Raw genomic sequence first — 144,179 nt, 5'->3', positions numbered from 1 at the left:
CAAATAGTCCAAGAGAGAGGTCAGCCCCTACTTGAGAGAGCATTAAACAAAGAAATAAATAAAAACACCCAAGGTTTACCTTCCAGTAAAAGTTCACAGGTACACGACTGTAAAAAGTGGCACTTTCAGTTAAAATACTAAATACTTCAGTCTAGGAGAAAACCCCTGGGACTAGCACCACTGAAACAGGCCCTAAGGTCACACTGCAAGCAGCGCCTCTTGTGTAAAAAATAATGACTGCTGTTCTCCTGTACAGCCCAGGAGGGGAGATGGTTTTAGTAGCATTTCCAGAAGAGCTGCCCTTCACAAACTCCAGGTATTAGATGGAAGTTGGAGATTTATGGTGAGCAGCTTGCTTGCATTGAGATCCTTCTTTCTTTAGGGGGGATTTTAGGGTGACTGGGGTCCCTGAATTTAGCTTTAAGTGAACTATTTCCTACAGAGTGAATAGGTGCCTAGATAAATTGTTACAGGCAAGATTTTTACTTCCTCTTTACCGCAGTAAGCAAATGCCAAATCCTTCATCCACCCCAACTTTTAACAAGAACTGCTCACATCAATGAATCCACGGATCCCCATCCAGTCTCCTCTAGGTCCTTAGTCTTAGGCAGAATTTGAAAACAATTCTATTTTGCCAAAGCAACTGCTTCTTGGAGGTTTTTATAGCTACTTGCAATTGGAAGAAGCAGAATTTTTTCTTCTCCATGAAAGATGACAGTCATATCTCTTGACTTCAGAAAGTTGATTTGTTTAAAACGATATTCAATATCAGTCCCATCATAAATTAGTTGCGTTAACAAACAAGACACCTAGTGGTGAGCCGTTTTCCATGACCCTTGTCTAGTCTTGGGATCCCAGAATGCAAAGGCCCATGAAACTGCAGAGTTGTATGTAATGTGGGCCTTCTTCCACATTTAAAATTGGCTATCTCCATTTCTGAAGTAGCATCAGCTAAGGCCTGTTACCTATGAAACAGAAATTGCATAGAAAAGTAGGAGTCAGTATGCAACAGGTTCCATTCCAATTCATCATCAGATTGTTCCAATATTACTAATACTATGTTGCAGAGCACTAGTTTTGAGGGTGACAGTACAAGAAGAAATACTGTATATAACCCCTGCTCCTCTCTCATTTTCACTACACTGCAGCGTGTGCAAACACACCGTGCACTTGATACATGATCAGCCAAAGAGGGTGGCCCCTGCTGTGCATCATCCCTTCACCTGGAGTTTTGCCTTAAATAGCATCACTGATGGAGCCTACAAACACCTTGTTTGCATTATTTAATTCCTTCTTGTCACAAGTAATTAACAGATGACCCGGTCACAGATGGGAGAGAACAGGAATGCAGAGGCCACCTGAGAAGCAACACTTTGTATACACTGCATACACTGGCTGGATCTCTAATGTATCAGACTAAGCTTGATTATCCATGTCCTAACGCTGCACTAGCTCTGTGTTCTGGCTCTTGGGTTGCTGCAGGCAGCTTGAACCCACTTGAAACATAACTCCTACTACTATTTGTTGTAATTTTGCTCATTTCTATTATAGAATTCCTTCTGCTGTCTTTTTTTAATTTGTAACTGGCTTTACAAGATGAAAGTTTAATAAATTATTGGATTGCACAGGCTGTATTCACTTAGAGGCATTGTGTGCCCATGTTAAGGGGTTTACTCAGAGCTTAACACTCGGAATGTGTACGTGAAAAGCAGGCGTCATCAGCATGAGGATACAACAGCCCTTCCTCCCAGAAGCAAGTTTTGGGGTCAAAAGAAAATACTTTGCTGCTACAGTGGGGAAGGTTTCCAGCTTCTGCTTTTCTCTCTGAGGCTGAGTCATGCCTTTGCTCAGTGGGCGATGTCCTGCTGGTTCTGAGACAGCAGGGCAAGGAATTAAATCGTCTCCCAAGGCCCAAAGTCATGTGTCTAGTTATTATTGGCAGTAAACTTGAAACATTTATTTGTACCTGGTTTTAAAACACACTTCCTCTCCCTATGTAGGCTGTGTCTTCTATTACCCTGTTTATTTGCTTGTTACTTGCTTCAAAGTATCAAGCTCCCCTTGGGCCTTTAAGCAAACCTCACACAAGAATTTCAGCCCCCTCTGTAAAATATGAACTCCTAATCAGTAGGATGCAAATTTGCCAGGCTCTTGGCTAATTTTTTTGACCAGATTCCTAATGCACAGCTGGGATACACCTTGGCCACATTACCCGGTCAGTGCCAAGGTGAAGGCCGGTAGCTGGATTGCCAGGGACAGTCACTGACCCCAGTGCCAGCTCAGTGCTGCTCCAGCACTGCTGTGACACCCAGCTGGGAGGAATCCATCACATGGGGCACCCAGATTCCACAGCCCTGCCTAGGTCTGAATGCAACCCAGAGCAAAGCAGTCAGGTGCTTGGTTCCTGCTTCCTGCCAGACGTCTGTTACCCAGCGCTGGCTTGGGCAGCCCAGCCAGCTACAGAGCAGAGCTCTGGTGTTGCAGAGCCCTGCTCCACCTCCTTCCCACACTGCACTCAGGGACACATCTGGGGCCCCTCACAGCCCTCAGGCACTGACCCCCAGACCTTCCCCAAAATGCTGTGAGGGCTCAGGATTACCAATACAAACATGTTCTTCTTGTGAAAGCAAACACAAATCCTGAGTGATTGTCATAGTGAAAACCTAAGATAAACTCAGTTGGCTCTGTACTGGGTTAGACACTGGGCATAGTTCTTGCAAGGCCACTAATGAGGCACACACATCAATAGGAGCAACTTACCTGTCTTGTTCCTTTCTCCTGTTGCAGTGTGAAGTTGAAGGCAAGGCAGCTGCCTGATGTGGGGTACAAAGGCACTGAATCTGCATGGGAAGAGATACCCTGGTTGAAGAAAGTGTGGAGGGGAGTTCCTTGCAGCTGGAAGAGGGGAGAAGTGGCTGTTGTCCACAGCCAACGCCCCGTTTTGTCATAAATACTTGGGCCAGGATCAAGAAAGCTGCTCTCAGCTTTCTTGCTTGCAGAGGAGTGGGACAGACCCACTGTGCCAAGGTTGTGGTGTCCTGCTGCTACAGGATGTTCCAGCTGTCCACAGTGGCTGTTGCAGTCCTTTCCCTGCAGCCCATGGCAGTGCTGTGGGGCTGTTGGCAGTCTTTCAGCCTTGTGGCTGCTGCTTGTAGAGGAAGTGGCGCTTTCTGGTCCCCTTTCCTGGCAGCTTGTGGTGGTGTAAGGCTGCCTGCATGGATCTTGTGTCTGTGGTGGCGTGCTCTCCATCTGGTGGCTTTAATGGTCAGTGCTGCAAAGCAGGTATGGGAGAGGAGAGGTACAAAGAACAATGGTGTCCACAGCAGAAAACAAAAGATGGAATTTCAGAAACCCAGTCTTTCCTCAAAGCAGCTCACAATGCAAGCCGTGGGCAAATGTGACTTCCTATTATCCACAACGATGTATAATTCACACTCTCATTTAACACAAGCTCTTCAAATACCCAGATTATGCTTATGAAAAAAGGACATTTCAATGAAAGTTCAGTTGCTAATGGTGATGACATTCAATCACACATATTTGAAAACCATCTCAACCCACTGCTTTGTAAGTTTAATTCAAATATGCATATAAGGCCTATTAGCTTTAACAAAGTGTAAGCACCATGGTTTTGTACAATTATCTGCTCTGAAAAGTCTCCTAAAAGGGAACATGACACATGGCATTTGAAAGAGAAGTTTTATAGAAAGCAGGAGCAGTACTCTTACTATCTGTATGAGTGTCCTAAGACACAGCATGCAGAAAAAGATCTCTGTTCTCATTTGTTCTAGCAGAAAATGCGTAAGAGGCCAGCATAATTCAGGAAGCATATTTTGAAATAATTATTTTGTATTGCCAGAATCCACTTTTTTAAAAGTAACCTTGGAGTAAATTACTCTATTTATGATGAAAAGTAGTAAAACAAAGAACTGTTATAGTGTTTGTACTTACAGTCCCTTCTGCATTGGTAAAGAGAAATCCGTAAGTACTTACTGTCTGTGTTGCAGTACTGTGTCATCACAATAAAAACCTCGTCTGGTATCCTCCCCTACTCCCACAAATCTGTAAAAAATCTTAGTTACTGACAGATATTATGATAAGAGTGTGCAGGAATTTTCAGTGTGCAAATACCACTGCTGTGGTTTAACCATAAAGAATATACCCAAGATAACAGTATTTTATAGGGCATCTATACTATGCACCATTTGCAAGTTAATTTGCTATTAACAGAATATTCCCTCTAGTACTTTGTCAACTGTCATCATAGAACTCCAGAACTAAATGGGAAAGGAGTGACAACTGAATTTTAGTCTCCAGTAAGGTATCTGTTTTTCCTAAGCTCAGATCTTTAATATTGCTCATAGGTCTTGCTTTAAAACTCTGCAGTGCCTGTTCAATTTGGTCAATAAGAACTTCATGTACTTCTTGACAACGGAATGAATTTGACTAACTTTTAGAAACCTGGGTGCTATATATCCCACTGTGCTCCATACACACAGCAACAGCAGATACATGAAGGGCCCAAATAGTAGTTCCAACTCGTAGCAACAAAAATTGTGATGTTTGGTCTTCATTTATTTGCAGTTACACCCAAATCAAAAAATCACTAGCAGGCCATGAAATTTACTTACTCCTTTCAAAAATGTTTACATGTATAGCATATGTCCAAAGCAACAAGCAGATGGTACATTTGGTTTAAGGGAAAAATGCTGAGAAGTACAACAAAAGCATCAAGCCCAAAGGGTGCTCATGCATAAAGACTTGTTAATTTCTATGTCCATTAAGTTACTGATGCAGAAACACTTTTAAAATAAAAATACTGGTTGGTGTAGAGGTAAATGTGGATTAACCTCTCCATAACCCAGAGTTTCCAAGGCCTGGGCAAAATTCAGGAAGAGGAACTGAAGTTGTACACTTTTTGCCTAAAGCTACCACAGCTGGCAGATAGCCTGTGCTCTGGGATGAAGGAGTTTTAGGATGCCTTCTCAACTCCATTGCTCTGGGACCTGGGAAAGCGTTTCTCTGCTGCCTTTTCTCTGTGCATCATCTTCAGTTTTAAGATGAATGTTTGTGAAACAGAGGACCGCGTTAGTCATCTTGCACAATAGGATGTTTCTCCCAGCAAGCTAAAAATAACACTGCCCTTTGACCAGCAGTCAGAGATTTTGGGAGTCTGGAATTCAGAGCTCAGACATCACTTAAAATGAACACATCTTATGCTTTAATTGCAAGTGTTACTTACCTGGAAGTAGTTTAACTTTGCCTATATTTTAAGAGGCATTGTGGAGGGAGCCTTTATACACTGCCTTGATCTGGGCCTTGAGGTGCTAATGAACTACACCCTGATTAGAACAAAAAGGCACAGGGGAATGTTCCCTGTGTAAGCCTGAAGCAGCTTGATAAAAGCTATGTATAACTAAGTTTTCAACTGCAAAAAGAAAGTTACTGGCATTCTTTTTAAATACATCAAAGATTATGTATTACCTCTTAAAGTTTTCTTACTGTGGTAACACACACTGGCTTTAATTCTGATCACAGCCCCTGCACTGTGCTTTTTTACCCAGTGATTAATGGCCCATACCTTAGCTCTGATAACTGCTTCCACGGAAATAAAAACCAGTGTAAGCAGTTCAGTGTTTTATTTAACTTTATTCTTTCAATAACAATACTGCCAAATAATCTTCCTGTATATTGCAAATGAAGTAGATTATTCACCTGCACTAAGGCCAAAAAGGAATTACCAGTGATTAGACAATTTAGGTGTGATGAAACAAACATGAGAAATGGGGCCTGAAAAAATTATTTACATCATTTAGAAGAATAAAATATACAATTTTAAATAAAAAGTATATATCCTTTTGTGTTGAATCAGGATCTTACTACTAATTTCCACTTTCCATTTCAGATTCACACCTAAAAATGCTCAGAGTATAAACATCTATAAAACTACTAAATCTCAAAACATGGGAACTTGTAAATATTTTTCCCCACTTATTACCATAGTTAGAAAAAGACAGTAACCAATATTTATTTAGCCCATTAAGTTAGAAGTCATTTGGCAAAGCACTCAGGCATGTAAGCTAAACCAGAAGACAATCAGGAATCAGACTTTGCAACATTTCAAGCACTTCTCATACCAGGGTAAGTTAAAGAATGAGAATTATTTTCATCGTAACTACATTTTCTACAACGTAGTTTCATTTTTACCTCAGGAAAAGCAAATGTTCACAACTGTGCCCAAAAGTACCAAAACAAACAAAAGTGCTTACTTTGATCAGCAAATTACCACAATGGCTCCCTTACTGTGCCCCTTCAGGCTGCTCTTTTAACAAGCTCAAAGTGTATCTACAAGGAGTTCTCTACTTCCCAACACAAATGATAAACACTTCCTTATCAAAATAGTGCAAACAGGAACAAAGAAAAGTGCCATCAAGATAAGTAAACTGCAGGAAAAGAAGGCAGTTGAACACTGTGACCTTGCTCTGCTGCTTCAGAGAATCAGTAGTACTCTTCTCAGCACACCAGGCCAATGTATTCCTATTTACCACCTCATGCCACCTCATGCAGAATGGATTTGGTCTTTGGCATATCCTCCTTCATAAAAGTAAATGCACTGTTCTTTGTACTGTGCATTCAAAAAAGTCAAAAGACTTTTTCAAAACAACAATTGATCAAATAATTGAGTAATTAATATATACAACTCTGTCTTCCCTTTTTCCCTTTATAGCATTCTTTGGAGTGCATAGGAAAGGCTACAGTGACACATCACATACAAAAATCAAGTTTCAGTTTTATGAAAAATACTCAAGTATTTTTAGCATTTATGTACACAAGTTTGTTTACCATATATTCTCAGTCTTTTCTTAGACATATCTTTTATCTTCTTTCTTGGACAGATGACATATTTCACCTATAAAGTTATAGGCTGGTAACTATAAAATTAGGCATTTAATTCTAGTATAAATAAGAGTATTGGGAGAAGTTAATTTTAAGTGTATTCATTAAAGTGATATTGCATGAAGTACTGTTTGCATTAATTTGTTCCATCAAAAATTCCAGTAAAGAGAGATAATACTATAAATTAAAAAATACAACAGAACTCTAAACACCTTGCATCTTAAAAGGCTGAGGCCAAATATAAAGAATTACCATCAAATTGAATAAAAATTGCACTTTTATATAAACAAACTAATTTTAGCCCCCATTAATAACCTTGTTGCTTTTCAAAAAAGTAAACAATAAAACATCAAGTAGCTCATTTCTTATGGCTTCACACAGTGAAGTTCATGCTTCAGAAGAAAGCTTTTCAATAGCTATCTTTTGTGAACATATCATCAGTTTCATCATCATTCATCCCTCTTTGATAGCGTACAGAAGAGAAGGCACTCCAGTGAAGGCGCTTCTTTTTGTAGAGGTACCATACCAGTCCAGCTATGAAAACCAAGATAATTAGCAGAGCAAATGCTACAGCCACACCAGTATGGTTAGAACCTGAAACAGAACAAAAGATGAATATTTATTATTTAAGAGTTTTGGCAAATATATTTTGTCATAGGGTTGATGCTTAGATAGCTACATGTTAATACTGCACAGTTATACTGCACGCTCAAGTCAAGACAAACTGCTCCCTATTAATAGTCTTCACTTCATCACATGGGGAGTTAGATGCTTATTCATAAAGGAATGCATTAGCTTATTTTTGATCATTCTGTTGTTAATTTACTAATATTTAGGTTGGAGGGGACCTCTGGAGTTAAAAAAAACCTACTTGCAAAGGCTGCACTCATTTAGAGGTCTGTACACTTCATAAATGTAATGGATCCTAGGCTCTTGGAAGGGAAGGTAATTATACTCCCTTTGGACTGAAGAGATCTTGTTGAGGTCTTCCTTAGTGGCACAAAGTTTCATCTATTCCTGCATTTCCACTTCAGTGAAAATATATACAAAATCAGAAAGATTCCACTGTTTCTCAGGAACTTGCTTAATGCTCAGTTAATTGCTTGCTTTCCTGTACAAAGCCAAGGATGAGGGAGTAAAGGCCTGAGTCTTTTTCTCAAGCTATGGGGTGACACTTCCAGAAGCCTCCCCAAGACTGAAAACACCATTTGCAGCACCTGTTTACAAGCAAAACTCTTTCTGATTCCACTTACACAAACTCACACATGACAGATACCCTGTGGTAAGAAGCAATAGCGACTACTCTGCATTTTCTGGACATTTCAGTTCTCTTCTTTACCCACTGAGTGGATAGTGAGAGCCAGGAGAAGTAATTTCCTAGATAATTTATCTCTGAATGCAATTTTATGGCTAAATAACAACAGAAGACTTGTGCTTAGGCAGAGGTACTTGATGGGTTCTTTTGTGAATTGCACTTCCATTATTTCAACACAGACTTTATCCAATAAATCAGAAATTCCTAAAAACAGTCTCTACAAAATCAAGTCTCTGCTAAAATAACACTTCCATACCTAAAGGAGCTTTACAAACCACTCTGCTTCGACTACGTGCACAGTCAACTTTGGACCACATGCCAGTTGTGGACAGGATAACACTGCATTTTTCATTGGCTTCTACAGTTTTATTCTCCCAGTTGACATAATTAACTGATGTGCCATCCAGCCAGTTCAGGGACTGTCCTATTGAAAAAAACATTACTTAGTCTAGATCACCAAAACATCCTGTAATGCTACACAATGTCATTCACAACCTATTGATTTCTTTTTAGCAATGTAAAGAAAAGGGCTGACTAGCCATCCCATATATTAAAAGCAGTAAATATGAACACAACTTTTAGCCACCCCTCTTCTCTAGACCTTTAACAGTTGATACTCTTGCATCAAACATTAGGCAGCAATAACAGAGGTGGGGAAAATTAATTTCTGGGACTCCTGATTACCCTAACTGCAACAGGAAGAGATTTAACTACAATGAAGTCCAAATGCTTTAAAATGTTAAATGACAGATTCCAGCCTCAAGTAGAAGTTACTGTAGACTACCAACACTACAGAACTGTTCTTATTTGAGGATTTATGCATTTATATTTACAATATGAAACATTTATGATCATTCATTTTTGCTACTTCTTACCCTTAAAGCTCTGATCCAGGCCAAGCCATACATTCTTGGTGATGAGATCATGCTCCTTTATGTGTGCACTCACAAATGCATTTTCTTCGGCATCCACTATAGTCAGAAGGGTTGCCGAAGGGTCTAAGGGGCAGAAGAAACCAATCAGAATTGCAACTTATGTGATTTTTCATGGTGCTGGTACACTGAGTTTTCTGTGGGAACAATTACTATGGGAAAGGATTTGCTGATCTGGGCTTGTAAAATTAGCTTAGAATAACCTTCAGAATAAAGACATGAACCTCCTATCCCCTAAAATACAGCATGTTTTATGAGATACTTCAGATGGCTTGTTATTCTAGCAGGTTATACACAATAAAATGGGAGTAAACTTACTGCAGCTGCAGACTACATACATGGAAGATATCAAGAGATATGTCTGTTAAGAATTACTAGTCTTGCCCAAGTAACAGGCTTTCAAAAATATAGTTGAACAAAAACTCAACATTTTGCTGAGACAAGTTAATTTCTAAATCAATCCTCCCACTGTGCCTCAGGTTCTTATGTACAGTAATTAAGGAATAAGAGAGAGGAAAGGGCATGCTCAAAGTGTACCCATCCTCTACAAGTATAAATATATAAATATAAATAAATAAATAAATATAAGCCAGATGCTTTCTCTTTCAACTACCAGAACAAATTTGACTCAACAGAAAACTGCATCCAGGACTGGGTTTTTTAGATCCTAAACAGTGAGTCCAGTATCACACCATAATATAATTCCATAAAAGAAAGTTACATCAGTCACTAACTTCTATGTTAGGGCGATTAAACCTTCTGTCCATGAAACTGCTTAACACTGTCTCTGCAATACAATTCCCCATGTAGCTCAGCAAAGAAGAGAGAAAATCCTTTAATTTGACGTAACATTAACTTTTTTACATGCTTTAATATCTATAACATACATGCCCTTTGAACCATTTGATAGGTTAGCAAGCTCCCTATTAGCAAGCAGCTATGGCAGGAATATAATAAGAAAGTCCTGCCAACACCACTAACTTTGCATGCAGATAAAATGGCTTTCCTCCAAACCTCTGAATCTTCTTCAACTGGCTACCTGCATTTTATCTGCTGATACCTGTGTGACAAACGATCTGTAGCATGTTGCAGGATTTCATTAAGAATTTTCATCAGGAGTTCAAAGATAAAGCTTGCTATTGCATTTCCTAAACTCAACATAAAAATGGCAAAACTAAAGTATAACCAGTGTAAGATTTTAGGTTGCTGGGTTTTATTTCTTCTTAAACAGCGTACTTGTATTACAAGTTGTAATGTGATAGAGAGTCTAAACCTACTCAGCTTCCGGCAGATTCTCTTAGCCTCTTCCACGTTATAGACAGAAAAATTGTAGAATGCCATGTCAAAAGCATAACAGTGATCCCTGTACTGTTCCCACTGCAGGGAGCCACTGCTCTGTGGGCATCCAGAGGCTCTGCTTGCTTGCTTTGGCTCTAATTTTCTCTCTGCAAAGACAAAGAAATTGATGTTATTTCTGCTGCAGCAGTTTGTGCACAGTCTCTGGAATAACAGGATGATAAGTACTAACAAGGGCTACTACTCCTACCAACAACCACTATTCAATTAGTTTTCATTCCTTCTTGTCTCATGGATGAATTTATTTAAAAATGAGCATAAGTCAAATCCCAAAGGGTTGGGAACAATTTTTTTATTGCTTTTTTGTTGGTTTTGACAATTATGGTATACATTTGATAAGTACTTTGATTTAGAAAAGATACATACATTTGATATTCCTATCACAGGTGATCAAGAAGTAACCGGATTTGATTTAGGTTTTCACCACTGGAATGGCGAGAATTTATCTCCCTGAAGTATTAAAAAGTGTTTTATCATTCCTTATAGAAAACTCTTCTTAAAAAGGGAATCACGTGCAGTATTTCAACCTTAATTTCTACTTCTAAATACAACATGTAAACACAACTACACAAAACCTTAAAAATAATACTTACTGTTTGGAGGGCTATAGCAAATGGCACCTTCAGCAACATTAGTACATTTTGTACGGTTCCAAAATCCTTTAGTATCCAAAAGAACACAGTTCTCAGTAGTATTTGAGTTTTCTAATTCCCAGGGGTAGTAGTCAAAGTCACTTCCATCTGACCATTCAAAATTAGCTTTACTTCCCTAATAAAAGAAAAAAAACCACAACTTCTAAACCACGTATGACTTTGCTTTAAATCTCATCCATTGTGAATTAAGTCACGTAGCAACATTTGTCCCTTGTAGAGTGATAAATTAAAGAGCAAGTGGTTTCATCTAAACTCACAGTAAATAAATGTACAACACAGTTTGTATTTTCTTAACATAGAAATTGTTATTATTTCGGGGAACTGAGAAAGTACAGCATTCTTCATACAACCTGCAATGTGCCTGTTTTATCCTATGGGGAACATTTTACCTGGTTCCACCCTGCTGTTTCATTTAAGCAATCTGCCTTCCCTGCTATGAACATTAGTGGATATGTTGCAAACTTCTAAACTGTTGAGATGGCTGCAGTGAGTAGAACTGGGCAGCTCAGGGATGGTTTGCAGTGCTACCTCCTACTTCAGATACATTCCTGGAAACCCATGACAATGAGGAGTCAGTTGTGAGGGACCCATTCCCAGGTATGCATAGAAATGACACACCTCTGCAGAGGACTATTCCTGCCAACTAACTACTCCTACCAGATATGGCAATTAGTGAGGGGAGCAGGGTCAGGGCCACAGGCTTTTGGCTCCACAGTAAAGCGGACAGAGGAGGAAGTAGATCTGCAGCTGCCTCCTGCTATTGTGCTTCCTGGGAGGATGGACACTTAACTCACTGAGAGCCTGTTCCTGAACTGCTCTGGAGAGCCAGTCCTGACCTCACCTACGCAGGTTCCACACAACCTTGTTTCTATTTGCTAATGAAATCTGATTCTACAGAGGGCCATAAAGTCTGAAGCTGTAGGGCTAGCACTGCAAATCATGCTTCCTTGTGCTGCAAGGAATGATGAGAGAACACTGTATTATTTTAAACTGTCAGGAAGAACTGTATTAGGAAGAAATATCTTAGTGTGCCTACATTCACCAAAAATTAATATTAACATGTTACACAGGGTTGAAAGGATACTAGATGGAAAAGAGATTCTAAGGAACTGGAAAAAACATCAGAAAATATTTGGAATCTTGTCCAAAACATTATTTACAGATCTGTTACTTATGTCCCCAACAGTATATACTTACATCATGAATTGACAACCCAAGCCACAGAGGATAACCATCCTGTTTGACAATATCTTCTAGAAATAACTGTTCTGATTCACTGTGTACACTTGCTAAATCACTGTTATTTTGTTGGCACAATCTCAATGCCTCATACCACGTTAATTTTTTCTGAAGTATCCTGTAAGTTCTGTTTCCATGTGGAATAGTGTCGGGCAATGGAGGCTTGTGCTGTTGGTGTCCTATTTCAAAGAATAAGATGGTAAGTTGTGTGCATTTCTTTCATGTTACTAGGAAAAATACAGAAAGCATTAAAATCCATCTATCTCAGTGTAACTCAAGCATTAAAGTGCTCAGTACAAGCCACTTCTATCAAGTTAAGTTTACTTTTGCTACTTGGAACACTGAGCTCAGCAGTTGCTGGATGAGCACAGCAAACACATTTCTCCTGATCAGAGTATTACAGTAGTGATGCAGACTGACCAGATGACTCCAGATGCTCATGACAGTTGTGCCATGTGTTTCACTAGGAGCAAAACCAAAGCCTTATTCAGCAGGAACCATGATTTATGACCCTCATCCAACAATTCAATACTACTCACCCCTTTCGATTTTACAGGCGAGAATACTGTACATGTTGTAGTGATTAGCATGCCAACTTTGAGAATAATTATAAATATCCCAAAACCCATCAAGATTTACACCAGCAAAAAAACTGTTCTTCTTTATGATAGGTCTTCCCAGCCTCCAGTTATTGTAAGTCAGATGAGTTTCATCATACCACTTGAGAACTTTATCTGTGGAAAACATTGCATATTTATTAAACCACTGGCATTATGTCTACAAATACCATTTAACTTTGAATATATTAATGATATTAACAGATGTTCACTTTGGAAAAAATGCTGGGATACTGCAAGTTATTCTAAATCAGTTCCATATTCAATGCTAAATATGTTAGCATTACTCATCCTGGCCACTTTAAGACCTGCTTTCCAGGGAAATCAAATTTAGACTAAACAGAACATACTGGATTGACTATCGCTCAAACAGAGAGCATGTCAGGATATTTTATTCTAGAAGATAAGCACAAATATAAATAATTATTACAGGTTTGCACTCACTTTGACTTTAGTTATAAACTGAAACATGCAAGAAACATGCACTTAATGCTGCAAGTTTTGTCTCCGATCCAGTTAATAAGAAAAAAACCAAACCCTTAAATCTTACCACTGTCATCATAAATCACACCCAGCCAGACCCACAGAGCCAGACCGCTGAAGGAATGAAGCTGCTCAGTAATGAAGTTATTCTCCTCTTCATCCCGAACATTCAGGACAAATGCTTCGGGGTCTGTTGAAAATTTTTTTACATTACTTTCTTACAAATTCACCTTTAAGTTAAAAAATAAAGTTTTTTTTCTATTAATGTTAACAATTATTACAGATAGGTCAACCTCTGTAAAGGCCAGATCTTTACAACATAACTAATTGAACAGTGCAAAACCAATTTTCAAATGTATTATCTATGGTTCTATCCCTGGTTTTGTGGATAAGTGAAAAATTTCAGCTCCAGAGATGTTTGTGGGCCCTACTGTCACTTCAAGTTGTATGTAGTGAAAATTCTCCACATAGAACATAAAAATACCAGCAAACTTTCGTGCTTGAACTGCCCTAGCAGAGAAACAGTATTAAGAAAAAGACTGAATTGAAATTAATTCACAAAAAAATTAAAATAATTTTTGGAAAGACGAATGTCTGAAGGTTTAATACCAAGAGGAAAGCTTAATTCAGGATGGACAGAAAATGTCCACGTGCTTTTCAGTCTGTTTACTTTGTTCACTTAAGTGTTCCACATGGAAAAGCTGGAGGCAGCAGGAAACCACAAAGTAAATGTAACTGTAAAGCCAGAATGCTGCCAAGGGTATAACAATTACCCAAACAATTTAAAATTGGCATATTTAGAACAAAGCCCCTGACCAAACACAAAAACCCGTAATTTTTCAGAGATCTCAGAGCTCAGGAGTTCCAAGCCACCTCTTTCTTCAACTCTCCTATCCATGCTCTGGCACTTTTTATCAGGGTAAGCAAGGGAAAACAGCATCAGGCAGTGCTGCATTACTGCTACACAGCCTTTCTCAACATTCACTCTGCTGCCTGTCGTTGTAAGACAGTGACTCAGATCTAACACTCATCTCCTCCAAGCTGATCTAAATCCATAAATACCTGCAGTATGACAAAGTACTTACTCATGTTCCTGCATAAATGATGAGCTTCTTGAGGCTTCAGTTCTCTCCATCTATTTTTTGTTATCATAAAAGTGTAACAGTTATTTCTAAATGATATCCAGGGTGTATTTTTAATCTTATGTGGGCATTTCACTTGTGTAACTTGTTCTTTTTCAGTCTTCTCTAAAAAAAGACAAGACAACATCAGGACATGAATTACTAATAACACCACCTGACCTGGCACCCCACAAACCACTTTCAGGTACCACTTAAAAACACTGAAAGACAAATTAAGCTGTCATCCTTTAAATGTGTTATTTTCAGTTTCCCCATGATGGTGATTTTTTTAAAGTAACAAGCCAACAGTAAGCTCTACTAAAGAATACAGATACTTGCAAGTTTTCACAGTTATTTTAAATAGGTTTAAATATAAAATCCCTACATAAAAGTGTTAAGTGTAGGCCAATAACCAAAAGCTCTTATTGACTCTAGTGCATGGCAGATCACTGTAACAAATCAGCTGCTTCACAGCTAGCAACACATCTTAGTTCTAAGGCTTTATCTAATATTTGAGGAGTGAGGAGGACTCTTCCTACAGTTCCCTGGCTTGTAAGCACAAAATAGTTTATGATGTCATAACACCACACTACTGTGACTCAGGATGTACAATGGCTTGTGCCTCCTCACAGAACAAAACCAAAATAAATAATTATGATCTCATAGAGAAGAAGTCTGTGCTGATCTCTCAGAAAAATCTTTTTCTGAAGGATACACAACTAGCACAGCTCTTTCCTGGAAATAAAAAAAACCACATCCTATTATATCCCTGTCTTGTTATAATTAGTAGGTATTTAAAAGGGTTTTGTGAACTTCAGATGATGTTAATTTTCAATTCAGTGTCTACCTTCTACCCTTCTTCTCCATATAGCCATGTACCTTCTCTCTGTACAAGACTTCCATGTCTGAACAGATTTCAGGAGGTCCCAGTATTAAGATGTAAACAGTACAGAGATATTTTAATCTTCTCCCACAGGCAAGTGGGAGAGATTAGTATGGAACAGTCTTAGAGAAGCAGCGCAAAGACAGAATCAGTTGGCAATAAGGCTACTGACCCAATGCATCCATGCTGAATTTATTTCTAAGGTACAATTAGATTAGGACCAACAGTTGCATGCCCCCATCTTTAAAGCTAGTTTTTTTTTTAATGGCATAGAAATCAGACTGTCGGAGAAAATGTAAGTTTTAAAAAGTTGTAATTTTGAAGTTACAAGCTGGAATCATTGAATTTATTTTGTAATAAAATAAAAGTCAACTTTTACAAAAATTATGGTAGCATACATACTTTCTGATGCATAGCAAATAGCTCCTCGATTTTCCGAGGAACAGTCAGAAGTTCTCCAAAAGCCATCAGTATCCAAAACCACACATTCTTCATTTGTTTCTTCATCATCTTCAGACCAGCGACTAAAACTCACATGTTTCCCATCCAGCCAGCCATAATGCTTTCCACCCTAGCATTATTTAAGCAAAAGGGATGAGCTTACACAGTAAAAAAAAATAAGGTGCAGAAAATGGTATGATAATATATTTACACTGGCTAGACATTTTCAGTATCTCTGATGAGAACTGTAAGTGTTCCACTGCCCTCATGAGCTGATTTCCTGCTCACAATATAAGAAGCTTTGTTATTTTAAGTTCTGCAGTTGCAAAAATACAAATTAGCTGAACTGCAAATTATCCAAAGGTGATCTTTCACTACTGTACTTAGGGAGGAAGGCCTAGCAATGGGATGTCCAAACTGCATCATTTGCATCTGCAAAGCAATGGTGGATATAATCTCCTGGTCTTGGAAAACTGGTAATAACTGAGAAGAAAGTCCAGTCTCAGTTACTCCATATTGAGTTGAAAGTAATTATCAAATACTTAATTTATTTAATGTATCATACTTGTTCCTGCCCTGGAGGATGCAAGAAGAAAAAACCCACGTACAAGTAGCATGCTAGCCTTTAAAAATCTAACATTTTAAAGTCTTTGGGAAATCCCCCTACTGTTGTGTAATTTATCTTGTATCCTTGTGTCTGATTGCAGCACTGGAGTAACAAGTTCTGTTGACCAGTTGCATTATAATTTCCTTTCACGTGACATTCTAATTGTGGCCAAATAATGAAGTGCTGTAATAGTGAATAGCCAGTGCATGCCTGAGCTATATGCCCCAAAATGAATCATTTGATCATCACTTACAGATTAAAAAAAATCTAAAGAGATGGGAAAATAGGTTGTCTGGTTTCCCCATTTTCACTAAGATTACATGGTTGTTTCCTTTAAAAATTTAAAAATATTCTCCATGAAGTATACACTCAAATTTCTGTTTTGCCCTATTTGCTAAAGTATTCAGTAGCTCAGAACTGACAATAGAAGAATATAACACCACAGTGCTGAGTGAACACCACCATACTTTGTAGGTAAGGCACTTCTAAAAAATTCTAACTTTTTTCTTGCAATTATCTCCAGATGTATGTGCATAACAAAAAAAGATAAACCCTGCCAGCAAGCCCAAGCCACCCCAGTAACAACTGAGACACCTCTCAATCCACAATAAAGATTTTCAAGAGGTCCTCCAGCTAATGAAGATAAAAAGCAGCACTCCCTGCATTATTTTAATTTTTTTTGACCAAAGAAAGCCATAGGGAGAAAGAAAAACCCACTAACCTGTCTTAGAGATGCCTCCCTCCAACTCAAAACATGGGTGCAAATAACATGAAGTAACAACAGAATCTAAGTTAAACTTCAGAAGTGTATCTCCACAAGTATTCAATGATTCATTTTGAATTTTATTTGCCACTTCTAGCTTTGCCCTTCCAAAACAGATTTTTGGGTCATCTTTCTAGAGTGGTACTGCGGTGATGATATTAAATGGCAACACTCGTTACTCATTTGTTAACAAAAGAGATGACTCAGTAACCTATGTTGCTGCCACCCTACAATATATCCCTTCATTATCAGTTTTTAAAAATAATTTTATTATCATCAATTCATCCAGTAGAGTACAGGAATATGTAACTTGGAGAACTGAAGGTTTAAAACATTTATCTTGAGACACTCCAGATGGTTATCACTTAATTAAAACAATTAGTCCAGAAAGTGATTTGTCACTGCATTTCTTTAACTCAGGTTTTGCCTCACACAACTGTAAAAATTACCTTAAGCCACAGACTGAGGAAAAAACAAAACTTACATCTCTGCTGAAGAGTCCAGTCCAGAGTGGGTAATTATGAAGAGCAGCCTGAACAGCAAGAAAGGCCTGCTGGAACTGATCTGTGATGCTAACCAGCTGCATCTTGTTACTTATGCATGCAGCCATTGCATCATTCCAGGACAAATTCTTCAGAATTAACATGTATTGAACATTTTGATAGCTCAATGTTTCATTAATGACTTGCTCTGTCTGGTTATCAGCAGTTCCTATACATAAGAAAGAAATCCAGTATTTAGGTAGTTATATACTGTAATACATTTTAAACTCCCAATGTCTCTGCAACAATCAGAAAAACCTGTTGGTCTACATTGGGGAAAAAAAAAATCTTAGATAGTAGGTTATGCTGATAATTATAATTAGAAGCAAACATCATTGATATATTAGATAGAAAAATACATATTTAAAAAATAATTATTATTTTCAGCCAATGTATTATTAAATATCTTTTTCTCAGCTTAGGTGCACATATTTTTATATGTTATTTTTAATTAATTGCTAAACAATTTATTGAATTAAAAACATATTCTATAATTATACACAAATGCAAGAGAGCAAGTGCTCTCTGCTGCAATATAGCAACAGCTAAACTTGACTCATTTATCTCCGTGGAACCTGTGGATTTATGCTTATGCAAACCTGTCTGCAGATCTTGGTACAGCACAGTTCCAGAACTCCTTACTGCCATCCATGAACACAGTGAGAACTGTTTTCGCCTCCACTTAACTAACTGCAGAAAATCCAGCTTGCATAGGGAGGGATGTAATTCACTATTTGTGCTCTGAGCACAGAGTGTTATCACAGTTACCATCACCACACCTGAAGGCACAGCTCAGTGATGCATGGCTATTGCAGTTAAAAGAAGAGGTAAATACTCCTGTGGGTGTTAGGGTTAGGCATACAAATGGTAACCCCAAAAGCTTTATGCACAACCAAAAATAAACTCATTCTACAGAAGGCAGAACCCTCTCGATATTTAAAATACTTGAAGTAGAAAAAGGCCTGCAAGGGGTGAGGGGAGGCATCATTCTATAAATACCAGTATATAAATGGCTGATTGATTGGCTGACAGGGCCGTTTTCCAAAACACAAGATGACAGAAGCACAATATTAATTTGATATTTACAGCTTTCAATAGATCAGAAAACTGACAAGGCTCAAACAGATTGTTTCACGTGGTTTCTGTCTGCTGCCAAATGCTTTCACTTAGTAAACAGCTACAAAAGAGAACCATGGAACCCAGGGTGCTATCACACATCATGGGTACCAAATTGCAAACAAGGCAGTAAGTAAAATGTTCACTTCAGAAAAAATAATTGCTGATGGTTACCATCTCAAGAAATTCTGCAAATCACAATCATGCTAAGATTTCCAATGAATGTGAACCATCTTTTTCCTGGTGATAAAGCCCTAGACAGCTTGAACTCTCTCACAACTGTCTCTACAACCTGCTGAGATCCCTCCCAACCCAAACTATGCTTAGATCCCTAACACAGTAGAAGACCAGACCATAGCAGGACACATTCTCTGTCAGTTCAAAAACCTTTCTCAGTACACCTACTATAGCTGTGGCAAAGAAACGTTGAGTAGTCACTCCAGACTAATAAAAGATTGATATAAATAGATACATTATCAACCTTCAATTCATAGAAGTCTCCTTTTCACATTTTTATGACATCTCTTCCATCCAATTTCTAATCTTCACACTTAGAATTTCTGGAGTATTTGGCACTGAGTACAGAAGATGTATGTTAAATGGAGATGGTGGTGGAGGTGGAAATCTCTGCCTATTTGAGAATGAAGAAGGTGGGTATAGTCTTGGGCGTTTTGTACACCTAGGTTTCTTTGTGTTTGATTTTTTTTTTTTTAGAAGATAGCATGTTCATCACTTAAAAGGATTATTTATATAAAGGAACCTACTCAGAAGTGGGTATGCTGAACATTAGCCCATAGCAGTAATTAAATGTACATAATAACTATATATGTTTGATCTTATTCCAGTAATTGGTATTGGCCAACCCACACGGGTACATTTGAATATTATTTTTAGTTCATATTAAAAAATCCCACTCACACCAACTTTCAAGTTTGCTCTGGGGAGAGACCAACTTCAGCATTAAAAATCTATGATACTTTACATTCTCATAGAACTAAAAGAGGATGTATTTAAGGAGGATATAAATATTGTGAGATTCCTTCCTAGGCCTTCTCACTTCCACACTTCTGAAAAGGAAAAAGGAGTCACTTGTTCCACACCCCTCAGTGTACATGACCTCTATACACACAGAACATTAAGACCTGTCTGTTGAAGTACGATTTCACTGAAACCGCACAAAGTCTCTCAGGAAAACAGATTCTCCCTGAACTGGCTATGAAAAACAAGAGGAAAAATTCTGAATGGCTGACAAAACAAGCCCCAGATCCTCCTGTACACTCTGCTTTTCTAAAACTTACCTTCTCAGTCTCTACAAGAATCTTGCTCGTCAAGTGAAATCATTTACATGCATTAAAGTCTCCTGGCACCTGCACCTTAAGTTAAAACTCTGGCTGCAATTTATTTTGACTCTTCAGACTTACCTACAGACCGCTGGCATATACCCAAGAAGTGCCTGTCAGCACAAGCAGTGAAATTCCATGTTCCAACATATTGTGATTTGGGATCATTGAGGATTACACCGCACTGATTATTAAATTCTTCATCAAAAAGCTGAGAAACAGAAATATCCTTATCAGACTCAAATAAGGTACAAACATACTTGTGTAGAGGTGAAGTAACATGAGTCTAGGAGAACCCCAGCTGTCTGAACTTGTTTAAAAAGTTTCAAAGGAGTGGTGCAATACAGCTTATACAGCTTACCTGTTTTACAGACACTACCAGATGCCTGGACTCAGAAAGTTTTCCTAAGCTAAATACACTTCAGAAGTAGCTGTCCAAGTAAAAGTAAACAGAACTCTAGTACTGTCAGCCACCCTGTTGGCCAATTAAAATAACTAATTGGGGAATTTGGTGTGTTACATTGGGTTTTTTTTTTTTTTGACACAACATTCCAAATTTCATTACTCAATAGGCAAGAGAAGTCAAAAGTCAGAACTTACATCCAGTGGAATTTTCCTTAATCTCCCTGTCAGGAGTGGGTGAAAGTTACTATACAACAGTCTACTCTCATCTATCCATTTGTTTTCCCTTGTACTGAACAGGAACTGTAAACCAATCCAAATATCTTTTGGCAGGCCAGGAAGCAAGGATGTTATATAATCTGTTGGACAGAAGAGTAAATGTACATGTTGTGGTTAGGAAAACAACAGTAAATCTCTGAAAGAATACTTCTTATAAGGAAGACAATGCAATCCCTGTTTGTGTTAATTTAATTTTTCCAGCCGTTCATGATTGATGAATGCTTATCATCCCTTCCTTCCATCTGGTAACACCTTTCATACTGATTTTATCTGAAAGGAGCAGGCTATTGATATTTGTCCTTCAAATTCTGAGCTAAGGAGAATGTAGGTGATTTAACCTGTTCCTTTGCCCACTAATTTGGAGTCTTTTATTCACACACAAATTTAAGCAGCTGCTTTTCCACAAGCTTGCAATATCTTCACTTGTCTTGCTGCCCTTTCTGAATTGATGGAGGAAGTCTTATCTCCCATCTTTCTCTTTTACATACCATAAAGCAGAATGTTTTTTGGATTCTGAAAGAGTTTGTCCACCCCACCATCAGAGACAGCAAGTCAGGTCAAAGGAAGTCAGATTTAGCTGAAAAAAATTCAGCCAGGTAAACCTTAAATCATATCCTTCTTAGTAAGCATTCTGGCAATAAACAATGGGCTTTGGTAACCCCCCAGGCATCAAAGGCATTCACTAAATTGACTAGTTTAGGAAGACAAATCGAAGCTATGTAATTAGCTACTGCTGACATGTTTCAGCTATTGGTTACATGCCAGACTAGCCACAGCCTATTTTCTGAACCAGACAAAGCCACTGTAGATTTGCAGGTCAGGACTAGCCCCTAGTATCACCGGGAGGAGCAGAGGCAGCCCACAGAAAGAAGTACATTTTAAGAGGACTCTTGTCTCCTTTCCATATAGGTGGTCTCCACTACACAAAGAAAAACAAACAAGACACAATAACAAACACTTTCAAATGCACCAAATCACACGAGGGATCCTGTTAGGTTACATTTCAGAATGGCTGTGCTCTCCCAACCTTAAATGCATACAAAAACACACAGGCCTGAGACATGTATATTCCTGTACATAACCCTATTCCTCCCCAATAACAGCAGTGAAAAGAAAATTACCATTAAGCTGCTGCCTGCAGGTACACTATTGACTTCTCTAGTCTATTTACCATATTTTGTTTGGCAAGAGGTTATTTGCTTATAAAGAAAACATGCACTGTGGGCACTGCAGAATTCAACTGAGCTACTTCAGATACACCCTCAGAGAACTCTTAATCATCCACAAGAACATAGCTGCAAATTCAGCCATATCATTCAGTGGTTTATTGCTGAACATTACTTGCAGCCAATGTGAACCATTTCTCCCTCACTGCATTTCTCTCATTGACCTTAGTTGAACTGGAAGTTCTGTCTTCCAGTCTTCCTGCTTTCCATCCTCCCATCAGTGTCCTGAAGAGCTCAAAGGGGGTCACTTTGGACACATTGCCACATTAAGCTGCTCAGCACATGCAGAAACAAAGGGTCCTGTGCTCCAGCTGGCATTGTATTTGCCACCTCATTCCCACATGCACAGCTGAGCTTCTCTTGGAAGCAGCTTCTACGGTGGTTTTTCACAGAGCAAAGTCTACAGTCTCAGTTATGTTTCAGCTTGCAAAGCCAAACAATTCTTCATTCACTGATGACCCTTTCATGCTCAACTCTCAGTGCAAGGTTTTCTAACTTTTTTCTTTTTGTAACAGGTTAAGATCATATAGAGAAGCTGCTCTTCAAACTAGTTCAAATGTCTGCTAACTGCATTTCCATGTTATGTTTCCAGTGATGCAAACAACAGACAACACATTTTTAATCAGTCCTGGATTTTTAGAATGCTCCTAGTATGCCTGTGGATAACCAAGTTATTAAAGCTCAAGTTCTTAATCAGAACTATTCTGAATATAGAAGAGAAGCTGCATACTGAAGTGCTCCACTTCACCATCATACCTTGGTCAGCTTGATCTGAGATAGATGGAAGAGAGCCTCCAAAAGTTACACACTTTTCATTAGCTGCATTAAATGTTAAATGTTCGGGTTTCATCTTTAGAAAACACTGCAAAATAAATATAATGAAAATTATTTTCACCATACCATTCTGCCTAAGACATAAATCAATACGTAAAGGTTCTTAAACCAACCCTAAAAACTCACTTCTCATTTCCTGCAATAAAATATAACTATTTTTTTTCAGAAAACAAGGGACCTGATACTAGCTGCAAACGTTTATTTGGTTCAGCAGAGTAGCTAAATATAAAATGATCTCCCTGACTAATGCCTCACTCATATTCAGTAATTCCTATTTGCTACCTCAGAATCATGTACTGTTTTAGGAATGAGAACTCACACATGAACTCTGCAGCCAGATAGTGCTGGTCAGGAACTTGTAATAAGCTACCTTTGGGGAAAAACTACCTGGGAACTCCAAGGTCTATTCTGTAATGATGTGAAGTAACTTTGCAAACCTTGGCACAACGTAATGTGCAGATTTGATGCACACGTACAGAATAATGGTGGAGCAAACAACAGGAATGACTCTCATTAAGATTTTAGATGACTGCCTTAAATGTAGGACTGAAATAATTAATAATACTATGGATTCTGACTTGTTGGTTAATCATAAAAGCTGCTCACTAATTCTTAGGTAAGTCTAGTCTTTAAGGCAACTCAGGAAATAGTGTCTGCCACCTTGCTGCCTATGATTACTCCAGAAGTAAGCTTCTGCCACAGAACCCTCATCCTCTCCCTTTCTAATCCTTCTCTTCATTCAAAGTAGAAGCCCAAGACTAGACAATACAACCAATGTTCTTGGACCTAAATGTGTGGCGATGGGGAAGCAAAACAACCTGAAAATAAATGCTTTGAATTTAAGAAACCATCAATCCTGAACAAGGGACAAAAAGGGGAGGAGATTATTTGAATCACTACACTTAGTTTTCAAAAGTCCATTTCTAGTCTATTCCTCAACAGAGGGGCTACCTCCTCCTTTCTTTTAGAAAGGCATTCCATCTTGCTGGACTGTGAAGATTTGGCAAGGACGATGAATCTGTGTTATCTCTGTACCTTATTCCGGAACTGATGCCAGCCTTTAGGGCAACCTCCTCTGACTGGGCGGTAACTGGGATCATGTTTCTCTAGTAAGGAGGCATTATTTTTTTCACAGATGAAGGGCAGTTTCACATTACAGTTAACTGGGTAGTCTGCAGAAAAAGAAGTTTTAAAAAACAGTTATGGCAATGCCTATCACACTCCATTTGCTTTCCATACTTTATGACATGACAAAGACCAATCTGAAGGGAAACCCTTTTTGGTGCAACCACAGTGAACTACTATGCAATTGAAAGCATTAAAAATAGCAGTACAGCAGAAGGTAAACATAAATAATTTATAACAGACAGTAGTACAGTATTCCTAAAGATCCAGAGTCTCACTCTTACTTCCAGTATTAACACTTCATACAGGCAGAGAGAACTTGAAAACAGGATATTATTAAAAAAAGATTTTGTATATGAGGACTAACCTTGTATTCTGGCAAAGAGGGTACACCTAATTGTCAAAAAAAGCCAAAAGAAATCCTTCAACATCTACATGGAGAGCATCTGACCTGCACTGCTTTACATGACTCCTGCAGTCATAAATGGACTGACTTCCTAGTCTAGAGCAATTTTTGGCTAAGAGAGATGAAAAGAGTTCAGCAGCAAACAACTGAATAATGGGGGAAACATGCTTTAAATGGAAATGGTAGAAGACAGGAGGAGCTTCTTGTTCTCTGGAGGTTACACCTTTTCCTCAACATAAGTGTTGAAAAAAGGAAGCAATACACTTCAAGTACCACCAGGCAGCTTTTTCATTACTTCGTCTATCTCTTACAACATGACTCCAATAGTTAATGGAATTTGAGTCTCCAGATATGTACACAGCTGCAAATACAGAGTCAACCTCTCTAACTACAGCTCTCAGACAAACCCAGACCTCAGAATATGTAGCAAAACACAAAAAGGCAGCCATCAAAACCAGATTTCACCTAATTAATTTCTGTTTCAAAAAGAGTGACAAGCTATCATAAAAAAATTATCATTTGAATTCAGGTTTGACTCTGGCCATTAAGAAATATTACCATGGCTTCTACCATGAGGAAGTAACAAATGATTCAACAGTCAATCAGATTATCACGAAGAAGCCATTCACTCCTAATTTGGTATCAATCTGCATTTAATAGAAGAGTTTGGGTAGAAGAGTAATTACTACTTTTTTTTCTTTGCAAATAAACACAACAATAGCAGAGAGGGTGAAAAATAAAAACAACCTTACCTCTATACCAGTTCTTTCTGGAAATATACCAGCAATCTCTCAGTAATCTATCATGGAAGCGTGGAAATAACTGTAAACTGGATATAAATATTTCAGAATTAATCTCCAATCCAATGTGACCTTCACAAAGAAGCTCTGATAGCAACCATGTCAGTTCAAACAAAAATTTGGGCTATTAACTGTTTCTAGATGTCCTACACAAACTAGGATAGAAATAAATATGTGGTAGGTTCAGCAGTTATGTACCATGCCCAAATTAACTGTGTTGAGATGTGCAGAATGAGGTTATTTATTACCATGCTGCAATCACAGCACATTGCCAGGACAAGTGAAGGGAATAGGAAATAGCTCTGGTTTTCTTTTCACAATAGCGCATTGCTGTGGTATTTTGGAAAGTGAAGGACCTTCCTTGTAAGAAGCCAGTGAATCTTCTCTGCAGCCAAGAAGGGAATGATGCAAGATTTGCTGTGAGTCATCCCAGCTCTACAAGGCTATACTAAAAGTCCGCCAACACTTTGGCATTACCTAACTAGAAGAGTGATGTCTTAAACATGTCCTATTCCCTGTTCTTGGGTATTCCTCAATCCTCAAAGTCAATAGACTGGGCACTTTTTTTTGGTCAGTTCTCCAAATGATAACAGAACATAGAAGTTGGCCCAAAACCCCAATAAAAGCATTTCAAAGATCAAGGGAATACATTAGCTACTAGGATCACACATTTCAAGGATTCACAGAAGAAAACTAAGATGCCTAAGGCCAACAGCCCAAAATCTAGAGGCTTTGATAACACACACAAGAAATGGATTGCTAACTCTGTTACAATAAAATTACTATGAATTAACTACTCTAGTTAACAATTCTTAAAAAGCACAAAATAAAGCTTACAATAAAACATCTCATAATTATTCTACATACGGTGAATGATAGCTGTAGCCATAATCAATAAACTTCAGCCACCACTTCTGTTCGCTGTTTGATAACTGTGGAAGTAAAGAACAAAACCCAGTATTTTACAACCCACATAGAAAAAGCTCTTGACTCTACCAAACATAGAATAACGTGACAAAATTAGTCACAGAGGTAGAGAAACTTAACATGTTTTTCTCCAATGCCTTACAAGAATGTACTTTCATGCCATGAACAACACAAACCCCTTCCATAAAGCCTATCAGACCATCTGGCATTTCTAATTAAATCCTCTCACCAGGTGAAAAACTATATGTTGTCTGGTGCACAAAATTAAGAACTAGCACAATTGTTAATTAAACATCTGCAGACAATGGCGGTCCTGCTATGACACTTTTTCACCATTCAGAGAGTTTTGCGTTTTTTTTAAATGTTGTTAAACCTACTTTTAAATTTAAAAATTCATTTACCAGACTGCCATTAAAATAATTAAAATAATTATAATTAAATAATAATAATAACAATAATAAATAATAATAATTTAAGTAATTATTTTATCCAATCTTTTCTTTTTAAGTACAATTGAAAACCATTTGAGGCCAACAGGAAAAAGAAAGAAATTAGGACTAATATTTTCTTATATTGGAAAACTTGGCAAGTAAATTTCCCTGCAAGGGAAAGTAACTGTGAAAACAGATTACACCCCCTTACCTTTTCTATTTGAGATAGTATTGTCCTGAGTTTTGGGTAGGAGTCTAGAGAGGCTAAATCACTATCATTTTTTTGACAGTAGAAAATCGCTTCCTGGTAGCTCAGGTTTTTATCTGGTACAAACCACAGCTCTGCTCCATCAACAACAAGCGGGGCTCCATGAATTCCAATTTCATCTACACAGAAGAAATACCACGAGTAAGAAATTAATTCTGAAAAACAAATCTTTTCTTTCTCTGAATGTATTAAGAAATCTCAATTTGACACTGGAAGAGTCAATGCTCTGCATTTTGAACTCTCTCAAAATCAAATTCTATCCATCATAACCTTTTCTCGTATCAAACAGCTATTGCAGTAGTAATGTAACAAAACTAATAAAAGCTGTTGAGTATAAACAACCCTACACATATAGCGGAAAAATACAAAAAAAGTCAAATTACCTGGTATATACCACTCTGGTGTCTTTGGAGTGCTACCTGTCCAGAGGAGAAAAGGAAAAGTCACTGAATTCATTTTCTAACAGGACTGTGGCCAGCAATAATAGAAGTGATGGTTAGTACTCATACTTCTCAGTATTCATGATGAAAAAAAAAAAAAAAAGAGGAGAATGAAATCATACACAGGTTTAATAGTTTAAAATTAGCTGATATAAAATTAATGGGAGTACTGCATACCTCCATCTTACGTATCTGTGGTTCTTTCATCTCTCAAGCATCAAAGTAGTATTTCTACCAGAATCTCACCCCAACAAGAAAGTTTCATCCCAATAAACCTTTTAATCAACAACTCAAATGTAAAAGTCTACTGGATTACATTTCATACTGCATGAAAAAGCCTGGATCTGTGCAGATATGCCATGCTATTCTTTTGTATTCCCACTCCTCTGTTTCACTACAATGAGGAGCTAGTACACCAGTTTTACCAGAAGAAGGCTAGTTCACCTAAGGTTGAAGCAAACTGTACACTCAAAATACTTCTGGTTATTTAGTTAAAAATATCACTAAGAAAGATTAAGTCAAATCCACAAATGCTGCAACTCAGTGGCTTATATCACCACACAAGAAAGCACTTCTTACTTCATGGGACTAGAAAGAATACAAGAGCAGTGATACTGCGTCCTCTTCAGGGTCAGTTTCTGATCTAAATGTACATCTGTTTGTATGTGACATCAGTGAGACATTTTATGTACTGTCCTCTTAGCAGTTCAGAGAAGAAACAATAAAATACTGTTTGCAAAGTTTCTATTATAGGGCAATAATTACAACTCATTGTATTAAACTCTTTATACAAACAGATGGATGTAACTGCAGTTTACCTTTTGTTATCTGACAGACCCATTCAAGCTTAGCTTCACAATCAAAAGGCCTGAAGTAAAATTCAAGGTCTCTGCCTTCATGGAAATAAAATCTCCAAAACGATCTCCGTGAAAACTGTGAGGTCTGCATACAAATAGAAACAGAGAACGGAGTTAGGACAGCATAGGCCTTTGAAACGGAAAATTAAATTATAATAAAAAGGTCCTTTGGCAAAGTCAGTGTATTTTACAGTGTTGTTAGTCACACAATTTATTTTGCAAATAAAAGAGCAGATACAGCTATAACTTTAGCTAACATGGAGAATTATAGTCGATGTTGTGAAGCAATTACATAAAGGGCTTAAGGTCAGTCTACATACAAACATCTTAGAAGTTTTTTCTAGAAATAATGTTTCTTAGGGATTTTTAGTGCCCAGTTTCTCATCGATGCTTATTATTAAATTATCTATTGCAGCTTGTTCCCCTGAAATGAATCTCATTTCTGCTGAAAAGAAGAAACCATCTGAAATGGCACAGAAACAATCATTCTTATTTAAAATTATTTCTTACAATCAAGTTCTGAACTGACTTCACTCTTCCTGGTCTCTCCAGTAGGAGAATTTTTTATCGTTTACTGAAATAACATGTCTATAACTAGTAGGCAGGAGAGGAAAGTTACTACAATTACAGCATTCCCTTCAAAATGCTCTCCTGGGTCTAAAATTTTAGGAGCTCAATGCTGACCAGGCTGTCAGTCTGGGGTCATGAACACAGGAGAAGCAAATGAGGGAAACGGCTGAACAGAAGGAAAGGGATGCAATTATCCTTTCCCCCAGTAAATCCTAAGAGCAGAGGTGGTTCTATTTAGGTTAAAAGGGATGGTAGGTACTGCAAAAAGTCAGATGATACTTCAGAAAAATGAAAGGCTATTTTAAAACTCATACCATCAAGACTAAATTAAGTATTGAAGAGCTTAATCAGGAATCAAGCTGAGGTCTGACATTTGAAATTAGAAACCAACAGAGAACATACAGTCTATTTCACAAGTAAACAAGGAAATACACACAATAAACACAAACACATGCTCTCTCCTGGCTACTGTATTTCCCTTCTTCAGGTTTCAAATTTTTTCTTAATCTGCAGTTAAGAAAAGCTAATACAGATTTTTAAAAGTTACTGTTAGGGCTCTCTGTGCTTTTTTGTTTTAAATTTCATGACACGTCCTTAAGAATTATACGTAATATATCAAGAGATCCATAGTATAGCACTATGCAATACAGAATAGCATTGTTACTAAAATATTTTGCAGTTAAAAAAGGTTCAAAAGAAGTCCTATGAAAGGTTATCATTAGCATAGCACTTACCTCATAAAAAATACTTAATTAAGGGAACATTTGTAATAGGTGTAGATTGATAAAAGGAACACTTTTAGACTGATAAAAGGAACACAGCTTTTTCACTATGCTAAGAAAACATCTAAACCTAAATTCAGTTTACAACTGGAAAAAGTATTTTTCCAAGTTAAAGCACACATTATTAAAAACCTTGAAACTAACCTTTAATGCAGCACAGTCTCTTGTATCATACTCATCTTCCAGATAGTCGAGTGGCATAACAACACTGGTTACCTACAGGATGAGTGACAGGGTGAAAGAATCAGCATCTGACACTCAGCTGTGGCAATCCCAAGAGATAACCATCCAAACCTGGGGTCCCATTATGTTTATTACTATTAAAATATGTGTTGAATAGCAGTTACTCCTTCAGTTCTGAGTCTCCATATCTGTTTTTAGGGGGGAGGAGGAAGAACTCACAATTTCAGAGAAATAAAACAATTACAGTGAGGAAAGTATTTTTGGTAAAGTCTGACAAGGAAATGTGCTGATAAACCCCCCCTTCTTTTGTGGCATGAAGACACCTTGTCCTCTCTACCAGCTCTTGGATGTTTACTACTACTTTTCTGTGAAATTATTTCAATATAATGGAGATGGAAATCAGGTTAGCCTTGTAAAAGATATGTTTTTAATTGGAAATCTGCTTGGATGGCAGCTCTTAAGTGCATAATCTTCTTCTGAATTATTAATCTGTTGAAAGACCCGACAAATTTTAATTAAAATATTTACTGATTTACTTTCAATTCAGTCCTAGTTGAAACAAGTCAGTACATGACACTTCCTGATTAAAAGTTAACTTACTGGTTTGTTATCACTCCATTGCCAAGTTCCCAAAGAATCAGGACTCCTCTTATTCATTCCAATCCAGACCCATCTGTCGTTACTGTAAATAAACAAGATACAATCTTATGCCAAGCATGTGGTTCAGCTCATTTAATAGGAAGACTGACCTATGGCATGGCATTATTTAGGACCAAACAGCAAAACCAAGGTTTTACTACTGCAAGTTGTAGTACTTCAAAGAGAAAATAGACACTAGGGCTAGGACCTCTTCTGCACAGAAGAAAACTAACTAAACCAGGGAATTCCTCTGTGGGCTGCATCACCACTTCATCAGTTGTCATTTGATACAATGGTCTCTTTTCTACACTTTTCTTCCAGAGTCACACACAGAGTGTTTATATAGTTTGGTTCCCTTTCTCTTGTCCACCTTGGGCTATCTCCCAAATACCATCAGCTCAAATACACTCTTCCTCAAACCACACAAAGGCTTGTACTCAAAGAGCTGGCATATTTCCCTTAACTTTGTAAGAGGTACAAACACACTAACCATGGGCACCCATTTCAATCATGCACCCTCATAACACCACTGGCCTCAATGGTTGCATGAACAAGTGGCAGGAGAAATTTTAGTCCAGTCAGAACTGGGTTTTTTCTTAAATTTTACTTCCTCATTTTTCAAAAGCAGCAGACACTTAAATATAAAATTTCCGTTATGTTCTAAGATACAAAATCACCTGAAAAAACGAGGTTTACAATGTTTACTCAAATCTGCAGTAAGAACCTTTACAATACTCTTTTGCTTATGAATCAAAAGATGCTGTAACAAAGTTAAAGGTGCTAATCCAACTGCAAGATTAGTTTTGTACTGCAAATTCTCAAAGATTCAATTTTGTGCAGGGTTCATAAACGGAACTTTATGATAACTCACTCCAATCCACTACCCTGCCCCAATAAAGTCAATAGACACTTCTCTGAATGACAGTGTCAGCTGGAAGCAGCAGAGGGGAGCAAGACCGTGAGTTTCTTATGAAATCACAGACTACATGAAACCCTACTGCAGAAGAGCTGTGGAAAAGGCACTCTCATCAAGGTGGTCTGACAGCAACAATAAAGCATTGATGCCACATTACAGGGCTCCTGTAGAACTGTATCAGCAGCACTATCTCATCAGGGTGCACCAAATACAGAGAAAGAACACAGGACATTTGACGAAATTAAGAGCTTAGGTTATTAACAGGAATTAAAGATTTTCTTGTATAATCTTCCTGAAGACAGGGAAAGGATACAATTATTCTTTATAATATTTTAGGAGACTAAATCTGCAAGAAGAGAAGTGATTTGAACAAAAAGAACATCACGTCTGAGGGAACCACAACTCAAAAATAATTTAACTCAAAACTGGACAGAGACATTTGACGAGCAGAGGTCAGAGTTCATAAAAGGCTCCCCAGAAAGTAGCACTGACAAATTCTGATTTGAAGCCAGAACTTGGAAAATTTATGGAAATTACTTTATTATCTGGAGGGATGGACTCAGAATCAGGCTTTGCCACTAGCTTTCCACATGTATCTCCACAAAGATTCTGAACAGTCTGAAAATACTGATGGTGCAGCACCAAGAAACAGCTTAACCCAGGGTTTGTGAGTTAAGTACGTGAAATCTAAGAAGGGCAACAGTACTTGGTAGTTTCCTTTAGGAAGTATCAGCCATCATCAAATATATATTTTTTTTGTTCTTTGTTCTCAACTCCAGTAATAGTTTTCTGACATTGCTGAGATAGTGTGATCACTCTAGTGTGATTTTATCATACTGATCAATCTTTAGTCTTCCAATGATAGAACTAAGGAGCCTTTAAAGAGCCAAAATGCCCCATATCACTGCAGAGGGAAAACTGTGAGTCAAACATTCACAAGCTGTCAAGCAGCTAAGTGACTTTTGACTATTTGCCTTTAGGAGCTCATTCTTCTGTGGCTGTTCTTCCAATTAAGAGGCAGAGATCCACTCCTAATTGTCACCTATAGACTTAGTGCAGTTTAAGCAGCTGAGCACCACACAGGAATATCTACTAAAAAGAAAATTTGAGACACTCATTTTGAAACGATTTGCAGATTTGCAGTAATTGCCTGATGCTCTAGAGCAATTTTTCAAACTCCTTCAATTTGTATTTGGCTATTGTGTAATAAATAAATTAAAAACAAAAAGTGTGTCAGGTCAAGAATTTCTCCAGCTTATCTCCCAATTTACAATTACTAGCCTGCAAACAGAACAATGTTTTCAGATGACTGGGCTCTTACACATTAATGTACCTCTTTTGCTTCTTTTGGAATTGTTCAGACATGACCATGAGCAATTTAGTAACTGCTACACTACTCTTGACAGTACTTTTAAGCTTCAGTAAAGCCTTCTGATAACCCTCTGAAATTATACTGTCATCTCATCACAGGAAAGAATTCCACCAACCATTTAAGACAAAGATAAATTAAGACTCTCGATAGCAATTAAGCTGAAAGGAATTTGCTTGTGCTTCAAGTATCTGTCTCCTCATTGCAAAGCATTAAAATTCATCCTGTGGACTGATACCAAAATGGATTTATCAGTGACAGGGTATTCTTTGAGCTACATGCCTGAAATTGTCTCTAAAAACCTAAAGTATCCTGAGTTTTAAACTAAAAAATACATGCAATTTGTGCTTTACAATGGACTCCACACTGACACTGAAAGATGCTAAATCTCTAGCAATCCCTGCAGAATACTGCTGGTTTTTCTTTTACACAGAGCTAAACATTCATAAAAGTCAAATACTACAGGAGCGAATAAATACAGCTCAGATTGTGAAGGGACTATAAACCTGTAATTTTTCTGATCAAATTCTAACTGCCAAAATAGAAACTTATTTTCTCTATCCTTTTATAACAGCTCAAACACAAGATTAAGAGCATAAGTGTAGCTTTTAGGGATTGTAGGTCAACCTAGTTCTTGACAAGAGGCAAAGTATATATCTGGGCCAACTCCTTAAAGGTGCAATTTAAGGCACTATTTAATCTTAGGCAGTGCTGGCCTAAAACTCTGCATGAAGTCCACTGGGCCACCTTGTTCTCCCTGCTGTAACAGGCTACTGCACTAGCTAAATCACATCCTGCTAATCACCTGCTCTTGAGTGGAAGAAAAGAGAAGCTGAATTAACACAATTACTACAACTTTTATCTCAGCTTTATTGCTGTTTTGGCAGTTCTGTTAAGGTGATTTTTTTCTTTCAAACTCAAGTGTTTGTGAGGCTTTCTAGACTCAAAACAATTACAGCAGCAGAGCTGTTCATATAAAAGGCAACCTGGATTTCTTTCCAGTAAGGCATTCTCACTGAAACATTACTTCTAACCAGTCCAAGCTATTTCTCCTCCTGTGTCCAGCATTGCTACCAGCTATAAGATGCAGAATGCTCACAAACACAGACTGAAAAGAATGGAAGTAGCTGAATGGATCTGTTCTGCCCGTATCACGTCCCTTAAAGCCAAATGAGGTTATCTCCTATTTCTTCTAGACAGGGAAGGCTAGCAGGCAAATTCTATTCCTTTTCAATGGCAATAGCCTGACTTGGCTGGAGCAATTCTGGCTCGTATTTGACTCTAAGGTGGAATCTGAGTAAAGAACAGAATGGACTAGGCAAGCTGCCCTTTTCCTGGTGAACCAAAATGACTCTAGCTAACATTTAAAAACAAACAACTCTCAGTGAGTCACCAGAGAACTGTGCAAGGGGAAAAAACCTGAAACCAAGAGAGTCGAAGTGTGGCTCCTTCCCCAAGCTGAAATGAATGCACTGAATGAATGCTTTAAGTTGGAGTTTGCACTGAGTAAATACAGAGCATACGAACAAAGTGCATGCCAGCACACTCCAGCAGCTAATCATGTCTAATATCACCTGAGCATGATTTCTTCCAGGTAGCTAAAGTATTTGTTCTTGGTGAAATAATTCACATGGTTTGCTATTTCAAATGAGCTTGATTTTTAGATTAACTACCCTTGACATCTGACCTCCAAAATATGTATGTAATCAACACCTCTGAGTAATTTAAAAGCATAACTACCTTCAACAATTCTTTATGTTATCTAAACAAACATTATTTAAAATACCTCAGGCAATATCAACTATGTAGTATTTCAGTTCAGAATGTTCTGAAGTGCTAAGAAAGGGGTTAGCCCAGATGAAAATATTGTGTTTTCAGTTATATTTTATATGAGCAGTTACTCCAACACCGACTGCAGAGTCAATTTCTACCAGGCTCAATATATGGACCCCCATTATAAGTTCTGCTGGAATAATATTGAAATACTGGGACTTATCATCTTTCAGTCTAAGTTTGAAATTTCTGAACTATGGGAAATGCAGGAGCATTGTGTATCAACTGACTTCCTGGAAAGACAGAAGTCTCCACCTTTAAACTCCTAACAGAAAATATAATTAATACCTCAGACAGTCTCCAAGCTGAAAAGCAGCTCCAAGTACTTGCAGGAAAATAAAATGTTACTTCTCTATTCACATTTCATAGTAGATTAGGTGCACTAAAACAAAATTTGTAATTGCAAAACCATCTAATAAGGTCTGCAGCTAGAAATAATTTGTGCACAGATTTTTATTGTGGGACTTCAGCCAGTTTAGCAAAGGAATCACAAGTGGCTTTTATACAAGCTAAACTATCTATATATAGAGCATACAAGTTTGGTTTTGTCTCTTGTTAACATAAACACTGAGTAATTTTCATGACTTGTGCATTTCTAAAAAAAGTTCACTGGTTTCTCAAGAAGGCACCTCTTCAGTCAGGTTTAAAAATTTAATCACAGCGTTGTATGCTGTCAGCTTCTGTAATAATCCCAATTTAGTTTGTTGATGAAAAAATTTACATCACATAACTGGCAGCATTTGAATTTAAGCAGGCAAAAGTTCTTAAAAAACAGACTGTCAATCAAAAAAACCATATTACACAAGGATCTGACATCACACCAATGCCTAATAAAGCTTTGCAGTGACAGTTCATTTGATAAAAAATAAAGCTTTAAACTCATAAATTATTTAGCATTTAATCTGTTGATACCAGAACACTCAGCACACCCATCTATTGCCCATATAGTGTTAGTGCAGCTATGCCAAATAGGATCTGTGCCAACCAGATTGCTGGACACTACATTATTCACATTTTCAAAAGTTAGCACCCAGTTTAGTCAGGAAGCATTTCATGAATAAAAATGAGACTTATCTGAAAAACTGAAATAATAACTCATCTCTAAAGAATGTACCAGTAAAGAGTAGGTACGTTTACCATCTAGGTGTGCCAAAATTCAACACATAGAAGGAATAATTTCTTGTAACAACAGACTTAGATTTGAGCTTTGAGCATCTTCCATTACATAAATTTCTCTTCCTGTGCTGCCTCTAGCAATGTGAAATATTTGCCCAAGCTGTACTCCCGTCACATTTTCCAGCAAGGCAGTTCAAATGCCACATCTTAGTGCTCTGTGGGAAACACAGGTGTCACACACAAGCTCATATTTGCCATTTGTGGGCAGCAGCAGCATTTGCGATCCACTGCAGAATCAAAGTTTTAGAACATGGCTAGTTTGTTACCTGATCATTTTTCTCAGGATAGAATGAAGTGCCTTGATTTCTTCTGAGTGGCTAAAACTAGGCAGATGGCCTCCAAGGGCTTCACAGAACCTTTCTGCCTCTTCCCAAGTCCTGGTTCGCAGCACTCTTTCACTATGGAAGAACTTCACAACAGCCAAACATCAGAGCAGAAAAATGACACATGAGGCAGTATTTTTAAAACACTCCTGTTCTACTAAAATATGGACACCTGAGATTTAATAACTTTATTTCCATAGGGAAAGAACTTGATTTTTTAGCAATTTTTCTTTCAGTTTGCTTGACACCAGCCAGACTCTGAAGTTTACCTGACAAAATTTGTTTCAAACACAACATACTCCACATGACGGACTTCCTCTGTTTTTCTTTACCAGAAAGATTTTAGAAACCACCAGCCAGCTCATTCCATAACTGCAAGTCAAGTTGTAAGTTTTAAGGGATGCTGCTCTTTCAAATTTATGGTGAACTATAAAGCCTAATGTTCACTTAAACTGGGCTCACTTCAGGGCTGTGCATGAAGAAAGTTCTTTGGCATGAAGAAAGTTCTTTGCATACAGTTCTTGGAAACCTGTATGCGTCTGAGGTGCAAGTTTGGCTTGTACACCTCAGCTAACGCATCCACTTGATTCCCTTGGTTTCAGTCCAAAACAATTCCCATCAGCTGGATCTCTCTGCACAGACATGCTGCATTTGGTCAACAGCAGTTGTGGAGAATCTGCCAGGGCCAGCTGTCATGTCCATCAGCTATGGGACAGCTATGCTGCACAGCAGCACAGACCTATCCCTTTGGGATACTCGCCCACACCCTTGTTATTCAAGCTGGCTTTCCCCACTTTGTTACATGAGCTGTTTACAAGAAACAGTTCATTGCAGACACTGAGTTGAAAAAAAAAATTAATCCAATGAACAGCATCAGTTTTAACTTGATTTAATTTTTAATAGGAGGAGAAAAATCTGCATTTTTAAGTAAAATTTTGTTTAAGCCATTCCAGCTAAAAACACAGCTGCTTGCTTCCACTGTTCACTTCAAAACAGTAAAACACAACTGAGGCTGAATGTTTTTATATATCCACATTCAAACGAGAGAAAATCCTACCTCTCCTATCTGTACTCTTAGAGTACAGAAAGGAAAAAGGGCAAGGGAAGGTGATGCTTTCCTTCCCTATCCAGGTGTCTGTGCATGCCTGAGGGCAGCAGGGAGGACACAGGCACAGCACCCTCCAACAGCATCAGGCTCCTGAGGCAGCAGTACAGGGCCAGTGCTGTGGCCCCAGTCAGATGCCCACAGAAAGAGGCACAATGCACCTTCCAGGAATGGCAGAGGATGATGCAGGACACTATCTACAGGCAGTCAATCTGAATCAACACCAATTCCCTCTCCTGGCGAGGAGCACCTTTAAAATGCCCTCGAGAGCAGCTATGCCTGCAAAATGGCTGATCACTCACTTCCTCCAAGACAGTAATGAGCAATTAACATCAAACAGGAATAACATTTTACCTTGTAGCAGGCAAGGCCAGATCCATTATGCCACCCAGGGGGACAGGGATCAGTTGGCTTTGGGAGTACTTCTGGCTCCTTGGGCTTGCCAATATATTTTTTGCAGATGGAAAATGCCTTAGTGGTTTTACAATCCTTAGTTTCCCACTTTCCAAGAGAATTTCCACTGGACATGGCCACACATCCTCCTGAAAATTCTAAAATTAAAGCCACCAAAACCACATTTAAAACCATTGGCTGGTTTCCAAAAAAGCCCTGACATAATTGTGAATTACTACTTTACTGCATTCTTGGAGTTCTGTAACATGGCACTCCAGTGCTTGCTCAGTATAAAAGGACAGTATTTTTTTTATGTTTTTCGTTTTCAAATTTACCTGGTTGCATGGAATTCCAGTTAGTGTATGTCACAGCTTCAGGTGCTTCCCCTTTCACTGTACCCCAGGAATATATTCCTGACTGGCTAATATCCTGCAAACCAGTCCAGAAGTACTTTTCTTCAACTTTCATGTGCTTCCTAATTAGGCTGTTAATAAATTCTTGTTCAAATCTGAAAATTCACAGATTAATTGTAGTCAATATTTGAAAGATACCAAACTTCTGAGATAATTTAAAAAACAGAAGTATTACATGAGTCAGTTCAAGCAGTCATCCAGGCAGTCCCATATTCAAATGGGGTCAGGAGGCTGAGAATTCTCATACTTCCAAGAAGGTTTCACATTGTAAGTTTACCACTGTCACACATTTCTAGTTCTTGGCAAAAGCAATTCTCTCACTACTTTTTATTTATAAATCATTAGTTATCATACAACAGTTTTCATCTCTGATTTTATCTCCAGTATTGTGATGTTAAACCTGCTCACAAATTACAAATGTGCTTTACCTGTTCATCACTGTAAGATTGCACTGGGCTCCAAATGAGACTTCCACTTTATCAATCCTGTAACAGTAGTTTCCATGTCTCTCCCATCCCTGGTTAGCGAACAAAAAGCACATTTATACAAAACAACTTAATTTAGGCATTACCTACAGGAGAAAATAAATCATTGCCAACACTGGCTGGTGCCCACAAGCTGGCACAGCATACACAAGAAAGAAATGCACTGTGTCACACACAAGGTCCACTATCATCAACTCTCAGATTCACAGTTGTAAAAAATAATGCAGCCACAGGAATAAAATACACCACTGTTTCAGCTTGCCTGGGCAGAGTCTTCTGACCACTGTTGCATTTACAGAGAGAAACACAAGGGCAACAGCCCAGTCCTGTTCAAAACAATAGGAGTTTTCATGCTGTTCCACCAACGCCAGGATTCAAACACAAGAATACTAGGAAGGCATACACCAGTGTTTCATTACCTCTGAGAAAAATACTTGATACTGAAAATGTGTGAACTTACAAAATTTCTCAATAATTCAAACATTTCTCCCCATATTTACAATGAAATTTCAAGAAACATTAATGCATTAACTCTTTTCTAGCCTAGCAGTGCCACTAGTGTCAGATCAGCACAGAAAAATGTAAGTCTACATGCTGGTAGTCTCCGAAAAGACAGAGTAAAAAGGTCACGTAGAAAGAAAGATAAGGGGTAAACATCTTTCCTGTTGCAAGCAATATGCCACACAAAACTGAACCAAGTAACTCTGAAGTAGTCAGCTATCCCAAGCTAGCTCAAAAGACAAAAGTTTTATTTAAGCCATAAGATGTTGTACTGCAAAAAAAACCAAAAAAACCAAAAAGCCCCCACCTTTATTCAAGTCATAGAACAAAAATGAGAGCCAGTGAAGGGCAACAAACCTAATCCCAGTTAACAATCTCTGCATATCTTTATGTTGCAAAGTGCTTATCCTAAATTTTAAAACATAATTTGAGCAAAAACAACAGAACAAATGGTTTTATCAATTACATTTCTAATAAAATCAGTTTCTTTTAAATAAACAAATAAACACAACCTCTCCTAGGCCCAGGCTCCTAATGCTTTCATCAATAGAGAGATTAATAATACACCCTGAGCCTGCTTATGAGAATGGGAAATTTGCTTTATGCTATATAAAGGTCCTTTTTCAGATAAAATGTTTCACAGACTTTAATGAACGGACAAGAAAAAATGGAAGTAGAGAAAGTAAGTGATTTCAAGCAGGCTTCTGAGCCACATGACAATAAAAGAAATAGAGACTTCCTATTACCTCTTCCAATGAACAACTTTTATCTGATTTTGTTTCATTCAAAATTTCTCCTTTTTTCTTGCAAACATATTTCAATTTTTCTTCACAGGATTTGACCCTCCATTGTCCTAGCTGTAAGCATGAAAGGAAAAAGAAGTATTTTAAATTCTAACAATCTCTGAATTCCTGTGTTAGCAGGGGCTGTTTCCATTGGCAGGAAAACCCAAATGCCTCTAGTATAGATATTGGGTGGGATGCCCTGGATTATACGCACAGGCACATGTTTGGAGGGGACAGGCAAAGCTGACACACATGGGGATGGGAGGATTCTGGATCACATCCAGAAAGGAAAGAAAAGGCCAGGGTGGTGCCAACTCTCTTAGATCAGGAAGGGAATAGGTGCAGGAGGTGCGCTCAGCTTAATGTGGAAGTAGCACAGAGACAGCTCAGGGGAGCTGAGCACAAGCTCCAGTGCCAGGCTGCTGACACAGCAGGCAAATGCATGCTCCGCTTTTCTAATGAATCTGCAGGATGCTGCACACAGCCTGCTTCCCACTCTTAGTGACCTCCTTCCTTCACCAACACCCTTTTTAGACCATTCCAATCTCAGACTGGGTGACCCAAATTGTTCTGGGAGATGACTGAACCCAGATATCCCTTCCTTCCTACCTTTCTGCCAGAGACATGCAGTAACCCAAAATACAGAGTGACAAGGCCAACTGTCTGGCCAACAATGTGGTAATCTCACAGCTGGGAGCAATTTCTTCCATTCTTTGCAGTACATGGCTACAAAGTTCTAGATAAATAATTTTAAGAAATTTGCTTGTAGAAAAATGTATTTTAAAGATTATTCCAGAAATAAGATCCGCTATCTGCTTTGTCCCCCTCCTTGACTTTCATACACACCAATGCTGCCTCTACTATAATGAAAAAATACAAACCAACAACCAAACACCACACTGTATTCCTACCTTGCCTGAATATGACACGCAGTTAGGAGTGCTGTTAAAGGGAACTTTTGGTTCATTCTGATCCCAGTAGGTAAAAACCACAGGCGAACGATCTGACCATTTGAACAAGGTTGGCACATCGTCACTCTTGAGACCCATCCACATTTCCTCTTCAACATCTGTAATTTAAAATTTGGACAACATTTTCATTTCAATATAATATTCAAACTAACAGGAAAGCAATGTGTTATCAGCAAAATTAAATTTTTTATCATACTGCACAGAAGTGAAAAATACTGTGCAGCAGTATAGTGATATTATTTTTCTTACAGTGAGAAAAGACCATATGTTTGTTATCTTGTTTCTTAACTTATATTCACATGACTATGAGTAAGCTCAACAGAGAAGGAAGAAATGGGAAAAAAACCCAACCACAAACAAACAGAAATAACGAATACATAAGCAAAAAAACTCTCAACCAAATTTAGAGTGTATGCAAAGACATAACATCAAACACTACCAATACTATTTATTAGTTCAGTGACTCAGCAGTAAAAAAAATTGACCCAGCTATCTACTATTCTCTTTGAACAAGCAAATTAAGCATAAAGTATTACAAAACTAGAAGTAGGTTAGCCCAGGAAATAAATAAGTTAATAGACTGAAGCAGAACAAGTCCTAACACAGGAGGCTTAGATGTGCACAACAACATTCAACACTAGCCTGAGTACAAGCTCAGCATTAACACCCACACTTAAAAGCTAGAGGTTATGACAACCATATGCTAGAACATGGAAAGCAGTTTGTAATTTATAGTGTGCAGCACTTGGTGCTTGACCTTTACAACTACCCCAACTCACCATTATGAAGCTTTGTAACAACCAGTTCAACATCTGCTAATGAGTGAAGGCTGATGAGGTCACTCTTGTTTGCTTTGCACAACTCATCTGCTGAACTCCAAGGTGCCTGGTTGTTTATCAGCATGTAGCAAAAGCCGTCGTGGGGGAGCCAGCCCAGATCACAGCGAGTATCCACATGTCTCCAAAAGTCTAATAATGAAGAGAAATGAATAGTGCAAGGGGTTGGCTTTAAAGCCAGCAGCACCTTGAAAATAGCCAGAAGGCAGAACGTATTCACATCCCTTCAGGGCTCATGTAAGAAAGGGTCACAGCTTAGTCAAACAAATAGACTTCAATGTAGCATTAGGAGAACTCATAATATTTTGGGGCCATGAAGTAGGCAGAAGGAGAAAGAAGTTAGTGGGAGTGAAAGCAAGGCAGGACTGCATTACATTAAGCTGGTCTTAGCGAAAGATTCAAAAGTAATTGTAAGAAAGATTTCAAAAGCAACTGAGGACAAAGCAAATTGATTAATTGCAGGAAAGAAACATGCAACTCAACAAATGCCTAGTTTTAAATATTTTTTTCTTCTCAAGATATTCAAGAATTCTAACTAGTTTTAATGGATACTGGAAAGGTATATAATAATAGCCTTTCTGGTTCAAAACACACTATAAAATACTCCAACCACAGGAATTATGTTTTTAAATGAATAAAACACTATATAAACACTGGTAATAACTCTACATACCCCACTGAGGAGCCACAGAACAGACAAAAATTGTTAACTGACCACTAGCTTTCAGAGTATCACTGGGAAATCTGAACCAGTTCAGTTAAATTTAAACTGATTACTATTTCTTCTTCAAATGCACACACCTCTCCAGGGGAAGCTGGAGAGAACATGCCTTAGCCAGAGACACTTCACGCTCCTTCTCCTCTAGACCTCCCTGTCATTCAAGGACAATTAACTTTTAGTAAAAGTTTTTGCAGGAGAGCGCTGGGAAGTGGGAGAGGCCAAAGCATGCATAGAATAAGAGGTCATGGGCATGGGAAGGGTGGGACATTCAGGTGTAGATAAATGGCCAAAAGCATGGCCATTGTCACTGTAAACACTGAAGGCCTCTGTGTGTGTTTAGGTAGGGATAAAGGAATTATTATCTTGTAAGAACTGTTACGGGTCCAGTAAAGATTACATACTGAGCAAACTACCAACTCTTGCACTCTGATTTTCAGTCCTTGGCCTGGTTTCAGAGGACAGTAAGATTACCTGACTAGTTCTATTTGAATTCAACAGAGTTTGATCCAAGACCCAGGTAAGTCCCATTTTATGTCAACACACATCAACAGTGAGAGAAACAGGCTTAAAGCAAAGGTGGAAAGGTTTTGAGTGCAACTGCCAGTTACAGACTGCCAGTAATACATGAAAGAAGGCACAAGCCACGGAGGAAAATGCGATGAAAAGGGCAGGACTGCTGCAAAATGCTTTATGCGTGAATGAGAAAGCTGCAAAAAATGGAAACTGTTTGTGATACATCATCTTGACACTGAAGAAACAGAGTTTGCTTCTGCTCTGCTAAAAAACCAAAGCTGTTGTGAAAATGTTCTGGCAGAGATGCCTGAAAAGGCTTGGGAGGGAAAAGAATGACTCCATAAGTGAACATTATACTTGTATTAACATACAAAGTGCAAAAATGCAAACTGTCCTACCTGGACCGCTTGAAACGTCATTGAGTGACTTCTTGCAAGCATATGGAAGCTCAGTCCCACAGTGGTAACTCTGCCACTGACCTGAAGTAGCATTCACCACCACACAACTCTTCCCATCCAGCAGAGATAAACTCTGCATATCTATAGACAGGAACAAATAAAAATGTAACAGCACAAGTTATCACACAGTAAGGCAGTGACTACTGGTTTTCAATACAAGAATAACACTCTTTGGATAGTACGGCACCTTGTATTTGAAGAACATAATTTGCATCAACTCAGGGAAGCTGTCCTAGCACAGGTCCCACAGAATGTTTTTTCTGAGAGAAAGTTTCAGAATCAAGGAATCTTGACTTCTTTTCCAATGTTTAATCATAGAACCAGGAGGAATGTTCTATTTACAATAAAAGAAACCCTGGCTGAGCACTTTCCCAGACTAAAAATATCTCAGGGGAGAGCCATTTTCACAGCCCTCAGTTTCCTTTGGCAGTCCCATTCCACCCTCACTCCAAACACAGTTCTTCAATGCTAACCATAACCTTTACCATAACAGAAACCTTAGACAAGGCTCCAGATTTGAAACAGCACAGAGAGTAACTCTTTTTTTGCAGTCTTCAACTTCCCTTGGAGCCCCTTTCCAATGGAACTTTTTGATTTTTTTTTTCTTGGAGCCTCAATACAAATCCAGGCTGTGACCTACACAGAGCACCTCAGCTCCTCTTGTACTGGCTTAGTTCAGGCTCTGGGTAAATCTCAGTTCTCCATGAAAGAGAACAGCAGGACAAGGACAGGGTCTTTTCAGATGGGTAAAGTGAAAGGAAAAGTAATGGCCTCAACTTGCAGATACCAAAATTTCTGTAAGGCACCAGTAAGTTACAAGCGGGATAGACATGAATATGTCTGCCATGACTGCAGACTAAATTATGTCACTGTATCTCAGGATAGTCTGGCCTCTAGCTCTGCATTACAGTCCTACAAAGTGGTCACAGTTCTAGAAGAAGGTGCAGTCAATAGTACAAGCAGCAAAGTTCTTAACCTTTCCACAAGATAGAGCGCATTTGGAAAATCCCATGGAAATCTCTTAGCAAAGTTATCAAAGAAGTAACAGAAACTACATCTCAACTTTTCACAGAATTCCAGTTGCAGCACTATTCTAGAAACTAAAAGAAAAAAGAGAATTCCACTTTAAAAAGCTCAAATTCAGCTTGAATGACAAACATTAGCTTAAATATTCCTGATGACTATTACTCTGGATTCTCATATACATATAGATTCATAAAATATTTGTGAGAACATTACAAATTCATCCTGGAAAATCCAAATAGTCTCACTCATCTTACCAGCATCTTTGGAGTAATTAAAAAAGGTTTTTCAAGGGTTTTATACTTCTTTCATCTTCACCTTGAAACAAATTTAGGCAACCTTGAAGTTTAAAAACCCAAGCTTCTAAGTAACATCAGTCCTTGCGCATACACAATCAGAATATTTGAGGGAACTCAGTGTCATTCTGTCAGTGGGAGGAGAAATTTAGCAGCTAGGAAAGCCGTGGATACTTCACCAAAATGGACTTCAAAAATACTGTTTAAGTTTTACCTTTTTTGAGATTTATTAACCTAATCAGCTGTAAACATAAAATGAGAATAGAAAGATTTGCTGGCTAGGAGTAAAAGATGCCTCTGAAAGTGGAATAAGATGGAAAAAAAGTAATACTAGTTACTGTTGAGAATGTTGTCAATATCACCAGAAAAAACAGTACCTGGATGCCAGTTGAGAAAATTCAGAGGTTTGTGATCTGACCACTGCCACCCACCAGAAACATCCAGTTGATTTAAGCCAATCCAGAAGATCTCAGCAATGTCATCCTTGCCTAGAGATATTTTTTTTAAAGAAAACAATTGTATAAAATGCTCATCTTTTATTGGGCTCTTTTAAATTGAAAATGCATTCTGAAATGGTATGCATTTCAGGAAAGAAAGATTGCGACTATAATTGGACATGCAAACTTTCTTGAACTGAAGAGAAATAAATCCACACAAGCCTTCCCTCCCAGTGTCTGCACATGTTTCTCCTTTGGTTTTATAATCCCAAAGGCACTTGGATAATTTCTCCAGGTCAAGACTGAACATCAGGGAGGACAATTTCACAGTAAGAGAGTAACATGTTGCTAAAACACCAGCTGCCACTCTGGCCTGTATATAAGATTTTGGGGATATTCCTCACTAACAGTATGAACAATACCCTAACTGCTATAATGAAATCATACAGATAAATTTAAATAACTCCCTAAAATGAGATTAGCACCTTAGTTTTGCTACACAAGTGAAAGCCAAAATATTTAAAGTGCAATCAACTTTTGACCCAGAGATTTAGGACAGAAACTAAGTGCTGCCTCCAGTTTATAAAAACTTCCCAGTATTCATATGTGAATAATTACACATACCTTGTATGTAACTTAATTCAGATGCATTTTGGATGCTAAGCAAATCTCCTCCTTGCCTTTGACATGAAATATAAGCTTCCTTCCAGGAAAGAGCAGACTGTGTATTAAACTGGTAGCAATTTTCAGAGCCTGGATCATGTTCCCAGATATCATGACAACCATCCTCTGTTTAAAAGAAGCAGAAGGTACTTCTAACTAAAACTATACAGAAACATTATGAAAGTTTCAAAAGAATAAGTTTTGAATATAATACTGAGGGTTTACTGATTTTTATATTGGTCATCACTAATACTTGCAGTTTAAGCCAATGCTGCAACAGCTTAATAGCCACACAAAGATGGAGCTATACATCAGAGAAGTGACAGAATGCTTTTAGGATGTCTATTTAGAAATCCAACGTGCCTGGCTGTAAGCAGATTCCCCATTTTCCATCGTGAGAATAATCTTCAGAAGTGGCGCACCATTTCCCACCCGTGTGAGTTTCATCCTGAATGCAGTCATGATGCCACACCTTGTTATACAGAAAGGGGAACTCACAGGGTTTGCCATAAGAGTTGCCATCTTTGGTATAAACTTCTGCAGAAAAAAAAAAGACGAAAAAAAAGAAGTAAAATGAGTAAATGCATCCCCCTTGCTTAGACATGCGTTACTGCTTGTACAGAGACAGTTAACCTAAATGCACACAAATCACACTCGTCTTTTTGTTACAGATAATATACAACAATGTCAGAGATGAAAAAAAAATACATTGAGAAATATTTTTCTGTACTTTTTCTTCTGAGAAACGGCAGAAACTTGTCTCCCCTATCCTGGTAAGTTATGGATAATTAATTGTCCTATTGAAATCCAGGTGCTTTGCAGAGTCCCCCAGAACAAGGACTCTTAACAATCAACACATACAGAAGAAGGAAAGGTAAAGCACATTTTCACCACTTCTTCCGGCAAGCATGTGATTTCAGACAATACTGGCTTCCATGGCAAGTGCACACACTACCATACCAAAGCTCACAGTCCAGCAGGCTGTGAGCTGGCAGCATGCTCTAAATTTGACTGTATAGCCTACCAGCAAAGAAAACATCCTCAAACCCGGCTAACAGAAAATTGCTTATTATGGTGAGGAGGGCAGAGTCAGTTCTGATAGAAGATGGTTGGTATTTCATAATTAAATATGGGGCGAGGGGGGGAATTAAATCTGCTAAGAAAGCCATTCAGTAACACAACTTCTGCAGTTGCTGTTATTTTTTATTAAAAACCTTTAAAGTTTCTCTCTACAGCACAACATTCTATTGTTTTACTGATCAATCTTTTCACATAGATAATTTTAAGAACTTATTGGCAAAGACATACTCAAAAAGCCCTTAACAAATAAAAAAAATCTTCAAAGTGCAAACTTACCGCGGTAGGGATACCGACAGATATCACTGGAGGAATTGTTGCTTTTCCACTGGTCTGTTGCATTTATGCTTGCAGTCACATAGTTATTCTTGATAGTTACTTTGTACTGAGATGCACCAACGATGGAAGCATCAGCACATCGCCACCACAGCCTTAATTCTGAGTTACAATCAACCATTTTCAGGCGAGACACTGATTTGGTGAATATATCAAGTCCCAGGCACTGCTTGGACCCCAGGTGAAAGAGGCGATTCTGGGATACCCATTTCCATAAAGCTTCACTCGTGTCCCTGCAGTCATCTATGACTATCAGTGAGTTTTTAACTTGTATGCACTTGTTCTGTTTGTCATGGCGAATGGTGAAAGCATCATTGCCTGTATAAGAACGAACATATGGCTATGATTTCATATCATTTTCACAGGAAGCTCATTTTTAAAAGGGTAATCACATTCTGAGAAATACTTTCAGAGAAGTACCACAACTGCTGTTCATATGTAAAACCACCTCTTTTGTAGAGGGCACATTCAGTGCATTTTCCTGTTCTTTAGTGAGTCTTAACTTCTGTGAAAAAAGAGCTCTTTCCAAGACTTTATAAAACCAGGAGAGACAAAATGAGACTTCTAGGTCCAATTCTAGTGATAAGAAGAATTCCTCTACATTTAACACATACTGATTGCATCAGCCCCTGATTAATTTGCCATCTTACTGGGTAAAGAATCTTGTCTTCATGCCTATCTGCAAACACAGTAACACACACAACAGACACCATAAAATATAATTAATAATAATATTCACTTACTAAGTACTTTTTTCATATATGATACACAGCATGTGAGGTTTACATTTAAACCAGTCTGTAGGTGCAGCTGCAGTACTCCTAGGTTAACTAGCACTGCTTTGAGGAGAAAGTTTTAGAATGAGTATCCCACCAAAGACAGCACACAACAGATTAGGAGTGTAATTTTTAAAATTATATAGGGACCCTAGTTTCATTTTCAGTTGTGATGAGTTTCATTTTAATTTCTGGTGTAGTTTGTGATTAAAGAGAAAAATTAAAGTTGATAAAGCACAGTATACCATTTAAAAAGTTTATGGATCACCCTGCTAATAAAAGCTAACACCTCTGTCAGTAAAAGAACACTTCTTACAAGCAGCAGTAGGTTTAATCAAACCATGGAAAAATGCCCTAAAACTATTTCTATGCCACAATAAAGATGGCTCCACAGTGTAGAACTTTCACTAATCAGGCTGAAATGGACCATGGCTGTCTCAGACCCACAAGGCTATTATTCTGCTGCTTAAATAAGGAATCTGCTGAGTAGTATTTTGTATTTAATAGTAATGCACCGTCAATCACATTCCTACTGCGTTTTTCTGTTATGACTTTCTAATAGGTTTGGCTGAACAGGAAGGAAAATATTAAATTATGTTAATGCAGTGAATTTTACCACTACTTCCCAGTATACCCATGAATTTTCCCCCGTGTAAGTGCCAAACAGTATTTAAATAGTACCTAGCTGATCACACTGTAAAGAAGAATCTGTAATCACCCACCTACTACAGTGAATTTTTTAAAGCAGCACACCAACTTCAACCGTCCCTTTCATCCTACTAAGACACTTTAACAACCAAACCTGCTTTTTCAGCGCTATATCTGCTTTTGTTTTTATTCTTCCCTCATGGCTTTCTTCCTCTTTTTTATTTCTTGTAACAACTTTTTAGCCTCTTCTCACATCGTCTTTCACTTCTTCCTCCACAACCCCTTACACTGATGCCAAGTGGAAAAAGCACTTTTTAAAATTTCCCTGGAAAAACTGCTTATGTTTTCTCACCAAATCTCTCTGGTACCAATTTCTTAATAATTACTCCAGATCAATGCTCTGGCCATGAAGTTTTAGTGATATCTTCAGCTACCAACCTGAGCCTGTTACTATCACAGGATATAAAAAAATATGTGAGGTGCAACTTAGCGAAGAACTCAGCTTGTTTCCCGGAAGCTCTGACTAGGCTAGGGGCTGTGGTCTACAAGAATTTGCTCAACGCGAAACTTTTCCACCTGCTTCCTGTCGGGTAAGGCGAGCCTCCTTCTCCATCTCCCTGCGCATACAGCGGCGGCTAACAGCGACGGAGGGGCGCGCTGCCGGGAACTGCCCGTGCTCGGGCGACTCCTGCCCCCGAGCTGTCAGGCCAAAGGCCGCGGCCCGGCCCCGGCTCCGCGGGCACCGGGAACGTGGCACCGCGGCCGGCGGGGGCGGCGGCGGCTTTCGCGACGCCGCAGGCCAAGCGCACGGTCCGAGAGGGAGGTCCGGGGCTTTTTCCAGCCTTCTTCGCTTCTCCTTCTAAGTTTCCCAGGTTGTTTCCACGCAGTTGGACTTTGCCACCGAGAGCAGCGCCCGAAGGACCGCCGGGGCGGAAGGCCCGTCACACCGCCCCCTGACCCGCCCAGGCGCCCGTCGGGGCGCTCAAGGACCCTCCGCGCTCGCAGCGCTCCCGCGCCCCGCCTCCCCCTTCGCCCGGCGGGCGCCCGGCTTACCTGCGGGGTCGCGGCGGGCCGCGCAGCACAGCAGGAGCCAGGCGACGGCGAGGGCGAGGCCGCAGGCGCGCACGCAGCGCCCGGCGCCCGCCATCGTCCCCCGCGGCGCGCAGGCTGCGCGGAGCGGCCGCGCTGCCGGGCTCGCCGTGCCCCAGCGCCGCGCCCGCCGCTCCGCCGGCGCCGCCCATTGGCCGCCCCGCGCGCGTCACTTGTTGCCAGGAGGAAAGCGGCCCCCGAGGTTGGGGCGAGGCGGGGCCGGCCCGGCCGGAGCGGGGCTGCGAAGCCGCGAGCGAAAACGTGAGAGTGAAGGGAAAAGGCGGGGAGGAAGAGAAAAAAAGAGGAAAAGTAAACGGGGAAAAAAAAAAAAAAAAAAGGAAAGTAATTAAAAAAAAAAAAGTGGAAAACCCGAAGAAAGACTGGAAAAGCAGATCGAATTGTCGCACGGTCAGAAAAGTTAAAACTAAAAAAAAAAAAAAAAACCCAAAAAACTTAGAAGCTCACTTGGGGAAAAAGGGGGACGCCTAACTGCTAAACTGCTAAAAGTGAAGAAAAGGCAACAGGTGAATAGAACAATCTAAAATTAACAAGCACACGGAAGTAAAAGATTTTAACTGGTACAAACAATACACATCACGCTGCGATCCTCGAGCCCCTCTGGCCGCGGGGCCAAGGGCCATCCCCGAGCCAGGGGCTGCTAAACCTGCAATGCTCTGAGCCGGGGATGGGCGAGGAGGGGATGGCACTGCGCAGTGCCAAGTAAGTGTTGCTGAGAAAATTTTGTAGGTGGCAACAGGAAGTTGCAGAAACCAAAAGTAAAAACACGTACATGGCGAGGACCAGCTGGCTTGAAGGAGGAAAAGAGAAAAAAGGGGAAACTGATAGAAACGATGCGAAATGAAATCAGGTTTATAGCTACCTGCTCTCTGATTCAGCGCTTGCCTGGACAGGCTGTATACCTCAAACTCCAGCTGCATAAAAAGAGCGATTTGCGAAGTCACAAGAAAAACTTTTTTTCTAGGGAAACCCATTTTGATTAGACTTGGAGGAGCCATTGTTCATGGAAAGAAATACTAAATTTACATAAAGATGGGAAATGCAATGTGCAATCTGTTTTATATGCTTCCAGTGTGCCCATCATGTAGGAATGTGTGCTCCTGGGGACACAGGATTTGAAGGTATGCCAGGCTGGGAATTGAATGGAAATGCAGTGAACAAAAACAGATACTTGCAAGTTAACAAATGTTCTCTCCTGCTGGAAACTAGACATGGCTGCCAAGGTAGGAGCTATTTGAAAAATCAGAAGTCAGATCCAGGAAGAGAGGAGTCTGTAGATGTAGCAAAATCAAATCTGTGTTACCAGAAATAATCAATTTTCAGGAAGAGCAAAGCTTTAAAGTCTCCACACAGAGAATGGGAAGCAGAAATTCCCCACTGGTGAGCCTGATGCAAAAGCAAGCTATTGAAACTAAAATTAAATATGTGGTGGGATGGTGTGTATCTTTTTAAGTAAAACAAGAAGCAGTTGTGAACCCTTCGTTCCCATCAATCTTTCCAAATATGTGTTATTATAAATGTACTGACTGTCCCAGTTTGGGAATGCTTAGTAGTAGAGTTTCACTTTGAAACTAATAGCATGCAGTGCATATTTACTGAATACGTAGCAGCAAATCTGAAATTACCAGCATCCTACTTACCACACGTGTATCAGCAAATATGTGTATTAATAGAGGAGAGGTTCTCTAAGGTATCTTAATATATGTAACATATGCTTTCAGATACACATTTTCGATTCCAGCCCCTTTTTTCTTTATCCATTTATAAAATATAATCTTTGATAATACAGACTCAAACCCTGATCCTGGCTCAAAAATTAAAGAATGCCCAAGACTTATAGGAAAAATTGCAATTTGCATTGGTGCCTCTTAGTTTCAGTTTTGGGTCCATGTTCATGTCCTGTACTTAAATTCTATTATACATTAATGTAAGAGGAGATACAAGATGTACAGTCCTGGTAAGCCCACTACCAACCAAAATTTTAGAAAGAACATGCAGGAAAAGATGAGATTTGGTATATGTCATGTGATAACCTATGGAACTCTAATACTCTTATTGAAAAAGTGGGTTTGTATTAAAGCTTATCAAAGTTGTAACAATGCCAAAGCCTACTTCTTATAGGATTTATCCTTTATTAATGAGGCTTCTGCATTTAATGTGAGCTGCACAGTAACTATCACTCAGCATAATCAGTTAGCAGTTTCTGTATTGCAAGTCACAAGCATTATATGTGCCTATGAATACCTACAGCTCACTTCAAAGCAGAGCTAATGGCTGAGCAAATTTCAACCATGCCTGTAGAGATAACCAAATACAGAATTTTAGATACAGGAGGGCCCAACCACAGAGCTCACAGTAATGCACAGCAGCCTTTTGCTTCCAAGAAGACTACTTTGCTTTTCCAAACAAAAAGCCTTTCAAGGTGCCAATATCATGACTAAGAGCCTTGTATTTCTAGCAGGAGTCTTTGTTGCTTATCAAAGGATAATTTTTTTGCCCTTATGCCTATATGTTTTTAACAATAGCAATGCCTGTAGAAAATGTCAACACCTGTCTATCCATAAATCTTCACCCCATCTCTGTTCTGCTCACCACATGAAATAGATACTTTGCATGAGCAACCTTCCTCCTTTTACATTCAACACATTGTAATCCAGTTTTTCTGGCTAAGTTGAGTGCATCCACATGTGCCAGTGAGCACAAAGGGAATGGTGGAAAAGGATTTGCTGCCTACAGCATCTCATGAGAATAGCAAGAGGTTCTGGAGATGGTAACTTCTGCTTTTCTCTGCTTCCTCCAGCAATGACTTTGAAACTGGGACATCTGAACAGGGATCACTAGTTATTTATTGCCTTTTTTTACCTCGGTGCTTACAATGCCTAAGTCCTTACAGGAGAAAACAAGAAACCCAAAACAAACAAAAACAAAACCAAAAACTAACTCAAAAAAAACCCCAAAAATCAACCAAACCAAACCCAACAGCCACATGAAGGCTTACAAGAGTTACAGGAGCAGTTATTTCCTGATGGAGAGGACTCTCTCCAAGAAGGTGATGGTACCCACAAAGAAGATGAGCAGACAAAGATTTCAGTGCTACCTAGACTCTGCTGCTAAGTTTAATATTAGAACATGGCTCTGGTTTGAGTAAAGTGCCTACTAATAGTCTAAAATATCAGCCCTGGACATGTTTAAAGATAGTTTAAATGGAGAAGAAAGTTGGACAATTGCAACTTTTACCATAAATGCAGCTAAAAGCCAAATAATTCTTTCTTGACAGATACACAAGTTTAGTTTGATGGAGTTGATCCCATGCATGGCTGTGAAAAAAGTCACTGAAAAGCAACTGATTTGGATAAAGAGAGATTGTATCCAGAGAAGTCTTTAAGCAGTAACTTCAATTAAGCTTTGCATTAACTCCATCTGGATGGTCTTTTCTTCATGGACATTTGATTTTTTGCTGACTTGTTTTTTTAAATGTATATTGAGGACTTAATTATTTTTAAGCATCAAAGAATGTTATGCTTTTAGCAAAAAGGGAACACAAAGGAAGATGGCTTTTCTCGCTTGTTGCTCTACATTTCCTGTTTGCAGTTGCAGTGGCCTAACCTTTCAGCACATTATGAAACTGTTGTATTGCACAGTAAACTTAAGATGGAGTAAAATGTTCTCTCAGCTGAGTTTATGTGTATTTCTTACATCTCTTCTACAATCTCTGTATGCATCTTTGGCATAAGTTCCAAAGTTTTGAGGCTTTTATTGTGCTTGAAGGGTTTGTTATTGCTAGGGACCCTTACATTTGATTCTCTTTAAGTGTCACCATTCATAATAAATACCTAGATGTTATTATAGCATTTTAGAAACTGTTCTGTTTCTTCTACTGCATGCAGTAGATAACTGTCAGAAATAATAAAAGGAATTACAGACCTTTTTTTTTTTTAATATCAACCTCCTTTTTTACTCAAATGTGACAGTGGCAACTTCTGTAGTGCTGCCTTCAGCTCTGCCCTGATGCATATTCAAGCATTCATATTCAGGCCCACTGAAATACTAGAAACAGGTTTGGGAAATAAGACAAAGAAGGGAGTGTGGACACATCCACATTGCATGTTTGTTGATAGCAAGGAATATCTTTCTCTTGGTGTTATTTTGGCTTTGGCTCCTGCTAGGATCTCTGTGTGCTTCTGGAACAATGACAAAATAATATAAGCCATACTTTAACATTGAGACAACTGCTTGAAATTGTAAAGTGGTAAATGATACTCTTCTGTAGCACTTTAAAAAAGGGTCTCTGACATCTGTACTGTGCATTTTCAACAGAAAGTGTGCCTTGGTTTAGTAGGTCTACTGGCAGAGTTTATATGCTCAATCTCCTCAAAAGCTGTTCTGCCTTGTCACTGTGTCAGTGTGGGGTTATTACTCAAATTATGATTGTGGGAACTGGAAAATAAGATGGTATTTTGTACCACATTATACTTGTTGCAGAAAACATCATTTGAAGGAATGATTTAAAAGAAAATCAGTTATGATTTGGAAAATGTTTTTTGAAGCAAATAAAAATTAATTCAGGTAGAAGAGCTTTTAATTTTAAATTTGAAAGGTGTTGGTGTGGGTTTTCTTGGTAGGTGTTTTTTTTTGTTGTTGTTGTTGGTTTCTTTTGTGTTTTTTTTTTTTTGTTTTTGTTTTTGTTTTTGTTTTTTTGGTTTGGTTTGGTTCCTTAAACATGAAAAGCAGAACATTTACCTAAAAGTGCTGGGAAAGAGCCTGTAGTTTTGGGTCTCACATGTTTTGGAGGCAGAATTCATCCCTGACTAATAGCAATCTCTAAAATGCCCCCACTGCCTTATGTTTGACCAGGAAGGAGCAAACTTTCAACAAGTAGATGAGAGAGTAGTTTAAAGGGCAAAATTCCAGATTGATCTGAGCTTGGGAGTACTTCTGAGATAAAAAGGGTCTGTACAGAAACAGTGAACTCACTGAGGGCTTAAATGCTGGTGTGTGTGATTGATTAAGGTATAAACTGAGTAGCAGCAGGAGTGGGGAACACACAGTTCAATATGCCATAAGCAAATGTTTGGAAATTGCGCCTTTCTGAGTGCAGGAGAGTCAAGAGAGCAAAACTACAAATAAAAAATAATAAAAACAAATAGAATAAGAAAAAAATAAGAAAACAAATAAAATACCTTTCAAATGGGAAATTAAGGAGGAAGCAAACACCAGAACAACACATACCTCTATAACAATGCTAAACATCTAATGAATAAGTGGATGAATGTCTGGTCTTGGACAAAGGCAATGACATGCTACACACATGCAGGACATTTTAGTACCAGAATATAAAATATACAGAAAAGGTAGGAGTCATCTCTGCTGGTAATGGGATAATGAAATTTGTTAATGAGATCTTGTAAGCAGATCAAGTAAACAAAATAGGAACCCGGCAGGTGGCACAGAATGCCAATGCATCAAAATGTCACCTTTAAGCATATGTAGTCCTGAGTCTGCCACTTGCCTGCCTGACCAGAAGGACAGAGAGAGCATGCTGAGAATGATCAGATGGGCAAAGAGGGTGGGAAATATAACCAGCACTGCACTTCATGTAACCTCCATGCTGTTGGGACACTGCAGCATTTTTATGTAACACAGACTATGCTAGACTCCATCAATATTGCTTCACAGAGCAGAGGGACAGGGAAGCCAGACAGAATAGATGCAGCCCCTCATTTGCTCCTCATTTATGTGCAAGGTCTTGACCTACATCTTCAGCTCATGGTTTCTGTTCCTGTGTTTACATTCAGAATTCCCAGAGGCTTGACAAAGGCCAAGCGTTCACAGCAGTTGCACCCAGTTTCAAAAGGGAGAGAGACAGCAGTGAGAAAACTTGTGAAGAGGAAAGAAAAGGTAGCAGCTAGGAACAGCAAATTCTTACCAGTGGAGCTGAACTCCCTGAAGGATGCACAGCACAGCATCAGTGTGTGCCATCTACTAAAGTCTTCAGAACTGGCAAAAGGAAGTGGGCACAATAACCTTACCACCGGGTACATTATTAGAAATCAGAAGTTTAAAGTCTTCTCCCAATGCAAAACCACAGAAAGATCATAAACCAACACGTTAATGAAAAGCACAATGAAAGAACAATAAAAAACTGTGAGCAGCAACTCACAAAACAAATCCAGACTAATATTAAATCTTGCCTTAGGTACATCAGGACCAAGAAGCCCACTGGAGTCTGACAAATCAAAGGACAAAAAAAGAGGGTAAAAAAAAGAGGAGAGGACAAAATGTTTCCAGAGAAGCTAAATGATCTATTTGCATATGTTCACTGGAATAAATTGATGATCCCCATACTTGAACCCTTCTTTTTGAGAGACAGCAGAGACTATTCTTGAAAGTGTGCTAACTGGGAAAGGCTATAAACCAAACTAGGCAGAGTAACAAATCTGCAGACATCTGAGTTTTTTTAGGCAGTGTTGAGTACTGAGTGAGAGCCTACAAATGGACCTACCTTTCTCTTCATACTTTCCATGTGCTTGTGGTCTGGAGAATGGCAGTGTGACACCAATCTCTATAAAGAAGATTCCAGAGGGTAAATGAGATGACATGATGGAAAACACTAAAGGCTGGCAAGCCTAACATCAGTAGCCGGCAAAGCAGTACAAACTGCAATACAGGATAAAATTCATGTGCACCTGGATAAACATGATCTTGGGCAGTGCCAATGCATCTTCTCTAAATAGAGTATTTACCATCTAGGCCTTTAGACAGCTTTTTGATGAGGTCTGCAAGCATGCAGACAAGAGTGACCTGGTTGATAAGGTCCACCAGTTATTTCTTTATCTGGATGAAAGCTCCTGCTGGGTGAACAAATCAGCAGGTCCTCCTCACAAGAACTTGCTTTTTGTATTTTTCTATTGATTTAAGGGGCCTTTGTTGTAAGGAAATTATTTGTACCTTAGTCATTATTTCTGTGAGACTGAAATAGCTTTTGTTATTACCCACAGCTTACATGAAGCTGGGAGTTGAACAAGAACTACCTGTCTGTGACTCAACACTCACACAACTTGAGATAAAGTTGGTGGGTGGACAGTGCATATAAATGAGTTTATAGGACTTCTATCTGTGCTTGACACCATGGGTGAATCAGGGAGAGACTATGAGGGTACTGCTATCAGGCTGTCATCACTGCACAAGTACTGCTGGTGAGCTGGTTTCATGTGCTTGACACAGAACACGCGAGGGAGAATGAGAAAGATGAAGATAGTACAGAGCAGCACAGATCGCTCATGACTCAGATCTGCAGTGCTCTGCCAGACTAACCAGTAATAACCCTCTAGGTAAAACTCCAGAGCAGATTTTAAGCTATAAAGGCTTCAGGATTGGTCACTTCAGAGATCACCTCTGTGTGTGACATATTTCTATTGTAGAGACCATTAGCTGTGTCCAAACTGAACCTGCTCCTGGCTTTGAAAAAGCAAAGCCCAGTCTCTTTCCTTATGTGAGGTTGTCAAAGAGTAACGCAGCTCTTTATGGCAGCTTCTGGAAGACATACTTTACAATGCTGCATGAGTAACTCTAGTTATATTTTTAAATGTTAAAAAGAGGAAAAAGAAAAATATAGTAACACTGTATATTCAGCAAAATACCTAAACAGTACTATTACCACTCATTGATTTGTATATGTCTTAATTCTCAATATAGCCAAATAAATTACAAAATTACAAAGTACCAACAAAACCAAAACAACCAAAAACCAAACAAGAGGTTATAGTAATGAAGTATGGGTAGGTTTCTAATTTGTGATCTTTTAAATTGATGCTTACCTAAATAGTCCTGTTACTTTAACGAGTGCATCTACATTTCTTGCTCTTTTTTGGAGGCAATAATATGCTCAAGTACTAAACCATCTAGTTTTATATATATTCTATTAAGCAGTGGCACTTTATTCTATGAAGTCCACAAGTTTCTTAAGATTTGTTTTTATTTCAAACTGAAACAGTTTGGCCATGCAGAACAAACTGGTCTGGATCTATCATAGAGAGTATTTAAATGACCCAGCAGGGACATGTGGCCCACAGTTTAAGTCCCATCAGCATGCAAAACTTTGGAAGCATCACAAATCTCTATAAACAGTGAACCTGGAAGAAATACTCAGATGCTGTTGAAATAAATTAAAGTACCTAAGTCAAAGAATCACAGGATGTGAAGAGATCATTTAGTGCACCCTCTTGCTTAGAGCAGAGTCAACTAGAGCAGATTTCCCTGGGTTGGTTTCACTTGCATTTTGAATATCCCCATGTATGAAGACTCCACAATGTCTCTGGACATCTCTCTGATGGCCACAATAGCAAAAAAGAACCATCACCTTTTTTCTTTTGTTAAAAAAAAATATCCTATGGATCACTTTGTGCCTATTGCCTCTTGTTCCTTCACTGAATGCAATTGAGAAGAGTCTCGCTTCATCTTCTTTACTCTCCCTAACTTTAGGTCTTTAGATACATTGATAATATCTCCCTGAGGCTTCTCTCCTCCAGCTCTCAGCCACTCCTCATATGACAAACACTCCAGTCCCATAATCATCTTTGTGGCTCTCTGCTGGATTCAGTCCAGTGAAACCATATTTTTCCTGCATTGAGAAATCCAGATATGGATATCTAGCACTCCAGATGTGTCTTAATGCCAAACAGGGGGAAATTATCACCTGCCTGAACCTACTGGCAATGCTCCTAATGCAGCCCAGGATTCTGTTGGCCAGCTGTGTCACAAGGACAGAGCACACAGCTGGCACATGCTCAAGCTGGTGTTCACCAGGACTCCCAGATACTTTCCTGTAAAGCTGCTTCCCAGCCAGCTGGTCCTCAACCCCTTTAATGTGTGTGTGGACATTACTCAACAGGTGTAGGATTTGGCATTTCCCTTTGTTAAATTCCATAAGATTCCTCTCAACTGATCCATCCAGATTGCCAAGATCCCTCTGAATGGCAGCACAACCATCTGGTGTATCAGCCACTCCTCCCAGTCTTCAAGTCAAACTTGCTGAGGGTGCACTGGTTCACCCTCAACTGAGGGTTCACTTGTATAATCCAAGATCATTAATGAAGGTGTTCAATAGTATTGGCCCCAGTATTGACCTCAAGAGTACATCATTAGTGACTGGCCTCCAGCTGGATTTTGCACCACTGATTATAATCTCTTGAGCCTGGCACTGCAGCCTGTTTTCAATCTACTTCACTATCTACTTATCTAGTCAGCAGTTGGTTAATGATGATACAGCCAGTGATGAAAGCCTTTCTGAAGTTAAGACGATTAACGTCCTCTGCACTCTCCTCATCCACCAAGCTAGTCATTTAATCACAGAAGGCTATCAGGCTGATCAGGCATAATTTTCCCCTTCATATATCCATACTGATGATTCCCAACCATCTCCATGTCCTTAATATATTTTGAAATAGTTTCCAGAATTATTTGCTCCAACACCTCTCTGGGTATTGAGACAAGGCTGATTGTAGTTCTCCAAATCCTCCCTCTTCTTCTCCTTGAAGCAAGATATGGCATCTGCATTGAATTTCTAGTCCTCCTCTGATCACTGTGACCTTTCAAAGATACATGAGACTGGCCTTGCAATGACATCTGCCAGCTCCCTCAGCACTTGTGAATGCAGCCCACTGGGTCCCACGGACTTGTTTGTGTCCAGTTTGTTTAAATGTTTTGATCTACTCTACTGAGGGTAAGCCTGCATTGCTCCAGATGCTCCCACTGGTCTCAGGGGCCTGGGATTTTTGAAAACAAATCTTACAGACCAGTGAAGAAGGCATTGAATATCTCTGACTTGTCTGCCTCCTGTGTTACCACAACTCCACTCAGCAGCAGGCTTACATTTTCTCTAGTCTCCCTTTTTCTGCCAATACACTTGCAGAAATCTGGGCAGTGCAGAGCTATTTAGCTCCTCACTGTTCCCTAAACTGTCAATGAACTGGTGCCCTAGGAATGTTCCCAGACAGTGAAAGAGAAAATGCTGTTGTCCCCTTTTTAATCATACACAACAGTTTGAGTATATTTGCTATTAAAAACTCAATCACAATCCCTTTTTCTGAATCTGAATCCACATTGATCCAGATTAATTCAATAACTACCAGGCTAAAGTAAGTGCTCAGTGTTTCCTTTTGGAGCTGATGCACTTCATTCAAAGCACTGAAATATTTACTAGAGTACAAAGTGAAATTTATGTATCCCTATTCTGTTTCCCCATGAAAAAGTACTGCTACTAGTGGAGCACAGTCTCACCCATGTTCTTATTGGGAACTGTTGAATATTACTTATTGGTATAAAGTCTGGTGGCTGAACTGTGCTCTCTTTACAACCCTAGCCCTTGAATTGACAACCTGAAATCTTCAGACAGAGTGCTAAAAGTATATTGATTTTAACTTTAACTCAGGCACAAATATGGAATGCAGTTGAGATCTACCTTAAAAATAGGATGAACCAAACACTAACTTCAAAAGTCAATCCTTATGGCAAGAATAACCGTATTTGTTAAACCTCGTATATATCTTTAACCTTTACTCCCTCACACTTCTATAACCACAAGCCCTGCAAGAGAGGACGTGACAGACATGGCAAATTAGAAATGAGCAAAAGGGAAGCCAAGAGTCTTGACTTTAAAAGCAAAGGTTAGTGGAGATTCCAAGTCCGAGTATATTTTATTATTCTAACAAAACAAGTTTAAACACAAGTGTTGGACATGAAAACAAAGCATGAGCAAACACAAATAGTGTGAGAGATCACTTTGCCTTCAATTAGTTTATTTTTATAAACAGTACCATGGATTTTGACAGATTGCTAATGCTGTAACATAACACCATAGGAACACTAATAAAAAAGTACAGGATGATAGTCTCAAAATTTTAACCCAATACATAACTGAAAATAGACTTAACTTATCCATTTCTTTACACTGCCATTTTAGTCCCTTCCTGCTACTGCTATTAGCCTGAATTTAGAGCGAAAGTTACTTCAAGTTTAGTTGGGAGAAAACCCTTTGAAAATTAAATTTTACCAACAAATTTCTGACAAAATATTTCTGTCTGGCCTTGGAAGCAGCCTGGAAACAGTGATGGAATGAGGTATTTCACACTGTTGCTGCAAGGGTGTTTCTCCTTAGTAATATGGTGTTGGTTTTGCAGCTTGCATGGTACTTGGCAATCTTTCTCAAAAGAACATTGCCAAAGAATAAGGTTTTTTCTCCAGTTTATATGTGGAAAACTCAAAGCAAAAAACCAGGTGAGTTGGCCAACATGACACAGTGATAGTGAAGCCAGGAAACAAAGCCTGGACCTGCTCCCCAGCTCCCGGCATTGGGCAAATTCTTTTGTCTGTACCTGCTAACAAACAGCACAACAGGAAAAGGAACAGTTTTCCTTTCACTTAGCCCAGTTTTTCTATGAAGCAGAGAAATAAAATCTGGTTTAATCATGGACTCAACGACTAACCTCTCACGTCATTTGGCTACTTACTAGTATTGTACCTACCCAAGCAAAGAAACAGCAGAGAATGCCCAAACATCCTGAATATTCCACCCGTTGGGTTTGTTTGTTGGCTGGAGGCCTGTTCTTACTTTCACACAGGCAGGATGAAAGCAGCAGGACCCACAACTGAAGGCATCTCATACAGCTGACACTCAGTCAGGGCTGGGTCCCTTTTGCATTAATTCTTGTGCAAATGTGTGGATTTTCCCTCTAATCTTGAAGTGTGTGATAACAAACTAGGACTCTCATTCATAGTCATTCTGGGATACATGAAATTAATTAGCTTTCTGTCAAAAATACTCTAAGTGTTCACTTTACATAACCAGTTGCAATTTTAAATCAGTCCTTGGAGGGACAGCGGGCTGTTGCAGCACTCAGGAAATGGCACTCTCCATAATTACTCCAGTTCATCATTTGTAACAGCTGTCAGTAAACACATACATGAACAAGGGATACCAAAGCAACTCAAGAATTGCAAATAGTCAGAGAATGAACAAGTTTAGAAAGTACTTTGCTATCTACCACTTTCTCTACTGGATAGCACTTTACCGATGGCATGTAATACCACCTACAACATTAAAAAGGCAAAAATATGCACAGTTCTGATGTTAAACTAATTGTCAAGAAGTTTAACTTTAAAAAGCTTGTTAAGACTAAGGTATTTTTTTAACTGACACCTAATGGCATCCCACTGAACTATGGGGAGGAAAAAAAAATCATTTCAGCATCCTATATGACCTATTTGTTTTAAACAATAATGCATTCTACTACATCTATTTTGGCACTTACTTGTAACAGCCGATGTCTCTGTGCTGCAACCAACATGTCAAGCAGGAAAATAGCTCCAATGTTAAGCAAACTGAAAATGATTCCTAAGTTTCTTTTCATCTTCGATCTTCGGTTGTTTTGGTTTTCTACCCCCCGCCCCCCTTTGTCTCTTTTTTCTGTTTTCATTTCATGCCATAATTAGCTGAGACTGGAACTAGTTAAACACTGAACTGTACTGAATTTTGGTGTAGTGCTCATATCTAACTCTTCTTTTACTCCTAGAACTCCTGAAATGGAGGAAAAAAAAAAAAATCCCTGTACTTTCTATACAGACATCTCTGGCCAGGTTACAGAGGAAGGAATAGAGCATCTGGGTAGAATGAGATATAAATATTTCACAGCAGAGTCTACTGTTTGAGACTATTTTACTTTTTTTCTTACTTTTCAGGATTTATATTTTTACATTTGGGTATCTGAGTATTTATAACAGTAGCTTCTGAATAATATTTTGTAAGGCACAGTATGAAATTTGACACTTTTTTTCTGCTTAACAGTTTTGAAAATCCCCCTTTTTCTTGTTGAAAAATGGTCAAGAGGTTGACAACAGCCTTTCCCCCCTTCCCCTATGATTTCTACCACAATAAATGTAGAACCTCTCCTCATTCCTTATAGTCATTCCTTAATGTTATATTTACTTCAGTCTCAGGACTGTTGAATCCTACCAGAGGGAGAAAAGAAGTCTAAGACTGAATTATTACCCATCTTGAGAAATTCGGTCATAGATCACAATCTATCTCCTCCCTTCCTCCTAAAAATACAAACCAGTGTAAAGTATATCTTTTCCAAAGAGATCTACATTAGGGTTTATATTTTCCCAGAATGTTTGGAATGCACATTTTCAACCCAGTCTCTTCCCTAGAGGGTTAATAATTAGCAAACTGACTTCCCCAGCTGGTTTTGTTCAAAGTGCCGTCATCCTCCTGAATTCAGTCAACATCTATCAGAAACAAAGACGTCAAACAAAACATATTAGGCTTCAGTATTCTTTTGTGAAGTTTTGGCCTCCAGCCAGAATATTTTGTTATTTTCTGTGTAAGCTTTATTTTTCTTTCCCTGACCAGCAGTTAGTATGGATCAAAAGAATGACTGCTTAAAAATACAATCATAAAAACAATAAACACTGGCCCTGACATAGCACTGTGCACCTTTGGTTAAGTTTTGCATCTGTACTGGATGTCCTTATATTTGGGAACATGCTCCAGTGTGAGGTTTTTTGCTTTTTTCAGCATCCCATGAATGTTCCTCTGTCCCCAGAGGGAGACAGAAAACCTCCAAGCTGTGTTAGTGCTCTGTTTAAATATCTTTTCCAAAAAGACTGAAGAATGTCTACATGAGAAATATTTTTCTTCATTTTGCTGTTGTTATCTAAATGGATTAAATGTATCAAATTTTATAAAGGAAATTTTTAAATGATTTTATGATCCTGGTAGAACTGGGGTCAACCATTCCTGCCCTTTCTCATAGCTTATGGCTTTGCTTTAAACGTCATGGGCTTTGCAGTCTATCCCACAGCTCTTGAACCAGATTTGGACACAGATCTACTTCAGCAGATCCACATGGAGCTAGGAACAGATATTTGTAAGCCTGCCAAAAGCTGTCCTGTCAGTCAGTCAGATCTCAGTGCTTTGAACCAGGCAGTTGTTGTGCAGGAAGTTGATGTTTCCACTACCGTGTTACACAAGAGGAAGAAAGGGGAGTTTGCAACATTGCTGCCTCCTGCATAGCAGGGAGGACTGCTGCTTCTCCCCACAGGCTGCCCACACCTGGGTCCAGCTCCAGACCCACTGAGGCAATGGGACCACTCAAAGGTGCATCATAAAAACATCCTCAAAGTACAGCCTGAGTAAAGAGATCATCAGGCATCCCATCATCTGGGTCTGTGCTTCAAGAACTCAAAACAAACAAATAAACAAACAAACAACCCAAAAGGAGTGTCAAAGAAACAAAAGCAAAAAAAAAAAAAAAAAGTTTGTATTTTTGTGCTCCTTATGTAGTGATTCTGGGCCTTCACATCCTTTACCCTGGATTTGGATTTTAGGTACCCAGGGCAAGTTGCGTGCCTGTGTCCCACTGGCTGCTGTAGTAGATGAATTGGATGATTCAGCTTCACTAATTTTGAAACAACTTCTTTTATCAAGAGGGAAAACACAAATTTAAGTGGAGGTGTTTCTTATGTCCCAGTTGCATGGAATTTGTGCCCAGAGATCCTGAATTCTGGCTGCTGAATACTTGTGTGGGTCAGAAAGCTGGAAGGTGGGTTTGGGCTGGAAGGGATGATGCATCAGCAGTCCCACAAACATATACAAACCAGTATTTTCAGGTCAGGCTTACTCATCTTTACCCAGGGTGACCTGAAGGAGCCATTCAGCAATGCAGTGAATCAAATCCAAACCCCAGCAGCTGTGGTGGATTGATTTGTTTATTTCCAAATCACAGTTATTGAATGTAACAGTGCACGCTGACCCTACCACTTGCATTGGCTGCTCATTGTCAGCCCAGCTATCCCCACAGTTACCTCCCAAGTATTTCCTGCTGTGGTTCAGTCACTTAATTCTCATTCTAGTCTTCCCAAATAGCAGGAATAATTGCTCCCTGTTCTCTTCATACTTTCGTTTTTACCAGTGGATGGCTCTTCCTTTCTTTGTGCTACATCAGAGCAAGTGGTTGACCAACCTGTAAGAGCAGCTGAGACTCCCCCAGCTTCACCTTTACATTCTTTGAATCAGACAAAAATGAAGCAAAATTACATATAAATAGTAATAATGAAAGACCATATCCTCAACCCAGACTAGATTCTGGAAGGTTGGGGGGGGGATGGTCAAGGACAAGATGAAGAAAAGAGCCCACATTGGCTTTCTTCCTTCTTCCATAACTTAACTACACCCAGATACTCTGACATGTGGTGTGTCTGTTCCAGAGGTGCCCTGTCAGTGAGATGGGCACTCCAGGAGCCTGCAGGGATAAAGGCTACATCAGCTGTGTTCCTGGATATGGTGAGAGGGGAACAGCCACTCTGCTATTTCTAGTACAAGTATTTTAAAGGGTAAAGTAGCCACTGTTTCTGTAGGTATTCTAAATATCTGTTCTTTCCAGATAGAAAGCCTCACAGAGATGTTCAGTGCATTTCCACATTTATCTGAATGGTAGGTCATGTCTCTTATAGCCACAATGCATCCCATATGTATAATTCCATCTTTAAGATGTGCTTTTGAAACAATAATTAAAGTAATTCAATTTGCCCCTCAACATAATTTTCATCCCGCAAGACTAACAGGGCATGATATGCAGCAACAGAAATTTTAGCTTCTTAGCTTTTCAGAAAGAATCCTTCTGGTGTTCTTGAATATTAAACACCAGAAATATCATGCCTAGGTCATGTGAGCCTTTAGATAGTTGTCAGATTTCAGGTACATAACAGGTAAGCCTGCTAGCGTGAAGAGTAACTTACCAAAAGAAACTAATACAGATGAAGCAGATTTGGATTGGGACCATAACAAATGAAGCTTACATGACTTAGAATATTCTTTTACTTTATATTAAAAGTCTGTGTACTCCAGCTCATTGGCAATGTCCAATGTTAAGGATTCTGCTTGCAAACCTCAATGAACTTGGAAGCATCAAGCTCTGAGATGGTGTCCCAAATCCAGCGTCAGTGAAGCAGCACAGCACAAAGCTGCTGATGAGGTGGAGTCTGTCTGTTCTCAGCTCTGTGGGGACTTTCCAGGGGCTTCTCATCTACAACACACACAAGGTTTATGGCAGAAATAAGTGGCAAAGCAGATTTAATCAGGTTATGGCTGGGATCAAAGGCCTGAGATCAGGCTTTAGAACAAATGACCTGAATAAATAGCTGCAGAAGAGGAACAGATTTGATGGGATAATTTTCAGTGTTCAGTTAAAAATGTAAAAACACTTTTTTTTTTTTTGTACAAAATAAATGGAAACTTTTAATTTCTAAAGACAACCATCCATCTATATAAGATGGATATAAGATATATATATCTTATTAAAAAAAAAAATATATATATATATGATACAGGGATGATGTTGTTCTCCTGTGTTTTCTGAGACACTGACCCAGCTAGTGCATTCTCCTGGTCCACACGATGGTGTTGGATGCCTTTCATGCACCCAGTGACAACCACCACTGCTGCTGGCCATCCACCTCTGTAGGTAGCAGGCTGTTAGTTTTGTGCCTTTCTGTGCATGGTTCAGAAAGACAGGCTTCCCTATTTTCCTTTGCTAGCATGCAGAGGAGAGGAACTTTTGGCACACTCTGCATTTCAAGATTTATTTTGCATGTACAGTTTTAGCTGTTGTGCTCACTAAAAGAAAATGTTTTCAAGCATTTTTTTCTGAGAACCACAGTAGAAATTTTGTCTTTAGGCTGAGGTGAAGAAAAAGGTAGGATAAGGTTGTAGAAGTACTTTTGCTGTTTCCTAGCAGTGCACTTTTGGAAACAATTGCAGTTGAGAATCACTTCCATGCATAAAGATAATGGATACAGAAAGGGGCAGGAACTCTTATGCTTTGGGCAACTTAGAGAATAAATTGGGAGAAGGAGAAAATGAATCTACTTTCAACGGTACAGTGGAATGATTACTTATGCAGTCATTTCTATGTCTTAATTTTTCATTTCCCCTGAAAAGTAATAAGCAAATGCCTGTACTAACACAGTCAAGAAATAAAATATTAAAATAAATCCAGAGAGATACATGGCTGAAGCATTTTCATTGAGTTGCCTTTTCATGAAAGGCACCAGAATCAAAATATACCACCAAGATATGCTTATTTATTAAGGAACCCGACTGGATTTTCACTTTACTCACCATAGAAATGAAAAGCTCACACACCAGTGTAAGGACTTGCATTTTCCCTTTCCGAGCACTTCGATGCATGCCATTGAAGTGGTTGAGTAGGAACACTGAGACTTGGAAAGCTGTCTAAAGCTGTTGTGGCCAGGGCTCAGAACCCACACTCTTATTTGCTGTCCTATGAGTTGGGAGTTTTGCTGTTTGTTTAACTAAAACTTCTAAAGGATCCAGAGCAGATCCCTATGATATTTTCTCTTGCACAGCTCGTTTTGTCAGCTCTGTGTGTACCACTACCATCTACTGGCCAAACCGAGACTGACTGTGATTCCAAGCACCAAGCACCACGATCCAGCTCAAATCATTCCATCTCAGAGCAGCAAGGACGCCTGTGGGTTTGTTCTTGATGGTTCACTCACACATCTGCATCAGGGCTGCACCAGATTTTAAGATATCACTGCTGGCCTGCAGGAGTTTGAAACCAACACTCCATCAGTTGCCAAAGGAAATATTATAATACTATTATAGCTCAAGTAGAGGCCTCTAATTTTTTGTGGATTTGTTTTTTGGTGGATTTTTTGTTGGGTTTTTTTTTTTTGAGCTGAGGATTTAGAGCCCAGTTGCTGAATGTGTGCAATTTAGCTTTTAACCAAGCAAATGCCCTGGAGGAAGTGCATGCCATGCCTTTCATTACAGTGGGTTTATTATTACAAGAGGCTGAGGATGCCTGTTACTACACTGAGGGAGGGGTAACATGATGAAAGAAAAAAGCAAGGGGTTAAAATAAATGGGAATTTGTGCAATGGTGCTTTGGGAACCAGAGCTGGTCAAGTGTCAACAGAGCATGCAAACCCACTATTTTTTCCCTATGGTCCCTCTGGACTGTACAGCACAAATTTTCAAACAGCTTGTGGCTCCTTGGTCATGCCCCAGCTACAAAAGTGTGTGTGTGCAAAGGTAGTGGAGGCAGGAGAGTGGGAGGGAAGAGGATCCCTGCACAAGGAAGAGCAGTGCCCAGGAGAGGCACAGCCAGAAAGGACTTTGTGAGGAGTCATGCTGCCCACTTAAAACATTGTGCCACAACAACCCTTTGCTGTGTCCTGTCATGCTGGGCATCACCAGCATGCAAATGCTCCTATCACAGATTTGTGTCTGCCTGGGATGTGGCAGCTGCCTTGAACATCTCTTTTCCTCAGAGACATGCTGCAAGGATTGCTAAAGGGACCAGGAGGTAAATTTTCTCCTGGAATGGCATCTGCAAAGACAAGCAGATGGAGATCTGCAAAGACAAGCAGGTGACAAACCCCAATATCTGGCAGACAAGTTTGTCATGTTGACCTGAATGTACCTGTCTCTGGTGGGGATACCCTTCCAACACCCAAGAAAGATGTGGTATGAAAAGATGCAAACACTTCTTTTTGGGTAAGAACACTGAAAGAAGCTAACATGGCAAAAACCCCACAACGTTCACTGGCATATTCAGGCCCTGTTGAACCCAGTCCTTGGACACAAAAAGCATGTTGGTGCTATCCAACTGCTGTGCTGTAGTCCATATATCTCTACCTCATTTGTGGAGGATACAAATAGGCTCCCACACAACACACCCTCCACAATTCAGCAGAAAAATTCCTCCAGCCCATCACTCATCCCTGGGGGCCTCAGCTCACTACTTCAGGGAATAGGCAGCAGGCTGGGAGAATATCTGTAAATTAATGCCATGATTCCATCCACCATCCTTACTGCTGGTGCTCTGGCTCCCACCTCCTTCCAGCACCTCTCGCACACACGTTCTGGGGTATCCTCATCCATGCCCTGGGAAATGCTCAGACCACCCTGTTTGTGGAGATCCTGGGCCGTGCCCAGGTCTAGTCCAGTCTCACAGCCTGAAAGGAGGCTGGAGCCAGCTGTCCTCACAAAGGATGAGCCAGGGCAAAGCCTTGGCACTACTCTTGTGAGACACTAAAGCCTCTCTTCTTAGTAAAGCTGGGGAAAGATTCAAGAAAAATTACAGCATGGACAACTATTAGTCACGCTTTAATTTTCCAGTTGAAATAATACAGTGAATCTCACTGCCAATGTCATCAAAGTCAGCAATAAAACCACAGTCAACATATACTCTGATCAGGGACAGTATAGGAGACCTCTGATTAAGGGAGAACAATTGAAAGCCATTGATAACAAAATCCATAAGGAAGACTAGAAAGCAATCATTGATTACATTCTTGAGTGAATAATATCTGCAATTATAAAAAAGTTAAATGATGAAAGATTTAAAAATAAATATCCAAGGGTCTGTTCTTTCAAAACCATTTCAAAGTAGGAAGAAAACACTGCTTGGACTTTTTTTTCTTTAAAACAAGTTCATCTACATCAACGTTAATCAACAATCACTATTTTGAGGTTAGGTTTATTGATTTTGCCATTATCCTTCAGATATATTTTAACGAATAAAACATACCTCAAGAAAAATTGATAAAACATCTATGTCAAGTTTTGTGAAAAAATACAACTTCATTAACCACATCAAAATCTGACCAGAGTCTGTATAACTATCAACAGCATTGATAACAACAGCAGCCCAGTAAACACATGTCCTCAGACATGACCCAGCTTAGTCCTGCAAACAAAAACCACCCTGCAAGCCACTCTGCTTGCTATACTGTAAGAAGGCAGCATTTATACACTTCTCAGTGAATGTGATGAAGGGGGTTTATTGGTTTAAGTTCCTCCAGCTGTAGTTTGAATAGGTGAAATAGTCATGGGGAAAGAAGAGGTTATAAGTTTTTTTTTCTTTTCTTTTGGTGGTAAAAAGCTATCAAAATTAATACATATAAACAACAGATTATCTGGCAATTGTACTCAAAGGTTGCAGTCAACAAACTCTAATAATGGACTGCAAATAAAAACAGTCCAGTAGATAAATCTAGAGGACTAAACCAAAACTTAAAAAAACATTACTGAAGATTAATGTATGGGGTCAAACTGCTAGATAGAATGTACACAGAAAAGCTATTTATATTTTATATGACAGAAAAATTTCAGATTAAGAACTTGTGATAGCTACAACTTTAGAAGTCATCAAAAAGAGTAAACCAGTTCTGTAAACCAGCACAGAAATATTCTATGTATGAAATAAATTTTTAAAATTGCCCTACACATAATTATGGCATGAACAGGCAATTTTTGGCCATGTGAAATCTAGCTAAAAGGCAGTCATACATTCCTGTGCATGTGCACAAATATTGTGTAAAAACATTTCAGTCGGCCTTAGCTGCTTGCTTAAGTCTGAGGAACATACCTCCATTTCAGGGCTCTTGCAAAACTTTTAGAATGAGTCACCTTAAAACAAGGAAACTGAGAAATAGAACAACAAATGCAGCAGCTTTTAGAGATGGTGGAAATGACACTAAATCCATTGTGAAGTAATAACCATCACTAAGCATTTGTTTTTCCACACTACAATAAAAAAAAAAAAAAGCTCCCAGGTTTTCAGAGAGGTGTGTGGAGGACTGGCTGGTAGGAATCCCAGAGAGAGTAAACATTTCTGTCCTGGGCTGCTGCAACTGAGACAGCACAGAGACCTGAGCTGGCTCCTTCACAACCATCAGCCTGCAGAGCAAGGGGTCAGCAAAATTCATCTTCTTTCTTAGCACCTTGGTATGAACACTGAAAGGGAAAGCGTCTCCTACATGAGCTTAGAGGACTATCACCCTTGGGGAACAGCAATGTGGCTCCCCACATGTCACCCCCAGCTTTGGAGAGCAGGGTCTCAGCAGAGTGTCCATGAATACTGCACACAGGAACACTGCAGGTGAACAGTAAGGCCATTTGTTCCATTCCTTCAGAAAGATTTATAACAGGGATTTTTCTTCAAACAGACATTGCCTGAAAATGTTTTTAATGAAGGCTGATGGGATTCCATGTCTGAAATAATCTAGGTGAGAGATGACATAGCTAAATCTTTAATAGGATGCTGGATGCGTCTCAAATAAATATAAGTTCAGGATTACAAAGCCCATTTGCCATTATATGTCTAGACTAATTTATTTTATAACATGGACTAGGCATCACAGGCCAAACTACCAAAACTCTGGCAGTCCCAAGTCAAGAGTGACTTCATCTCCCTGCAAGCTTGGAAATCAATGTGGCAAGAATCTATTGTCCGAAAAATAACTGTCTATTTTGCCAGCAAAAAAAAAAAAAGTCTTCCCCACAATCCTTGGAATATATTTCAGAGTTCCTAAATTCAAGGCCAAATTTTAATGTCAGCTCATAAGCAGGTTCTGCAAAGTATAAAAACAAAACACAAAGGCCCAAACATTCCCAAAGGAAAAAGTTGCATGAAAACGCCCACTGCTCTGGGACCTCAACCATGTCTGCTCCAAGTGAGTGGTTGGAGGTTTATGGTCTGTGAGTATTTTCAGTTCTTGGCTTGTCACAGAGAAGAACATTTCTCCATGGCTCTGCCTTGCATCCTTACCTCATCCTGCCACAAAGCAAAAGCTCTCCAGGGTAGGGAGCTCCTGCAGCACTGATACTGATGGCCATGAGGGTTTCTCAGGATATGGGCACCCCGAGGGACTCCCGAGAATGAGAAAACCACTGTAGGTTGTGAAGTTTCACACGGAAGACAAGACCACTTGCTACTTCTGATCAATTAATTGTTCTCACTTCTCTCAAAGTCAGAAATGAGGATGCTTTCTTCCAAAGCAGGACTATCAGCATTAATCTGTGGCAAATAGGCGTTTCTGACCCACAGTATCCTGCGGAAAAGTTGGTTATTCTCCTTGTGCAGGCACCACAGGAAAAGGGAAATGGCAGCCAACATCACCAATGTCACAAGAACAGCCAGAGCTACAAGCCCACCGTATGATGCTGAAAGGGAAGAACAGAAATTGTTCTTAAGCAAATATAGCTACAATTATAAGTAATTTGAAATATAAACATATAGCTCTTCTAAGGAAAACATTACTACTCCTTATATGTCACATATTTCAAATTACAGGTTTAACAGGGAAAAATATTTTCTCACAAAATATCAGCTCAAAATGTGTATTATTCCTTATAAAAAAAGTACAGAGTTTACCTTTTTCAGAGGATTCTGTTGTATCAATATCTGAAATAAAATCCAGAACAGTCACAAAATGACCCACAAAGGTTATTATGTATATTCACTTTAAAATGAATACTGAGAAGACAATCTACCTAAAATCAACAAGAATAAGCTGTTCTTTGTTTAATTTGACTCATGTCAATGTTATTCCAACTGGCCAAGTTAAACATAATCTAGTATGCTATTTAAAATCCCTTTAATTTGGTGGGATATATTAATTGGCATTTGTGTAAGGATGAGCAGCAGTATTTGCCCACTTTTTAAAGCACAAATTCATGAACAGAACCATGCAGAGGCAGATCAGCCTGGCTAGTGGGTCCAGCAGTGACTGAGAGGTTTTGTGTGGGCTCTGGAAACACTTGATCTCTCTCACAGACCCGTGTTCCTACTGCTGTGGTGCCTGCACAGCTCTCCCAGGCTGGACCTGCCCTCCCCACAGGGGCTGTGGAGGTCACCCTGACGCACAGGAAGGCTCCTGCAGCTGGCAGTGGCTGTCTGGGTTCCCCAAACAGAGGTCACCCCAGCTGCCTGGGGCTTTTAGAGGTATTTTTTTTTCCCAATGCCAAGGAACAGAATTAACAAAATGAAAACTGACACCAAGTAAGCAAGCAACAAGGAACAAGTAAAACAATGGTTATAAGGACAGAATTGCCTTTACCTGCATCCATTTTACATACAAAACCCTTCTTTTCTCTGCATGGAGATAACTGCCAGACTCCATCTGTGGTCCTCAAGCTGATGCAGAAATTCCCTTTGAGATTATCAAATTCAGGTTCTCTGATGCCCCAGTTAGAATAATTTAAAGGAGAACCATCAAACCAGGAGACTGTCTCATCTATGGGCAGAAGTTGAAAATTATACAAAATAGAATAGTATTTTGAGAAATATTTCTGTTTCAGTTAGATTTACCCTCACATGAAAAATACGGTATTACAGAATACCAGGATTTTGTCTGTTTGGCCACTGTATTACTTTCTTTTCTTGAAGGATTTAAAAACATCCTATGTAGTTAACACAGAAGACAATCTGTAGTGTATCTTTAAGAAGAAAGAAAAGGCATTTACATGCATGTATGCATATTGAGTGTTCAGAATATTAGTAACCATTGCAGAAAGCCTCACTAGTTTTACCGCATCATGAACAGGCACAAATCAGTGAACAAAATCTCAAAAGACAAAAGTGTTTTGAAACATGGTTATTGAAAATGGTTTTTGGAAAATAACCAACACCCAAACCAGATTCTTACATACAGTTCTACTCTTCCCCAAACTTACTGTCTGCAACAAGCAGAATGTTCAACCAAACCATTTGTACAGAATAACCAAAACTGTGTAATTCTTCCAAAATGAAGGCATTTTCATCTTCATCATGAATAGTCAGAAGATTTGATCCTTCAAATTAAACACAGAACAAATTTTCAAGCAATCCATGCCATTAAAATTTAACAATGTATTTCAAAAAGTTAACATTATGAGTCTTAATTGAAGAGCTTGAAAAGTCTGGTTATACATTTTAAGTTCTTAAATTTGTAATAATTATGAAAATACTCAAGCAGATACAAAACTGTTCTCACATGCCTTTAAAACAAATTTGAAGGGAAAAATGTTCATATTATGTTTTATTGTAGAAATCAGTATTTTCACATGGAAAGGAACATTTTTTTGATGCATGCTGCCTCCAATTTCATAGTTGGCTTATGAGTTCCACTATCGTTATCTTGAAACAGAGAAAACATATGCCATGATTTCAGTCATTTCAGAAAATAAATATTGATTTAAGATATCACAATGACATTTGGTAGCTACAAGATAATCACTTACCTTGATTTTTGCAGACCTCATATGCTGTATCAAAACTCATGCCCTGCAGAACTGTGGAAAAGCTGTAGCAACTGTTTTTGAATTTGATCCAGGGTACAGTTTTTTCTGAACATAAGCCTTTATAGGCTTTGAGTTTCTTTTCTGTGATAGAAGTAACAGCACAGCTTTATTGGCACAACAAAATACACATTAATATAACATTCCACACACTGTTTTGGAGTAATGCTAATAGCATGTTATTGTGTTATGCCTCTCTTTTTTCAAAGTGAAAATCTAGCAGTTGCATATATTTGTATTAAATGAGTACAGCTGGTTTTATTTCTGATCTGGATTACAACAGCAGGATCAGGACAATATAACTGAAAGTCATGTCCATGAACTAACCAGGGACCCAAGTGACCAACACCACTGAATGGAATTATTTGAAGAATTGGATGCTGCCACAAGACCCTGCAGTCTGGCACTGAATGGAGTTCCAGACCTGAATTCTGGATTTAACTGAAGCCCAGGTGACTGACAGAGCATTGCAGGAAACAACATATTTTAGGATACAGAAAATTATTCTTACCTTTACTAAAAAAAAAAAAAAACAATTGCACAATATTTGATGTGTTCCTCAGTGAAGATATGATAATTTTTTTAACTTTGCTCTAAATGCTTCCCTTCTCCCATCCCACAGTTAATTTCAACAAATTGGATTTATTTCCATTCAAGCTAGGTCATTAGCAATCCTCATGTTTCACAGATAATATAGTGTTCACTGAAGAGACAAAGTAATAAATTTTCCTGTTTCTTTTCTATTATGAAAATTTTCTTTCCATTCTTCTACAGGTCAGACCTGATGGCCAATATTTTATTGGAAAAAAATGGTTTCACATACACTTCAGTTTTAAGTAATAGTCAGCCTTGCTTAACATTGTTTAACCTTTAGCCAATTAACCTCCTTTCACATATTTCCACTGTCAGTACACACATTTGCAGATGCAAAGATTTAATATAAACCTTGACTGACTTACTAGGTGGCACATGGCAAACTGCTCCTTGCAGAAGTTGTTCACAATTTGCACTTTTCCAGTGCCCTGAAGTATCAATGTAAACACAGCTGCCAAAGGCCTGGGACTCGTCGTCTTCCCAGAAGGTAAACAAAGACCTGGTCCCATCTGACCACTCAAAGTTAAGCCCATTCTGCCAAAACAAATTTCAGGTTATTTTTCTAATATAATTTAGCACCACACAAGTTAATCTTCTTTTGGTGGCATCCTCACCAGAATTACAGAATGTCTTAATTTGCTAAAGGCCCAGCAAGGATAATCAAAAGGCAGAGCCAAGGATCCTCCTAACTCACTTCTGGGAGACTACAAACTACATCTAATTTTCTGTTTTCAGCAAGCAGTTATTTGGGCCATTGGGCTACTACGAATGAAACAATGAAATTTCAATGTCAACATTACAAGAGATTTTTTTCCCCAGGTTTTTAAGTTTTCTATGGCTTTTAGTTTTCAGTAGTCTTTGTACCAAACTGGCTGTCACTGGACTTACACATTATGTTAAAAAAAAAAAAAAAAAAAAAAAAAAAAGGCAAGTTTAAGGCTCAAATTTTCCAGTGTTTCATCTCTAGATGCAAACTTTCTGTGACTTCAAATCAATGACACAGCTCACTAGCTTGTAACTGGCAGATCTCCTTTGCAGCATCACACTGACAGCCGGGAGGCTCCTACGTACGTCGGAAGTGAAGAGCCCGATCCAGTGGCTGTATCCCAGGCGGTTGACGATGACGGTGAGGAAGGCCTGGTGGTACTGGTCTGTAATGCTCACCAGCTCTGCACTGTTTGCCATGCAGGCTTGCAATGCTGAAGACCATGTAAAATTCCCACTTATTACTTTATACATTCTGTTTCCATATTCTAAAGTATCTGGCACAGGATACATATCAGATGCATTGATAAAATGTCTGGATGTGTCTGTTACAAACAGGAAAGAAAAAGAACTTATTTTTAAAACAGACAACTTGATCACAGCTGAGCAGCTTCTAAAAAAATAAGAACTATTGTTACAAACAAATTAAAAAATTGAAAACTCCTTAGTTTTAGGAAGGAACTGTGAAATTTTAAAAAGAGAGTTCAGTTCAAATCCCCTGCTGCTTTCTTTCATTTTAGTCTCCTTCAGAAAATAATTCAAAAAAAGGGAAATGGAATGCAGGCAGGATGGCAGAAGCAAAGCACCAGCTCATCTTTCCAGGAACTGACACATCTGTTTGGACACTTGAGCAAATTTAGCAGTTCACTACTGCCAGCAAGAGGCTGTCTCACTACTCCCTTCCTTGCTTCTCTGCTCTTCCTGCTGCAAATTCATTGGTCTGGTGTTTGCCTGACCCTGCACAAAGCTGACACAGCCTGTATCCTTTTTACAGCCTGTAAAAAGCTGCAGAAAATGACAGTAATTAGACGAAAATAAATAAATAAAGCAAGAAGCGAGAAAAATATTGGGAAGTTTTCTGCTGAATTAGCAAACTGAACTGCCTGATAGTTTGGGATAGTGCCATGGGAGGCCTGCTGGGGAGGCAGGATGGTCCATTTAACCCAGGAGCACTCTGCTGCGTTATAGCCAGGCCCAAGGGCCACTCTCAGATCCACCTCCCTGCTGGGAAAATCTTCAATTGTAACCAATAGCGTTTAAACCTTGTGAATTCCTTTAGCTTTAACCAGCAGTGCTTGGTCTCGTATTAACGTGGGCAAGTGATTATACAAAGTGATTATACCTTGACCAGCCCACATCACTGGGATTCATTCCAAGAAAATAAACTTTTTTGGAGGGCTATGACCAAAAAAAGATAATTAAAGGAATGGGACGTTCCCCAAATGGCCACCAGAGACCCTCAAAAGACCCCTACTGTAACGTAATGTAATATAAGCTCCAAGAAGTGATTGAAATATGCAAAAGAATTCACAGAACGTTTAGCATATATGTATGAGTTTGGGGAAATGTAATGAATATGTATAAGTTTCACAGATTTCAACTAGTCTGTTGCCTGGCTGCAGGGCATGGAATAGGAGGAGATTTTCCCTGCAAGCCTGGCACCAAAATAAGATAATGCAGCTTTCTAACACTGCAACTACAGTGTTGGAGAGTTTTATTCCTGACTTTCAGTGACACAGCTGAGAAACGTGGGTAGGATCCTGAGCAGCCACTGCAGCCCAAACCCTCGCCAGAATCCCGGCCACCATAAGGCAACTGTTTTCCTTCCTGCCTTTCCATGCCTCCTCCATCTGTCTCAAGCAGCAGCAAGGCGTTAAAATACAAACGTTTGGGACGTAACTGAAACAAACCAGCAGGAAAGCACATTTATTTATCTTTTCTGCACCATGTACAGGATCACTCCAGCCCTTCCCACAACTGCAGTTCCCAATAAATGATGTAAAATCCAGCTATGTTTTGCTTGAGTGACACATAAGCACTGCCCAAAGCTGGTACTTGTTCTGCTTCCCAGCTGGCCGTGCCTCCCCTCCCAGACAGCAGCAGCAGAGTGTTGTCTCTGCATTTTAGGGTTAAATGCAGGGGTGATAATACAATATAGAGCTGAGCCATACAAAACCACCCTCGCAGTAGAGGCAGCTGCCAAGGAGACTCCCCACAGGCTCAGATGCCAGCCCTCCCTTTGCCTCAGGGTCACCAATGTGCTGCTGCCCTATTTGGGTGCCGTGTCCTGGCAGTGTCCTGCTGGCAGAGGGGCTGCCCTGGCAGGGGCTCCAGAGCTGCCCACGGCCCCCAGCCCAGAGGCAGCACCGGAACGTGGCTTGAGGAAACACAATGAACCACGTTCCTCCCAAACACTTCATGCTTCTGGCAAGGGAACTTTATGGTACCAGAATAAGAGAAGTGTGGTACTAGAAAAAAGAAGCCAAGCTCTAGTCAATAAGCCAGTCAGGTCCACAGTGTTCAGAAAAATGTATTTGCTAGAGTCTCTTGTGATCTAACACTGCAAGTTACAACCCCCCACCCTTAGTCATATTTTCATCAAAATCACCCTCAATTTAGCCTTTTGTGGTTACTCTGCAGCCATGAGAGAAAATATGAAATTTCATCTCTATTTCTAATTCAAAGATACACTAAAGAATGCTCAAAGTTAGGAGGAAAAGTTAATAACAGAATACTTTTTAGCAATTACTTCTACATCCCAGCTACTGATTTATTAGTGTAGAGCCAGTCTGTCTAAACAGCAAACTGTCTTTTATGTTCTTTGTTTTAGAGACACTTATAAAAAGCTGCTTCTGGATATAAACAAAGTAAGACAAATTCCATATAGTAAGAAAAGAGAACAGAAGCTAAGCAAGACCAAACCTTACCCTGAGTCTTTTGGCAGACAAACCCATAATTTTTCTGACAGTTTTCTAAGTACCATTTTCCCGTAAAATAAAAATTAGGGTTATTTGATACCAATGTACACAATGGAAGTTGATCTTGAATGTTAAAATGCTGTCTCTGCAATCAACACAGAACCTTATATTAATTTAAATATACACCATGTAAAACAATACATAATTATTAACTTAAATTTAGGAGAATAATTATTTCAAAATCTCTATAACAAACATTTATGTAGAACAATGAACAGTCCCATAAATACAATTTGAAACAATCAACTCATAATTAAAAAGTCACAAGCTTTCAGTGAACAAACCAAAATGCTAACTCCAACTGGGACTAACATGTTGTAAAACAATGTATTAAAATAGGAAATTAATAATCTTGTGCCTAAACTTTGCTCAGACCAAGCATCTAATGCTAACCACATGATTCCAAGTTGTCTGCTTAAAACCAGCTCCAAGAGAATGTGAGTAGAACCACAAATTATGTGAATGTCTGTCTCAATGGTGCCTTGTTTGCTCCTTCTAGGTGTGCCTGTAAACCTGTGCCCACAGTTCTCTGAAGTTGCAAAAATTAAGAGCAGCCTAAACTGCTGTAACAAATTTGGCCCTGTCCTATAGAAGTCATGATTTTTATGGATAAAACCAACTTCTCACTGTCACAACCCCCCTGAAAATACTCACATCCACTAGTTCAACTGGTGACCAGTTAGAATACATTTGAGCATTTTCATTCAACCATTTTTCATAATCGTCACTCTGGAAACCTATCCAAACACTTGTTTTCAACCCATACAGATTCATTGTTATGAAAGCTAGAAAATGAAGCAGAAACAAAATAAAATAAACCAGTAAGCATTTAGGGATAGCTCAAGTCTCTTGCAACACACTAAAGCATTGAAAAAATATTTCCAATAAATGATGTTACATAGTTACTAGAAAATAAGAATGAGTGGCATTTCAGTATCATCTAACTATAAATTCAGTTAAATTGGTTAATTTCAATTGGGTTAGGATCTAGTCCATTAGCTAATAATACCAGTCTAACCACTATACAGTCCAAGTGAAGAAGCTTTTCCTAGTTTTAGTTGAAGATTTCTTAACTAAAGATAGCCAGTGAGATTCCTCCCACATTCAAATAAGTGGTTTTACAAAGTGTGTGTGAAATTCAACTACAGGTTTTTGTTCATAAGTATTTTCAAATTTGCTGGCATTTATTTCTCTGACAGTTCCAGCCTGGTGCCATACTACAGATAAGATTTTAAGTACTACTAAAAGATAAAAATGAGATAGTAAGGTAGAAGTTTTAAATTGCAAATTTTTAAATGGGTATTCCATTTTTGGGAGTATTTTCAAAGCATGGTAAGCACAAAAGAATTTGCAATTATTCCTTAAAATATATCTGTGATATATCTCAGTGAACCTTTAAATTTTGGCAAACTGAGAAACATTAATGTGTTTGAAGCAGTGGAACCATAGGTAAGAGTTGAGTAATCTTCTTTCCTAAATCTGTATCCAAGATTAAACTTTACTACAACATCCTAATGAAGATGACGTTATTTATGTAACAATATTTTCAGCACTCTACCTTGCTCCAGTTCATCTTCCAGGATAGCAAGTGACCCATCATAGTTACTGCAGAATTCCTGTGCAGAGTACCAGTTTCTCAGATGTTCTGGATCCTTTGGAATTTGTATTAAAAAGCACTGTTTCAAAAAAAAAAAAAACAAAACAAAATAAAACAAAAAAAAAACCAAACAAACAACCTTGCTTTGTTTGCTTTCCTCCAGCCATTCATCAATCACTAAGAGTGGTCACTAGAACACTTCACATACTGTTATTGAATGTTAAATATTTCACTGGTTTCTGTCCTGCCATGGACATCTCCAGCATGCTCAGTATTAGTTTTCAGATGTGATGTGGACTGCATTCAAATCAGTTATTTCAAGGCAAACAGTTGAGGTTAAATTTATCCTGGCAGTCACTGCAGTGAACACTGGGATAAATTAGCACTGGGATAAATTCAGCCACCTCGATGCATGTTGCTATTAAGGAACTTAGGCATTTAAGAGAAACCAGATGAAATAGTTACCTTTTGACCCTCAATTGCAAATTCATTTTGGCTTATAATTATCTTTAATGAAGCCCATTTGAAACAGAGGACAGCAGCAATTAGGGATCCATTTAGCACATCAAGGGGTTAGAGACCTCTTTTAAGATCATAAAAGACACTTGGAATTGTCATATGTGGAAAAGAGAGGTTGGAACAGGCTTTTTATGGCAAATGCACAAATACAATTGCATAGCTTGTGCATATATGAGTATTTACTCCCTGAAACTAAAGTAAAATTTTTAACACCTTGTTAAGACAACTTCTTAAAGTGTGGGCAGCTACTTAACAGCACTAAATCTTGGTGACACCACGTCAGTGGTTATAAACCTAAGAGCCCTGTTTTGAAAAAGCAAGAAAATCTTCAAATATTAAGTAATCCTTACGTACAATTTCTGACCTACATATGGAATGCATTTTGAACAACGAAACAGCATAAAAAAAGGGTTTTACTTTGAATCCAAAGTGCAACCAGCCTTTGGGACATGCTCCTTGTTGGTTCGGGTCTTTTGGAATCTCCTTCTCTATCTTCTTTGGAATTTTACGTTTGCAAATACAGGGAAGAGAAACAGTACAGTTTTCATCACCCCAGAGTCCTGAGCAAAAAGAAAAATCACAGTTCAGTGTTGGTTTGAGAACTGGAAAGGGTTTTTTTCTTAAACAGCTTAGATTTTGTTTAGTGTTTGAGTAAAAGGAGATTCTACATCAAATACATTTGGACATACTGCATTACAGTGGATCTGATGGACTATGGACACAACCTTTTATTTCCAGTTTAATTTTATCAAGTAAAACCAATTCCTCTACATTGAGTCATATAACATATGACTATAAAACCATTTATTTGTTTTTAAATTATGAAAAAATAGGATGCCTTCCAGATAAAATAGTTTGACTTCCTTACATTGAAAATTTTTGGCAAGATCCAGATGATGATATGGAATGCTGACCTGCTTAGGAGGAAAACACACTTTTCAGGGAACTCAACAAATTTTTGGCCAGCCGAGAGGGGAGGCATCTCTTCCTTTTATCTGATACTAAATATGGCAATGGCAAACTCAAGCATTCATAAATCATGAATCAAAACCCCAAGATTATATGTGGAAAAAAATAAGGTTTTATGTTTTTTCAGTTTTGACTTCCAAGCCTGGGATTACAAGACTGCAGCTGCATTAATCTTTTTTAGCTCTTCTCACAAATACAAAGCTGGCTATTTTTATTTTCCTTGGAACCTGACCTGTTTACTTTGTCATATGACTTGCAGATCACCAGAAAACAGACACTGGGAAATGACAGAAGTCAGTAAACCAGCAGCACTGTGACTTGTTTTTTAATACCCTAGTAAAATATAGAACTTTGCCATGATTGAAAGGCTAGCACCAAAATTATGGCACCCAAAAATCCCTCAGCATATTGGCTATGGGATCAAAAATAAGGTAGAAACCTGAAAGTCATGTGCTGATAGAAAAACAGTGTATTGATGAAGGAAAAATTGTTGCCAAGTCCATGTGGGTCATTTGGTTATGAGAAAACTGTGAACACCAGCAATGCATTAACATTATTCCTGTTCCACATAAAAACCCAGTTAAAACTGAGGTATCAATATCACTGAAATCTTTGTATTTTAACATTAGAGAGCTGTAACTATTAATATACTTTTAAAACCTAAAATCTAATCTCTGAGCGTGTTAATGATATTTCACTATTCCTTCCTTAATAACAGAAGCAGTCGTGCAAATTATAACCATGGAACAGGACTTTAATATGGATTGCATTTCTCAAAAGCAATGAAAAAAATATAAACCCTTTGGCCAACAACAGAATCAAGTTACAATTACTGCAGCAAAAGGAAATATAAAAGAAACCTGTTTGTGATGAAATGAAGCCACATCTTTTCCCAGGTTTCTGCAGATCTCTTTCCCTCCCTTCATCCCACTTCTGGTACATTACTGGTGATTCATCTCTCCAGCTGCACAGAAACATTAAGAATGAAATTTCACTTTTTCCTAACCTTACCTAAAATTACACCCTCCATTAAAGGGTTCAAAAGGAGATGCAAGGGAGAAGAAAGTAAACAAACAACCACTGTGACCAAGGTCAATATAAATGTCTTTCACAACCCTGTCAGAAAGAATACTGCAATATGGAGATAAATTAAGAGCAGTATTATCCTGAATGATATTTACATGAGAATTGTCTCTTGAATATCCCACTCAGTCACCAAACTGCTTTGGCCTACCATACTGGGACAGGGCATGCCAGGCACAACTCACAGCACTGTGGCACACACGAGTTCTTACCGAAATTCATCACTGAGGTTTTCTGCGTGCAGTCCAATCCACCATTGAACATCACTAGTCGACAGCTATAAAAGAAATGTTTTGCCATGTGTTTAGATGTTGTTGCCCTTCTGCCAATGCATTAACAAACTCCTAAAGTCAGACAGTGTATTCAAGTAGCATTTCCATTGGGTTCCAATGGGAAGAACAGGTGCTAAATCCTGCCCATGTTAATTCATGTAACTTCAGCAGGATTAGTCACTTGAGTAGAGCATGATTTAGCTCCCGTATTTCCACAGGATTGCTGATGTGTCTTCTGGAACCCAGGAATTTACGGTTTTTAGGAATTTACAGCCGATCTGGTTTGAAAAGACTATCATCTTAGACCATAATTTGCTTTCCCCCAATTCCTAAAATTAAACAATAGCAAATATTTCCTTTAAGCAGTAATATAGTGCTGATCCTTGATGTTTCCAAAAGGCTTTCTGAACATTTTCTAACTTTGTATGGTTCATGCCAGCATATTCTAGAGATGCTTTCCAGATTGATTGCTGTTCTCACGAAAGGATATAGACCTTTGCTTCTAAAAGGCCAAGCTTTATTGAAAAGCCATAGAAATAATGTAATTCCAACAGCCACGTGTTATTGCTTTGCCAAACTGATTCTAGTTTCATCTATGAATTGGTTTCACTTCAGGGTTAGCCACTCAATCACAGTTTTGGGGCTTTTGGAAGAAAAAACAAGAAGTTCTGAATGTGCAGGGCACTAGAAAAGCCACCCTGTATCTGTAAAGCATTTATTTTTTGTCAGAAAGAACTGAAGTCCAGCCTGTGTTGTCCTTCCACACTTTGAGTTACAGTTAGGTTTTCTTCAGCTCACATCTTATTTAGCAATATCAAATGAGGAAAACACATTTCTGACAAAAGACTCTGAAATGCTCTCTGATTTGGTATTGCCTGGCCCCTGAGTTTAAGATTTCTAATCACAGCACTCAGCCTACATATTACAGTTTTTAAAGAAATAGTGAAAAATGTGATTCCAAATTCCATGCTAAGAAATTTTAACCAAGTTTTCAAATGACACATGCAAAGTCTATTGGACTGCTGAGTATTATTTTAGTGATTGCCATACTTACTCCTACTTCCACAGGAAAATAGTTACAATCACTTAGGGACAAACATGGCTATCTGAGAAAGCTCAGCCAAACCCAGCAGGCTTTAAAATGTCTGTGTATGTTGTATTCTGAGACAAAACTTCTAAGAAGTTAAGCTGATTTCCAGTATAAAGAGACTAAACTTTGCTTTTTCACTGCAGAATGCTCATAAACCTTTGAGATACCAACTGAATTTAATGATCAATTCACTTTTAAAAGATTTCATGTAAGTAAACATTACTTTAAAGCAGCATTCTGATTATCCACTTTAAGTGATCTTAAGTTGGAAATATATATATATATATATATATGTTAAAATTTATATAATTTTTAAAGTCATAAATATTCAGAGTCAGGTAATGTAGCAATTACATCTTATCACAGTCTCTGGTAGATGTGGAAGAAGACAAGACAGCATACCCAGTTATGTTGCTTTTCATTAAAAGCTTTTTATGCCATGATCTGTTGGTTTAAATCTATTTCATCATGATTTTATATATAATTACTTAAATAGGAGATTAAAATTATACATAATTCCTTGGAAACGGAAAGATCCCATATTACAACAACACAATTCTATTTATGCTTTCTGTTACAAGTTAAAAGCAGAGAAGGCCTGTACACAATAAGTGTGGGTCAAGAGCTTTTCTCCCCAGAACCAGATGTTCTTTTAAAGATTACACTACAATATCCCTTTACATTACAGATGTAGAATTTTGTCCTCAGTAAGGCAGACAGAATATTTGCAATAATTTTTTAAATTGTCATTATTTTGATTTTACTGACAACATCTAAAAGGAAACAGATTCAGTTTCTTGGGAATTCATCTGCTTGTGAAGCTATTTCTCACTTTCAAAGCTGTTTGTTACATCAGAAAGGTTCTAGGGAAATTCTGCTGTAAACCAGAGGAGGAAATTTAGAGGAAAATATCTTTTTTCCCCCATATAAAAATCCATTGTCACAAGGAGGAACCATGACAGCTCCCCTTGGCCAGGGAGGGGTGGGCAGAGAGGAAGAAGCAGAGAGGGATGTACACCACACATGAAACACACCTTTCTCTTTGCCCCCAGTTACTTTCCCAGCTTTGGGATTGGAATCTGGCTTTTGCTCCTCTTGGGTCTTTTGAGGCAGATTGGTCAATCTGCTCATTAGCAGAGCTGATTCTGCTGATTTGAAATGTTATTGACTTCTTAAGCTAAACAGGACTTCAGGGAGAGCTACGGGAAATGAAGACAGCAAGAACATTATTTCTAAAGTAAAATGTCTTTTGTATTCTACCTGGAGTAACAGGCAGACAGTTTCTCTGAAAGATATGGCAGAAAATAATCAATTACCACCTGAGGGTTTATTTTTTAAAAGGGGTGCTTCTTACCTTCCTTATTTTATTTTGAATAAAGGTTTGTTCACCAGAAGAATTTATTATTGCCAATCCACCACGAAGCCAGCCACAGACAAACTTGCAGGTTTCCCATTCCGCAGGGCTGACATGGAAAAGATATTCTGCTCCTTGATAATATGACCAGGGCAGTTCTAGAAAATGAGCAAAAGAGTCAGTGGTGTGCAGGGGCAAAAATCTCATTTCAAGTCTCATCTTTTTTTACCCCCATGGCCTGCCTGCAGCCACATGTCAGAGGACAAATATACCACTAGGAACAGCAGAACCATATTTAACATATCAATTTGTGGTGACAAAAAATGGAGTATGAGTTTGTTTTTTTTTCTAATACTCTATCCCCTGAGACCGCAGCACTATCAAGAGCAGTATCTGATGTTCTGGTGTTCCTAAACAACAGTGGCAGATTTATCTGTAACTAATAGTTCCTACAGAGTTCCTTACTGTAAATTTTCAACTTAGAATATTTTAGTTATTTTATTTTTAACAAAGGCTTAAATTTTATTTCCAAGTGATATTGTTTCAAGATGAAAAAAAGAAAATATTTTCCTACCAGCTGTGTACCAAACTGGACTCATTGGTTTGACACCTGCAAAAAAAACCAAAACAAACCAAAAATCATTAAGAATATTGCTATCCTTGTTCAGGAATAAAAAAAGGGAGTTAAACTTGGAATAAAATAAAATAATCGCCACACTCACTAAAAGACATTTACAGTAGTTTTTGTGAATAACAACTTTGAATGAGTATTTCCAACTAACTGGTAATCTTGCTACATGTTTTTAAATGGACTGTTCACATTAGATCTGTTAACTGAACAACAAACATAAGTGGAATAACCCATTTAGCTTTTCCATGATTTCATGCAGAAGACCAGTGAGAACTCCAGAGGTGGCTAAAAAGGAGACTTTTAGATATTTTTTTTCCTTGTCTCTACTGAATTGCAAGCAATGTGTATAACAGACAGTGCATGTTAATTAACATTCTACCTTTTGGTATTTTGCATATCCATTCACGCTTTTCATTGCAGTGTGCTGGAAAGACTGTTCTGTTTACTTTGAACACACCACAGTTTCTTGAGTCATCTTCAAGATACTTGTCCTCCAAAAACGATGATACAACCTGAAAACAGCACATTCATTCTCTTTCACAGACAGCCCAAGATGCAGCATTTAAAAACCTCATCATGGAGAAAAAGGAAGGATTTAGATATGTGTGTACAATAGGAACATCTAAGCAACAACTAGAGGGCCGCCTAAATTATGATGGTAAAATACAAATAATTGGGTCCATAGTCATGTTTTCTGAATGTCCTGTACAACTCACTCTTATCAGACTTCTTCTTCATAAAAATAAGTGAATAGCTATGAAGCCTAGCAACTTTGACATGATTAACAGCAGTTGCCCACATCTAAAAGCCTTTGCCTCGGTTCAACGTATGCTCAGATATGACTTGAAAGGTTACTGAAATACAGAGTAAATAGACAGTTACAGGTGTTCTGTCAGACCACTGCCACGTCCCTCCAGAAAGTGCATTTCTTTTATTAAATCCAATCCAGAACTGTCTCTCTTCTGTTCTATAACAGAAAAAAAGAAAATAATATTTCTCATGCATTTTTTACTTCCCATTTCAGAAATAATTTTTAATAGTACAAACACACATATTCATTTCTTCTTGAATTCAATATATCATTCCATAATACATTTCTTAACTTTTTAGTTGAAGTAAACCCTTGCTTTCCCTCTAAAATGTTAGATTATATTTTACAAGATGAAAACATTTAAAATAGGATTAAAATGGTAGAACCTCCATTTCAACTAAGAATGTTAACTCACAAAAACACCACCTTGACAACAACAGCTGCTCAACATTTACCACAAAGATCATCTTCAAAAAGAATCACACTGCAATGTTGCTGATGCATTTCACCCATTTTTAAGTTCACATTAGAGTAGGGACTTCTTTGGACACTAGTAAAGAGGATGGAATAATGTAAATTGTAGATTAGTATGATTATGATAAATCTTGTTGGTGTTAAAAAGATATTTACCTATCAAAAATGGTATATAATAGATTGTTTAAAAATGTCTCTTCATAGATGTGGCTAAAACTAGCAAGATGGGCTCCAAAATCTTGACATAACACTTCTGCTTCATCCCATGTTCTTCTCATCAGAACTTTTTCGTTGTGAAATATCTGCAATAAAATAAACATTGTCATAAATGTAGTTCATTTTAGAGAGCAGTTTTTTTTCAGAAACCCATAAAAATCAAATATTAGTCACAGTTTTTCCAAGCTAAAGCCAGGTATATTCCAAGCATAGCTCTGATTTTTGTTACTTTCTCTCACTTTTAAATGCAGTGCAGGACGGTAACAGGAAATTTTTGTTTGTTGAGTGAAAGAAATAACGCCTCATCAAAAATGTTTTCGGAACAGCACATTCTTAAGCTGATGTAGAATCAGAAAAACTCAAAGCTGGTATGACATGTACCTTATAGCAATTGAGCAGATTAGGTTCTGACTCCCATCCAAAATAGCAGGAACTCGAATATTTTTCAAAAGTAAGTTCAGGTTCTTCATAAGAATTGACTTTTTGCTTGCACAATGACATTGCTTTGAAGTTCTTACAGTTTTTCACCTCCCAGTAACCAACAGGGTGCTCCCCTCGCATGGCCACACATCCTCCAGAACGACCTAGACATGGGAATAAGTGCTGAATATCAGAATAACACATCTGAATTTTGTGATTTTTTTTTTGGTCAAGTGGCTGTTTTATTGACATGAGTTTCTGGATAAAACCTTAATGAACTTACAAAACTAGCAAATTCTTTGGTCAGTAGCCAGTTTATAAGCCTCTGTTGGCTGGCTTGAGCTTGTAAAATGAACGAGGACAAACAGTTCCTCTCACAAAATGCAGGAGAAGAAATGCAATTAAAAACATTACTTTTGCAAAATGCAGTAGTAAAGCAAAAAATGTAAAGAGTCCAAATCAGAGAGCCATTATTAAAATGGAGTATCTTTATAAATGTGTCTCTATTTTCAGGTATTATTTAGTGGTTTATGTTTCAAAGGTTGAACAAGTGTTCAATTTTTTCACTTTTTGTTTCCTTGGACTATTTTCTTTAGAATTATTATGAAACAAACAAGATCAAACTAAAGGGGAAGAAGAAGAAGCCTCCACACATTCACAGAAATGTATCTGGCAACCTCTGTCCTATTTTTCATATAAAATGCAAATTTCAAACTGTGACTGTTACTGAATAAAATTCATTACTTTTCTAGGATCTTTTGCTGAGAGTCTCAGGAAGCCTTTGAAAAGCTCATGAAGAAATGTAGGGAAAGCATCAAGTTTGGGTTTTGACCGTATTTAAAAAAAAAAATACGATGTATACAACAAATGTATTATCGTTCATAAAGGAATGTATGAAAAACACCTCATGGGAAAAGAAGAATTTCAGGGGTTAGCTGTGCCTGTAAGGAGGGCCTGACTGTGGGCAACTTCAGGTAATGGAGCCAACAGCAGATGTAAATTTATCTCTCTGCTCTCCTGGCCAGGCAGAGAGGAAAGGACAGGGACTCTTCAGTCCCTGCTAAGACACTGGTGCCGTGCAGAAGAGAGCACCCTCCCCAGTTTCCATTTCCAAGCCACTCTATTTTTTACCAGCATGCTACTCACGTGGCTGGTACTTGTTCCAGTTTGTGTAGCTCATGGAGCGATTCTTTCCTGCTGTACTGAGCCAAAAGTATTCTCCTGTGTTGTTAAGGTCTTGCAATCCTATCCAAAAATAAGTTCTCTCAGATTCTGCCATGCTGCGGATCATGCTGTTGATAAAAGCTTGTTCAAACCTTAATAAAATAATCAAAATAAAGGTTTTTAGAATAAAATAGATAAATTGGTATTTCAGTGAATAGCTCTCACAACATTATTTAATTTATCTCAGAAGAGAAGAATATAATGGAGGTACTTTATTTTCTTTACAGAATGCTGTGGGGAACTTGAGTCTGTAGCACAAGCCACAATTTTTCCCTATTTTTCCAGCACTTGAGCACATAAAAGAAACACTAGAATCATATCTTATAACCTCAGTGTTTGAATTGCAAGATGTAAAGACAGAATGTATTAATGATGCACAAATAAACACAAAAAAATCCATGTATAAAGGAAAAATGTTAGTGGGGTCTGAAAAGGCTCCAGAAGAAAGAAAAGAAAAATCTCTGCACAAAAGTGTCCTTCTGAAACCAGCAGACACACAAACCAGCACCAAGAAACCAGATCTGAAGCGCCCAAAGCACCAGTTGAACTGACTTCAAAGAATCACTTTTTTCTTCTTTGATTTCTTCACTAAAGTTATGTGAGAGATATACACCTTTTTGCAAGTAATTACTGTTGTGCATAGTAATCCAATTTTCACTTAAATGCAATTAGTTTTGATATAATTGGTATAGGATTATACAAGAATGCTTCAGTTTATGAGGACATATAATCAGCTGACAATGACAATTAAATAGCAAAGACGTTTTCCAGTTTGATAAAGACTCATTTGACTTTCTGGTTTCACAAACTCTGAAAAGAATGGCTAAATTAATGTAAAAAAAAATGAATGTAACACTGTCAGTGATTCAGAAGTTGTATTTAATTTTCATTTCCTCTGCATGTTCTCTTTTTATGTCTACTCTCCTTCCTCTACAACTTACTATGTAATGAATGTTTTAGGATCAATAAGTGAAAAGTTTTTGCAGTTTTAACTCCAGAACAACAAACCGCAGCAGTAATTTAACAAAACCACTAAACTAACATTCTTTTGCTACTCCTTGCTACTGCTGCTAACTGGAACTGGAAAATAGTATCATAATTAGTGATGGCTACACCAGGAAGTGAAAAAAATAAAAATAAAATAGCAGAAAAAGACAGAAGACATGATTCTAGTGATGTGCAGCATGCCCTCAGCTCCCTGTCACTTTTGAGCTGCCAAAGCTCAGCTGCAAGAATTTGTCCCTTATTCCCCCTTAAAGGACCTTTGTCACACTGCAGCTCAGTGCTGCACACCCTGTGCACAATCCTGAAACCACTGGGCAGAGCAAATTCCCATTGATGTAAATCCTTATGCAGGGCAGCCAGTGTTTTCCTAAAATACCTACCCTACTATTTATCTGATTGCTGAGGGTTACTTCCCCTGGTCTAAAGGGAGCACATATTTCCTCCTTCTGTTTTTGGGGTTTGGGCGTTTTTTGTTGTTGTTGTTTAGGGTTTTTTTTTTAACAGTAATTATGCAGCAGTTGAAGTATTGATGTAATTGATCTATTAGTATGTCAAACTTTTATGGAAAGCCAACATAAAGGGTAAATAACAAAGACAGCAGAGAAAACCCAAGCATCTGGACGCCTACAGAGGAGAAAGCTCTTGCTAAAGCTGTAATAGGGGCAAATAAGAACAAGGCATGGGGAAACAGCAACAAATGCTTTCAAACATTTACTCTCTTACCCTGTTTGCTGAGAAACCACATAAAATGAATACATAAATAGAAACATTTATAAAACATTAACTGATTTTGATTAAAATTTTATATTTTTTAAATATAAAGATAAGTATATTTTTCAGTACACCTTCCAAGTACACCAATAAAGTTTTTTAAAGATGTTAGATACCCCTGCAGAAAGCATTTTCTTTAGATTTCTGCGTGCCCAAGTGTGCACATTGCTAGAAGTGTTTATTAGCCTAACAATTGCTTTTTACTGAATTAATTTTCAATTAAAAAGTAAGGCAAAGGACACCTTTGATTTTAGCTGATGTTAGTAATTATGCTCACCTCTCAAGCAAATATTATTTCACAATGGTAATATGTTTTGCCATGCAACGCTTTATAAAGTTAGACTAGCTCTTGTTAGAGGTATCTTCACACTGTCTAATAAGATTAACTACCTGTTTGTTACTGATACAAGTGCAGGTGGGCAGAAATAACCACTGGAAGCATGTTCAAAACTTCGAGGGGTACTGTCGATTTTGTAACAATATCCACCATGTCTTTCCCATCCCTTAAAAGAAATGAACATTATTTTATAGATTATTAATTATTGTATAGCTGTTAAAAACTTGGCCCCCTTTTATCTGATGATCCTTGGAATCCCTATAGATCTTTTCTTTCCTACCATGGTTGAAGAGCAGTTACCCTCAAGGTCACTGAAAATATGGATATCAGATGAACCAGAACACTGTGCCAGTGGTCAGCCTGCCTCATGTTATCTCATTATTAGTCTTTTACTTCATACTATTCACCCCTGGATGTCCAAAAGACACCACCTGGCCTGGTGTAAGTTCTGCTGGCATGAGTTCATGCAGCATACCTGCTTGGTTTTATGATTAACTGTTTTAAATAAGCAAGAGAATAAATACTGACCAATGGCTCAATACCTTGAGATGCAATCCTGAGTGGCACAGGATTGAGAAGAAGTTGAAGTACTGTCAAACTGCTGACTACAGCTTGTCAAGAAAACCTTGATGCCCTGCACATTTTTCACCCAGTCAGGACTGTGACAAACCTTTCTTACACTAATAAAACACAAAATTCTTGAGTGACGAAATAAATCGGTCCAAATGAAATAAATGCAGTCACCCTAAACGTTTGGAAATGTTAAGCTGGAATCAAGCAGTAATGTCCATAATGGTATGACAAGAACTCTGGATTTGGACACTACATCTGGCAAAAGACTGCATCTGACTCCAAACAAATATATTTTTAAATTCTTATAATTCAACTGAAGTGGTTGTGCTTCTTCATTTCCCAAGAAACAAGACAGGAAATTTAAAAAAGGAAGACAATGAGCTAAATAATAAAGCAGCTTAGAAAAGAGAAATTTTTTCCTCCACAGTTTTGACTATAACAGAAATTCAACAAGTTTCCTCTTTCCACACTGTTAAAAGGAACTGATGGTAAATTAAATGATACTTCAACACGCTTTCTTTTAGTACCGGAACACAGAGCCTAAATGCCTGAAAATAAGATGCAATGTCCTAGTTAGATAGCTGTGCTCCTCCCCATTTGTGTTTGAAAGCAAATGTACAAGTGGAAGAGTTCACCCTCTGTGTCAATGAAACCAGTATGTTTTCACCCTGACATTCCATCTCAATGTATGAAAACCATGTGTGGGATGAGGCATCATATAACAGCCATTATTTGCACAGATGGTGGACAAATGGGCTTCACTTTTGATCTAGAAAGAAATAGGAACTTGGGTCACAATCACTGATGAAACAACAAGCCATGAAAGGCATCTTGTGAAGGCTTTTAATCTAACATTAAAATTTACTTTACATACTTTTAAAGCAAACAATGAGATGTTTCCAAGCAAAACATGCATGTCTTTAATATGAAGAACTAAAATTATCTCTCTATTTGCATCCATATGTTCTGTAGCTATATTTAGAGGTTACCTATATAATTCTATGTCATTAATATAGTTCTAAAACAACCACAAACCCACTTACCTCTGGACAATTTGATTCCAGTTCAGGAGAGACACTATTAAATTCCCCTGCTTTTTTGCAGATATATAAAGATTTGTCTTCACATTTTTTAATCCTCCAATGTCCCTCCTAAGGAATAAAAGGGAGCACATTCCATATATACCCATATTCTCATGCATATCTATACAAACATTAGATCACACTCTCTCTTCCTCTTTTAACTCTTCACTTTAAAAAAGGTAATTTTTCTCACTCCATTTACTTTTCGTTAGATGGTTCATTTATTTCTACCAACACTGTCAGCAGGACATCCCAAATCAATCATACAAATGGTTTGTCTCTTTGACTCAGTCTTCAGGATGTAAAGCATCTTAGTTAACTAATACCATGGCCATGCCAGAGCAATTTTCTTTCCAGCTATCACAGTTCTTTGTAAGATTAATCTCCATATTTGAACAGTCCTTACTCAAGATATTAAAAACTTTGTATCATTTAATTTTCACACATCTGTACATACTGGACATATATCAAAAACAGTGCTTGAAGAATTTTATCTCAACCGTACTTTTCCTTGTATTTTACTTTTTCATTTGTTTGTTTACACTTGCAAACTGAGTAAAATATGACTTTGGAATATAAAACCCCCCATTGTTCCAAAGGCCTATTTTCTGCTTCCAGTAGGAACAGACTTTTCCCAGTCATTGTAATTGTCTTAGTTTTCCCCTGAGTTAAAGACTGCAACCTGGACCCACTACTGTAGAGACAACAGAAACTCTTCTTGATACACTTTTCACACTCAGACAAAACATACTTTGCAAAAAAAATTTTTTAAATTATCATGCTACTTATGCAAGTCATGTATTAGTGAGTTTAAGCACTGTTAATTGCAAAAGTAAAGTAAATGCATGACCACATTGCAAAAGAATTGACAGTGCCACGAATACTAACAAGACAGGACAGTGTTGTTTTAACATTACTCCCTGTTTTACAAACCCGACTGATCTGGTATCAATCTCCTGCTACCAACTTCTATACTTCCATGTAGACCTAGACTACTGTTTTGAAAGACGCTCCATAAAATTTATAGATATTTACACAAAAATAATACAGGCACAGCTGACAGTTTCTCAAAACATTAATTTGAAACTTTCAAGACCAGAACTTATGCATCATAAATTATGATACACATTACTTGGATTTTAAATTACTTTATCAAAATACCCACTCTTATTTGTTTTCTTCCGTTTGGCTGGCTTTATATATGTAGTACTTTCTATTGAACATAAGCTCAAAATTTGTGATTAATTTTCTGTGCATCAGTACTGCAGAATGTATTGGTTTCTAAAGGCTCTATTGCATTTATCATAACATGAATACATTAGGAATCAAAAACAAAGTCATACTCCAGGTCATGGTTTAAAAAAGTATGCACCAGCAAGAAACAAAATTATTATGAGCTTAAATTAAAGTGCCTAATTCTTTTAAAAAGAAAACTTACAGGTCCTTGTGCTGAAACACAGAGTTCTCCTGTTCTTTGAAAGGTGTTAGGTTCTTGTCTGTACCAGTTAGAGAATTTTACTGGGGTGCTATCTGACCACTCAAAAACAACAGGAGTGTTATTACTGTATAATCCAATCCACGTCTCTGTTACATTTTCTGTAAAAGAATAAGTGAGTTCAGATTTTAATGTTGAAGTGATAAAGCCTGTTTTTCCTCTAACACGACACTACTATTAAAATTATTAATAGGATTTTCATAGAAATGTCCTTCTTTCAAGAAAAAATAAAAGCTATATAAACTTTAGGAAATCTTACTGATGAGACTATGTTCTACTGCTCTTGAAAACGAAATAATTTCAAAAATAGAATCAACATACATGTTAATACGCTTTGAAATAATAAAAAATACAAATTAAGAGCATATGCACTTTCTTGAAGTGTATGGGACAGAAAAACTGACATGGAAATGAAATATTTCTTCATATAATTTTCCATGGCACACTCAGGTTTAGGTTTCTCTGAGACTTACAGGGTCCAGTGACAGCACAGTTGTAGCCAGTATCTGACAAATCTAGGAGAGACGAGGCTTGCATTTTGATGTAAAATCTTATTTTACCAGCTACTACAGGAGAAAAAGCACTAGGCTTTCAGGCATGTAAGCCCTTTTCCTGAAGAGAAGCCTGAAGCAGGCTGGAGAGAAGCAGCAGACTGAAGCTGAATTCAAGTTGAAAACAATTACATCTAGCCATTACAGCATCCCTGCAAATAATGGTATTTGTTATCTATGGAGGGTCTTAATAGAGGTGAGGAAGATGATGGAGGTTAACCTCCTAATCTCCACAAGACACTGCCCCAGCTCTGTGACAGAAACTCACAACTGAACTGTGCAGCTCTGCCAGCACACTGGGTTCAGTGGCAGGTAGAAAATACTCACTTTTCTTTGCTGCTGTTATGACAACAAAAGCATTGGCATTGCTGCATCAAAGAGCTTTTGTTCATTAAGTTCCTTGTGTAATTATGCTACCTCTGAGGACAATGTGAACTAGCAGAGGTGCTTTGATACGCCCTGCTGACATCAAAGAGGGCTCTGCCCTCATAATAACAGCAGCAATTTTGCAGTGTGGATCAGGCCAGATTGCAAGCCAAAGATACACTGAATTGGTTTTGCTTCTAAGCACAACTCTAGTATAAGGCTGATGACTGAATATTTTGCAAGTTTGCAGGGAACCAGGCAAGAGCAGGAAAGGACAAAAGCTAGCATGTTTACTATGGCCTCACTGCATCTCCTTTGTGGAGTCATATCTTTATTTTCAGAATGGTTATTGGAAAAGGTGACTGTGCATTTTTAAGACTCCTAGAATGGGCATGCAACAGTTTCTTTTTTTGCAAACATCATTTGGGTGTACCATGTAATATAGTGCTTAGATGGTAACAAGTTAAAGAGCTGCACAAAAGAGCACCACAAACACTTCAAGAAACACCTGCACACTTAAACTCCCCAAACTCACCACTTTCAAGCAAGTTAAGGAGCAGCTCTTCATCTGCCATGGAGGATACACTAATGAGGCTGCTATTTTCACTTTGGCATGACAGAGAAGCATCACTCCAGCTCTTCTCCTCTTTATGAAGTCTGTAGCAGTTGCGATTGTGTGGGTACCAACCAGCATCACAACGAGTGGCATAATACTGCCATGTATCTTTAAATGAGCACATAAAGTTCAGATGCACTAAACAGAATTGCCAAACTTATGCTATGTTCATAACACTTTTTTTAACCTTAAAATGCTGAAAACAGAGTTTTCCAAGATGACTTAAGGAGGCCAAAACACCTGCTCTATGGATCATCACCTGCCAAGCAAACTAAAATTTCTTCCACTTTATTTGATGATTGAACCATTCAGGCTGCTGGACTAGTGCAAACACGAATTCAGTTTAAAACAGTTTATCTCCCTTATTACCTCTGAAGCTGGTTCAAAGACAGATAAAGCTTTTTCAGATGCACTACCTACAGAAAGTTTGTATAGTCTTTCCTTACTACCTGAAACAAGCTGCTAAACTTTCTTGAAGTTACTAGGAAGGAGCTGAACCCATGTAAGTATCTCTTATAAAACCAAAAATTTATGTTAGAATAAACTAAATTCTATTTTTAACTTTCTCACAGAACAGGACCCTGAGTCATTCTATGCACTATATATCCTGTACTCACTGTATAAACACTTGAAGTACATGTACAACACTTTTCTGGCATATCAAAAGTACAGCACATCATAAAAATTTCTGCAATTTTTGTGCTACATTTATACAACTTTATTCTCTGTGTGCCACTGGTTAATTCCATTCACACTGAAAACCTATTTTGCAACTCATAAGTGTGGCTCTTATTGTAATATAAAAGAGAATGAGCATACTGATGATTTAAGGAATCAAGTAAATGCTACTTGTATTAAAATTGTTTGTTCTAAGACACTGAACAAAGACTGCTTTGTTTTCAAAGACTGAATTTAAACAGAAGAAAGTGTTATTACATCAGTTAAAGTAAATTGTATTCAACTTAAACTAGCAAAGCCACACATTTCGTGCAGCTGGGACCCTGCTCTGCTGACTTTATAGTCAGGTGGCCTCTCTTGCTCTCCTTGCACACCCACAAATAGAATACAGTAACACTGAGACACCTACCCGGTGTTTCATGCTCTGTCTTATTTAAATATTTTTTGCATACAAAAGGCAATCCAGATTCACACAGATAACTGTTCCAGCCGTACTTCAGTCTTGGATTAATCACTGCACAATGATTTTCTTTAAAACGGTTATCAGAGACATCTGCAAACACATTTTTGAGAAGCACAATATTACAAAAAATCAGTTCTTGATTGTAAAATGGTGTTGTAAGGTTCTCTGCAACTTCTTGAATTAATATATAAACATTCCGGCATAGCCAAGCTTCTAGTAATATTATACTAGTACTATGGACAGTGGAACATTTACCATGCATTACATGTGTGGCAATGCCTCCTTGGCTTCTGCTCTCAGATGAGAGGCTGAAACAAGCTTGAGTGTCTTTAATTGCTGGTGGACAGACTTCAAAATGTAGCAAACCAAGTCACAAAACTCATGTGAATGTGCTAATGGTAATTACATCTTGTTAACATAAAAAAAATTAAAACTCCTTTCCTCCATGAAAGTAGCTACAGTTTCTAAATATGCAACTGGAACCTTAAAAACATCTTTAAAAACAAATGACAAATGGACTAGACCATTAATGCTTTGAACAGATAGATTTCACTTGACATTATATCCCTAGAAAGGCTTTCAGTTTGTGAATATGAATAAATATTTCTAACCAAAAAAAAATTGCACTCATTCACTTAATTCAACTTTCAAACATAGCTGTAGGAACAGCAGTGCTGTATCAAGCTGCAGTTATAGAGAACATATAATTATGCTGCTATAACATATGCAAGAGGAACATCAAGTACTTGCTCTCCAGTTCACAAACATTAGTGGTGCTCCATCTGACCACTGCCAGCCAGCATCCTCATCCAGGCGATTCAGGCCCATCCACAGCACCACATCTGTGGAATTTAACTGCCCTGAAACAGAAAAAATAAACAAAGTAATACTGCATGCTTTCCCCAAGCTTAAAAATATCTACAGGCATAGACCTGCTGTTCTGACTTGTTACAATTGGAATAAAACAAAACTTCAAAGCACTCTCCAGAAAGTTCAGGCTTGTTGGCTTCTTTTCCTGTCCTTAGAAAAAGTAACTTACTTTGTTAATCAACACAGAGATGAAAAGGAATAAACTCAGAAACCTGAAATCCTTCAAAAGCCACTCATTCTGCAAACCCTTCCTGCATAAGTTGTAGCTGACCTTAGAAGTTAGATCTAGAACAAGCAGCTACATAAATGCTAGCCTGTTTACATAAACACTAGCCTGTTTGAGCTTTTCATAAACCAAATAAATTCCAGAAACCTTTACAGCCTTGCAGGCATATCAAAAAGCCAATTAAATAATTTTTAAAACTTCCTGTTAGCTTATATCCTTCAATTGAAAACCAGCAATAGTGGGAAGCAATAAACAAGAAATCGGAGGCAACCTTTGCATCAGAGCTCCACCACCCATTCCTCCACTTGATTTTCTCCACTCACACTAAAACACCCATAAAATCCTTGCTTTCAGAAGGCTCTGCACAATTTGTCTGAGACATTTGCTCCAAGGGGAAAAGCAAATTGCTTATCAGAGAAGGATTAACATGTATTTAGAGAGCTGGCATTTTTTCCATACAAGACATTTACTTTAAGCCTGCAGAAATGTTCCTATCATTCCCGTTTAGTGAAGTCCAGCTTACAAGGAAAACTTAGCAGGAGAAAGGGACACCAAGGTACATTGTAGAGAAGGTAAACACACGTTCAATTTTCCAAAGTAAACAAACAGCTGCAAGATGAATGGGAGTCTCTGTGGGGAGGGAGAATTGAGAAAATTACACGCTCACTTAACACCACCACTTCTGCACTTCAGTTTATTAAGGTGGGGACTTACCTTCATCCTTGCTCTTTCAAATAGCTCTACTGAGGTGGGTTACATGACAAAGCCCCAGAAGGAGCAATGGGAGAGACATCACACAGGGTATTAGGTTCCAAAACTTACCCTTTTGCAAAGGTAAGGAGGAAATCTAACTACAGGTTTCCTACAAGGTTCAATTTCTACAGAGAAATGTCTACTCACTGCTTAAGTTACTTATGTAGTTCTGCTCTTCAGGGTCGGTGACACTGAGCAGGTCCCCTCCTTGCAGCTGACAGGCAGCCCGAGCCTCAGGCCAGCTCAGCACGGACGCGAGGTTGAACTGGTAGCAGATGTGTGTGTTGGGGTTCTTCTTCCAAAAGATATCACAGCCACTCTCTACTAAGAAACAGATTTGTCACCAGCTGCCCAAGACTCCAAACCAATCAGAAACACTACACCTTGAACCATTTAATTAATTAATGACAGCAGTATCCCACTGGAAGCACGATTATGATTGCCTTTCTGTTACTTTGTAAACACAAATAGGGCACTAATGAAATAAAATGTTGCTCTGAATTTCATATGGTTGATAAAACACTGGGGAGCTGATCTGCAGCTGGTGGTGATTTTCACAACTCTCATGAAGCCAACACAGCTACATTTTAATTTATTCTGGCTAATAATTTGTTTCTAAAGCTGAGAAGTTGAAATTTTCAAACTGTGAACACCTCACCCAACTTGTGGCAACACTCACTGGATCTCCTTGGACCTTGTACTCAAGAGAATAAACTTCCTATAATTAAAAAGGATAAGCAAGGCTGCAAATACCCTCTATTTTAATGGCTGTCCAGAAATATCCACTACAAAGACACATTTACAGCTGGTTTTAACATGCTTTGGAACAGAGATCTGAAATGTAGCTTTAGCAAGAAAGGTTTTTCCAAACCACTTCTACTGATAGAAGACACTATTTTGCTTATTTATACAAGAAGCTGAAATATTCACAAAGATTGTACATCCAAAATCTTTTCAACAGCAAGTATTTTCAAAGCTATTGCCTTTTAATATTTTAGGCCCAAGACATATCCAAGCAGTGCACAGAAGAAAAGGAATGTGCCAGATGTAAGGCAGTCAAAAGCAGAACGTGACTTTGCAAGAGCAGCCCTTAGGCTGTGTTCCACATAAGCTGCCTGTGTATCACTGGGACAGAGGGCTTGGGCTGCAGGGTAAGGTCAGTGGGCTGCACAGAGTAGGGTCCTTCTGCTGCCCCCTGTGGTTTTGCTGTTGTGATGAGGGCTTTGAGTCTCAAAGGTCAAATGATAAACTATAACAAATTTGCTGAAGGTCTTCCTTTGTGCTTTTTAAAAAGACATTCCCTTCTAACAGAAGGGAAGTAATTCAAAACCAGACTGTGTCCTAGTATTACCAAGAAAGAATAAAGTCTTGGAGGGGGGAGAGAGAAGACAAGCAACATCTTACCAGCACTTGGGCAAAACCCCCATTTTTCATCTTGTTCGTAATGAGTTGTTGTGGCACACCACTCAGATTCCTTTCCATCTCTGGTACACTCATAATACCACTTGTTGTTATATTTAAATGGAAAAACGCATGGGAAACCAAAAGAATTTCCAAGCAAGGTATATGTTTCTGGAAAAAAAAAAAAAAGCAGAGATTAAAAGAATGCAGATCACAAAAAAAAATTTTGCCCCCCTTTGTCATTATTCCTGTATTTAGCAGTAGTGTTAAAAATGTCTAAAGTGACATTTAAATTTTAATTTATAATTGATAATACAACATTATAAGTGTGAGCAGCACAATTTCAGTAAATAGAATATGGAAATAATAACTTATGAAATTTGTCACCATGAGGCACATTTTTGTAACTTACTCTATTAACAAAAAAACCCCAAACAAAACCACAGCCCTCAAAATCTGATCAATTAACACAAAGTCTGCATCTACATTTCCGGACAACCACATAAAACAACAATTAGTTAAATCAGTACACACTCAGATGCAAATTCTACTTATTTATTAGTCTATGACAGATGAGTAATTTAACATTATTCCCCTGCTTCTCCCAATCTTTATAAAGTGGATTTCTAATGTGTTTTTCACTCTCTTTGGCATTCTTTGGGAAAGGAAATGTACAAGACAAAGGAATATTAAATAGACTTTTAAAAATAAGTTTTTATCCCACGGAGAATAATACCATAGCTAAGAAATCTCCATACATCTGTAAAAATGCTCCATACATCTGTTGCCACAATCAATGCCTTACAAAATATTTTAATATTTTCCTATTCCACTTCGAGGACCAAAATACTGAGAGAATCCAGTGCAACTGAAAGCTGTAAAAGCTTTACCTCAGTGAGTGTATCTTAAACCTCAGAGCTTCTAAAAAAGGTCAAAGAACCACAATCACTCTTTGAATGAAATTGTTTATCAAAGATTCCACATTGATAGCTTTAAGACCAAAGTCCTTCAACTACAGAATCAATACATACCTCCAGGTTCCTAGAGGGTTTCTAGAGTTAATGGCTGGCTGTGCACATATAAAAGAGCAGTTTACACATTGTAAATCCCCTTCTGATGTGAATGAACAGAAAATACAAGGAACAGGTCAAAAAATAATTCAGAATTGCTTTTCTGTCTGCCTGCTACCATGCTGCCAGCTACAGAGGGATTATCGCAGTCCTGGCAAGAAATGAAATTCAATTGCTACAGACCTCATATCCACAGTTACTTTTTTTTTTTTTTTTTTTTTTTAAGGTAGCTATCCCTCACACCCCTTGCTTGGTGGACTAACAGGCTGGCTTGCCTTTGCATGTGCATGAGTTGTGGTAGAAGGTGGAAAACAGAACCTGAAAGAGATTTTGCCAACACAATTCAATACTTTGGTCCTAAAACTAGGCCAGAAGTACCTGCCTAGTGCTGATCCTCTCCTCACCTCTCTGAGATGTTGCAGTAATAGGGCTAAACCAGGTCTACTTCAATCTCACTGTGTGTACATGGCATATGTGCACAACTTTCCATGGATTTATATATTTTTCTGTCTGGTCTTAAGTATGAATTCCATTAGGTTTTAAAAAAGAGAAAGCACTGTAGTACTTTCCCAGTTATCACAGGTCCCAAAGAAGGAGTTTGGTGAGAGCAGAAGCTGAGCTACATCTACAGGGGAAATCACTAAGACCAGATCTGGAACCCAAACACCCAGTTCAGGTGGGGAAAATCAACAACTTCAGTCTGAGACACTGTGCAAACATCAGGTCTCTCCCTCTTACAGAAATGCTGAGGAAGGAGTAAAGGTACAGGCTGTCTGTTGCTGTTTGAAGTCAGTGGGTTTATCTTAGTCCTTAAACCTAGAAAACTATTCAGGTCTGCAGACCTGGATCTTGATGTACATTCTTACACCTTCACTAGCTGCACAGCAGGATTTATCAAACTTCTGATCTCTGTTTCAAACTTTGGCATGTTCAGAGTCCAGGTGCAGAACATTGCAGACATCGGTCCATGTACACTGCAGTTACAGACTGATTTTCAGTGACAGGAGCTCCAAATCCTTTCTTATCTCTCTTTAGGTTTATCTGATAATGGAAGCTGCAGGACAGGCAACAGCAAATCCTTAGTAACCCTTTTAATTTTAGAGGTGATTTGAAATGAGCATTTCCTGATTTGTAAGGATAGTGGTGGGTTTGGGGGTCAATTTAACAAAAGAATATCAATTGTGTGGTATGCTCATCTCAACCACTACAAATAAAAAAAATCCCCAAAACTTTGAGGCCCAAACTGCAATAGAGACTGGAAGGGATCATAAGCACCTGATCTCCCTCCAACAGAACTTCTGAAACTTTTCCCATCTATGCTTCTATGACAAAATTTTATTCTTACCTTGAAATGGGTGTTCACAAAGGTCTTCATCATAGGACATATACTGCTTCCATTGACAAGTCGTTTTTTTTTTGGCCACAATATGTTTACTGTTTTCAACTGCTAATTTGAACTCTGATACACCAACTAACGCTTTTCCATCACAGTTCCACCACAATGAGTACTGAGTTGAATCACATTCAAGCATAGTTAGTGGCTGCTCTGGTCTGCTGATGTTCAGCCCGAGACAGGTGCTGCTGCCTATGTTGAAAAGACGATGGTTGGATACCCATTTCCATAACATCTTTTCTGAGAGCTGACCGCAGTCTTCCAGAACAAGGCCAGCTCTGTCCACTTTAATGCACAAGCTGGAATTTTCACTCTGGATAATAAATATCCCTTTATCTGTAGGGGGAAGAAAATCCAACAAACTTTCAGTTTGTAGAATACTGCAATTGATTGTATAGTATTAAAAGACAAACATTTTAATTGCAGCTATTTAGGAAGAAAACTGAAAATATCCATCAGAATAACTGACGCTCCAAAAAACGAAGGAGTACTAGTCTAATTTTACTGCCAGCTGATTTTTCTAAACATGTAGACTACTTGCAAGCTCACAAAAATAAAACCAAATAATACTTCTCAAGCTGGATAGATAAAAAATAACCTCAAACAAAAACAAGAGGTACCCAAAAACATCAGTCATGTTTAAAGAAAAAAGCCACTGGTCACCATGACAGAGTAAAGGTCACAGTAATGGAGCAAAAGTTTAAGTAATACAACAAGTCATGCTGCATACTGTGAAATAATTCCCAATGTAGATTGGAGAGTACCATTAAAGTTAAACATTTTAAGAATGACATTGCCATATTCATTCTTTACTCTGCAACTATAGAGAAAGAAAGAAAATTGGCAAATTGCATTGTCAATAGGACACAGAAACAGCAGGATTTATCTATGCCATTAGAACTGGTGGCCAAGGGTTAAAGCATGCCTTTCCTATTTGATACATATTGTTCAACCATTTGTGACTACCTTCCAAAAGAGCAGATGTTGTGGGGCTAGCCTGACATCCCAGATTTTTTGGAATCACACAGAAATTCACTGAAATATGTGACATCATGGTGTAAGTATGTGAAAAAAAGTGGAAAAAGTCAGCTGTTTAACATCTTGGGAGCAAAAGTTTAACTGATCATATAGACTGGAAAAAAAGAGGGCAGCTGAGGAACTGAAAATCAGCAAAATGTAAGCCTGTAACAGCTCAGCTACTTGATTAACTCAGAAATCCAATGGTAAATAACCCAAGGAGTTCTTTTCACGTTATATGTGAGATTATTTATTTTATGCCTCAGGAGCATAAAATACCTTTATATGTTGAGAATCTGAGCAGCACTTCCATTTCGCTTTCAGATTTTACAGTGATAATTTCTGCCATGCATACTTTCAAGTTTCTGTAATTCACTACACCTAGCATACTGAAGCACTAACTATGACAATAAAAAAATGCCTCTCAAATTGACATAGCCCACAAATGAAATATGAGATGCAGAGAACCACTCAGATGCTATGTCTGAGTTTAGTGCATAGAGCTTAGGTGTAGCCCTAAAAAATGAAGATGTTTCAAGCAGCACCATGACAGTGCTGTCTAACAAGCACACAGGAGATCAGCTCAACAATATAATGTGCATACAACAAGCAGAGCAGAGAGGATGTGGATTATGGAGAGGTTTTGGTTACAAATTCTGCATAGAACACATGATGCTTTACAAAGAGGTGGCACTGCAGATTGTGCCACTGCTAACAGTGGCTGTTTCCCCCACGGCTAGAGAAATTGGCAGTCTGATGGAGCAGAAGCAAGCCCTTCTGACTGGTAGCAGGTGAAAACCAGTGAAGTTTTGCAGTTCATATTGGTTTCACCCTTCTTATCCAACCCAATCCTCCATGGGCAACACAGGTGTCTCTATCTACATGGCCAGAAAGAGTTTCTGCCTCTCATACTATGGGTATGTCTTTTCAACAGCAGTCTTATCTTTGCTAACCAGAAAATACACTGTTCATTTGCTAGGTAACTAAGAACTGGGATGTTAGCACTAGTAAACTCTGTTAATGAGGTTCATTCACCAGGATACTCGGATCCACATGGAGATTGTGAGTTTGACAAAGTTTATCTATATCCACAGCACACAGCGTCTCCATACAGCACCTTCTTGGGGTGGGAGGAGCAAGACCACAACCCAAAGGTGAAGGATTCTCAAACTTTGAAAGCCTTTATCTGTAAGGCCCTTAAGAGTTGCAGTGACTACTGAGAAAAGATAAGGTTCTTTCCCAGTGTACACAAATAACACATCTGGATGATCTTTGTGAATAACATCCCTTTTTCCTTCTGGGGCAACTTGTGCCAAGAACAGCCAGACCATAATTCTTGAGCCCCCTTCCAAATGTGGTTTCCATTCCCCACATACAAAATGCAATTGGCAAGAGAGCTGTGCTTGCTTGCCTGAAGACTGCCAGGAAACAGCCAGCTCACCGCAGAAGTAAGACATGAGAGATGGCAGGTTCAGTGACAGCTCCACGAACTCCAGCTCAGCTCTGTCTTTAAGTGGGGCAATGAGACAACTGGAGCAACAGCAAGCCTGCAAGAACAGATCCACTTCTCTACATCATGCCCCTCCACACAAGATCAAGGTGACAAGAAACATATTCCCAGAAGAGAAGCCTGGAGCTGATGTTCAGCCCCAGATGAAGAGCTAATTGCTGACCACTACCTCCAAGTTCCTGTTTACTTGGGCTCAACACAGCTAATCGGGAATAAACGGCTGTAACACAATTAGGCGAACAAGATAGCTTCATTTCCTTCCTCCTTACCTCCCATTTCCTTCCCTCCAAAAAAGGTAGAGAGAAATGCTTATGTGATAATAAAGAAAGCAACTGGGATTTATTGGAAATGAGAATAAAACTATCTCTGTCCTCTCCGGATGCATGGAGGACTGCAATGGGCAGCGGAATAAGAAGCAGTGAGGGCGCGAAGCAGATCCAGAGGGACAACCCCCGGCCCCTCGTCCCGGAGCCGCCGGGGCTCGGCGGGGCTCGGCGGGGCGCGGGAAGCCCGGCGGTCCCGCACGGCGGCAGGGCTCGGGACGCCCGGGGCGCAGGGCTGTGCCCGGGGCCCGCGCCCGCCGCGCCGCGCCGCTCCCCACCCCCGGGCCACCCCGAGGCGTCACTCACTCCGCAGGGAAGGCACCGCGTCCCGGCCCAGGGCGGCGGCGCTGCGGCCGCCCAGCAGCAGCAGCAGGAGGAGGAGGAGGCAGCCGGCCAGGAGCCGAAGCCGGAGCCGCACCGCCGGCATCGCCCCGGCGCTGCGCCCGCCCGCCGCCGCCCCGCTCCGCCGCTCCGCTCCGCCGCGGGACAGGAGCCGCCGGCCCTGGCCCGGGGAGGGCAGAGCGGCAATCCCACCCCGGCGGCGAAGGAGGGGCGGCCCCGGGGGGCGGCCCGCGGGCTCCCCCCGTCAGGCTGCGGGAGGGGTGCGGGCAAGGTCGCGCCGGGAAGTGCCGCTCCTGCAGCTCCGGCCGTCAGCTACGTCAGAGCTGTGGATTCACATGGACAAAATACTGTGTAATAACCTTATTTTCCATCTGAAAACACCTGCTTTTTCTTGTCTGTACCCCAAGTACTGTTGTCTTTTAAATAACCAGAAAACCAAAAAATAGAGACGTTGGCGGTGAGACGTCACCGTCAGCACAGTCCGTGTTCCCAGGTTCGCTGTTCTGTACCTGAACATCCCCACTGTTCCAGACCCCACTCGGAGACTTGTGTTTTTCACTAGGTCAGCTTTAACCTCGAAGTTATTTTATGTTTTGGCGTGGGGAAAAAGAATTGCCATCTTCCATTTTGTTACCTCTGTCTTCAGTCGAGTATTTGCAAGAGCTGCCCCCCCTTGGGCTGAGTTTCAGTCTTGCAGAAACTCAAAAGCAGAACTTCTTGGTTAAAAATAGAGTAACTTTATGGGAATCCACAGGATTGTTAGTTTTTAATCTGCAAAAAGCATGTTTCTGGTGTGATCTTTATGCACAGCAGACAAGTAAGTATATAAACATGTACATAAGTGTAAAAAAAAAACAATGCAGTGGTGGAATTGACACCCTTCCCCCATGTCTACTTCAACCATGACAGAAGGCTGGAAAAGAGAAGCCTCTGGGCTTGGGGAAACTTCTTTCTGTTGGTTGGTAGATGGAGGACTTGAGAAGCAAGAGAAAATAAACTCTTAGAAAGAAGTATGTAAGTGGAGGAGTTTCTCCCCATTTAACAAATGATAAAAGTGCCTGACAGAACAAACAGCAGGAAATACTGCTGCAGAAGCTGGTCTAGGAGTGACCTGGCTTTGCTAGGCAGAAGGGCTGTAACTCTCAGGGGGCTGTGGTGTACCTCTTCTCAGGAAAGCTGCAGCGTTCTGAAATTTTCAAATTCTGGGAGAGAAGCTTGTTAATGAGCCATTTATGAAAATCTGGCCATTCAGACCTGTCTACATCTCTTCTGAAGTGTTTGGCCACTGTTTTGAGTACTGAGCTCCAGAAAAGGGCTCTCTTGCTGGGTCGCACTGAGAAATTCAGCTCTGTTCATGATAGAACATTTAAAAATAATAGTGCCAGAGAGCAAAAATGAGGCTGCTGTGGGAAGGAGTCCCACTTCAACTGGATTTTTCTGCCGATTTCAGCAAGATCAAAGTAATCACATTCTAATTATGTATTCCTAATAATTATCTTATCAAAGTATTTTTGTAAATATTTTGCTAAATGCAAAATACCAACTTAATTAATTCTAAGTGGTTTTCCTTGGTAATTTTATTTGCTATTGACTTCGTTCTCTTTGACTAAACAGTTTTTTACTGTCCTCAATCTAGTTTGTTCTCACCAAATTGGTAAATCCTTTCTAGTGCAGCTATAGTTATACTGACCTGCCTATTTATAGCTAAGGTATACTTACTAATTTTCAATAATAAGAATTCTTGTCTGGCATAATGACTTGTAGAACCAACATGATTGGCAACATTTTCTGAAGTAAACTTGATGGCAGTTAATAATACCTTGCTCATTAAACGGTATAATTTTCCAATTTTTGGGGATGGGGTGTTCAGGTTTGAAGCTTTGTCTGTCTTCTTTAAGGCATTTGCTGTATTGATTTGGTTTCTCTGTTTTATTTTATTTTCTATCTGGAACCCACTTTCTAGAAATATTTTTTCCTTTATGTTAATGGCCTGTTCGCTTCCTTTTTTTTTGTGCATATACATATACATATCTATATATATATATATGTATACATAGTTTTATATTTATATGTAGATATATATACAGATATGCACTTGTTTGAGCTGATTTGCCCTTGCTATTCAGGTGCTCTACACAAATGTTCAATTCCTTCCCCTGTCTTTTCTTAGACTTCACCTTCTCTGTGAGACCTATACAAAGATATGAATCCAGTGCTTGTTCATGACCTGCATCCACAAATAAAACCCATCATTAAATTCACACTAATTCAATTTGCTTACAAATTGATTGCTTACAAACCCATTACTTTTGCAAAGCACACACACAGAGCCAGTGTGTCATGTGTTCAGCACCTCCTTACACAGTAACTTCTGCTCATAATCTGAAGACAGGTCTCATTTTATCCCCAATCAGCCAAAGTGGGAATAACAGACCAGAAAAAAAAAAAAAAAAGGCCCAAAATTCCTAGCATTAGCAGTGCCCAGCAAGCAATAATTCCATCTTTTTTGGAGGCACTATCCAATATATAATTTGGATCTGAAAAAGGACAGTTCTTAGGCATCCCGAATCCACTCCCCTGCAGCCTTGGGCTGAGGCTGGTGCTAAGCAGAGAGGTGTGGAGGGAGCCATGTTCTGGCAGTCCTGTGCTCCCCTTGGCATGCCTTTTGTAGCTGTGGTGTGCTTGGAGCTCTGGGCTTTGTGGTTTTCTGAACCCTAACCCTAGGCATAACCCTAACCCTAGGCTGAGCAGCACATCCACCTTCCTGTTCCCTTATATGTTTTTCTTTTTACCCCAGAGACAGAATTACTCTCATTTATCAGCTCTTCCAGCCATGTTACATCTGGGTATAGTCACTACAGGCACTGCTCCCACCTTCCCTAGCTCCTCTGACACATCCCAACCTCGACCAGTGACACCCTTTTTTCTTTCTGCAGCCCCACCTGTGTGTTTCTGTCACACTACTCCAGTCTCCCATGCTCCCAGGTAATTGCTGCAGCCACCAGGCTCTGCAGTTTCTGTCCCTGTGAGCTCACATTGGTTAACATGACCTTATAGAACAGTCTATACTGGCCAGTTTCAGGTTAAGTCAAATCCCCAGCTGAAAATTGCCAGTTTTATGTTCATTAGTCAGAATGTGGGGTTTTTTTTCCTAAATGTGACTTAGTTTTATTTGTTAGCCAGTTAGCTTTAGGCTGGAAACTTATTTTTCAAAGTGAAAACCTCCTTTAAAGGGTGACAAGAGCATTACTATGAGTTTATGTTTCTAAATTCTGCTAAATAGCAGCTGCTCTTTCACAGGCATGAAATGGAGAGAATTGCTACCCGTGTGGCACTTACTGTGCCACATGAGCCATCCCCAGGTGAATCCTTACCTTTTCAAGCCCTCCATCCCTCTTCCCTCAGTAAATGCTCACTTGGCACAAGTCTAGAATAGTTTGTTATAGTATATGATTTAGTAATAGGTACAAATTTTACTTTTACTATAAATCTAGCATGTCAGACTGGCTGTTGACTGGCAATTATATCAAATTTAGTAGCAGGCAGATATTCATGTTCATTTGGTATGGCATTAAGGAAAAAAAATCCAATATTTAAATACTTGAAATTAAACACAGATGGCTAATGGGGCCAGAGCTGCCTCTGACCCATCCTTCTTTGCTTCTCAAAGCCTTTCTTCACCTTATCCTTTCCTTTTGAGTTCCTTGGCAAAACCTGCTGTGTCATTCATCCTTCTATGTAACACAGTCATTTTTTTGCCAATCTTGCTAGTACTGTTGTTGTGAAATCAATAGAAGAATGAAGCAGCTTTTGCAAAGATTTGCCACCAAAAGAATGCCTAATGTGTTCCCAAAATAAAGCTATTAATATTACACTCTAGATTTACTAGAAGACTCTGAACAACTCAGGAAGAACAGACAACCACTAGCAAAGTCCTATCAGTCTAGTTGGAAAAAAAACTTGACTGGGTGTAACACTTGGAACAAATATATATGCTTGCAGAAATTCTAGGGCATAATATTTGCTCAGTGCTGACATGATTTCACAGGTTGGGAGAGGGTGTGCCTTTGCACCTTGTACACTCCTTCCCACAAGAGTTGATCATGTTTTCTCAGCCGTGCTTACATGCTCCAAAATTAGACTCCAAAATCCCACAGCTAATATAAAATATTTACTGTGTTCATTAGAGAATATATGCATGGGGAAACCCAAAGAAATTTTACTTTGCCTCTTTCTTTAACCAATTTCTTCTCAGGTGAAATAATCCTTGTTTTAGATACCTTATTTTGTATTCAATAAAAATGAATAGACAGGGGTTTTTTTTGTTGTTATCTTCAATATTTTGCTTTCTGGTAAATCAGATATAGAGTCAGTCTCATATATGAGGACTTATGAACCAGCATTTAAGAAAGGACTAAAGAGAAAATGTGCACTTTGCTGTGTATTTCCAAAAAGATATTGCTGCTGTTACCCTGACAGAATGGGTGGATCTTTAGCTTTAAGTAACTTGTGCAATTTAGGAATCTGTATGAAAGAATCATAGAATGGTTTGGGCTGAAAGAGAACTTAAAGATCATCTAGTTCTGAAGAAAGAAAGAATGACATATGTCATCAATCAGTGTTCCAGAAATAGGCTGCTTGCAACATTCATCCATTAAGTCATTCCTTGAAAAAGTAAAAGGATCACAAATGAAAAAAATCTAGACATTAAATTTCATGTGCTGTCTTTTAGAGTGGGGAGGAAAATAATTTCTAAGGTATGACAAAGCATGAAAAATTTGCAAAGATTTGTGAAATCATGTGAAAACAATGATAACAACACAGGCCAAAATGGAAAATGAAGAATGAACAACAAAAAACCTTATAAAATGATTCAATTTTACAGTCTTTATTCAAGGTCAAATAACTCCTTTTTTACACAAACAAGTTGAATGATTTACTGGTTCCTTTCAAATAGATGAAGCTAAAAATTGTCTCTTTTTATTTTTAGATTGTGTGTGATAAGTTTTGGGGGCAATAACTCTGTTATACACACTGCAAAACAAACTACATAAAGGCAGATGAGGCGTGGAGAGTATTGCACTTGACACCTAAATCTTGTATCCGAGACTCAGTACCCACAAGTTACATTGCAAAACAAACTTGAATGCAATCTGGATATTTACAGTACAAATTATCATGCACCTTTTATTAATCAAATGAAAAGTTATCCATTTAACATACATTACTGAAATTACTATTCTATAGGGTGTATGAGATGTACAAATACCAGAAAATTGCTGATGATTATTCTTTTATTCAATTTAGCTCATTAGTGAATAGAAGTATTACTATTAAAAACATTTTGGCCAATCTCAAGGTCCAGCCTCAGGTCAAAACAGTGTTTGTGAAAACAGCAGAAAGACTTTTTCATCCCACTTACGACACACAAACTCATTTATAGCTTGGTGGAGAAAAAAAATTAAAAAGAAAAAAATATGAACTTTGATAAAAATTCTACAAGATGAAAATTATATAGTTAATAAAAAGGGATGAATACCCCTCTTGTTTCCAGGATGAATGCCAAGTGAGATCTTCAAAGTTCTTGAAATCTGGGAGTTTAGTCAAAATTTATTATCTAAATGAATGCTGTTAAAGGATGGCTCATATGTATGAGTCAATGATATCCCTCAATTATAGAAACTTTCCTCACCAAGTCCTTCTAATTTCTCTCTTCTGATGAATTCTTCAATTGTTTGAGTGATTTCCATCCCGATAACATGGAAGGTGCACAGGAAATTTATAGTACAGTCAGTCAGAACAGGGAAATAGCAAATCATCCTGCCTGGCTCCTGTACATCTTTGATAATTTGGAGAGAGATTGTTAGGAGGAGCAATTGGACTGTAACCATAACAAATTGGATCTCTGATGATCAGAAGACACAAGTGATGGGAAGAGGGTGAGAAGGTTTATGAAATGAGATCTCCTGTAGGAGCAGGGAATGTAAGCACCAAGCATTTGATACGAAATGCAAACACTGCTTTGTTATTAACATTTGAAGGCTGAGATATGTTGGAATATTGAAATGGGCAGCCTACAGGGGAAAGGCTTTCAACTCTAATATTGAGAAGCAAAATCAGATCTCAGAAACAGAACTTAAAAGGCATTTAATAAACAGTATAGATTTGTATTACTTGAAAAGTAATAAAAATATTTTTATTACTTGAAAAGTAATAAAATATTTTAACTTCTTTCAGAGAAAGTTTATAATTTGCTGACTTCTACATGAGAAACAAAAGAGTAACAGATAACCTACATGGGTGAAATCCAGATTTCCCTAGGCCCTTAGGCAATCCTCCCCAAGTGGAATCTGAGCAGATTCAGGGGCCAGCTTTGCATGCCACGAGTTTGTCCATGTGCCAGGGAAACAGGATTTGGTCCCACGTGTAACTTGAACTGACATCTGTGGGAGTCCAGGGGTTGGAAGGGCCACAGATGTGAGCCTTTATCTGTGCAGTTTCCACTATGAGATATGCAGAAATACCAGAACACAGATGCTAATCTGCTCCAGTTTAGTCACAGCCATCATTTCCATCTCACTGCCATAATTTTGGTGGTTCCAGCATCACCTTCTTTCCAAAGGCATCTGATACTATTTCTTTTTGCACAGATATATGTTCTAATTCACTAATAGGCAGTATTAACCAGTTTGTTTAAACAAAATAATATTTGTAAACCAAAACTAATAGTTTCACTGAAACTAGATCCACGTCTGTAGCCATTGACTCCAGTAGGCTTTGGATCAGGCCCTACAACAGGCATGGGTCAGAGCTAGCCCATATACCAGTCTCAATTCCAGAAACTGTGGAGGATATGGAGACTGAAGTTGCACAGACTTGGTAAATACTTATTACAAAATGGACATCAACTTTTTCAGATCAAATACATTCAGATCAATAATTTTTCAGATCAAACTCCCTATTTACCCTAGGGAATGTATGTGATCATTTGTAACAGTGCCAAAGTACCTTTAATTTCTAAGTCTTCATTTCTAAGTACCTTCATATGTACATTTTGACCATCTGTTTCAGAGTAGCAAAAAATGCAGCTGAAAAGTTAAATTAAAAAATAAAGTTCATTACTGTTACCTTAAAGTAGCCCAACATTGTCATTTTTCTATGCCAGCATGTTAGTTGCTTTTATACTTCCTTTTTCAAGTGCTATGCATGCTATCAGATTACAATTAAAAATTGCAATTCATTTGTAATTAGCTAAAATGGAGATTTAAAATTCCTCATTAACATAATGGAAATGAATATTAAGTGAAATCCATAGATCTTTTTGTTCATTAGTTTGAGGGGAAAAAAACCAAGCCAAACCTAAAACCAAACAACTCAGCCCTAAAGAAGTAACTATGTTGTTATGCACAAGAATAAGCAGTTTGGCTGTTGGGCATTGAAAGAACCTCACAACTATGGACATATCAATGAAAAAGTACTGTCTTTGTGTGTGGTAATAAACCTTTTGTGTGAACATTCCTGCATGAAAAGGGATCCCGAGCCACTTTGTGTGATGGCCCGGCATGTGAGGTATATCTTGTGAGCACCCAAATAATTTACAGGATGTAAAATGGAGTTCTGCTAATCCTCTGGTTTAAAAGTGTGTCTACTGGGATCTCTAATTTACAAATAAAAAAAGCAGTCTGTGTCTGGAGCCGAAAACAACTGCAAGTGAATAAGGCTTGATTGGCTTGATTTAACTTTCCCTGAGATAATCCCAGGGCCTAGGTCCTTAAAGAACATCAAAGAGCAATAAGGAAAAGAAACAGAGAAATAGGACAAGAAATAAGAATTAGAAAATAAATGTTTCTGTATAGCTTACATTTACAGAAGACAGGCAATATCACTACTTTTTTCTGGTGAGAAACTATTCAGTCACACAGGTGATATGAGGAAGCTCAATCCTAGTAGTTTAAACTGCATTCATGAAAAAACAAAAATGTTTTCTAAATTTAAACCAGCCCACCAAATAGACTGGTACAAATTCATTCCGAAACATTAATTTATGGGATTGTGTGTATGGACAAAGTAGTATGAAGTTCACTGTATATATCTAATTTAACAAAAAATAAGCTTACATGATAATTTATAATCCTCAGTATTAAAGACAAAATTAAAATTATTCTTTATGTCATTGTTTTAAGATGGGGGCTGTAACAATAAAGGGTCATTTAAAAAATATTTCTACTAACCCTTACTACTAATATGTTATCTTTATTTGTCCCAACACAAGATATATATTCTCCAACAGAATGGTTATACCACTGCAACTTGTAAAGAAATATCACATAATCAGCTGAGAAGAAACAAGTTTAGATTTGGATTTCCTGCCAGTAAAACAGTTTGTAGTGTTGCAGGTGCTAATAGAAATCTGCAGCCATGGGTCTTTTATGCATATCTTGGTTCTTGTAAGTCACATTTTTAAAAGTGGTTGTTGAGCCTCTGTAGAGTGGATTAGTTTCCTAAAAAAAACCAAAACCAAAACAAACAAACAAACAAAACCCAAATAAAAACATATTAAATGGGAGTCACACAATGTCTGTATAGAAGTAATATATCTTTGAGGACTTCAGAATAGCTTTTGGTAGCTCACTTGTGTTCCAAACCACTGAAATTCAGACTGATTTGAATTCAGGCAGCACAAACCAGCCTGGGCTCAGGAACACACTTCCCTTCACATCAGCCTGCCAGCTTAAAGTAATGCACATCATCAAACAATATTTCATCAAAAGTGTCCCATAAAATTTGTGTATCAAATCTGGCAGTTAGACAATTACAAAACCACAGAGAGTGTCTCAGCAGATAGGTGTGACTTGTCATGGTGCTCTTGTCACATACAGTACCTACTGTGTGCTGGGAGAAGGGCAAGTCTCACCTGAGCTTTTCATCCTGACCTCTCACCAATCACTTCCTATCCTTTCCTCTTGTGACAGAAAAGAAAATTAAAATGCTTCTATCATCTGTATATATCTAACTTCCCTTCCATCTTAGCATACCTAGCTGTCCTGAAGGATCAAGAAAACATTCTCAGGTGGCTTTGCCTGTAAGTTAGTGATTTTTCTCAGGTCACAAGCTGAAAGGCTGACAGTGCCCATTCTTGGAAAAAGTTGTAATCACGGGACTTTGTAGGAGAGTGGAGTCGTGTGAGCACATTGTCTGTCCTCCTGACACCCGCCAGAAATGCTTACTCAACATGCTTTTTTTGAAAGGATCCTCAGAAGCCCTAAAGCTTTTGCAAAAGGGCAAAAAAGTCAAGGGCGGAAAAGAAAGAAGAAAAGGGAACATGTGGTGTCAGCTTACATTAGGTGCCCAGAGCTATAGATAGAAAACAAGGCCTGGATTTCTCTGTCCTTTCCCTTGCATTTGGGACAGTTCCATCCACTCCTGCTCGGTGGGAGTGGGGTTGGATCATGGCAGAGGCCAGGAACAACATCTCTTTCCTAAACAGCTCTGTTTCTGAGCAGAGGGATAATCATGGATATCACCTTGGATAATCATACAGGCAGACAACAGCATTGTTAGGATTAATGGAAGACTGGCTACTAATTAAAAACTATTAATAAAAAAAATAAAAATAATAAAAAGTTATCTACACATTCTTACATGTGGAAAAAATTAAACCGGGAGATGAAACACGAGATAATTTTCATCCATTAAAGAAACATTATTCTACTTTACAGAATAGTAGATGTGGTGAAAACCCACCAGCAAAATCTATCAATTTAAAAGAACAAAACCAACACCTAGAATTTTAGAGGCAGTTGTGCATCATGTAACCAAACTAAATGACCTTGTATAAAATCAATGTATTTCACATACCGTTTGCCATTTAACTTTTGATTTTTCTGCTTCAAACTTGGCCACCTCTTTTCGGTCTTGAAGTGACACCAGTAATTTCCATATACAAAGTAAAACAATGCCAATGAGAAGGATAGCAAGGGTGACACCCACCACTATCATTGGGATATTTGGATGCTGTGCACAGTCTGTGGAAACAAAACCAGTTATGACCGTGGATAACCGATCAATAAATTTTAGGCAATTAAAAACAGTCAAGAGATGTGCTGAGATTCTCATTTGCCATGAGCTGGGCACGCCTTTTCCTTCAAGTTCATATTATTTTCCTCCTGTTAGCTTCCTAAAGGGTTTGTGAAACCAGCTGAAAAATATTGCATTAAAATGTTTTAAAAATTATTTGCTAACTTATTCCACTGCTCTTTTACCACGACAATTAGCAGCTGCTGGATATAGACACAGATTCTGAAGAGAAAAGTCAAAAAATTGATTTCAGATCTGTTTCAATATAATTATAAAAAATAGGGCTAAGTTGACAAAATTACAAATTTTACATTATTGTGGCTGGAGCTCTAGTTCAATTAACAGATATTCTGTGGGTTGCAGAAGAAAATATTCTAGTGAGATCTAGGTCAGGGTAAAGTCACTAATGATATTGATAAAATAGAGGAAACTGCATTTCTCTCATGAAAACAATGAGGGAAAAAAATAATTCAGATTTGTTGAAAATGTTGGACTGGGCAACTGGGAGGAATTTTGCATTTCAAGTTCTGCAATAAATTTTGCAATAAAATATTTCAGAGAGTCAGAATTAAAACTGAAATTTTTGCTTCACCAAAACCCAAAGAAGTTTGATTGTTTTAATATTAGGAAGTAATGTCTATGAGAGTTGGTGAACACTACTATTTTACAAAATTTTCCGCTGAACCATGGTTTCAGAACATTAGAAAATTCATTTCAGTCTGGCTTGTCTTACATGATTGCATTTTACATTCTGTTTTTGCTTGATGGCCTCAGTTAACTAATTCTGAGGGGCCCTGGTTTGAGCACCAGGTTGGTGTTCTGGCTACTGGTGCCATATTGACTTCAGTTCCATGAGTGAAATTATATTTCTTGAGAATTTATTAAGGTCTCATCCCAGTTCACATTTTAAGGTCCAGGAGCAGAGAAGCAGATGACAGTGAAACTGGTTATTGTAGTGTTGTGGGAGGGCCATTACAGAGAGTTCAATGAACTCATAGAGGTCAGTGAAAAGAAGATATTTCTTCTGGTTTGTTTTTTTTTTTTTTTTTTGTCAAATCTACTTAAAATGCGAAATGAAGTATTGAATAAAGATAAAATCTTATCTTTAGATTCTTAAATCTTAGGGATCGAGGGGTGTAGTTTGAGAGGTGTGCTTCTTTAATACTACCTTTGTTACAAGCACCTTTGTGTATATAATTTCAAAGCGAATTATAGTTTTATCACATAATGCAAATGATGTTTAGTATCATCCTCTTTGAACTGCACAAGCTGTTGAAAAAAATATCTTATTCTTACAGCCCAAGGATCATGCTGCCCATTTTTCATGAAAGGCCAAGTATTTATGTGACCATTGCATTAAATAAGTACTTGAGGAGCTCTTTGACTGGGCAGAGAAGAGCTACAAACACAAGGAGGAGATGTGCTGCTTCAAAGAGCTCTGCTTCTAGATGGCTAACCTTGTCTGTGGTTTTAAATCAGATTTCACCTACAAAAAGCAATATTCACTGCTTACCTTTCCGTTCTATGCTGTGAATGACTGTCCTTCCCTGTTCATCCACAGCCAGTAGAAATGTGGTTATACATTCATTTTCCCCCTGCAAAGAGCAGGAAATGGATTTATCCTCTGAATAATCTGCAGAGGGAAGGAAAAAATAATTCATCAGATCAAATGAAATTTAACCTTTAATAACCAGAGAGACAGCTGGCATCATGTTTGTCACAGCGTTGTCTGCAGATGGTAAAGAGTGAAAGACAAAAGCAAAAATACTCTCAGAATTTCTACTAAATTTAATGGCTTTTCTTCCATTCCCAGTTTTGTTTCGTTTCTGATTTTTCACTTATATTTCCAAAGAACTGATCCAGATGTTGTCAATCTGCACTGACTATCTAGTGCACCTTGTTACTTTAGTGTACTGTGAATTTCAATGGATTGGAAGTGCTCCCAAAACTCTTAACTGGCAGCTGTTTCGAGATGTAATAGCCCAAATGATGGGACAAAGTAACCAGTGGAACAAAGTATGTTCCTTTGGTTTGCAGCTACTCCTGCCACCTGTAGATCATGTTTCAGAAGTAGATATGCATACATCAAGCAGTGTGGGTGCTGTTAAAAGGGCTGCCATTCATTTCCTCAAAGGTCACTGTGTGTCCAGCACTGTTACAAGAGTAAATAAAGATTAATAACAGGAAACTGCCATGCTGAGATTTTTGTAACGGGATTCTGGATGAAGCAAACAAAGTGACCTGAGATGACAGTCTGACCCCATTTATTCCCGTTATATCCCTCCAGTTACTGTTGATTGCAGAAAAATTTAATCCATTTTTCCTTCCAGGTTATTCCTAACTGGGGAGTTGAGAAAAATTCATTCAAAGGGAACAGAGAGACAGAAGGAAGCTGACTTTGAGGGACAATATAAAGCAAATAAGCAATCAAAAAGTGAGAGTATAAGTGCAGAGCCGGAAATGTCATCATTTGGAGGGTAAATATAATACAATATTTTACAGAGGAAAAAATACTTTATACCTGTGTGGAATAATACCTCTGGGGCTGAATGTTTATGCTTCCATATAGTCCATGATTTGAGATATCACTGGAAATCTAGGTATGCTTTTCAATATATTTTAGTCAAACTTCATAGGATTTATTTTTTAGAAAAAAGAAAAACATTTCTTTAAAATAATTGTCACTGACCATTATTTTCTCCGCATTCAAAACCCTTAATGGAATTTCATAAGCAATTGTGCTAAAAATCTTGAAGTCCTCAAACTTTAATATGAAGAGTAATTGAATAGAAATCAGACAAGAATAGAGCATTTTAAAGAAATCTACACTACATTGAAAAAAGCCATGCTTGCTCCATTTTTTCTTCCCTGTATTGCTTATTATCATAAGATTTGGTCTTACAGAAAATACTATTAAACACCATAGAAAATATGGAACTATTGACTACCCTCCAGTCCTTTTCTCTGCTTGTTAAAAAAAGAGAACCCTAGCTGGTTGGATTTTAATGGTAACCTGCTTTTGATTTGAGCCTTGTGTTTAACCTGTTGCTGGCCCTTGGTGGCAGCACCTTGTGTTATCTACCAAGGAGACAGGCAGCCTAGAGCAGCTGATTTAATAAGATTTGATTTTGTTAGAAGGGCCATGAACTGCAGACTTATGGCTCTTGTTGGCACGTCACAGTTCCAGTAACACTGTCAAAAGTTTTGCAATGTTTGTACTTTCCCAACTCTTTTAAGCAAGCAGACTCAAAATACTAACTTGCTTACCAAGAGGAAAAAAAGGATAAGGATAGTTGTTAGCTATCCTGAAAATGGATAAAAACTTGCAAGCATGTACCAAATATCATCCAGAAGGCAGTAACTGCACATAGATTAGTTATTTTTACATGGTAATTTTTTGTTTAATGCCGTACTTTGAAAGCATGGGGAGCAGAATACTGATTATGTGCAATGATGTAGAAATGAACGCAAAAATGCCAGTTCAAGCTATTCAGAATCCAGGTTATGGTTAGCATTTTTATTTCTCTGATGCTATTTTTAGAATGAGGGATTACTAAAGAGAGACTATTGCATATGTTATTTGCAGTTCATCAGCATAAAAATTTGCCTAGGTAGGTAAATTCCTGTAATTTACATCTGTGTAATTTTCTGCATTCTACAGTGAATTGTCACATTCTTTTGCAGCCTAATTCTGGTAATTTAAATTGTATTTGAAATAACTGGAGTCACACTGGAGGAGAAATCAGGTAACAGTGGCAAGCAGGAGACTCAAAATATGAAAGACTGTTTCCTAGCAGATACATTTATTAAAGATTCAACAACAAAAATGTTGACTGTAAATTTAAATGTCATTATGCCCTTTCGTGTTTGCCTTTTGCTCAACAAAATGCTTTTTTTCTGCAGAGTTCACCTCACTCTGACTCATAACAGAGCAGCACTGACACAGAGGTTTATTCAGCCTCCAGTACCCACTTTGCTGCTGCACTGGGAATTTGTGAGGTGTCAGCACTATGGGGTAGGAAAAACTTGGGTTCTCCAAGGAAAGTATAACTGTCCCTGCTGGGCTTGTGGCAGGAGCAGTCTGGTGCCCTGTGGCTAGGGTGCTGGCAGTAGCCTAATTTAAATGTTCAAGTACTAGGAGTGAATGAAAATAGAAGTTTGGAAGGGGTGCCTGCTGTGGAGATAAGCCCAGCAGATGTGAAGCCATCAGCACCTGCAGAGCTGCTGGACACCCCATGCCCTGGCAGATCCCTGGACTGACCTGACCTGCTGGTGGGGAGCAGGAGAAACCCCTGGCAAACCCAGAACCAAAGCAGGGAGGTGAAAGGCACGACTCAGGGCACTCCCAGGAAACAGGAAAATGTAAAGCCCATGCTTTTTTGTTGCTTCACTCTTCCAGTCATTGTGTTGCAACATCCATGTGCAAAAGAGAAACAAAATTTTTGAAGAGCTAATTAGAGCTTTTACTTTTTTCTTTCCCCAAAAGCCTTGAAGCATTAAAGAAATTAAAATATAAACCAGAAAAAAAGTATACTACTCCATGAAGTTGCACAATAATCTGTCTTAAATATTATGTGGTGTGCTAGTTATGCCACTTTTAGATTGGTGGGTTTTGTTCAGGTAATAGTTTTTATTCTATGATTCTATTTTAGCTATTATTTCAAAGGTTATTTTTTTTCTTTCAGGACTTCTTGATGAGGCTACCCAAGCATTTCAGATGAAACAGTTTGCAACAGCTGCTTTTTTTTTTTTTTTTTTTGAGGCATCTGGATGTGACCATGAAGATTGCAGTAACTGCTGCAAATAAATTTTAAATCTAAAGAAGTAGCTGACTTTAACTGCAGTAAATAAATTTTAAATCTAAAGAGGTCCTAATCAGGGAAGCACAGGATATGAAAAAAAGGAAATATGCAGAAACAGGAGATGATATTGTCTTGTTCATATTCCTGTGACCTCTATATATGAACAGAACCATATAAAAGGCTGTTTCTGCTCTTGATTAGCATTCATTATATTTAAAAGTATAATGTTTTTTATATTCCTAGCTACAAATATCTTCCATCTTACAAAAGCAATCTGAAGACTTTACTAACTGAAGAGATACAAGTGCTTATATGTCTTTTAAGCCTGTAAAGATATTTTTATATTTATGAATTTATACTGAAGTATTGTCATCAAAAACAAAAGGTGCAACCTTGCTGGAAGGATGTACATTAGTGACATTTCTGCATGCACACAGCTCTGGATAGGCTGTTCTTTGTGCAGACACAAACCTTGGACATGCACACATGGATGAGTGAGGATTCATCCTCATTCTTACATTTATCTTATTTGATGCCTATGGTATATCTATGATGTGGATATAACTAGCCTATGTCCTGCTTTACTTAACAATTGCCTCTGCCATAGGGCTAGGACTAGAATTGCCACTAGAATAAATACAGGCTGCCTGCTGAGCAGGCACCTTCCTTTAAAGGAAAAAAAAATGCACTTTTTGGATTTAAAGGTTTTGTTTTGGGTTTTTTTTTTGATTGTGGTGGGGGTTGTTGGGTTTTTTCCTGATAGTACTATTTTACTCAAAATCAATTCCTATTCCAGAAATTTCCATTGATGCAGAGCACTTTTGAATTAAAGCAAACAGCTGAAAGATGTTCTTGGCCTTTTAGAATACAAGAAATGTCTTTGCCGCTGGTTAAAGGGCTGTATTTGGTCACCAGCTGTAATCAAGAATCTGCCTAAGGACTGGAGTCAGGTTTTGTATTTGTAAGGCTGAAGAAGCCCTGCTGGAACTCATGATACAGGCATAACTTAAACTCAGGAACTTTCATCTATCACAGATTTGCAGGGACTGGTATCTATGAAATTCTATACTTTCCTGCATAAACTACTTAGAAAATAGGCATGATCCAACCAGTTAATTACCTGGAAGGGTTATACCAGCCCTGTTCTGCATTTCCTACTTGCCTCAGAAGAGCCATAGGCAGACAGTAATTCCCCTATCACCCATAATATAATTCCACAGCAGAAAAACAAGGCTACTTTCAAATATAAAATTACTGAAAGTGGAACCCCCTGCTAATCACTCATACACAAGAAAGGAAGATTGAATATACCAACCCTTTGCCATGCTGACAGTTGCATCAACCAATCTGCATTTTTCACTGCAATCTCCCAGTGACTTGTCATCAGAAGCCAAGTGACATTCCACACAGCTCCTGTGGAAAATAATTCAGCAGCTCATCAATCTCTGCCTGCCACAAAGCAATATTACAAAAGCATCTGCATTTTAAAAAGCAGCTAAATAGAAGGTCTTCTGCTATAGATAGAGTTCTCGGGAATATGATAGGTACTGCCACTAAAAAAAAAAAACTAATGAAACCAAAGAAGAAAAAAACCCCACCTGAATAAAAGGTATTGCAGATAAGCTCTGTCTTATCCTCTATTCTCTCCCAGTTTGTTAGCTACCAGACAGAACCCCAGGCAACATTATTCATGTAGGTCTACCAGACATGTGGTTACTCACATGTAACATTCCTCTTCAAAAATTAAAAAAAATAAATATTCTGAACACTAAATATTCTCACACTACATACCAGCTGAAGGAATTCCTATCAGATGAACAATATCTGAAATTGACTTAAAAGAGATCAAGCTGAGGCACCTACTATGAGTTTGCCTTTGTTGCAAATCTATTGAATAATGCATTAAAACACTTTCCAGGTGTCTCAACAGTTGTCTCTTGAATATGGTTACTTGTCTCAGGAATTGCTTAGATCCTATTTATACTAGTGAAACTTACAGGAAAATTATTTTTTATTCAGTGGTGGAATGATTGAAATACTATTTAAAAACACAGAGTCTAGACCAATTCCTTTAGAAATGTCCCTGTAAATTCAATGAGGATTTTAATAAATCCAGGGTTTATGAATGGAAAATAAAACAACAAACAGAATTCATACATGAACATTTCTGATGGAAAATGTGTTTGCTAATTTTTCACAGATAGCTTCAGTCAAATTGAGCGGCTGAGACTCTGAGAAGCAGCCTGAAGGACTGACTTCATTAAAAAAAAGAGAAAAGAAGGAGAGAAGAAGAGAGGAGAGGAGAGGAAAAAGGAAAGGAAAAACGAAAAAGAAGAACTTCCACAAAACATCAAAAAAAAAAAACCCTGGCTATCTCCTGTTGCATTGAGTTACATATATCCATGGGAATAAGCTGAGGCTGCTGAGTTTATCTTCAGGGGATGAGGTGACCTTATCCCTTGCTCTGGAAATGGTGAATAGTAAAAGTGAGTGGGTAATGGGATAGCCTCTATCTCATGGAGATAAATTCAGTGCTGATGGTGGTTTTGTCATATTCACCATGTTTCTCATGCTACACTATCTTCCTCAGCTGCCTTGCCATTGATCTCCACCCCCTCTGACCTGGTCTTTCAGCTCCCTCAGTTACCCTCCCAGGTATTCCCAGTGTTCTCTCTCTCTTGGCTTTTTGTGCCCTGTGTTTCAGCAAGGGAAGACATTGAAACAGAAACAAAAGATCCAACTCTGCATACAATATACATGTTTAAATGGGTTAATGTAATGCCTATTATATAACTTTATATTTCTTATTCTTTGCCAAATTGGGCAGAGCAAAGCAGCAGTACTGTCCTTTTTGTTTAGAGCAGTTGCATGCAGAAATTCTCTTTGAACATACTGAGAGGTTCAGTTTTCTTAGGGCAAATTTAATACTAAAAGAAATTGATCTCTGAAAGAGATCGATGAATTAATCACATCATAGAATAGCTTTTCACTCAGATACACTGTAGACTGCAATGACAGGTATGAAAATACAGTGTTGGAGAGAAATGGGTCTCAACTCTGAATAAGGCGACAAGACATCATCATGAACCATGCAACCTAAACTGCTCAGCACTCGGAAAGCAAAGCCAGGGTCATTAATAACGTGTGTTCTGTGAAGTGTAGTCCAACTGTCAGCTTAAATTTCTGCTGAAGATTGCTCCATTCGGACTGTAGCCCTACAAGAGCTCATGTAATACAAGTATGACCAATGGTGTACTTAGAGTGGTCATCTTCACAACCTGTGTATTTTTGGTTGCTTTTCCTGTCATGCACCGTAGCAGACACCTTGCAACACAGCAGGAAAGCTGCATAAATTGAGTATGCTCAGTGGACAGAAGACATTTCACCATTTACAATCAATTTATCATCATCTTATACACGACATACAGCTACCCACTTATTCATTCCCAGAATCTAGTTTATTATACTTACACCATTTTAATTTAGCCAGGCTTAACTGAATTTGGACTATGAATTTGGGAATGTGTGAAACTTGAGTGTACAACATGACCTTACTCATTCATATGTATGAGAATGGTAATACAAATGCCAAATTTTTCTGTGAGGCCATATAAGTGTCAGATAAGGCCACCATTCTGATTAGTTGTACAGCCAGGGACAGCAGTGGAAGTGTAAAGTTTTACCTGTTCTGCTTGAAGTTGACTTAATTGTTTCACATGAAATCCTTTTGTACAAGCATAATGCTCGTGAATGATTGATATACGAGTTGTGACTACCCACCTCAAAGGACAAAGAAACTCTTGGGTTCTGCTCTGTAAATCCAGTTTACAGACATGGCAGTAAACACACTGCTGAGGCAGTATAGGAAACAGATACCTGGATGACATAAACATCAGAGGTTTAAAGCCACCACATTACCATCTGGAACTGCAGGGGTCACCGCAGAGAGGGCATTTTTCACACGTTTGGCCCAAAGCCCCTGGATGGGTGCAAGCACATGTCCCACAGATGCATTCACCTCTCCCACTGCACAGTGTCCCATCCTCAGCAATGCAGGTGCTGGTATCAGTTGTGCAATTGCAGTATTCACCAGTCCATCCACTGTGGCACCTGCACTCCCCACAGTCACAGTCACCATTGCCTGGAAAAACATTTATTATACTTCAAATCAGTCACTGATAATTCAAAAATAATCTGAAGGACGATCTTTAAAATTATTCTCTTTAACAGAAAATATTTTTCTCTCTCCAACTCTTCTTCCTAACATCTTTCTTTCTCTCCCAGAATCTTCAGTTTTAAGTCAGAGGATCAGATTTTTGTTTATCCTGGCTGTAAGCCAGCGCAGCTCCATTCTCTTTACTGGAGTCCTCCGTGCAGATCTTGTCTCCTGGCAGTGCACGACCTAATTTGTAAATACTTCCGATTTATAATGGCATAGCTGAAACTATTTTAAGTCTAAAGACCATTCATAACTAGTAATTCTTTACATGAACCGATTGCGACCGAATACATGATGAAAATACAAATTCACAAGCTCCCAGCTAAGGGTGAGCCCCTAAAGCTCTAAGTGGGGACACTAACAGCAGCACCGAGGGCCGTACCTGCACACTGCAGCCCGCGGTGCCTGACGCAGGAGAAGTCGTTGCACTCACAGCGGGGCCCGTAGACCTTTCCGTAGGGGGACGGGTGGCACAGGCACTGCCCACAGTAGCAGTCGCCTCTCCCGCTGCAGGAGCTGTGCTCGGCCGGGCCCCTGCAGGAGCTGGCACCGAGGGAGCTCTCGTGGCACTCGCAGCGTGGCCCCACGTACCCAGGGCTGCACACGCACACCCCACACTCCAGGGAGCCTTTCCCTTGGCTGCACTTTGGGCTCTTCTTCTCGGTCTTGGCCTGGCAGTTACAGCTGCAGAGGGGATGAATTTCCATCTCCAGCATGTCGCTGAGTCCCACAGGTTTTATCTTGATAAGCCTTCTGGTTTTTTCACAAGAAGAGAGACTAACAGTCACATTGAAAGAAACCTAGAAGACAGAATGGGGCTGCTGGGAGTAGAGAGAACTCTGCAAGGTGCTCAGGAAGTGCAGGCAGGGGACAGAAAGAGAGGGTCATAGACACTGCCTGCTTTTTGGTGACTTGTCTGGACGAAGATCGTTTAATAAAGAGCAAACTCTACCTTGCTGTCCTAAATTATATGAACTTCATGTCTTTGGGGAATATGTTCTGCACTTACTGTATCTCCCACTTTCACATGAGAGCATTTCCTCTGATGTGGAAAAAAGGTCCCGTTGTTACAGATGGCCGTGAAGGAGAGATTGAGCCCTTCCGTCTCTCCCAGGATCTCCAATTCAACCTCAGACCTCAGCTCCTTCAAGGAAAAAAAAATGTGAGATGAATGGAGTGATAACACAGCCATGTGCTGCCACTGCTCCACCTCTGTGGAACGTGAACAGTAATTTATCCTGGTTTACACAGGAGCACACTCACGCTTTGGCACTTTGTTTACAGAGCCCTCTATTGCAAGAAAAATGGGGAACGAGGAAAATAAAGCAAATGCTGACAGACCCAACTTTCAGTGGAAAGCAACGTTGGTATCACTTTAATATCTGCTATCACAGGGCTAATTTCCTGCCCTTCCAGGAGAACAAATTCAATGTTTTATTAAATCACCTTTCACAACTCTGCTGACTGATATAGGTTTCAGGTCTGGATTTTCTGAGGAGTGGATTTGTGTCCCTGATTGCATTGCTAGGTCTGGGCTTTTCCTGATTAGCCGAACTGTGTCAATATTGCTCCCTCCCTTCCTTTCTTCTCACAATGGAAATTCCTGCTTCATGAGCTGTTTGTACTATTTTGACCTGTATTCAACAACATCCCCATTATTTAAATCAATTTCTTCATCAAACTTCCATTTTGTGAGTCACAAACTGCCTTTCTGAAATTGCTCATACTAGGTATCTACATTTTAAGTCTTTAAAATATTTTATAGCAGCTTTGCTTACATAACCTTAATCCAAAGCCTATCATAGGCCATGGGGAAATTCCCTATGACTTCATTAGTCTGTTGATCCAGTAAAAGGAAATTTTTCAAAAGTACCTCAGCAACTGCTGAGAAAACATCTCTCTGACTTGACTTTGTGCTCATAGAAGTTTAATTGCTTGCAAAATACTGCCTGCCCTTCAATCAGAGCACAGAGAACTTGCTGACCTTCCTTCAGTGAGTCATTCTACTCAAGGTAGCAGGATGACTCAATGGAGTAAAGGTCTGGTGAGGTAAATCAAAGTAAAAATATAATAGGTAAAAACCTGTATAAACAACTCCCTGTCCTATGTACATGTTCTGGATTCCTAGGAAATTTGTCTTAGGGTTGTAAAATTGTGCCCTGGGCATCAGGTTTGGCATGCTGGTAACTTTGGATAAGGGAAATTTCCATTTCCCTTTGATTGGAGGTAGGTGCTTGTGTCACTATTGAAACAATGCAGAGTTGTCGATAATAATTTGTTTGCCATAGCTGGGCTCACCCAGAAGGACCCAAACCAGCAAATCTCTGGGTAAAGCTGTGACTGTGGGCATGTGCTTATGTTGCAGGGTGTATCACCAGTAGTCTCTCTTCCACTAGCTGCAAAATTACAAGGTGCAGACAGAGTACAATGGTGAGAGAAAATTAAATGCTGCTGAACACCTGATTGTAGTATTTTGAATTCTGGAGTCTGTATTGGGTCATTTGAATGTACCTTGCTGTTGTGAGAGATCAAATTATGCAGCTTACAGCACTGAAAAGGAACACAAACTGTGATAAATTCAAGGTTTTTAGGTCCTAATATATATGAGTACTTCTAATGATGTTTTAAAACTACTAAGCTGTCTGGCCATAGTTTAAGGACAAATATCAGACAGTTAATAGCAAATAACAGCTTTAAGCCATTCGCAGAGAAACATTTGTGGTTCAAAAATTTTTCTGAATGGAACAAGAGACAAAGAAGTGCTAAATACTTGCGCCCTTGTGTTACCTGTCCTTTCTAATACATTATTTCTTTGTTCTCATTTTTGTGTAAGTGTAGGGATTAAAACCTGGGGGGGAAAAAGGGTAATTTTTCTGAAATTTTGAACTCTTGGAATGGCTTTAATCAAATGGCCTGCTATGTGTCATAAAGCATTTTAGCCTACAGTTCTGCAACATGAAGTTCTGCAGAATTCAATGCTAAACAAAGCAGGCAGAAATATGCTTACAGAAGAAAATGAACCATACTGGGAAAGAACATAGAACTCCTTGAAACAAATATTTTGACAGCTCAGACTTTCTTAACTTGCCTACTTCCTCTCTGAAGCTTTTATATGGCAACACATGGTGAATGGCATTATCAAATCTCGTGTTTGCACAGCAAGTAAACACTCAAAAAGACTTTAAAAGTGTTAAAAGATTTAGCCTAACTCGACTCCCAGGGGGCAAAAAGTTATTTATTTCTTTTCTTGTGCGTGGAGAAGCACAGGGCATTGAGTTACACTTCTGAGAGTATAATGAAAAGTTTCTAACAAAAGTAGCATTAGTTCTGTTTTGCATGTGATTTTCAACTGTTGATCTTGTGTCATTTCCTTCTTCACAGTCAAAAAAAAATTCAGATACCTTTACTCCTGTCAAATAAAGGGTTTTTTGGTGCTTCCTGCTTGGAAGATTTTTCAATCGCAAAACAATAAGACTGTTAACCTTTAAGGTTAAGTGTAATAAAATGGACTTTGGGAAAATTTGAGTGTGACATATTGCTACTTGCACACTTCTTACATCTTGAAAGAAACCTGGGATTTTAAGAACGTACGTGCAGCTCTGGTGCGAGGTCCAGACATGCTGTGCCTGGATGAGGTTGTGACAAGTTATGGCCCAAAGGCAGGAGCACCCTTCCTACAGTCACCTCCCTGCCACTGCTGCAGGGCAGCAAGCACAGAGCTCAGAGCTCCTCCAAACCGTGCCCGTGGAACAGATGAGAACAGGACCAGCCAAAACAGCTCGGGAGATGCATCGTGGTCACCACTGCCTACTCTGGGGCCTGCTCTGCTCCAAGCATGCAGCAGCTAAAAAGCCAACAGAACCAGGAGGCTGAGGACAAGGCAGAGGACGTGACTGTGCCTTTGTATAAACCTTAGTGTGCCCTCACTGTGTACTGCAAGATCTTGTGGGCTCCACATCTCAGGAGGCACTCACGAGAGTCAGGCAGAGTAAAGAGATGGTCAGATAAAATTACCAAGGGGATGAAGGAGCCAAGGAGACACTTAAAGGACTGGGACTCTAATTTGGACAGAAGATTGCTGTGTGGAAGGTGTCTCAGTGACACAATATAATGAAATTATGAAGACACAAAGATAAAGTGAATGCAGAGCTGTTATTCACCAAACCCTACAACTCAGGAACTAAGGTGCACTCAGTGAAAATGTAAAGCATTAGAAGTAGGTTAAAATAGGAATAAGAAAACTGTGCCTTGACACAGTGGAACTGAACCCCTTCATGTCATAGAAGGCAACAGAAGCCAAAAATATCAGGCTCAAAAAGGAGAGTAGGGAAAAAAATCATAGGCCATAGGAACAGAAGCAGATGCTATGGAGAAGAGGCAAGGATTCAGTCCTCACATTTTCAATATTCCAATGAGGCAACTTATGTTACAGCAAAAGCACCAGGACACAACACTGGGTCGATTTTTGTGTGGTTTTACCATTGCTTACTGACAACAAAGTGGTATTTCAGCTATTAAATGTAGGAACCTCTGTCTATACATTAGACTGCCAGCTTGAAGAAATGCTGATAGGAACAAGATGTGACTAGCAGCAGGTTGGAATCCAGGAGTGAAATTCTATTGCCATTCAAAGTTTAGCAATAACTTTGCTCATAAGAAAATTTCCTCATCTTTATCTATTACAATTTGTACACTCCCAAGATTAACCCTGAAGTTCTCTCCTTATATAATTTTTCATAAAATGGAGAAACTCCTGGTATTTTGCATTTCATTTAAAAAAGTCATAATTCAGCAATTGTATTGCCTTCATTGCTTTTGTAAGAGTTAGAAGAATTTGGTTTCCTTCCTATCACTAAGACCAAAGTAATTTTGGCACAGTGATGACTATCTTAGTCAGGTGATAGAAAGAAGAGCAGGAAAAAAAAGTAAGTAAATAAACAGAAGCTATTTGCAAAGGGTTATTTGTCATTGTAGACAACTGGTAGAGCAGGTTTTTAATAAAAATGGGCTGAGATGGAACAGAGAAATCTATGGCGTAGATTGTATTTGTAAATTGATGTATCTGTGCAAAAATCTGTACAACTGCCTAAACACATTCCTCTGACAGAAGAGAACTAGGCACCCAGGATGCATTTTACAAACAAAGCTCTGAAGAGCAGTGCTGTGTTTATTTTCTTGACATAATTAAAGTATTTATTTGTATTACTTAAACAAACCCGTTCAAGTTCTGGCATAACCTCCACAAACCCCTGTTGGCTCCTACATTGTTCTTTTTGAAAACCTCAGAACAGCCTCACAGAGGCAGCATCAAATTCCTAAAGCAGAGAAGAGCACTGAGCACAGAATAGTGTTTTTTCCCCCAGATATTCCTGCAAAGCAGTTTTCTGTCTGCTCTGCTGGCAGCTACCAACAGGGAGAGACTTGAGTCCCTGTTGAGATGTGGAACTGAGAGACCTGAATATTAAAGAAGCATTAAGAGTAGGTGTAAAATACAGGAATATGAAGAAGGCAATTTCTTCTTCATATTATGATATAAATTCAGCATTCCAGCAGAACTAAAGACTGACAGAAGGTTATAGGAATTTTGTTTCTGTGCTTACTTAATCCTCAGAGCAAACACTTTTCCTGTTAAGGTCAGCACCTAACATAAAAAATGATGTAATCATTCAGTTTCATAAAAGGAATCAGTTCATAAAAGGAATCAAAGACCCATCTTTTTACCAAACCAAAGTCAAACACGTAAACATGAAAGAAGAAGCTGCATTGTACCCATCTTACCTGATATGCAGCAATGATCAACTGGAGAATATTTCCAGAATCCTTCTGTAGTCGTCCAACGGTAGCACCAGGAATAAACTTTGCATAATTCTGGAAATATAAAAAATGAATTTAAAGCACAACAAAAGTCTAGGTGACAAGGAGCTACCATCTAAAAAAACCCCAAACCCAAAGAAAGAAAAAAATCAAAAAAAAAAACACCCCAAAACCCCAAAAACCAACCAACAAACAAACAAACAAAAAAACCAATAAAACAAACAAAAAAAAACCAAACAAAAAAAAAACCAAACAAAAATGAAGGCAGTGACAACAAAATCAAGTAGATTGAAGCCAAGTTAAATAAATAACACTAACATTTTCAAGGATTCTTGTAGTCTCCATTGCACCTGTCTTAATGAAAATGTCAGATGGAGAAGAGCTGGTTTCATTTAAAATTCATTGAACATACATTGTTAAATCACCTCTATGTTACTGGAAGTTTGATACTATAGTATCCTTCAAGCTCTAATTTTTCAAATTTAAAGAGAAGATATGTTTTACCAACAGCTGTTGATAAATATAAATATATCTCTTTAATAAAAATATCCAGAAACAGATTCAGCTGCTCTACTGTTGTTGCACCGCTCAAGAGTCTTGGACCCTACATTCAGCAAATCAGCCACTTTTTTATCTTTGCACATGTATCTCAGTGTTCTGTGGCTCTGATGGATTGTGTGTTGAATTTCTGTGAATAATACAGTGCCAATTTAGCAATTTATTTCAGTGATAAGTTCTCTTTTCTTTTTGCATTAAATTACACTGTGACACTAACATGATATATATGACAGCTACATTTTAAATACCGTGAATTAAAATTTGCCTTACCTAATTGTTAACTACATGAACTTCCCTTGCTTTAACCCATACCTTTGGAAAACAATGTGTTCATCTTCAAAAAAAAAAAAACATTGCAGCACTAGTTTTCCTTTACACATTATCATATCAATGCTGTTATTTTAAATAAAAGGAAAATATCCAGAGAACTATTAATAAACATGGGTAATTTGATACTCCTTAATCCTTCTTATCCTTCATATCTCCAACAGCTCTGTGATTATTTTATGTATTATGTATGGAATAGTTATCATTCATTAGATTTCTAGTGCTATTGTAAATCAGTGGGATTAACTGCATTTTATGTTACAGCTGGTGACTTTGCATTCCTGACTCCTCCTGTGATTAGTGTCCTCTCAAGGATTCTTGGAATATTGAAACTCTGTGTTTTGTACATGTGGACCTTCTGAGAGAAAAGATTACAAACCTGGAATTTAAAATACAGTCCCCTTTAATCTGTGGTATGCAAAACAAACAGCAGGGATATGCTGCTCTGAACACTTTGGTTGATCTCTCCTCTAGGAAAAAAAAAATTCTGCATGGTGATACAAGGATGGTATTTCAAGCCCAGGCTGAGTGTGTGTCTCCAGTCCATTGGTTAAACCTCTCCTCTTAGCAAATATTTCTGTTCAACCATTGCCAAGGTGAGGCAGATGGATGCTTTTGGGGTGCTGCTATTGCAAAGCATCCAAAGGATATCACTGAATTTAGTCCTTTGGCAAATATTAATTAAGAGGTGAGCTGCCATTTTATAGGGATACTCTAATTCATGCAAAAGAAATTTGACAATTGGGTATTTGAGCTCAGTGGGGTTATTTCTATATTTTAGCAGTGTAGATGATATAAGAATTTTCATCATTAATAGTGTGCCATGCCAAATATATAAAAATAATTTGAAATTCTTATGAGTGTAGAGAACAGAGTATTTTTAGTTCAATTTTCAGCAGTGCAATGCAGCCTAAAACCCTAATTTTCAACCTATTTCTCCTGTGATATAAAAAGAAATAATTCATCCAAAAAAGAGTAATTTTTTTTTCAAAAGAAATGCTGCTTAGTCAGGACTAAAGATGGATTCTTTTCCTTATCTAAGTTTGAATACATTTTTGAAGCATTTTGCTTGAAAACAAATACTAGCTTAAAGACTGGTGTTTTATTTTCTACCAAAGTAGGCTTTGTTAAAATAAAATTATTATTGACATATTCACAGATGCTTTTTGAGTGAATAGTTTTTATAGAAGGAAAACATCCCCTGATGCTTTGGCAAGACTCAGCTGAGACTAATGATGCTAGAAGTTAGACATACATGAATGTATTATAAAATACCATTTAAAAAAATCCTTTTAAAAAATAATCTTCAGTTATCAGGGCTCAGTGTAAAGAATTTTCTCTTGCATCTGATCTAAATAATCTCTTGATGTTACTGTGCAGTAGCTTTTTAGGTGCATGGAAGTTTTAAAAGCAACACCAGCTCTGTTACAAGCATAGGTGTTCTGTGCTTGTGCCACCCCTAAGGTTTGTGTTAGATAATAATACACATGTAAGCAGATAAACTGAACATTCCGTTGAAGGGGATCAAAAGTATTACATGACTGAATTATTTTGGGCTAAATTGTTGGGGATTATACAGGGCTAGAAATACAAAATATATATTTGACAGTCTGAACACTGCACTTAAGAGTAATGGAATCTATCAAGTCTATTTAAAGAGGTGCTTTTTAAGTCCTCACAGTAATTTTAGTGTAAGCTTGTCCCTGAGAACTCAATTATAAATAGCAATAGTCAGTATTGGTATCTGATGTAATTAGAAGCTGAGTTCAAGTAGATTTGAGATATTTGGGGAGAATCTTTTCACCTCAGAGGATAAATGGAAGGGTTTTTTGAGGGAGACTACAGAATCTCCACCACTGAAGCTTTCCAAGAGAAGTGAAACACCAAAACTTTTAGAGTCCTCTGCCACCACTTCCAGGCTACGTGAGCAGGGACCTTACCACAAGAATAATTCTCATTGTCTTGCTCTGTTCTTTTTACATTATTAAGCATAGACACTGGTTATTCACATTTATATTACAAATTTGCATCACAAGGATGAAAACATGGCAGTGTTTATTTCCCTGTTTTCACACACTACATAGACCCTTTAAAGGTTGTTTGGAAAAACGGCACTGTGACACTTGTGTATGATTTTCATACTTGCCTTGGCTGATTTTCCACATCACCTACAGGACAAAATGCAGACCATGACAAATACAGCTATCCACTAATGGAATTAGTGGATATATAATAATATATAATTATATATAAAATAAATATTCCATTAGTGGAAGAAAGCAGTATTAAAAGACAAAATCAGCAGATAGATTATATTCAGTGGGATTATTATACACCCTGTAAAATAGAAGGCAGTTGTATTTCCTTTTTTCTAACAAAGAAAGCAACAAGAGCAAACCATTCCCTAGATGGGTTAACCATGATTTGTATTTTGTGTTAGCTATAAGCCCTTGTTTAGTGCTCCCTGTTACCAAAGGGTGCCTCTTGGTAACCTTGATACTGACACAGGGGTACTGAAATAGAAACACCTTAATAAAAATGCTGGTGGCCACAAGCAATTTCCAAGGTAAACCACAGTGCCATCAGCACGAGAGATATTTCTGTGGACAAAAAAAGGCTCTGTAAGTCAAACAGGTATTTACCAACTTCCTTCCTCGAACAGCCCCTATTCATGAAGCACCTATCAAAAAAAGCACCTATAAGGAAAAATGCTTCACCTGTCATTAATTGTATCTCTATTAAGAAATAGTTGAAGCCACTGCGTTTGTAAGTGGTCGACTTCTACTGTTATCAATCTAAATTTTCATGATTCAGCTCAGTACTCAATACAGTCTTTAAAAATGCAAGGTAGTCAGTGCTTCAAGACACAGAATGTTCCTTCCCTTGTCAAGGCTGTAATCTGAGAATCAGTTTATGCAATTTGTGACTCTTGTCACTTTTGTCAAACAGCTGGAGCATCAGTTTTACTCAAAACAACTTCACCCCTAGAATCAGTTGCAGAAGTACCTGGGGGGTCTTCCCTGGATTACACAGAGGACAGAAATAGAAAACTGTCCTATTGGTGACTACCTCAAGGACTCAACTGCTCTCTCTTTTCCCCTTCTCTTTCTTTCCTATCTTCCATGTGGCAATCACAGCAGAGGAGCACCTCTCCTCATTACTGTACTTCTGGGGTTAATACAGAATGTTTTGCAAAGGCTTCTCCTTCAGAAAGCTGGTCTTATTGTACCAGCAGGATCACCCTTATTGGCTTCCTGTCAAACCAACCTCAATAATTTTGGGCAAGCAATTTCTCTCTGCTTGTCTCCTTTCACACAGCAGGGTGTAGCCAGGCAGCCAAGCTTAGGCTGCAAAACCCCTTATTACCCACAATGAACTCTTATCTAGAATCTCTTTTAGTGTGTGAAGATTTTTTCCCAGGAGCAGGACTGGACAGAAAATGAAATAAGAATTAAAAGGGTCACAGAAATAAAGAAAAATGGAAAAAAAACCCCAACAAACCAAGATCTCAGAGCATGAAGATAACTGCATGTTTCGGGTATATTCTTGTTTTATAAAAGTGAGAAAAGGTTCAGCTCTCCTCTAGCCTTATTAAATACAAAAGGCTAATGATAATGATGATACTGAATAGTTTAGCAATGCATAGTTTGTCAATCCTTGACTTAGAGGATTAGTGTGATTCAACTTGAAATCTGATTTAAAAGTTACCTTAGAACACCAAAATCAATACATGAAGAAGCACTTAAGCAAAAGAGCTTCCCTCTGATATATAATTTCCTAGTTATTTTTTATCACATAAATATCTTTTAGAATCCAGTCCTAGTACTAGAATTACTGTATCAGCTGTGAAAAAAAGGCGAACTTTAAAACAAACATTGCCAAACTGAACATTTTAGTTTGCTCACCTCATATATGTGAACTTGCTCATTTGTTACAGCAAAAATTAATAGAACATTGTTTTGCACAAGTTTGTCAATTAATTGTCCAATTGTTGGATACTCCTGCAAACAAAAGAGAGGCACATAAATCTGTTTCTCATGTGCTTTCAGTTCTTGTTTCACATGAAAGCCACATTCAAGTGATCATAATGAACACTTTGTTCTCTGTGTAGTATAAACTTTAATTAGGAATACACGTATACAAAATAAAAGCACATATAATTTCCTCACGCTGGAAACCCCTCTGTGAAAAGTACAGAGCCAGATTCCATAGTGGGGGCTTTAGCTCAGTAGCATCTGTGTTATATATACATATTTAATCCAAGGAGTTACACTGCACCAGAGCAACGGTATTTGTCCTACAATGAACACCATAGTGTGTACATTCAGTATTTTTGAACACTGAATCTTAAGCTGGTACGTTCTCGTCCAGGAACAGTGTCCTGCAAATTCCTGAACTGGTCCTGAATTCACACCCTTTCAGGGAACATAATTAATGCAAATCTTGCCTTCCCTGCAGAAGGAAATAGTATTTAGTCTAATTCCATGGGCTTTCCTGTTCTAGAAATCATATTTTTTCTTTCTTTTTTCTTAGTTATAATCTATCCTGATTCCATACAAACACACTGTTCTCTCTTTACAGAAACATGCAGTTACAAATAAAATAGATTACATTAAATATCTGGATTCCCTGGCTTTTAGACATTTCAGTGCTAAAAGTGTAATTCACTAATTTTCTAAGTTGTTTGTGTTAGTCTTTAAATTTCCAGAATATGAGAATGTACAAAATTTGTAGGTAATTACCTGAACAGTTGACATGGAATATTCATTATTGTGGTCCAAATGACAGTTCCCATCATTAGGAATAACAATCCCTGCCAGTTTACTGTCCATCCCAAAATGGGAATCAGCATCACTCACAAACACCAGCAAATGCAGAGAATCATTCCTCCAGCCAATTTTTTCCTGTCATTTACAACACATCAGTTTAGCAAGCTATATTGCATCACAACATAGAAAACCAGCAAAATATTTGGAGAACAGCATCTCAAAATGAATGAATAGCATCATTCTCAGGGAAGTATCACAGGCAACACATCTCCTAAGAGATAATGTTCATTCCATTGTCTTTGGCTAACATTTTGTTTCCCCATCCCTGTGTTTAATAACATGAGTTGGCCATGTTCATATCAATCTGCTTACTACTCTAAACATAGTTAATAAAAAATATTTAAATGGAAAAACAGACAGTAATTATACCGATATTTGGGCTTATTTGTCCCGGGCAATTAAAAGGAAACTTAGACTAAAATATTGCAATATGCGTGTTTTCCTTGTACAGCCAAAAGTATTTTCACACAAATTTAATGAGGCTCTTGGTTTGTGTTAAAAATTTTTGAAAAAAAATCTGTCGCTTTGAAATACCAACATATAATACTTGAAGAGATAATATATGGAATAATATTATACCTAGAAATTTCAATTACCTTGCAAACAGCTGCCTGCATAATTGCATCAAATCCTCCCTCTGGAGTGTCTATATTAGCAGAAATTCGCTGTCCTTTCACAATTTCATTGAATTTTTCAGCATCATTTGTTAGGGGCAAAACATTTTTATATCCAAAGGTGGGTAAGCACTCGTATGGTACGCTTCTGCAAGAAAAGTGAGCCAGCTTATGGATAACAGAGAGTGAAAAATCACTGGAATGGCTGCTTCAGAGGGCTGCCTGGATTAGTTTTGGTCTTCTGTCCCTTGTCTGTGCCTGAGAAGAATTAGTGAAAAACCTAAGATAATTAAAGAGCGTTCAGTGTCTTGGGCAATGGAAAAAATTTGCATAAAGGCTGGGAAATGCCTCCTAGAGCAGAGTAATTCAGCCAGTTACCAACGTGCAGCCCTTGCCATGCCTCCTGCTGTGCCTTGATCTCATATTTTGAAGTATATTGGGATCTGTAGCTCCTTAATGGCACTCAGAGACAACCACTGGCTGCAGTCCTGCTCCAGGTTGCAGAGCCCAGCTTCTCCCCTGCACAGGTTAGCAAAGAGCTAGGGCAGCCAGAGGCTGGGGAGATTGATAGACGTGAAGGGGGGAAAAAAAGCAGGAGAACAGCATTGATGGCTAAATGAAACTGGTATTCTGTGCTGGGTTTGAGTTTGCAACTCCTTTAGTATAGTTCATAAAATTCTTTTATATATATATATATATATATATATATATATATATATATTAGAAAATGAAAGAAATTAAAGAAAAACACAAAACTACATGCCACATACGTTTTTGTTAACATATTAAGCACATTTGTAATGAGCAGCAAAAGCTAAAAAGCAGACTCACTCACTCCCAGATTCCTCTATCCTAATAACTTAAGACTCAACAGAACAATGAACAGAAGGTGAAAAAGAGAACCAAAATCTTGTTCCACAAACTGACTCATTTGCAGCTGGAAGAGGGGAGAGTTTCCAGTGAAGCTGCTGAAATTAATTTTAGCCTAAAGATTATGACAGTGTTGGCATGCAAACAGATGTTGGGACTTTCCCTGCCTACCTGCAAGGGTTGTTTATTTCTGCAGCTGTAGTTTTGATAAATGGTGAAACTGGTTTTTCAACAAAAGATCCAAACCCCAGTCTAAAGTTGCTTGTCAGTTTTGACATCTCTTTGGAAAGAGTTGAACCCAGTTCTTTGATTGTATTCAGGTCATCATCCATGGAAGCTGAAAGATCCATGAGGTAGTAGAGATCAATTGGATAATCTTCAGTCTGGTGAACCTTGATCTGTATTGTTTCTTCATGTCCTATTAAGGTCAGGGGAAGGTGGGACACATATCAGCACTTCTGTGCAGAAAACATGAGCAATGCCAATTTCTTCATAAACTTCAATATGGTTACAATTATCTGGTATTTTAAACCACCAGTAGCATTTGCAAAAATATTTCAAAGATTGTCAACAAAAAAAATCTCAAATGAGGGTCTGAAAAATTAAAAGTAGTTCTAATGTTTGGGGTTTTTTTTAAACAGTTCTTCAGTAATGCCATAACCACAGAATTAAAACTGATTGCTATAATTTAAAAAAAATATTAAAACATCTCTTCAATAGTATGCAACTTTAGAAAACTTAGATATGAAGCTAATTAAAAGTAGAGGTAGCAATTTGGGGTCCTGTCATATCCCTTAAAATTTTAAACAAAGTCAAAGTGTACACAGAGATTTTATTCTCAGTTCCAACACTATGACCTGACCTAACTGGATGTCTCTTACTTTTTTTCATTCCAAATTTCCTCCAGGAAAAATTCAAATCTGAGGGACCCCAAGGTGGTTCCGGAATGCTACCATAAATGTCACTGGTACCTTGTAAATCCTCAAAGCAAGATTTTATGTCGCCTCTGAGATACTCTGTTTGCCAGACCAGCAGGGGAGAGGCACAGGAGCTCGGCTGGGGAGGAGCCAGGGACTTTCATTCTCTCCCTGCCACCTCACTGGCAAGAGAAGAGAGGAACTAAAAATATATATCTTTTTTTTATGATGTACCCAGCACTTCTGAAAATATTCTGAACGCAGCTGAACCTAGTTGTCATGTGATGAGTCAAGAGATAATTTTGGACTCAACACAGGTTTTCATCTTTATTCTGTCAAGATATTTTTGAGATTGCTCAATCCAAGAAGCTTCAGTTTATCACACTGTCTGAAATAAACCTATGAGCTGTGACTTACCTGGTCGCAGCCTCAGAGTTAATTTCTGGGGAGAAATCTGTGTGACATCAGAACCGTTCTTATGGGATGATGCAGTTAGGGGATCATTTCTGTGAATTTCTACTTCTGAAATAGGAAACTCAATGAAATTCAGCTGGCATCCTTTAGACAAAAGATTTTCCAGGGTATCACACCTCCCATGAATTCCAGATGAGTCTGTGTAATTCTAATGCAAACGGGAGAAGGAAGGATGAGTTAAATGTTTTTACTGACAGCCACAAGCACCTGCCCCACAAAAGGTCAGTCCAACTCAGGGAATGGAAACAAAGGTGCACGTTTGTGCAAACTAGTGCAGAACTAGATACAGGTGGCACAGAAACCCAAATTTGCCCTTCATGGGTCATGTCACACAGGTGTATAATTAATGTAACTTATACCGACTTGTTATCCTGGGAGAAACTGTTCTATTGTTGGGGAATGGGAATCGTGCCACTCACTGCATTTGGCTTCTCACAGTACTGGGAATGATAACACAAAGCCCCTCTGAGCCACTGTTTTTTCTATCACAGAATTATGCCGCAAATGCATCAGTCTTTCCTATGCAGTTTAGAACTGCTGATTGAAGCACGCCATTTAATAAAAGAAGAGGTCTTGCTGATAATAAACTCCTGGACAACTTGTGACAAACAGATTGTGGGTACCCAGTGTTTACTGGTTCTTTTTTTTTCTGGCCTGCACTTTCTCCTCGTTTATCCTGTTCACTGAAGCAGGCATCAAGTCCTTGTTCCTCTGCCTGGTGTCCAGCAATGACCACAGCCTGTCCCCAGTGTTCCTCAGCACCAGTGGTGCTCTCAGCATCCCACACCTAAATTTGGCCCAGCACCTTCTACCAGCCAGAAGAAATCAAAAGCCTGTAGATATCAATTGTATATCTTACAGTTAATTGTCATTACTCAATTCAAAGCATTGATATGCATTCCTTTCCACAGCACTGCTACAGGGTAGGTACTAACCTCATATGGTGCTGAAGTTAATGGTTACTTTTACAAAGAGGCTTCTGTGCCTTATTACCATTTCCCAGAGCTATGTCTAGAGTTAAGATTCTCAAAATCAGTCAGCTGTTTCCTGGAAACTGCTCTGGCCTGCAAGCCCTTTTGACCAAAGCCTGGGCAATGCCTGTCAGACTCAGCTCTGGAACAGTGGACAGTCATGGGCCCATACCATGCATTAGCTCTTTTCTCCTAGGTCTGGGCAAGCAACCTATGGATCAGCCATTCAGCTACAAAAATGCTCTGAATTCAGTCACTGAAAAACTTTCCATGCAAAACAAAACAAATTTACTTTAAACCTACTAAAAACAGAACTATGAGCCTTTTTTCCACCAAAATATCACCCTTCATTCCTGAAAATTGTAAGGCATCTTATATATTTTGGTGGAAGTGTTGAGGCACCTGTTGGGAACAGTGGTTTATTATTCTTCAGACTGAACCTGATGCCTTTGCTCAGGCAAAACTCTCACCCACTGCTTCTTGAATACAGCACACATAAATTACACATACCATTATAAACCTTTCACAGGGAGATCCATATCATCTCCTTTAGTTACACAGTTTGTAACTTTTCAAAATGTGTGAAGAGACAACCTCATGTTTCAAATACAATTACAAAGTGTGTTCTTATCCTACAGAAAATAGTGGTTTCTTTAGAGGTGCTTTTGTTTGCTTGGATACTAGAGCTCCTATGCCTTTTGCATGCTTGATGTGCTGTTTTCTAACAAAGAAATGAATGAGCTTATGAACAAAGAAGAAAAATCATGTTTACTACAATGAAGTTTTCAACAGTTCCACAGGGTTTTTTTTTTTTGGTTTGGTTTTTGGGTTTTTTGAATCAATAAATTATATTGGGCTCTTTTTCCCTGAAAATATATGGCAGTAGTCAAAATTATGGGATCTAATTTCAACAAAATCCTGGGTTTTAGTACAGATATAAAAACTACTGCAAACACACTAATGTGGGGTCTTTTTGACCTCCATGGTAATATATTTTGCAAATTGCAAAATGTATATTTTTAGAATTTTCTTTATAAAACATGCAGTTTTTTCTTTCTGAGCTATTTCATAAAGTGTTTTAGTCCCATGCTGTGTCATTTTGCTGTACATAAAAACATTAAAAACTGTTAGCAGCAAAGGTGCATTCCAGAAACAAAAATGCAAAAGACTTCATTTCTCTAGTATTTCTGTCAAGTTTTTGTTGCAATAGCTGATGTTTTGTTGTTAATGCTGATGAACTAAGAGCTAGAATATTTACTGTGAAGTGGGGAGATTTTATTTAGCACCATTTACAGGAGAAAGTTTTAAAAGCAGAAATGTGAAGTCACTTCCCCAGGGTTGCACTGAAAATCTGAAACAAAGGCATAGGAAACAAATCCAGATATATTTTTAAAGTCCAATGTTTTAGCCAAAACACATCTATATCTTACGAATTATAAATCCGACATTGTCATACTTAAAATTAACCACAGATGAATAATTTCTATATGGAAGTTTTACATCTGCAAACTTTTACACTGTTGATACCTGCAAACCTTTTGTTTGCACTGTCTGGCTTGGCACGTAATCTGTAAGGTACAGTTTGGCCTCTGACTTTGTGTCTGGTGCTTCATCATCAGTGCTGGGAGTGAGCCAGCCCTCGGGCTAATGACCTGAGACCCCCTAATAACACTTCTATTTCTGCCTTAGATTTGGAAGGTTGATGTTTTTGTGGTTTTTTCAAACAAGAAAACAAATAAATAAACAAACAAACATCCTAACAACCGTACTATGAATAACAGACCACGGAGAGTAGATTAAATTCCACTTCTGCTCCCCAGGAAGGCTTCACTAAGCACTGCATGCATTACAAAACCCTGGGCTGACCCAATTAAGTCAATACTTCATCGTCACTCGAAGTGACTACAAAGACTTCAAGTCTTACTTTGAATTTTTTTTTTTTTTATCACTCTACCTCTTGCAAACACCAAGCGCAGTGTGGTCCGGAAAGCAAACAATCTTCACAAGTCACTGTGCTTTCCTGAGAACAGGTCCCTGAATTTAAATCCAAGAAAATAAAAGGCTGTTAATAATATGCTGAGTCATTCAATTTATGAAGAAACTTGTCATTTAGAGAATATGGGTGGTGAAAAATGCACATATTTAGCCATATTTAGGATTACTGATAAAATTTCTTCTAAACAGTAGTTCTATTGGTAAAATATTAACTCTCCAATAAAGATTAAAAACCTCAGAATTGCTGGCAATTAACATACCTCCTTTTGCATGGTTTATGGGTGGCATTCACTTAGAACATGTTAACTTGTTCCCTCCAGTGCACCTGATAGAGTGTTACATGTCTTTCTGGTATGGTGTAGGTAAGTCATTTCCCACATAACCAGGGATATTGTAAGAACAGATTTATGCTCACTCTGTATGCTTAATATTGCTTCACTCAGCCCTGTAGATACTTGATATGATTTTTGTCCATTGTGTAACTACCAGTGAAACACTCAGCCATATGTATAATATGAAAGATTCTTAGCAGATCAAACTATGATTAGCAAAAATGAAATTGCTCAAATGTCTGTCTCTTTCAAACCTGTTGTGCTATGTAATGACCACCAAATAGTAGATGAATTGGCAATGCAGCCCTACAGCAGTCTGTCAAAGAAAGGTCATTAAATAGAAAGGAAAGATTAAATACAGAAGGCAGAAAGTTATTTCGTGTCAACTTCAAGCAAGAAACAATGCAAAATGATTTTGAAATGGATCTCCCTACCCCTGAGCCTTACCTTGCACATAGTTATTTCTTTGCAGGAATAGGAAACAGAGGCAAAGCAATTCAATCCCCATTCGTTTTCAGTGCTGGCTGCATGACAAAAAAAATATTAGCTTGTTAATTATCATCTGCATAAAGGTAGAATGTCGTAAAAAGCATGCATTCCTGGAGGGTACGTTTTCAGGTGTCACGTACGCCGGATCGCGAGGAAACTTCAACCCCAGCGGGACGGACCATGAACAAAAGTGAAAACAAGGGCTACCTGGGCAGGTAGAGAGGACAAGCTGTGCACACAGTAACGTGAACATGGTTATCACTTCCTTGTTTTCCTGGACTCCTTATAAGGCATACGGGGAAAATTCATTCAGGTGAAGATTTCTGTCAGTCCCAGTCACTCTGGGTCCTAGAGCAACCCAGCCAAGAGACCGTGTTTGCACTGTACAACAACCCTTCTAAAGCTCCTTCAAAAGAACACCTTTAATTGTGCCCTGAGAGAAGATGGATCATTGAGATTGACAAATGAGTATACCTGGAGAGAAGGAAAAAATACCAGTTTTTCAGATTTCCTGATGTGGAGGGAAACTCATAAAGGCAATTGTGAAGGAAAAAAAAACCCAAACTAATCACAGATTAAAACTGAGGACTTTGCTTCAGTACTTCAAGATACCAAGTACATTGATTTTATTACCATTCCAAACTGGAAGGGAAATGCTGCAGTTGTAGATTTTTTTAACATATAGAAGGAGGAATAATTTTATTCCCAGTACAGCAACTGACTTGAAAAAAGAATCATGTCAGCCTTAACTCTGCCTAATAAGTGACCAGATATTCTACAGCACAGAAACATCTGCATAACAAGTTATTATTATCTCTCCTCCACCTTCCTAACCTGAAATGAACACAAAATATGTATTTCTTACCACCTTATTAAAAGGAAATAAAATTCCTTATTTCCAGATTTCATGCATCTTTTATGCTCTGCTATTGTCTGTTTTAAAAATCATTTTTTCAAGACAAGTCTTGTCTTTTCATAAGGATTTGCAATAGTCAAAATAGGGATGAGTCTGTATTATTTAAATTCAACATGCCTGAAACATTCCTGGGCATTGAGGCCAACTGGCACAGAAAGACCTGAGTTTATGATTGCAAAGTGCCTGTTGGGACCATTCTAGCAACCAAATTGTGCCCAGAAATTGTTTGCAGTGAGTGTTGATTGGAAGAGGCCAAATTCATGCCAGGGAGCATTTTAACAGTCTAATAGCACAGACAATCTCATTTTAGTGCCTGGAAATATTCCCAGGCACATCCAATTTTATTAGTATTT

General features: G+C 38.5%; 3 protein-coding genes across 3 annotated transcripts; all 3 read right to left on the bottom strand.

The window, feature by feature from the left end:
* Positions 1-5,629: 5,629 nt before the first annotated feature.
* LY75 (lymphocyte antigen 75) lies at positions 5,630-49,675 on the bottom strand. Its single transcript, XM_053982613.1, has 35 exons — positions 49,582-49,675; positions 47,048-47,422; positions 46,055-46,228; positions 45,653-45,817; positions 44,969-45,079; positions 43,213-43,353; positions 41,524-41,712; positions 40,685-40,842; positions 39,735-39,845; positions 38,431-38,519; positions 37,925-38,097; positions 37,551-37,747; positions 36,035-36,177; positions 30,436-30,517; positions 29,797-29,868; positions 28,262-28,385; positions 27,387-27,422; positions 26,947-27,122; positions 26,245-26,309; positions 25,330-25,406; positions 24,082-24,218; positions 22,969-23,074; positions 20,906-21,066; positions 20,387-20,516; positions 17,792-18,018; positions 15,899-16,067; positions 14,578-14,739; positions 13,560-13,682; positions 12,932-13,126; positions 12,351-12,571; positions 11,094-11,268; positions 10,422-10,589; positions 9,088-9,210; positions 8,469-8,636; positions 5,630-7,491 (listed from the first exon to the last, which is right to left on the bottom strand). Exons 1-35 carry the CDS (start codon positions 49,673-49,675, stop codon positions 7,307-7,309), a joined length of 5,202 nt encoding a protein of 1,733 aa, XP_053838588.1. The 3' UTR covers positions 5,630-7,306.
* A 19,133-nt stretch (positions 49,676-68,808) lies between these two features.
* PLA2R1 (phospholipase A2 receptor 1) lies at positions 68,809-105,707 on the bottom strand. Its single transcript, XM_053982808.1, has 30 exons — positions 105,587-105,707; positions 102,383-102,766; positions 99,971-100,138; positions 98,714-98,887; positions 97,464-97,577; positions 96,664-96,807; positions 95,496-95,684; positions 93,987-94,144; positions 92,510-92,617; positions 90,947-91,059; positions 88,703-88,872; positions 87,518-87,720; positions 87,077-87,222; positions 86,518-86,602; positions 86,015-86,147; positions 85,579-85,614; positions 85,005-85,162; positions 82,501-82,565; positions 82,066-82,169; positions 80,654-80,796; positions 79,679-79,796; positions 78,775-78,905; positions 78,070-78,205; positions 75,449-75,687; positions 74,743-74,911; positions 73,727-73,867; positions 73,181-73,297; positions 72,565-72,741; positions 71,880-71,909; positions 68,809-71,668 (listed from the first exon to the last, which is right to left on the bottom strand). The coding sequence occupies exons 1-30, from the start codon at positions 105,705-105,707 to the stop codon at positions 71,451-71,453; spliced, it is 4,392 nt and encodes a 1,463-aa protein (XP_053838783.1). The 3' UTR covers positions 68,809-71,450.
* Positions 105,708-110,483: 4,776 nt separating this feature from the next.
* On the bottom strand, positions 110,484-142,952 carry ITGB6 (integrin subunit beta 6). The gene is made up of 15 exons (XM_053982102.1): positions 142,869-142,952; positions 142,049-142,128; positions 139,067-139,271; positions 137,904-138,150; positions 136,845-137,010; positions 136,162-136,323; positions 135,325-135,420; positions 130,499-130,588; positions 125,730-125,864; positions 125,103-125,520; positions 124,420-124,642; positions 121,817-121,914; positions 117,213-117,332; positions 115,481-115,647; positions 110,484-114,123 (listed from the first exon to the last, which is right to left on the bottom strand). The coding sequence occupies exons 1-15, from the start codon at positions 142,927-142,929 to the stop codon at positions 114,022-114,024; spliced, it is 2,370 nt and encodes a 789-aa protein (XP_053838077.1). The 5' UTR covers positions 142,930-142,952; the 3' UTR covers positions 110,484-114,021.
* Between the last annotated feature and the right edge of the window lie 1,227 nt (positions 142,953-144,179).

This window comes from Vidua macroura, chromosome 7 (genome assembly GCF_024509145.1).
Source record: "Vidua macroura isolate BioBank_ID:100142 chromosome 7, ASM2450914v1, whole genome shotgun sequence".
Classification (NCBI taxonomy): Eukaryota; Metazoa; Chordata; class Aves; order Passeriformes; family Viduidae; genus Vidua; species Vidua macroura.
The sequence above is the reverse complement of the archived record's forward strand: the minus strand, read 5'-3'. Positions and strand labels throughout refer to the sequence as shown.

Excerpts from the sequence above, each read along its gene's own strand:
- ITGB6 (XM_053982102.1), bottom strand. The coding sequence starts at position 142,929 with ATGGGGATTGAATTGCTTTGCCTCTGTTTCCTATTCCTGCAAAGAAAT. Across the intron at positions 121,915-124,419 it reads GACCCCTGCAGTTCCAGATG|GAGCTGTGTGGAATGTCACT; the intron begins GTAATGTGGTGG and ends TATTTTCCACAG. Across the intron at positions 115,648-117,212 it reads TCACAGCATAGAACGGAAAG|ACTGTGCACAGCATCCAAAT; the intron begins GTAAGCAGTGAA and ends TTGTTTCCACAG.
- LY75 (XM_053982613.1), bottom strand. The coding sequence starts at position 49,675 with ATGGCGGGCGCCGGGCGCTGCGTGCGCGCCTGCGGCCTCGCCCTCGCC. Across the intron at positions 24,219-25,329 it reads CAGAAAGAACTGGTATAGAG|ACTACCCAGTTAACTGTAAT; the intron begins GTAAGGTTGTTT and ends CTTTTTCTGCAG. Across the intron at positions 12,572-12,931 it reads CGCCTGTAAAATCGAAAGGG|GACACCAACAGCACAAGCCT; the intron begins GTGAGTAGTATT and ends TCTTTGAAATAG.
- PLA2R1 (XM_053982808.1), bottom strand. The coding sequence starts at position 105,707 with ATGCCGGCGGTGCGGCTCCGGCTTCGGCTCCTGGCCGGCTGCCTCCTC. Across the intron at positions 82,566-85,004 it reads TTCAAAATAAAATAAGGAAG|CTGTCGACTAGTGATGTTCA; the intron begins GTAAGAAGCACC and ends TTTCTTTTATAG. Across the intron at positions 71,910-72,564 it reads TGTATGTAAAATGGATGCAG|ATATTGATACAACAGAATCC; the intron begins GTAAAGGCAATT and ends ATTTTATTTCAG.